General features: G+C 36.6%; 1 protein-coding gene across 1 annotated transcript; it reads right to left on the bottom strand.

The window, feature by feature from the left end:
• Positions 1–43,118: 43,118 nt before the first annotated feature.
• brinp3a.1 (bone morphogenetic protein/retinoic acid inducible neural-specific 3a, tandem duplicate 1) lies at positions 43,119–99,502 on the bottom strand. Its single transcript, XM_007249062.4, has 8 exons — positions 98,956–99,502; positions 97,189–97,469; positions 78,970–79,157; positions 74,889–75,073; positions 54,599–54,704; positions 53,371–53,607; positions 50,490–50,712; positions 43,119–44,986 (listed from the first exon to the last, which is right to left on the bottom strand). Exons 2-8 carry the CDS (start codon positions 97,416–97,418, stop codon positions 43,870–43,872), a joined length of 2,286 nt encoding a protein of 761 aa, XP_007249124.2. The 5' UTR covers positions 97,419–97,469; positions 98,956–99,502; the 3' UTR covers positions 43,119–43,869.
• Positions 99,503–144,179: the final 44,677 nt, after the last annotated feature.

Below are 144,179 nucleotides of genomic sequence, written 5' to 3'. Positions count from 1 at the left end.
TTTTCAGACCCAGGAAGCGAGTATAGATAGAAAGTACAGTACCTCACCAAATCGTACTTAGCAGCAGTGAGAAGCTGCTGAATCTATTTTAATTCTAGAATTAGTATATTAGAAGTCGCAGGGACACCATTATTTGACAAATTCAGTCCTCCTCCCTCTCAGGAGTACTATTGCTTTTAAGAAAAAAAATCTTGATCTTAAAATCTTAAAAATCACTGCTGATATACCCCAAAACAAATTGCAGTGCAAGGAATGCTTTTTTCAGAAAGAAAAATGCCATTTTCACTGTAGACTGGATCTATACCTACAAATACCAATTAGCAGCATTTATGAAACACTCATGATTGTTCGAATAAATTTAAAATCCCTTATTTCTGTGGAGAGCGGAAATGACATTTGAAAAATCTGTAGTTATCGGTAAAGGATGGTGGTCTCTCCACATGATGTAGTGGTGAATGTCAATGAAAAATGGAAATAGTTGAGAGCCATTACTTCCAAACCATTAGAGAAGGCAGACTGCAATCTCTTGCAATCATTTGTGCTATTTCTTCTGATTCTGGCTGTGGGTCACAGGAGAGTATCTGTGTTAGTGTGTGTGTTTGTGTGTGTGTGTGTGTGTGTGTGTGTGTGTGTGATTCCACCACACACTCTTGTACCACAGATTCGCTCTTCAGCCGGTGCTGCAGATATTCGTTGGTCTTAGATGACTGCAGATACTCTCTAATCCAGATTCAAGCTCCGAGTCATTGACTTCTGAGGAACCAGCAGCAGGATTTATGATGATGTTATTTGAAGTGGAGTATACAGGAGTAACCATGAGTATTTCAATTGCCTCGATACATAATTAATTTGGGCCGTCCATCTTTGGGCTTGGAAATGAGAGGCTGATGTTGTTTTCACGTTCAAGTCAGCCCGTTCCCCACAGCCACAACCGCGAGCAGACCCACTGACGTCCACAAAGGAACATAAAAGTGAATAAAGATAAGTGTACAGGAGCCCAGGATTTGGTTTGTTTCTTTTTGTAGATTCTCACCTTTCATTTCTTGTCTTCATTTTCTCTCACATGTGAAATCCTCATGTGTTTCAGTGCACCATACTGTAGTTCAAGTATGTAAACATGGAGTTTTTTTGGGGTGATGCCATAGAAGAAGAGTTTTTGCTGAGTTTTTGAAAAGTCCATCCATCTCTGGCTGCCATACGTACCACATTTTTCACTTTAATTGTGGATTAATACATATTTAAGGTAGCCAGTGTGCTAAAAAGTAATAAAAATAGTTTGAGGAACTTCAGAATTTAGACAAAACAACTTAATAGACATTAACATTAATAATAGCCCTATTGTACACCCTGCGCACTCGCCATTAAAATAGCGTCAGAGTTTAGGAATAAATGTACACTGATGGTGGAAAACACGCCACTGACTGAAATAAACCTAGACAACAGTCAATTGTCAGAGTCCATTTCTATTGATTTACACATCTGCTCGTTAAAGACACACACAAGAACACGCCACAGAGCGCAAACTCTTTACTTTTAACTCAACAAAAAACCTTAAATTAGCTGCTGCAGTACTTTTACAGCTTGAACACGCAGGTCAGTAACCTCTGCTGAGACTCACAAACCGCCACGCTGTTAAGATACAAACGTGCCAAAGTCAGAGCTCACCTGGATCTTAAAGGGAATGGCAGGTGGCATACTGACCCAAAACACACCCATGATTAATTATGCACAAAAAATATGGTATATATATATATATAAAAAATAAGGCATATTTTTTGCACCTTCACGAAATCAGACACACCGACACGCCCTAAATCAAGCTGCGCGATGCACGATTGACCGGTGCACTATAAATTGTTAAAATAAGGCCCTTAATGCAATTGAAAGGTTCGAGTGTATTGCTGTTAATACATCCTCAAAAAAAAAAAAAAAATAGATAAGTGGGGATACTGTGTAAAATGTAAAAAATGCACATAAAATCTGAATACAATGATTTGCAATAGAAAATAAAATAAGCTAGTTAGAATTTAGAATTTAGAAAAATTTTAGATTTTAATGAAAAATACTGACTTATGTGGAGTTAGATGGCAGTAACACATCTCAAAAAAGTTGAGAAAACAGTCAGATAAGAAAAGGCTGGGAAAGTAAGTGGTACTAATAAATAAAAGAAACAATGCTGAATGAACAATTTCCAACTAACTCACATGACTTAAGAGGAGAGGGACTATCCAGCTTGTTATCAGGGCACATTTCAAAAGCCTGGATCTCTGATAACATGAGGATGCAGCAGTAGTGCCTATAGTACCATAGAACCTATAGAACCTATAGAAACCAAAACTGTGGAGCAGCTAGATTCCAACACCACTTTCTGAAACTCCAACAAATGTTCTTCTCAGTTTTGTTAAAAGAGATGACAGATGAGAAGAGAAGAGATGCTACATGATGGTAAACATGGCCTTGTCCCAACTTTTTTGAGATGGGCAGCTGCAATCAAGTTCTAAATGAGTGAATGAGATGTTTTTTTTTTTCATGAAATGGTAAAATGCCTCAATTTAAACATTCAATATGTTCTTCATTCTTTTGTGGGTCTAAACTAAATGTGTGACATCTGAAATTCATTGCATTCTGTTGCAATCTGTTTTATATACATTTATCTACATTTCACACAGTGTTTCCCAAGAACTGTATATGCAAGCCAAGGAACAAGACCACTTTTCAAATGTAAAGCAATTCCTGGATCTAGTAAATGGAATATGGCCAAAGTAATATATGCAGCTGGTGTGGACATAAAACATATGTTAATTCATAATGTACACACCCTATGTGTGTGTTTGTGTCTTAAGAATTTACTGAAAAGCATTCCATCTGTTCCATAAATCTCCGGATGCCATACGTACCACAGTTTTTTCCCTTTAATTGTGGATAAAAAACATGTTGAAGGTAGTCAGTGTGCTGAAAAGTACTGAGAAGCAAGTCCCGCTCTATGAGTGTAGCTGTAGATCTATTGGAGCATTATTATTTTTTCTATTTATGAATCATAAATATGCAGTCACTTCCATTTCCAGAACACTGTTGTCATTATTAACAGCTGGTTGAAAAAAAACATCTCACCAGGGTACAAAAAAACACGCTCCCCAAAGCCCTCATTTAAAAACTCATGAATTTCACATATAATCTGACTAAACTAGTTTGAACAGGATTCCTGCTGTTCGAGTGACAACACAGAGATGTTGTTTTATCATTGTTTTTGTTCATGCTATAATTGTTCTGTTGCTTTATGGTGGTAACATTCACGGTTTACGACTTGTAGACAAGGTAGAACCAGCATATTGAGAGAATACTGTATATGAAGGGTAATTCTGCTAAATTGTGTTAAATAAAGAACTATATAACATTACCTGATTGTGCCTTATCAATGGAACATACTCTTAACCCCAAATATCTGCACACAACCATTTGGCAGAGCACTTCTTAGTTACTACATCTTATTAAAGAAGGTGCTGAACTGAGCTCAACCTGATTGTGCCATCTCTACCAATCAGCAGATGAACGATACCAGTCAAAGTGTGGACACACCTTAAACGTTTTCTTCATTTTTTACAAATTTCCTGTACTGTGAATTATTCCAGTCATCTGAACTATAAGAATAAATATATATGATATTATTTACTGTTAAACAAACCAGAATATGTTTTATATTTTAGATTCTTCAAAGTTGGCACCTCTCGCTTAAATAACTGATTTTTTTCAGTCAGCTTGAGGTAGAGTCAACTGGAATGACTTTTAGTTAACAGCTGTGCTGAACTTGTTAAGAGTTCATTACTTTAATTTTTTGCCTAAGGGCATAAGTTGTAAAGTTGAAAAAAGGTGAAGAGGAAGAGTTAGTATACAGTGAAAAGCCCTATTTGAGTAAAGTTCTAATCCATATTATGGCAAGAACTACTCAACTAATAAAGGAAATCAAATATTTTAAGAATTGAAGGCCAGTCAATCAAAGAAAAATCCTCAAAAAAAGTATCCTCAACTGCAGTTGCAAAAACCATCAAAAACATTATTATGAAACTGGCTCTCATCAGGACCACCCCAGGAATGAAAGACCAAGAGTTACCTCTGTTGCACAGCATAAGGTCATTAAAGTTACCAGCCTCAGAAACAACAACAAGTTATCAGCACCTTAGGTAAGAGCTACCTAAATGCCTAATTTTGATTTGTTTAATACTTTTAAGTTACTACATAATTCCTTATGTGTTCCCTCATAGTCTGGGTGACTTCAGTATTCATTTACAATGTAGGGAAAAAATAAATAAATACATTGAATTAAAGGTGTGTCCAAACTTTTGACTGATATTGTATGTTAGGCTTTAGAATTCACTAGAGATCACTGGTCTTTGGTAGCATGCTTTTTCACTTTTAATGCATAACTCTTTCAACCCATGTTGATTGAGTTGGGTGGAATGTTTGGGGGTGAATATATACAGTAGGGTCAGTTTCTTAGACAGGGATTAATCCTAGTCTTGGAATTCACAGCATTTTAAATATAGATTTTCCATTGAATAAAAAAAAAATGTCTAGGACTAGGCTAAACCCCTGTCTGTAAAACCAACCCTTTTTGGTCATATTCTCGTCCTGTTCTCACGTCCTCCCCTGTCTGTCTCCATGTTTTCCTCTCTGTATTGTTCTCCTTGTCTCTGCCCCTGTCTCAGTGCTTCCATGTGTGTTTTCTGTAGCTCCGCCCCTCTGGTTTCCCTCCCCATGTGTTTCCTGTTTCCCTGTGTATATATAGCACCTTTGTTTCAGTGTGTATTTGTCGGTTCTTGTACGTTTTCACGCCCGTTAAGTTGTGTATGTTTCTTTGCTTTCTGTCTCTTTATACTTTTGTGTTGAGTTTTTGGTTTATTGCTGTTTTTTTTTTACAAATGGTTTATAAAGGAGTTTTTTATTGGTTATGAACTATGTTGGAAATACTTTAAAACCTATTAATAAGCAGTTAATAAACATATGACAACTTATAAATAGGAATGTCAACAGTGAGATGAAAATTTGCAAAATAGTGATTCTACACTTATTTATACTGCCGAACTTAGTTCTTTCTAGATACTGATCTTACTTTGTGCTTTCCACTAATCAGCATTAAAACTGTCATAGTAATATATATGTAAGTAAAAGTAAATGTTTAACTATTTACTATAAATTTAATTATTTAGTTGAATTAAATGACTAAGCAAATCACAGATTTGACATTGTTGCCTTTTCAACTTCTTATCAAAGTTTTTTTTTAAGCATTTACTAATTAATAATTAATTAAATGATTTATAAACCATTTATAAACACTTTATAAGGGTAGTTTTATTTTAAAGTGATACCGTTTTGTTTAATAAATACTTGCATTTATGTCCGCTCCCCACGTCCTCCCTGCTGCTCACCTGACAGTAAGGTTTTCATGAATGGAATTGTGCAAATTATTTATATATACTGTACTTCTATAAATACACTCAAAAATTGTGTTTAAATAAAATATACATTGCTTTTATTATTGCCCCAATCAAACAAACAACATCAACAAAACAAAAATGGCTTTTTGGTGAAGATGCTACAGGGTTAATGTTAAAAAACCCTAAACAGTTGAAAATCACCGAACACAAAGCTGATTAAACAGAAAATGAAAAACAATACAAAACCCTTTCGACGATGCATGCATCGCGTGCTCTCAGAAAGAAAGAGAAATAATGTGTTGTGATGTTGGTGTTATTAGTAGAGCACAGCAAGACAACAAAGAGAGATGAGATAAGAAGGAACATCTTTAGATCTGCACCGACCTCCCAAGGCGACGCTGATGTTGCACGACTTGAGCAAATCACCTAATGATGATCGCTTTTCCTGGGCCTAGCGTCTTTCTGAGGATTAGTCTCCAGAATTCCCTTGCCCCTGATTATATTTACGGAACAGGGTTGCAGAAAGCAGGCATCTTTTCCCACCAGGAGACGCCTTCTGCCTCACTTATTTTACCCAATACGCTGTGTTGGTTTTACCTTAAGTGTGAGTTCATAGATGTTCATACAAACACACAGTGACAGCTGCAGCTTTAATCCTGTACACGTGATAAGTGATGCACTGATACCACTTTTTTTTCCCCCTTCCGATAGCGATATCGAGATTGGTGTCAGGTTTGCAAGTATCTGCTGATACTGAGTACTAATACTGATACCAACTCTGACTTGATACTACTTGATAGGTGCCTATAAAGTATACATATAAAGTATTTCTACATGTATTATTTTAGCAGTATTGCGTATCTTAAATAAGACGCTTTAAAGGGCAGCATTCATTGGTCGATCAACTGCACATATAAAAAATGAGATATAAAATGAGATATGTAGATATAAGAAAATAAAACATTTAACAAAAATGAACACAGGGATGTATTATAATCCCCCATCGTGTGATATAATGTGTCACACTTCAGTCAAGCATAATCTAGTGGTGTGCCTGTGCATCAGAAACTGCTAGTACTATTACATTTTTGAGTATTTTTTATTTTTTTACAAATGTATTTAATTTTAATTTAATTGTTTGTATTGCGTATTAAATAATGTGCCTGAGCATAAGCTGCATTTTGTGGCTGCATTTTAAATGGAGATTTTCCATTGAATAAAAAAATAAGCTTAATCCCTGTCTGTAAGATTTACTTAAAAATTGTTTTAAAAAAGAAAAAAATATATATTGCTTTTAATATTGCCTTCAACAAACAATTACAACAAAACAAAAATACAATTTAATTTACAATTTAAAAACAATTTAATTGCTTTTTAGTGAAGATGTTAATAGTAGAAAAAAACCCAAGCACTCGAAAATGTTCACAGAACACAAAGGTGATTAAGCATAAAATAAGATATCATATAAAACCCTTTTAATAGTGCATGCAACATCCACTCACATCTTATACCCTATGTATGGTGCTTTGTACATCTCATTGCTATCTTACACCCTGCCAACAGTCTGTTTTCATGCTTTCTGCCTGCATTGTTTGAATAGCAACATTATTTGTGAATATATCAAGGCTGATGGGCATGGTGGCTTCAAAATGAAGTGAGTTCAGGTCATTTTTGGGTGTACTGTGCACCACACAGGTGCGCCACTGGCCAAAATCAACCTAGGCAGGCGTCTACAATCAGGCGTTTATTGCTATCTTGGCATTGATTGGTCACAGACACACACATGGACACACAGCAGTGCACAAACCCATAGAACGTGTCTTTTGGCAGCTATGCAAACTTTCATATCAACAATAAACAGAATGAACAAGCAGGTGTGTGAACATTCATGCTGAAAAGTGTTGGAAACATCCAGGTAGCTGCGCCACTGAAATAGCAATTTGCCAAATTCAAAGCAAACCTGGCTTTTAAAGGGAATGACAAGTGAAACCCTGATTGGTTCACTTTACATTATGCCCAAAACACGCATGAATAATTAAAATAATTAATACATGCTTTTTGTATGTTTCAAAATATGCAAGGTGTACTTTTCCCATTTTTATGATAGCAAAGACACACTGACAAACCCTAAATCAAGCTTTTAAGTCGTTTATCGTATGTGTTAGCCAGTAAATAAATAAAGGATCTAAGTTTGAACTTAAAGCTACAAACTATTTGTCTCATCTTGCTGTTCAATCTTCTCATATATCAAATTTAAAGGGACATAATGAAAAACAAAAAAAACAAATATATATGGTATGTGTCTGTTAAGTGTAAAAAAGAGTATATGTACAATGTCATTTGTACAAAAGCACCCTTGGGTGTCTAGAAAGGGGCTATATTAGTGTTCATTCATTCATTATAATGATGCTAATACATAAGGGAGTCGGTAAAGATATTGTTTGCTTTGCCAGCATTTACTGCACATTTATCTGTGCTGTGTGTTCAATATAATACATCATAATTTAATGTTGTGTGGCTTATTATTAGCTGGCTGCTGTTGTTGGCTGAAAAAAAAAGAAAAAAAAAAGAAATCATTCTCTCTCCTGCTCGTTCAGTCACTTAGTGATACATGCATGTACTGAAGCCTTACAGATAGCCTACATACAAGGTGGTTCTTGTATGTTCTATGAAGTTTATTTATGTCAGCATCACTGCAATCATACACTGATTTCTTTTTTTTTAAGTTTTGTGTAAGCAACAACCTATTAATTACATTTTAATAAAAAAAATTTCCAAATATTTTGGGCTTAAAAAACATTTTTTTAAAACTTTTTTTTCAGTTTTCAGTTTCAGTAAGCTCAACTAACATGGCTATTTTTTTACTTATTCAGTAAGCAAAAAAAATCTAACTTTTTTTTTTGTTTGTTTTTAAAAAAACTACTAACGCAGCCTAATCCTGTTGTAGCTAAAATGTGAAGGTTGTAGCACTGTCACCCTCAGCAACACAAAATAAAAAGTAACTTACTCTTATAACCTACAACATTGTGGCCTGACAACTACCCGATATATAAAATACAACCCAAGAGAAACTTAAACCCAACAGCAAGTAGCTTTAGGAAAAGACAACAGACAGACAGTAAATGAGCTCCTATTGTACCATGTTTTTAATCCAACATTAAAGTTAAATTCATGCTGCCGCGCAAGCTAAACAAAGAACAGACAATTGCAGATACCAAACATATAAACTAATAAGTAAAGGGTCAGGCTTATAAGAATAGTCAGGGACAGGCAGGGTCAATATACAAATTACAGCATAAACAAACAACATAGCAGAGGGAGCATGCAATGAGGTCATTCATGGGAAATCCACAACAGGGCAAAAGGGCAAGACAAAAGAGTGGTAAAAATACAAAAATAGGTCGGCAATGAGAAAAAGAAAACTACAAATGGCTAGGCAATGCAAAATGGATTGGTAACAGATGGTCAAAAAGACAAAAAAAAAACAAAAAAACATGGGGTAGAAGAGCTATGTGAATAGATTAAATACCTGGTGAGGAGTGAGGGAAAACACTCCTCGAGGGGCTATTTATATTAAAGGGTCTAGGTGCGAGTAATGATTAGAAGCAAGGTGAACTGGAACTCTGATGCGCCATGTTCGGGAGGTTGAGCGCAGATGCATCTTGGTAAATGGAGTCTTTCTCGAGAGAACTAGAGTCCATAGCAGACAGACAGTGACAGGATTGACACATGTACAGTTTATTTTTGTTGTCTGTTGCTTGAAAATCCTTTTTTCTATGTTTGCTAAACAAACATTTTTACATTTTCAGTTTTTAAAATTAATTTATTTGTATTGTATTGAGTTGTATTGACCAGCTAGTTCACTCAATATGGTATTACCAGTTCATCTGACTACAACACAATATCTCTTTTCAGAGTGCCTGCTTTTAGAACTCCTTGTGGGAGAAATCTACAAAATGCTAAATGTTTGTTACTTCAGGTTGTCATTTGACTAATCTTTTGCTGGATCGTCAGCGAGCTTTGAACTTCTCTTTCCCTCACATTAATAGCACTCAGTGCCTTCTGGGTGCTGATTTAGAGCAGTGGAGGAGAAACAGGGAGGCAGGAGGGGATGAAAAAGAAGTGTCTCTTGGAATTTCTCTGTAGTAGGCTTAGCATGGAATGTCGAAGAACACAGTAAAGCGTATCAGAAATAACTAAGAGAGGAGTGGGTTTCTCTCTCTCTCTTTTCCTCCAGTAGCCGACCCTTATTTTAAAAGTAGGGATACCGCTAATTTAAGCCTCCTTCATGGAAAAGTATCTCTCTTCAAAGACAGGCCAGCCGAGCGTCTGCGGTTTACAGTCTGCATTGCAGGAGACTTCTGTGAGGGAAGGAAAATAATTGGCTGCATTGTGCCGAGTCTATGTGTGTGTCAGGGCTGATAAGTGGATACAGTCGATGATGTACACGAAGCCATGCCAGATACACGAAAATGACTCGTCTGAGCGCTCGCAACGTTGATAAACAGTAATGCATGACCATACATATTCAATATATTCACATATTTGGAATGGAACTGAAATATAGTGGTTCAGAAATCTCATTTTCTTCTTCTTCTTTTTTTCCCCTCTAATCCACAACCTACACTCTTTCACCCTGATGGCTGTCCTTGGTTCGCACAGTGTGATTTGTGCGCTTTCCCCTGTTAACGTTTCTATTATGCTAATTAATTGTGATTTAACACTTCAGAGGCGACTTCAAAGCTCGGCACATGAAAAGTTCTGCGGTGAGAAAGTGTCAGGTTGCAATAATTTGATTCCCACCGGTGATATATTTCCCTCGTTTTTCCTTTTTTCCCTCCCTGAAATCCGTAACAAATTCCTCTGAGTTACCCTGAAAGAGTTCTTTATAGGGAACTTTCTTTTCTTGAATTAGTTTAGCAACTCTGATGCTCTGTTTAATAACTCACCTTTCTCTTAACCCATATGTTTGAGTATAAAACTATGAGTGCTGTCAAAGTTAAGTTAACGTTTTAATTATGAGTTTATTTAATGCATGATTAACGCTACGCATATTTTTTTTAAACACCAATAACATATTTTCATGATTTAAGCAGCTATCTGTAGTTCCAGACTGAATTATGCCGCTCTGCATGTTGGTTCTATAGAATTTATGGTGGAATCTCAAATGTAGTCACACATATGTCATGAAATAATGGATTATACAACCAATTGGGACAATATACAGTGGTGTGAAAAAGTGTTTTCTTATTGTGATTTTTTTTATTTTTTGCATGTTTTTCACTCGTTAATGTTTTAAATCATCAAACTAATTTAAATATTGGTCAAAGACAGCACAAGTAAATATAAAATGCAATTTTTAAATGAAGTTTAAGCTACTTGGTCATGTGGGCAAAAGTGTTTACCCTCCCTGTTGTAAAACTGTTGTTTATCAGCCACACCAAAGGACCTGCCTGACAAAGTTAAGTAGACCAAAATATACTCAAAAGCTTAACATCATGCCGAGATCCAAAAAAAAAAATCAGGACATATGAGAAAGAAATCAATCAATTAAAATATATAAGTCAGGAAAATGTTATAAAGCCATTTGTAAAGTTTTGGGAATCCAGTGAACCACAGTCAGAGCCATTGTCCACCTTACCCGGAGTGGCTGGCCGAGCCAAAATTACCGCAAGAGTGCAGCGACAACTCATCCAAGAGGTCACAAAAGACCTCACAACATCATCCAAAGAACAGTAGGCCTCACTTACCTTAGTTAAGGTCAACGTTGACTGGTTGGGTTGTGATGACATGTTGCCTCAGCCAATGAGAGTGGTGTGGAGTGACTGGCTTGTGATGACATACTGCCTTCGTGCTATAACGTGTAATATTGGCACTGCTGTGCTGTGGTCACAGGCACAAGGCTGCATGCCGATAATTCCTCTTGTGTATTATTGATTAAATAATGTCAATTTCCTGCATGTTGACATCCAAGTGGGTTTACAACTAGATGTCTAGCTGTATTCTAGTTTAGTTTTTTTTTTCTTTCTTATTTTTTTCCTTAAATTCTTTTTTTAATAATAATTTATTTATTTATTTTTTGCTTTGATAATCATGTGACTATAGACATGTAACGGTGACTTCACCCACTTGATACTTAAGTGTGTCATTTTATGTTTTGCCTCCATTTTGTTTCATGCCCTGAAGAAGGCCAAGATGGCCGCAACGCGTCAGCCTCAATGTTTTTAAATTTACTTGCCATGACACACTAAAGGCTTTTTAATCATTTTTCCCCAACAGAGTGCCTTTGACTTATATATTTTTTCACACTCTAGTTTAGTTTAGTTTAATTTAGTTTAGTTAAATTCTAGTCTAGTTGGCAATCGTGTAGAAGTTCAGAACTGATCTTGGACCTATGGACGCCATATAGAGATGATCTGCACATGCATAAGACGTCTAATGTTTTCAGTGGGATTCTTTTTTAGTGTACTTTATTCCACACTGGACAGCAGTAGAACAAGTTATTGCCCGTCTTTGAACAACATTTGGGTAGCCTGGACTGTTTTAGTGGAGACAAAATTCCAGCTCTTCCTCGTCTGACAGTGATCCTCTCAGTCAGAGAGGGAAGTGCTGAGGATAAGGATGTCCTCCGGCCCATTAATCTGAATTTAGTGCTGGATAATGAGGATATGGCATGTGTCTCAAGAGCACGAGGGTCCATTCCTCACTGCAGCGTTCTCCTACCGGCTCAGTTCTCACCTACAAACAGTGCATCATACACGTTTCTGAACATGTCAGAGAGGAACGGTGGAGCAGCAGACACTCCGGGCTTTACACAGCGACAGTGTGGAGTAGTTTTAATAGGATAGTAAAAAAGCTGAGCTGAGCAGAGTGAGGCAAAGAGAGAGAGAGAGAGAGAGAGAGAGAGAGAGAGATCTGCAGCATTTCTCTTTGTGTGTGGAGTTGGCTGTAAGGAGGAGGGATAGTCTCTTGTACTGCATGTTTCAAATTTCAATCAAATATGTTGTGTTTTTGGTTTACCCCAAAACTGCACCATAATGAAAGATTGGAGGTAGTGGAGAGCGCCACACAAACTAATGCTTAAGGGAAATGTAACCCAGACTTGTTTCAGGTTTATAAGATAATTTATGATATGATTTTACTTCTCATATTCCTATAGCAGTACTATTTGCACATCTTGGCTACAGTATTTAAGAAGTAATATTCTTCATCTAAATTTTGTGTGTAACGTGGAAGAGGAGGCAGGATGCACACGGAAGTCACATTTATTTTCCATAATGAAAATAAACAAAACAATAGAGACAAACTAAAAAGAATAAGGTTACCTAAACAAACTCTTTAAAACAGGATAAACTAAAAGACTTAAATAAACAAGCAAAATCATCAAACAAAGAGACAAACTAAAGAAAACAAACCAGAACACTGTAGACAACAATCCGGACAAAGTAACATGAAAAGATCAGACAAAAAGCGTGACAAACAACAAAGGAGCACATGGGGTATTTATACACAGGCACACACTAGGGACACCTGTGGAGGTAATGAGGGGGGGGGGGGGGGGGGCGGAGTTACAAATGAGACAGGAGGGGTTACAGATGACAAGGCGGGGCTATCACTGATGAGTTTATGGTGCAGGACCAAAACACAGTAGCACATGGCTGGGAAACATGACAGGTAAACAAAACAGGAGAACAGAGGACAGGAGCAGGAAGGAACCAAAAAAGGAAAGACACTGGACAGACACAGGCTAATGTGTAACATTGTGTGATGAGCTGTGTATTTAAGGGGTGATTAATCACAGAATTCACTCTGTAAATGTATTATTGGGGAGACACAGAATGTAAGAATGCTTGTTTGTCCTTGTTTTTTTTTTTTGGTGTGAGTTATTTTGGTGGACTGTTATTCACCCTCCAGCAGCCAGTTGCACCAGCTGAACGTAAGTTGGATCATGCCTTGTCGCAGAGAATGCTTTCCCAACCCAAACTAAGACCAGTCATCTCACTTATTATTTATATGAGCAGACATTATGTCTATGTTTTAAGTTAGAACAAAGAGATATATTGAAACTAGTTTGCTCGGTGCAACCCTTTAACCCTTAGAACCCTACAGACGAATTTTACGTCCAAAATCGCACCTTGTGTTCTCAGCTTAATTACTCAGGAATCCCTTCACACATAAACATAATCCATACATGGTTAGAAAAGGAAATGGCATCCCAGTGCAGTAAAGCATCTAAAAGAAATTCATTGATAAAAACACCTAAAAAAAGTGAGATCTCCTTCCCCAAGCAATATTTTTTACCTTTAGTGCTTCAAACATATTTATATGATGTTTTAAACCAAATAATATCAGATGAGCTGTTGCAACTGGCTACCAGTATTGGGGTGGAGGGTGGATAAGAATCTCTACTACTGTTAGAAGTTAGAATTTAGAGATACAGTTAATCTAATTTGATTGGTGCAGCCCTTTAAATTGATGCTTAATTTAATTAGGCTATGACAACTCAGCTGTTGTAATTGGCTACTGATGGATAAGAGTGGCAAACAAACAGCATTGTTTTAAGGTATGTACAATCTTCACATTGCATGTTTTTAATAAACAAATTTGAATGCAGTGTTTCATCCCCAAATATATCATGTTGGCTCTATATTGTCATGGTATGCACAGAATTGCAGACACGTGCAGATACTGATAAAAATATATGTTTATTATAAAATAAACAGATGTAAACGTAGTCGATAGAGAAACAATGGGTAATCACCAGTAAACAGAGCAATGAAGGCAAAACCATACCATAAACGAGAAACAGTCCAGAGTTCATACACAAGAGATCCAATATCAGAGGTAATCCAAGAGGCAGTAGTGAAAACACAGTCCAGGTAATACACAAGCAATCCAGTATCAGAGGCAAAGGCAATAATCGGCGTCGAGAAAACAAAAGCAAGGTCATACACAAGATAAACTGAAGACAAGAGATATAGAACGCTTTGTAATGAGGAGAACCTACAATACGCGGCGTGGGTGTTTGTCTGGCGTGCACCTTTATAGTGCCAGTAATCATTATTCGGGACTTCCTGGAGGAAGCAGGTGAGTTGTCACGTGATCAGGTGAGTGCGTGATGTCAGCGGGTGGTGCATTCTGGGTAGTGTAGTTGTTGACCTGAAAACCTCCGTTAGAGCTTGGTGTGGAAGGGACAGAGGAGCTAACAGCACCAGACGTGACATATATATTCTCACATCATTTTTAAACAGCTTATCTTTGGGCTCTGGTTATTGAAAATGTGTAAATTTATGGGTATATGTTTGAGTAAAATTAACATGTTGTTGCTGTTGTTTTATTCTATAAACTATGGACAACATTTCTCCCAAATTCCAAATAAAAATAATGTCATTTAGAGCATTTATGTGCAGAAAATGAGAAATTAAATAACAAAAGATTTTTCAGACCTCAAATAATGCAAAGAAAACAAGCTCTTATTTCTAAAGTTTTAGGAGTTCAGAAATCAATATTTGGTGGAATAAACCTGTTTTTTTAATCACAGTTTTCATGCATCTTGACATGTTCTCCTCCACCAGTCTTACACACTGATTTTGGATAAGTTTATGCCACTCCTGGTGCAAAAATTCAAGCAGTTCAGTTTGGTTTGATGGCTTGTGATCATCCATCTTCCTCTTGATTATATTCCAGAGGTTTTTTAATTTGGTAAAATCAAAGAAACTCATCATTTTTAAGTGGTCTCTTACTTTTTTCCAGAGCTGTATATATTGATTGGGTACATTGAAGACAGTATCAACCCAAAATACTTATTGCTTTGTCATTTAATTTGTTACTATGCATCTATTTGTGCATTTTATTTCTGCAACACAATCACAAAAAAAATATGCTGCCATTTTAAACATTTCAATAATTTTCTAACGCATTTGTTGATAATCTGCAGATTCTCTGCTCATCTTTGCTCATCAGAACTGTTTCAAATCATGATTACCATCACTTTATTTATTAAATTGTTACTCATCTTTATTTATTTATTTATTTATTTTACCTCATTATAAACCCCAAGTTGCTCAAAACTGGTTGACCCCCATGCACAAGCATGACCAAAATCAATTGCAACAAGTTAACCAGCTAGCCGACATAAAAGTTATTTTTTTCTTGATGGCCAGCTTCTCAACTACCTTGACCATCAAAGGAACCAGCTACCAACAGAAGGTGGTCTTGAGGTGGTCTTCTACAGCAGGAAAGAGCAGTGGCAAGGAAACACATCCTCAAAGCGAGAGGGAAAAACCTTGAGAGGAAGTAGGACTCGAAAGAGGAAGCCAGCCTCCTCTGGCCGACATCAGATAGCACAACAACAACAAAAAAAGAAAGAAAGCAGTTGGGAAAAGTGAAATAATGGCCAGATGAAGTGATATAATGCAGAACTATGACTAATGTGACAGCAGGCTGTGAGAGGGGACGAAACTGGTGCAGAGTCCATGCAGGCTGAACCGTCACATACACAATTATAGAGCATCATCCTGCAGTGAACAGATCAATGCAAGGATCCAGAGGAGCAGCGCAGCATTGAAACGGGCAGCAGGGAAGTAGAGAGAGCAGGGCTGGGGCAACAATGAGGCAGACAGCAGGGACAGGTCATCTCATACCATGGAGGAGAGAAAGAGAGAATTTAAAAGAGGAACAGAAAGGACAGGAAAAATAAAGGGCTTATAAGTTCATTTATTTTCTCTAGTAACTCATAAAATGACCAGGATCACCAGGTATAGAACACAGTAGCAGGCAAAGGTTCAGCTAAGGTTAGCTAAGCTTAGCCAGGTATTTGATTTGACGTGCAAATACACAAACTACCAATGCATTCTATAGACAATGTTACAAATCAACTGGTTTTGTGAAAAGAGAAATATTACATGAGCCTACACCTAAACCTAAACTCAAGCTAAACCTAAACCAAAACTTAATCTACACCTAAACCTAAACTTAAGCTAGACCTCAACCTAAACCAAAACTTAACCGACACCTAAACCTAAACTTAAGCTAAACCTCAACCTAAACCAAAACTTAACCTACACCTAAACCTAAACTTAAGCTAAACCTCAACCTAAACCAAAACTTAACCTATACCTAAACCTAAACTTAAGAAAGACCTCCACCTAAACCAAAACTTAATCTACACCTAAACCTAAACTTAAGCTAGACCTCAACCTAAACCAAAACTTAACCTACACCTAAACCTAAACTTAAGATAGACCTCCACCTAAACCAAAACTTAACCTACACCTAAACCTAAACTTAAGCTAGACCTCAACCTAAACCAAAACTTAACCTACACCTAAACCTAAACTTAAGCTAGACCTCAACCTAAACCAAAACTTAACCTACACCTAAACCTAAACTTAAGCTAGACCTCAACCTAAACCAAAACTTAACCTACACCTAAACCTAAACTTAAGCTAGACCTCAACCTAAACCAAAACTTAACTTATACCTCAACTTAAACCTAAAATTAACCTACACCTCAAATTTAACCTAAAATTAACCTATACCTCAACCTAAACTTTACCTACACATCAACCTAAATCTATACTTTACCTAATCTTTAACATAAACTTAACCTACACATCAACCTAAACCTAAACTTACCTAAGATTTGTAGAAACTCAGTAAAAAACATTTTGATTTGTCAAATTCTCTACAATATGCACAAAATGTCTTGCTAATTTCATGCAAATGATACAAAATTATTGGAGTACAAATTTAGTCATATATAGCTGTGCAAAAGTGACATCTGTAAAGGTTTTGCTTAATAAAACACTGGTATAAGTAAATAAATACAAAAAAAAGAGATGTTTTACATCAGTTTGTTCATTACAACATCTCAAACGTTCTTTTTTTATAGAAGTCTAGCATTATTGATAGTTCATCATTGTGTCAACAGCTGTTCTGTGACCATTTTTTTATTAGTTTTGATACTATTATTCATTTTACAATAATTCAACATCACAAAAAACAAACAGCAAACAAACCCTCTCACCATATCCCCCCACCTCAACAGCAGTTTTGGTAAATCGTTTATCAGTGTTTAATGATGGTAAATCAGGTGAGCTGCTGATGGAATTGAAGATGTCTATAGACTGATGGGGGAATCCTAGAGAAATACAGAACTAAACGTATTGACCATTTTTACTGTATTTATGTTTATTTAGAGCTGCCTAAAACTTTTACACAGTACTGTATACAGTACATACAGTATTTTCTGAGATCTTCTTGCCTATGCATCTAGACAAAAAGCAAGGCCTATGTTCTCTTGAATTTTTGGGTTTGTATGGCTGTGACTTTAGACTCAACTTGGCTTTTACACTAAGGCATCAGTGTATATATATTTTTGTGACTGATTTTACTTTAGGAAATGTACATTTTTCTTCAGCTAATTAAAAAAAAAGCAGTTTGGAAACTGAAAGTGTCTGTCAACCTCTTCCTCGGCTCCACTGACAGAACTTGTCTGCGGTGGTCAGCACTTCAGCGCTTTCATCCGTGATGATGAGCGGATCCAGCTGCTAATTAATCTGTTTTCAAACAATTTGCTACCCACAGGAGAATCTGTCAGCACACTCTTACATTCAGTTGTTTGCAACACCTCACGGGCATCAACTTCCCTGTCAGTTCGCTTCGAACAATCACCATAATGACTATAATCATGGCATGTGAAGCGAGATCTAGGAAGAAAGAAAAAAAAATTACATCAAAGGTTTCCTCCACAGTTTCCTCCTTCCCCCTGCTTCTGGAGAAAGAGCCTGGATATCGCTGAAACGCTCGAGCCTGAAACTAACACCTGGATCTTTCCCTGCTTCGCCTCAATCTAGCTTTCAGGCAGCCGATAGGACCTGCTCATTAGGGGCTTGCTTGACTGCTGTCAGCTTTCATTATTTATTTATTTCTTCCCCTTTCCTTCCCCCTCCCGCCACCATTCCCCTTTCCGCCTCCCTCGTCTGGGAGTTTCTGGAGGTACGAGTCGGCTGACGAGCCGGCCGGCCCCTCCCTCTACTCCCCCCTGAACCCCCCATCGCTCCACCAGCCTTGTTAAACAGGGGCCCACATTAGTCCAACTTGTCCCTCCTCGGAGGCTCGCAGGCCTGTCAGCTCCGAGCTTTAGTTAATCACTCAGTGTAAGCCTGGCCCTCCTCTGGCCCGCCGCTCGGGCCCCGGACACTAATAGAGAGACAAGCGAGACCCGAACGCAACACCAGGGCCTCGTTAACGCAGCAGGTATTTAAGGAAATGCTCCGTTTCAAATCAAAGAATAATTTGTCTTCACGCTTCAGCCCGCGGCTCTTTTGAGGAATGGCTGTGCGTCGTCAGCTCATAAAATTCACACTAGTGGCGTGGGGAGGTTGAAGGCGGCTGCTGTTAACACCATCCATTTGGCGTTTAATAAATGTGAGGGTTTTTTTTCTGGCGAGGCACAGGCTGTATTTTATATTTTGTATTTTATAACTGCAAGAGGCATTTTGCAATATTAAGGGACTGTTTGCTGCCTGCAGTTTTAATACAACAGCCCCCCTTCTGACACTTCAGTTGTCTTTTCTTGTATATTTTTTGTATTTTATATTTTTTTATATTTTTTATTTCTCCTTGCCTCCTTTCTCTCCATTTTGTGTTGCTTTCATTCTCTCTTATGTCTGATTTTCTTGTTCTTATTTTGCCGCTTATTCATCTCCTGTCTTTTTTATTTTAATCTGCTCTTTCTATTTTCCTTTTCTGTAACCCATTTTTCTTAGTGCCATAAAATGCAATTTTCGCCTATTTTGATGTTTTTTTTTTCTGTTCATCATAGGATATTTTTTTTTCTCTTTACCCTGGTGGTCATTTAAATAATCTCTTTTTGATTATATAGTTTGATAATTTTTCAAAAAAATTAAAAATAAATAAAAAAAAACACTAATCTCCATACCTTTAAAGTACATGGCATCTAATTAATTATAGTCACACAGATGCACTACCAACACAATTGTTTATTTAGATACCTAAAATGGTTTTATTTCTATTTTTTTTATTTCTCTTTGCCTTCCTTTTCTCCTTTTTTGTTTCTTTCAGTCTCTATTATGTCTGTTTTTCTTTTTAATCATGTTTCTTTGTTCTCTCTGAGCCACTTGTTCGCCTATCTTCTGTCTTCTATATGTTTCTCTGCTGTTTCTTTTCTTTTTTTCTGTAACCTTGCATTCACACATTAGTAGGTGACAAAATGTGACCAGCGATCAGTCCTTTCCTATAAGAGAAAAATGGTTTGTAGTCGAAATTTGGTGAATACCATCAAGCAAAATAGTGTGATGAGAATGAAAAACAACTGACCGTGTTGCAATCTTTTCAAAGCAACATACTAAACCGATTGGCCCGGCAAAATATTCAGACCAATCACAGAGACATTAATAAGTGGTCCCCAGTTTAGTTTTTATCCATCATCCTACCATAAAATATTGTCTTCTTTGTCTTTTTTCTCTCTTTAACAAAGAATGTTATTCCCTGTATTTTTATTTCTATTTTCCCATTTCTTTTTTTATCACCCCTCTCTGTCAATCATTACTTTGTCTTTTTTGCTATTATGTTTGTGTCTCTCCATTTCCTTCTTTTCTTTTTGCCTTTTTTTCTTCCACCCTACCCCTCTCTCTGGCCCCCTCCTCTTGCTCTTTCCTTCTCTTTGTTTGTCTCTACCATTCCCACTTTTCTCCTTTTGGTTTCTCCTCTTCTGTCTATCTGTCTCTCTTAGTCTCTTCTGTCTTTTTCTCTTTTTTTTTGTTCCCTGTACCTAAATGTATCTATCTATCTTTTTTTTACTCCCCATCTTTGTCCTGTCTTTGTCTCTCCTTTTTCTTGCCTTTCTTTTTCTTTTGCACTTTGTCTCCGTTGTGCTTTTTGTTTTTCTGCCCTTGTCTTTTTCTCTTTTCTCTCTAACCCCTACCCACCCCACCCTGTCTCTTCCCTCTTTCTCTCTCTCTCTCTCTCTCTCTCTCTCTGTTTGTCTCTATGTATATATTTCTACTATTCCCACTCCTCTCCCTTTGTTTCTTTGCCCTTTCTCGTCCTCTAACAATAATCCCATTCTCTCTGTCCCTCATTACGCTTATGTACAACACGACTTTCACTTTGTACAATGTGTTTGTTTCTATCTTTTCTCAGGTTTTTGTTCTTTCTCTCCCTCTCTGCCTTTTATTTCTCTTCTCTGCTGTATTTCTTTTTGTGCTTTTGTTCTTCTCTCTTTGTCTCTTTTTCTCTTTTCTCTCCACCCCACCCTACCTCAGCCTCTCTCCATCTCTCCAGCTCTTTCTCTGTAGCCGAGTGAAGACAGACTCAATAATGATAAAATATTATCTCTCTCAGCAGTGTGATGTTGCCTCTGGAGCTCTGCTCCTGCTGGCTGTAAAGAGCTGGATATGATCAATGCAATCCAAATAGGCCCTCATAACCAGCCTTTGTGTTTGCATTGCAAAATCAATACACTTAAAAATGCAGAAAAAAAAGTAATGAAAAAGAAAGCTTACTGTCAGCTAGCGTTTATTTGCTGTTTGTTTGGGGTATTTTGGTAATTTTTGCTCTCGGCCTGAACCAGGAGTGGACCGATTGCTAGCAATGAAAAAAAACGTGCCTCGTTATCTATTATTAATAAAGCCCAGATGAAGAGGCACGCTGCTTTTAATGTAGCCCCACATCCTTCTTCTGCAGAACACGCCTGCGTCTGCTTCAATCCCTATTGGCTGGATTCGCTCTCAGCCGGGGTCCTGATCGGTCTCGAGTGTTTACCATTAGGCCTCATTATTAAAGAGAACATCACAGTGTTAAAAATGTCATATCTGGCTGTAATGAACTGCAGGCCTGCTGTATTCCCTAAACTTCACCCACTGCTGCTTGGGCATTAATCCACCGCTCTTGTCAGACCAGCACACCAGTCCCTTCCCTCATTAGTGCTGGCAGGTAGCAGAATGCAAATAATGAGGAACTGCCTGCCAGACACACACGCACTATATGTGTGTGTATATATATATATATATATATATATATATATATATATATATATATATATATATATATATACGTACATACATATGGATGACAGTGAGAGAGAAGTGTGAGGGAAGAGAAGCGAAGGCGAAGGCAAGAGGGAGAAACAGAGGCAACAGAGAGACAGAGGGGAGAACTCCAGGAAGTGCCATGAATGAAAAAGCAATTATAAATGAGAAAATGCCTAGGAGAGCATGCCTGTTTCCACTAACTGCAGGGAAGCATTGGTGACAAGCAGCGCTGCAGAGCCTCATTTTGTTTGGAAATGGTGGCGGCCCCCCTTCGGGTGCTGTGTGCCAATCATCATACACCGCGAGTCACCGCAATGATCAGAATTAGACAGGGACAAAAGAGTGGAGAGCAGCGAGTGCCAGTAACTCTCCCCACACAAGTCTCGGCTCCCCGCACTATTCTCTTTCATTTTGTTTACTGTATGGAAAACTGGTGACATACAAAACAAACAATTATTTTTCCAGCCCATTGAATTTGTCTGACACGTCCCCCTGGGAAGAAACAGGCAATTCTCCGAGAATTTCTCTATATCGCAATGGAAAGTGTCCTCTGGCTGGTCTTGCGTGAAAACGCTGCAATTATCACAGTCCCATCTAAGGACTTGAGCAGTGCAGCCAATGGGACGCCATTCAATACCAGCTGAAGTTCTGAAGTCTGATTCTGGAAGACGAGTTTTCTGTCTCATGTATTTTTGCTATTTTAAATTATGTCATATTTTGTTGATATTGTGTTTTTCTGTCTTCTATAGTGTTCTTCAGTTGTAAGTAACAGATAAGTCTTAACACTCAAGTCCTGAGTCAAGTCTCAAGTCCATACAGGGAATTCTGAAGTCAAGTCCCAAGTCTGAACACTCAAATACCAAGTCATGTCCTAAGTCAAGTGCCAAGTCTGAACACTTAAGTTCCATGTCTTAACACTTACGTCCCAAGTCTGAACACTCAAGTTCCAAGTCTGAACACTCAAGTTCCAAGTCTGAACACTCAAGTTCCAAGTCAAGTCCTAAGTCAAGCCCCAAGTTAATACAGGCAAGTCTGAAGTCAAGTTCCAAGTCTAAACACTCAAGTTCCAAGTCTGAGAACTCAAGTTCCAAGTCTAAACACTCAAGTTCCAAGTCTAAACACTCAAGTTCCAAGTCTGAGAACTCAAGTTCCAAGTCTAAACACTCAAGTTCCAAGTCTAAACACTCAAGTTCCAAGTCTGAGAACTCAAGTTCCAAGTCTAAACACTCAAGTCTCATGTTTTAACACTCAAGTTCCAAGTCTGACCACTGAAGTTCCAAGTCTTGTCCTGAGTCGAGTCCCAAGTCTGAACACTTGAGCCCAAGTCAAGCTCCCAGTCTCAACACTCAAGTTCCAACACTCAAGTCACAGTTTTTAAGTCTTGACCCTCAAGTCCTGAGTCAAGCAGTCAATACAGGCAAGTCTAAAGTTAAGTCCTAAGTCTTGACACTTATTTTGGTATTAGCCACAAGTTGAAAAAGTAAGTAATGCAGTTATGAGAGTTACCTTGGGATGCTTCATGTACCACAAATCATACATGTACCACAGTTAGAGAACCAGTGCATAGAAAGGACATGGATTCTCCATGGAAGTTAACAGGGCATTTTTTAAGAAAGCAAACACAGACCCACACACTCTCTTTCTCTCTCTCTCTCTCTCTCTCTCTCTCTCTCTCTCTCTCTCTCTCTCTATCTCTCTCTCCTGAGGCCCAAATTCTAGGAGCATTAATCAAGTCCATGCAACGGACATGATACACTGTTGCCACATCCAGAACCCCAGACACAAGTAGTTTTAAAGTGTGGTAAAGTTTACTGTTATACTGTTTAGGTTTATTTATAGGGCTGTGTGTTGGGAATTGGGACTGGGGTGCAGGTGATCAACTCCACAAAGGCAGAGCAAGGTGGTGCAGCAGCAGGTGCAGCAGTAGGGGGAGTGACAACCATGCATTCGTTTGGCTCAGGGATGTAAGCGAATACAAATACATTATTCAAAATGAAGAGATAGCGCATTTTAAACAGACACGAATACACAGACGAATAAGCCAACTGTGCTAGAGCTTCTAAAAGTTATGATCTGTGGAGAGCAACTGCAAAGACACAGAAGCACTAAACAGAAACATTTCTGCCTGCAGATTAACTCTTCCCATATCACGTAAGGATATTCACAAATTACTGATGCAACAACAACCTGAAATAAAACAATTTGAATAGAGAATGTAACAAAAACAGTATGATTGTATTACCTGAACCTACACTAAAATCGTAGAGTAAAGTATTACACCTGTATTACTCAAACTAAACCTAATCCTAACCTAACACACCTCAACTTAAACCTAACCTACACCAAAACGTAACCTGCAACACCTCAATCTAAACATAGATCTAATCTACTACACTTTACCATTAACCTAATCTACACCAAAACCTAACTTACATCTCAGCCTAAACCTGAACTTAACCTACAACACCAGAGCCTAAAATCTAAACTTAATCTACTACAGTTCAACCTAAACTTAACCTACCTCTCAAACTAAACCTAAACTTAACTTGTAAGACATCAACCTAAACCTAAACCTAATCTACTACACCTCAATTTAACCCTAACCTACACATAAACCTAACATGCATCTCAACCTAAACCTGAACTTAATCTACAACACCACAACCTAAAATCTAAACTTATTCTACTACACCTCAACTTAAACCTAACCTACACCTAACCCTAACCTACATCTCAACCTAAACCTAAACGTAATCTGCTACACCTCAACTTAAACCTAACCTACACATAAACCTAACCTACATCTCAACCTAAATTCAATCTACTACACCTCAACTTAAACCTAACCTACACTAAAACCTAACCTACATCTTAACCTAAACCTAAACTCAATCTACTACACCTCAACTTAAACCTAACCTACACCTAAACCTAAGCTACAGTGCATCTCAACATATAACTAAACTTAACCTACTATGCCTTAACTTAAACCTAACCTACACCTAAATCTAACCTACAGTACATCTCAACCTATACCTAAACTTAACCTACTACACCCTAACTTAAACCTAACCTACACCTAAATCTAACCTACAGTACATCTCAACCTTTATCTAAACTTAACCTACTCCACCTCAATTTAACTTAACCAACTACACCTAAATCTCAACCTTTACCTAAACTTAAATATTTAAACTTCTATTTTAAATGTTATTTGAGCAGTAAAAAATTCAAAGTAACAAAAGTCGTCTTTAAATGTATTTTCTGCCTACTCCACCCTCCTCTGATTATGTGCTAATCATAGTTTTTTTAGCCAAACAAAAACAGAACATTGCTAAACAACCTCCTGCTGCTTATCCCACAGAGCAGGCAAACTTCTGTTGTCAGTACAGTAGGTAAAAAAAAAAACATTTATTTTCTGTCAGTATGCGTCAGTTAATTTATGTATAATTATGAAACTTTCCCACATTTTGCAAACGAAAAAGAAAAGTTTCAAAATTATGTTCTGCTGGGAAAACTTAATTTAAGTGGATGTGATTGTTGCAAAAAAATATGTAGATACTGTTATAGGTTGCTATTAAATGCTGAAACATCGAAACGTTCAAGAAAGCTTCAAACAAAAAACAGCTGAGGAGGAACTGCAGGGAAAAAAAAATGTTTAAGAGACTTTACTGACTTCTGCTCTACAGCCGAGTCCGTTCAGAAGAAGTTTAGGTCAATCACACACAGAAGGAATCACAGCTTTAGGGGAACGGGAGAATTTAGTGAGGATAATGTTTATTGAGCAGTTATACTGAGAAGTGCAATCTAATATACCAGCTCTGGCACAGAGTGGAAAAGTATCTAGTGTATGATGATGATGATGATGACTCTACTCTGACATATTTATTGATTTGTATCAAATGCGATGTCAAAACACTCATAAATGGTTGAGGTTTCAGATGTACTTTAAAGGGGGAAGGTTGATGAATTCTCCATGCTGACCATGAGGCTGCAGACAATCAATAATTGTCATACATGATAAAGACAGCAGAATGTTTTAGGTTTTAACTATTGTGGGTTTTGGTAAGCATTAATAAACCCTGCAGTGTGTTTACATCAGCTTTTTAAATTTCAATTACAATCAGTGAATCAGTGATTTGCTCTAATATAACTCCAAAATAGATTATAACAGTTTACCAGATGGTTACTATAGCCAGAATTACTTTAAAAGAAATGTGGCATGTTGGCATGATATCACACAGAACTGAATAACTCAATTAAATCTTATATTTGTACAAACTTAATCATACCTGTCAAGTTTTAGATTTAAAAATAAGGGATATTTTCCTCTGTCCGCTTAAAGCCGTCCCACCAGCCCAACGAAGGTTCAGTATCTCTTACATTTTAAGACAGGTTTACAAAAGATCTAAAATAACTACATGTGAACCGCTTACACACTACAATTAGATTATCAGAATCTGAAATGTTGTGGACATTCCTACATATGTCATTCTTTTAATACAGCCAAATTAAAAACCCTTTTCTATATCTTTTTTTTTATTTAAGATTTCATGTCTTTTTTGTAATAAATGCACTCTTTTATATGATATATTTTTTATTTATTTAATGGATTTAAAATTGAACAAAGAGTGCACAAATTCTGCAAAATGACTGTTGGTGACCTAAAAATGGTATTATGAGCTTTTACGAAAAGGACATGGACCAGATATATTCCATCAGTAAAAATTAGTCCTAAGGGGCCTACACAATAATTTTTTTATTAATACTTCTTCCTTTTGATCACTCCACCCCTGATCAGTTCAGTTAATGTCGGTCCTCTCCACATTTCTAGTTAAACTGAGTCACAAGCTGTAATTTTTTTTTATTTTAAGAGGTTTAATCTGTGTGTTTTATTTCGGAGTATTTTTAAGCAGCTATCAGAAAAATCTCATCACAGTTTCCATGATTAGACTACCGTTACCTTTCTTTTAGAAAAATCGCTGCATGTATGTTTTAACAATAGCAGCTCCAACTAGCTGCCTGAACTCACAGCGAGGAGGGCGGGGCTTCCCCACACTGACCCTCCTTGCAAGCTGATTGGCTGTTTCTCTTGAAAGGCGGGACTTTCTCCTTGAACCGGCTCCACGATTGGTTAAGAGACACAGAGCGGTCAGTGCCCTGTATCCTCAATAATATATATTTTTTATTTTAATAGAATACGGGAAATTTACGGGAAAATACTAATACGGGAGGACGGCGGGAAAGAGGAGTAAAATACGGTAGTTTCCCGGCCAAAACGGGAGACTTGACAGGTATGAACTTAATAGCAATGGAAACCTTTAAAGATGTTTGTCATAATGCTATAAGTATATAAGTACTGTATCACAAAGTATATTAAAAACTACTGGTGTCATGGTGTGGCTTGTAATTTCATATACAGCTCTGGAAAAAAAATAAGAGACCTCTTCAGTTTCTAAATTAGTTTCACTGATTTTGCTATTTATAGGTATTTGTTTGAATTAAATGAGCATTGTTGTTTTTTTTCTATAAGCTACGGACAACATTTCTCCCAGATTCCAAATAAAGATATCGTCATTTAGAGCATCTATTTGCAGAAAATGATTCAGAAATCAAAAAGTGTTCAGAAATCAATATATTTGGGGGAATAACCCTGTTTTTTGTATCACAGTTTTCATGCATCTTGGCATGTTCTCCTCCACCAGTCTTACACACTGCTTTTGGATAACTTTATGCCACTCCGGTGCAAAAATGCAAGCAGTTCAGCTTGGTTTGAGGGCTTGTGATCATCCATCTTCCTCTTGATAATATTCCAGATGTTTTCTATTTGGTAAAATCAAAGAGACTTATCATTTTTAGGTGGTCTCTTATTTTTTTCCAGAGCTCCAACTTGCAAAAAGGCAAAATCTGCTGGAACTGCGTTAGATTATTTAAGGTTCATTGGATGGATTATGGAACAGGACACCATTGGGAACCTCTACAACTGCAGCTGAAATATTTGGTATGTTGCAGTACACATGCATTAGACTTGTATTAAACATACATTACACACCACTTTTGCATATCAAGGAATAGTGCCCATATCAGTCTAAATTTCTAATCATTTACATGTTTTATTCCTGCTAATCTTTATCTTCCTTGTGAATAGCATTGCAAACTGACACTTCTTTCTTAACCATTATGTACACATACATTGGGACGGCAAACCAACTGGATGAGAACATGTTTCTGGTATGCAGCAGTTATATAAAGCAGAGATATAAAGTTTTGTTAAGACAGTGTAATCTATTTGTAGTTATTCAACTTTCCACTTCCCACAGAATTCAGAACCTCTTTCATAATTAGAAAAGCCACTGAGTTTTGTGCCCAGCTCCTTTTGCTCTTATGTTAATGGTGGCTGTCTTGCTTAATTGCCTCTTGCACCAGCTCGTGTGGGCTGCACGGTATGGGGCCGCTCTGTTAGAAAGAGGAGAGGACCCCTTTAATTGCTTCAGTAGTGGTTTTAGACCCATGGCGAGTTCTGAGGCTCTGGAGAAGTTATGCAAAATTTAACCTCTAAATCCAAAAATTGAGGTTGGTAACCTTGGCTAATGGTTGGCGATTTTTCAAAATGAGCATTTGAGACCTCTAAAGTCACTAAGCTTTTCCTGCCATATGCTTTTGGAATTAGGCTGAAGAAGAAGAAGAAGAAGAAGAAGAAGAAAAAGAGAAGCTTCCGCTGTTGCTGTTCACATGCAGAGAATGAAACAGAAACATTAAAAAAAGAAAGATGCCAGACGGCTGTTAACAGATGGCGAGTGACTGCGTGGGACTAAAGGAAGAAAAAGTGACATAGTAGCTCTACATTTTTTTTTTGAAAACAAGAAGAAAGAGATTTTGTATTAAAATTCTGATGCGGCACAGTATTTAGTTATAGTGCAAATGTTACATATTTGCCAATAACCTACACATAATGCTCAATCTGTTGTTTGATTTGTACTGATTATTATTTTTAAAGATCAAGAAAATTGTAAATGAGTATATTTTATTAAGTGTAAATGTATATCAGTTTATTAAGTAAACTTGGGTAAAGTTAAAGCAAATTTCCCAGGTATATTTTATGTAGTATATAGATTAATAATATCAATATAACAGTAAAACTTTATGAAACTAAGTTGGTTTGCATTTTAAAAGACAGCAACATTTCTGGATGATGTTGACATATGGCTTCTTCTTGGAAAGATTTAGAGATTTAGAGATCTTTGCATTTTTGAAAGTTTCATGTAAAACTGTGTTCACAGACAATAACAACGTCTGGAAGTGTTACTGAAATGCTGCCGTGGCACCTGAGGGCCTGAAGATGATCACCAGCATCCAGTATTGACTGTCAGTCTTATCTTTTGCACACATGAAATCTCTCTGAATCTTCAGATTCTCAGAAGCTTTTGATGATATTATACTGTATACTGTAAATGGTGTTTTTTTTATCTAAAATTGTTCCACTATACTTTTTTATTTCCCTATCTAAAATATATATTTTTATGTCACAGTCAAGTGAATTTATTTTGCAAATACTCATACTGCTCAATTTTATTTTTATTACACATACACCTACTTTTCCAGCCTTTTGTTGCCTTGTTTCAACTTTTTTGAGATGCGTTACATTCCTGACATGATGTCTTTTGAAATTATGTTTATTATGTAATGGAAAAAATATGATATGTGATATGTTACATGCTCTATTGTGAATAAAATATGGATTTGAGATCACATTACTATTTTATTTACATTTACTCACATTTTACACAGTGTCCCAACTTTCTTGTAATTGGGGTTGTACATAAAAAGGCAATGAAAGCATACTTACTTGTTTTTAAGTTTAAAAGAACTAAAAACATCCTTGAACACATCAGTCCTGATATTGTCAGTCTGCCTGCCTTGGACTCCAGTACACACAACAAAGACCCCATATTGCAGCATGCACCTACTGCTACTGACCTCCTGTACATTCCTAATCATATGACGCTTCAGTGTTCTTACTCACCCTGTTTCTCAGATTGCTCACACCTGTGTTCACCTGTATAAATCCCCTCCGTCTTCTTTTGTATTGAATCTAGTTACCTAGCTCACCTACCTTGCATTTTGTTTGTGTTTTGCTTCTTTGTCGCCGACATGTTTTTGTATTTTTGACCTCTCTCTTGCCTGACCCTGTATTGTTTGTTTTTCTTGTTGCAGAACCATATTTTTAGTGTATTGACTGCTTCTTTTGCCTTGCTCTTTTACCTTTTTGGAATTCCTGTGTATGACCATTGCCTGCCTCACTCTGGTATGTCGTTTACCCTTGCTGCCATTTTGATTCTTACCTTGCCTGTCTCAGACTACCCCTTTACGTCTAGACCAGGGGTCACTAATAGACCAATAAACTACAGAGAAGGATTTAATTCTGACAGTGTTCATTTAAAGCGGCGGAACTTTTCTTTTCTTTGCGGTATACGTGCTTTGCGGTGCAGTAAACTCACAGACCAATCACGTGTGGTGTAAGATCCACTCTCCTTTGCCAATCAGATCTGTGCAGACCGCTGCACCGAATGGTGAATTGGGACGCAGCCGGGAAAAACGCCTTTATAAAGAGATAAGGAGCCCGAGAACTGACGGAAAAACGAGAACGGACGGAAACTAAATATATTTATAGCATACAGGATATGGCACTGAATCATAACACAAGTTAAAAATGGGGACGGTCTGGACCTTGGACTGACAAAATTTTCTCCAACTAGACCGTACTAAATTCTAATTAAATACCACTGGTCTAGACCCTTTATTAATAAACTGCGTGTTTGGTATCTGTGTGTTTTGTAACTATTAAATATAAGCTATTCCAAAAAAGGGTTAAATGTTTAGTCATACACTGTTAGTTGCTAGATTTGGCAGGTTTTTGGTTGTGTTTTACCATTGATAAATAATGTGCTCCCAGATTTAAAAAAAATTCATTTCCCTGAGGTAGACTATATTTCTGTAGGTAATCAAAACCTGTTGTAATGGAAAATACAATGAATTGGCACCATACTAATGTTAACTCAAAGAATACTGCACATTTCTAAACCTGTGACGTTTCGTTGCTATTGAAATGAATTATTTCTTAAAGTTTTTTTTTTTTTTTTACTTTTTAGCTACAGTTCCTCACTAGATTGAATGGAATTTTTGCCAACATTTTTATAAAACGTGTGTAATCTATCATCAGTATCGATGAAAGAACACATTTGATGCCAAAGCATGGATAAGAAGATTATAACATTTGCTTGCTCATCGTTTTATATCCAGCTCATCATTTTTAAGTTCATCTTTCATTTCAGTAAAGATGGTATATGGAGACAGTGACAGCGCTGGCTGAATCCGTGTCTTTTTTGATCCAAATGGAAATGATGAGCCCTGATTGAAACTTTGATTACTCCTGAGAGACAGCGCTGCATTTTGGCAAGCAGAATCGTTCTGTTTTATGGGGCCCTTTTCACTATTACATGCACTGGCTGTTAATATAACTTTCTGACAGAATTACTTCTTTGTGTGTGCTTGGAAGCCTGTACTCTATTAATTTGGTTTTATTGCCACTAAATTAGTTTCAGTTACCCTCTCGGGGCAGAAGAACTTAATATGCATAAATATAATTCATGCACCTAAACATTTGCACAACAAATATTCAGCTCCTAGCAATGTCAATTACCTGCAACGTGTGCCCCACTCTGCCTCGCAAAAGCGGCTGCACTTTGCCCGTTCATATTTAGCAGGGAGTTATTCTAGAACAGAAATAAATGTCTGCCAGCGCTGCCGGGGCACCTTGTACTCATGGCACATTAAGTTACGCTGGAAACAATTTTCTGGGAGAATTGTGTTTTCTTAATAATGTCACCTTCCTTACAAAAGAAAAAAAAAAACTGCTTATGCATTTTTTTTTCACGCTCATGCATGAATATTATCTTTTAGTGCCGTCATTTCACTGATACTGGTGCACATGTTCTGTCTGAGGGGTGCAGGCAATAAGGACAGTGTGTCACTTTGCTAGTGTTTCTCGATTGCATTAGGTGTAGTGAATTGTGAAGAACACAGTGTGGAATGTGTGGAAATTCTACTCTTTTCAGAAACATTTCCTCTGCAAGGAACAACAAAAAAACCTCTAAATATCAACATGATCAAGTGTCTTATTGTAAGTTTTATGTTGAATAATGAATCTTAAGAGTGGAAAAAGTTTACACTAAGCAAATATATGCATCACCTACACTGAAGCAGACTCAGCAAAATGTTCAGCTCAGTAATGAAGTTGGAAAAAGTCAGTCAGAATGTGTGATTGTACCTACTGCATATAATAATGCAAAGAAAACAAGTTCATATTCATAAAATTGTAAGAGTTTAAAAAAAATCTATATTTGGTGTAATAACCCTGGGTTTTAATCACAGTTTTCATGCATCTTGGCATGTTCTCCTCCACCAGTCTTACACACTGCTTTTGGATAACTTTATGCCACTCCTTGGTTTGATGGCCTGTGATAAATCATCTTCCTCTTGATTATATATATATATATATATATTAGGTGGTCTCTTATTTTTTTCCAGAGCTGTACGTATGTTTATACAGTATATTATAAACCGGACTATTTGCAATAGCATTAAACAAATTTCGTCCCTTTTACCTACCCACCATTTATCAAATCGACTAGAAATAAGATTTTACAAGGATTTTATTACAGTAGTAATGTAGTGTGTATCACTGGGATTTAAGGTTTTGAATTATTATGAATTGTGGTATTCTTGTTCATCACTGCTCCTGTTGTGTTAAGTGCTACATGTAAATATGAAGTGTTATGCTCTAATTGGATACTTCAGGAAAGCGAATTGTAGTATTGTTGTGTAGCTTTTATGACTATAAAATCCTATCACTAAATTATTTAAAAAGACCTAATTTTATTAGATGTGCTACTGATAGTGGTTAACTGTTTTTCCCCTAATTTTCACTTGGAGTCAGGTTGGTTTAAATTATAATCACATAAATATCACCTAAATCTCATTTAAAGCATTGTAAAGACAGAACACTCATTAAGAAGACAATGCATAGGCATGCAGTCTCTCACCTCCACTGCATTGTATTTAAAATGTATTTTGTCTTCTCTAGGTGCATGCCATCTAGTCACTGATATGTTTCATTGGTGCTGTCAACTATGTGTACTAATGTGTTTTGACGCAAATTAATCGTTTCTACCAAATTATGCCTCAGCTTCCTTATGTTTTTGTCTCTTTTTCAGATTTCTCTTCCATTTTTAAAGGAAAAGTGTGAAAATCACAGTCTTGTTCATTTCTTCAGTACCCTTCAGTTCCCAGTTCAAACTGAATTGGGAAAGACAGCTTTTAGTTTATTTTGCACCTTTTTCCTGAAACAGCCTACAAAATGAACTTAAGATTTTTTATAATGTGCTTTTGAATGTTAGTTTTTTAGGCTGTGGTGAAGTCAGTTGAATCAAGACTGTCTTTGTGTAGATGTTTTATGCAATTGTAAAAGAGATCTGTGACCTCAATAGGATTAACCTTGCTAAATAAAAATAAATAAATAAATAAATAAATGAAAGCATTCAGGCAGTTTTTACAATGGTTGTTCTGCAGGTTCAGAACAAACCATCAGCATATGGTGATGGGGAGACTGCGGGAGCTGCACTCAGAGAACAATGGGATGGAGTTTGGGTGGATTTTGCTTTGAGCTAGAATGTCAGGCAGCCCTCTGATAAATGGAAATCGGGGTGAGAGATGTAACTGAGTTAAAGGGAGGAAATTGGGTGGTGGTTATGGGGTGGCGGTCGGGGTGCAAAAAAAAAATGTCATAGACAGACAGAATGTAGAGATGAGTATTTCTAGGACGTTAAATTCACTTTAAGTTTTGACAGAAGAACAAAATCACATCACTTCTCAGTCTATACCAGTATGTTATCTGATTGGCTGAGGCACATTTGAAGCTATTGTAAAATACCTGTGCTTTGTGTTTAAATGTTCAGAAGTAAAGTTTTCTGTTCTCTGCTGCAGCTGCAGTTTTTGCAGTGATATTCAGCCCAGATTCTTAAAAAAAACTGAGTGTGTCTTTATGCATCATTTATATATGATTTGGATCTATGATTACAGTCCTGCTCACCATTATTGGCACCCCTTCCTATTTTGCATAACCTGACAATATCTACAGAAATAAATATAAATGTACCAAAGATATATATTCAGGGTTTTTTAATTGGAGGTTCAAAGTAATACAACAAATAAAACATTGTTTTTCAATTTGCATGTTGCAATTTTAAAGACAAAACAGAATAAACAGCATGCGCAGCAATAAAGACACCCCTTGTTAATATTGAGTTGCACACCCTTTGGCTGTGATTACAGCCTTCAAACGTTTCTTGTAGCCATCTATAAGCTTCTTGCACATCTCAGCTGGTATTTTTTCCCACTCTTCCCTTGCAGTTTGTTCAAGCTCTTGAATGTTTGCAGGGTTCTTTTTCCCAATGGCAGATTTCAACTCACCCCAAAGATTTTCGATGGGATTGAGGTCAGGACTCTGCCCATTTTAAAACAGTCCATTTTTTCCTTTTAAACCATTCCTGTGTGCTTTTGGACGTGTGCTTTGGGTCATTGTCTTGCTGGAATACCCATGACCTTCGACTCAAACCAAGTTTTCTTACACTGGGTAGGACATTTTGCTCTAAAATCTCTTGATAATTCTCAGATTTCATGATTCCTGTGATACAGTCAAGTGCTCCAGTACCAGACGCAGCAAAGCAACCCCACAGCATTATGGATCCGCCACCATGCTTAACTGTTGGTAGGGTGTTCTTCTCCTTATAAGCTTCATTGCGCCGCCTGTAAACAAACTGTTGCTTTGCATTGCCAAAAAGCTCTATTTTTGTTTCATCTGTTCACAGAACATTTTCCCAGAAGGATTGTGGTTTGTCAAGGTACTCTTTGGCAAAGATCAGTCGTTCCTTTTTATGTCTTTTCTTCAGCACTGGTTTCTTCCTTGGCCTTCGCCCGTAAAGCTCTGCTTGGTTTAGTGTGCGGCGTATGGTACTTGTTGAAACCATGACCCCAGACTGTTCCAGGTTGACCTTCAGTTCTTTGGATGTTTGCCTTGGTTCTTGTTCCACCCTTCGCACCAACCTTCGAAGACTTCTCTCGTCAATTTTCCTCTTTCCTCCACGTCCAGGAAGGTTCTTGACAGTTCCATGCTTGGCAAACTTCTTAATAACATTGCGCACTGTTGAAACAGGGACACCAAGGTCTTTGGAGATGGCCTTATACCCTTTGGAAGTCTTGTGTTTGCTAATAATAGCACTTCTGATGTCCTCACACAGCTCCTTTGTCTTCACCATTGTAACAAAAGAACATGGCCCAAGGTTTGGCTTTTTAAAACTCTGAAGTCATCATTCATTGGCTAATTCATGTCACATGGGCACTGATAATTTGTCACAGGTGATTATCCTTTGCGATTTGCCACAGGTGAGTGAAAATGGGTTTTCATACTAATTTAGTGTAAAGGGTGCCAATACCAGTGTCACAGCAAGCTTAAGGTTTTTCCTGTTTTTCCCTCACATTGTTTGTTGCTTTAAATTGTTGTTCATAATTTTTTCTTTTGTTTTAAATACGAGTGCTCTATACAAAAAACTGTTTCAGTCGACTACTTTTTTCAGGGGGAATTTCCACAATATGTACTTAAACTTCATGGGTGCCAATAATGATGAGCAGGACTGTATACACCCATGGACATGGTGATTTTATTGCGTAGAGGACACCAACATTTTAGGGCGCTGGAATAAAGAATGCAAGACAGATTGGATAGAGATTTTTTTTTTACTTTATTATAAACATCTCAGCTTGGTGGTAAGGACTTTTAAATTAGAACTTTTAGAAAGTAGCTGAGTATAAAAAGGTGTTTTTACACGTGTAGTTGGTTTCTAAGGTATAGATCAGTTGATAAGTTCAATTACTTGGAGTGTTTTCTCCCTCTGTTTGGTTTGATTTCACACAGGCACAAATCTAAATGCACCAAAATGTGCATTAATAAATAAATGTGCAGTGTGAAGCTTCTTTAACACAGAACATAGAAAATTTGCTGCTGTGCTTTTAAACACTGTACTTTTAACTGGACGTGCAGCGTAGATATGCGCATAAAAAAATGAGTTGCACGGCTGTGAGCAGTGAACACTGCACATACAGCGCACAGTGTGTAAACAGCATGGAGAAGCAGAGACAGCATTTGTTCATAGCAGTATATTATCTGGTTAATATATCAGTTTAATCTGTGCCTTATCATCAGTTTAGATTAATTCAAAAGAAGTACATTTAATAGCTGGGTCGGATCAAGACCAGATCACCTTCTCACCACAAGCAAACCGCTCCAGGAAAAAAAAATGCATGTTGGGCAGGGGAAGTGCAGATTGAGGAAGTTGGCGGCGTAATTAATAATAACGCGTTATTGATTCCAAATTAATTGTGTGCCCGGTTTATAAATCCATAGTGACACCTTTGTTGAAGCTTACCGTAGAAAATATTAACTTAACAATTTATTCTCATTAGCTTCTTACTAGTGAGTTTGAGGAGGTATTTTATCTGGACCAGAGACTGTAAAAAAGATGGACGCTGTGTCGCCGTTCCCATTCATTTAATGAAAATCAATGCAAAATCTGCCGCCATGTTGGCGATCCTGAAACCCGAGTCTGCGCAGTAGAGACCAGAGGAGGGAGAAAGACTGTGGAGAGACAGCCTACACATTTAAATAACCCCGCCCCTGAGGGCTGCCTGACAGAGCTCACACAGTAGGTCACAGGCTGACGGTCTGTTATCGGTCCCACCCCCAGCCCTTTTACAATAACCACACCTTTTTGAATAGAGCTAAATAACGTTTTTAAAAATGAATTCTGTGGGGATATAAAAAATTACAATATAAGCAGAGGTTACACTAGCTGTTGTATTTAAATAATGGAGGTAGAATTACAGTATATTGAGAAAAAAAAACGTGATTAAATGTTGTCTGTTTTGCCATTGAAACCTATGGGGATGGGTGGGGTTAAACAGCTTTCTGCAACCAAACAGCAGGGGGCGAATGACCGGTGGTGGCTTCACTTTTGAGAGACGATGCTCTGTCCAGCTCTACACAGTCTATGATCTGGACAGTGTGGTGTTTTAAATTGCTAATAGAAATGCAAATAAGTGAGAAAAATGTCTATACAAACTATTAAATACATTGGAGATTTTTTCATTTTATGAATATGGTTCATTTTTACTGATTTTGTCCTTCAGCTAAGGTTTATCTTCCAATAAAAAGCAACACAGACGGATAAACAATCTCTGTCCATAATGCTATATCAGAAATTCTATTTTTATTTTTCAATACACTGTAGAGGCCTCAGGTTTAAAAAAAAAAATCTAAAATCTTCTTTCTACACACACTAAAAAGTTTGTTTATGCAGAGTCTTTCTCTTTTTCTGCAACTGATATTATACTGAGATATTAAGTGTAAGTTATGCAGCAGCCATTACCTGTGTGGAGAAAGCAATTGCTTTTGCTCAATAACTGGCAAACCTCCAGCAGCAATGGCAGTACACAGATGCTTTCAGAAGTTATTTATTGAACTCACACCACTGGGGAGCAGTTTTGGCCCGTTGCTCCATATCAAACTATTTTTACTCTGAGAAATGGGCTTAAAAGCACTGACTCTTTTAGGCGTGTGTTTATTTGTGTGTTTTGGATCATTATTTCCTCCATAACCCACCTGCACTTCAGTTCCAGCATGGTCAGAAGGCTTACTTTATAAAGAAAAAACGACCTAAAAAGAATACAGAGGTCTTTCAGTGATGGAAGGTCACAGACAACTGTCCATCACAATCATCACAAACACCATCACAACAGTGTTTGTTTTGGCTGATCGCTGGATGGTCTGTTCAATGCTGGAATCATTTTCTACAAAGAAAAAAAAGTAGTTTTTGAATCAGTTTTTAATGATTATCTCTTCGAATTGTTGTATAGATTAAGGCTATAAGACTATTACAGGGTTCATACAATTTAACTAATACATTTTCATGATTTTGTATGACTTTTCCATTTTTTCAAGACACATTTTCATGATCATACGATTTTTTAAATCAGTGCAGACATGGACGATAAAACAAAAAATCTACTAAAACTATAATCAAAATGGATTAAAGTAGGCCTAAAATGAATAAGATACAAATGTTGACACACAATCTTTAATAATAAAATGTGTGTCAGATTCTGATAGCTCCATTGTGAAGGGTAAAATTAATGAATTAACACTGAGCTGACATTTTTTTTTAGCTCAAAATAGCTTTTCTTTATCGATAAATGGAAGCACAAATATTAGTAGACCAAATTTCCATGACTTTCCCAAAACTTTCTGGGTATTTTTTTTCCAGAACTTATCCAGGCCTGGAAATTGCTTTTTTTTAATTCAATGACTTTTCTAGGTTTTTTATGACTGTACAAACCATAGACTGTATATAGCTGGACAGAGCATCGTCTCTCAAAAGTGAAGCCACCACAGGTCGGGCGCCCCTGCTGTTTGGCTGCAGAAAGCTGTGTAACTCCACCCATCCCCATAGGTTTCAATGGCAAAACAGACAACTTTCAATCACGTTTTTTTCTAATATACTGTAATTCTACCTCCATTATTTAAGTGCAGCAGCTAGTGTAACCTCTGCTTATATTGTAAAAGTTTTATATCCCCACAGAATTCGGTTTTTAAAACGTTATTCAGCTCTATTCAAAAAAGTGGTGTGTGGTTATTGTAAAGGGGCTGCTTATGGGCGGGACCAATAACAGACCGTCACCTCCGTTCCGCCCCGCTCTGCAGTCTGTGACCACGAGGCAGCTCTCAGGGGCGGGGTTATTCAAATGAGTAGGTTGCTATCCACAGTCTTTCTCCCTCCTCTGGTCTCTACTGCGCAGAATCGGGTGTCAGGATCGCCAACATGGTGGAAGATTTTGGCTTCATTTTCATTGAATGAATGGGAACGGAGACACGGCGTCCATCTTTTTTTACAGTCTCTGGTACAAACTATACTGCTATACTGCTATAAAGACTCATATTTCATATAGTGAAATTGTCTTTTTATGATTACTTATCATGAGAAATATGTGGGCAGATTTTGGTGTTATACTGAGTAATTTTGCGAGGCATGTTCTTTCATCTACATTCGATGTTCTACCAGCTTTCATTTGTAAACAGTCCTATAATATATTTTTCCAACACCTAAAAAAAAAAAAAAAAAAACATTTTTGCATCTTTTTCAAAGTTTGCTAAGTGAAGGTGACCTAAAAAAAATTAAATGACCTCTCTCCTGTAAATTTGCCATTTTGGAGAGACATGTTTTTCATTGAACAGATACGATATAAGGTGCTATACTTGCCTTGCCTACTATAAAAAAGTATAAAAAATAGTAATAAGTACTGTTCAGATGTACTTTGTGTTTCTGTCTTTGTGTGAAAACTAATTCTATAACATTCAATCACGAGGCAATTCTAATGACTTCCTAATATCTTACTGTAGGTTTTCCACTCAGTGTTTAAATGGCTATGACTTCTTTCAGACTGTGTAAAACTTTTTTATACAATAGAAGACAAAACAAAAGATATTGTTTCAGTATCAGACTGCAGGATTCTGAGGATTAGCGGCGTTGTTGACTTGGCGCTGTACTGCTGTTGGTACACAGCGCTGTGATGCTGTTGCTTAGTAACCGGAAGACGCTTCAGAAGCAGCGTTCAAAAAGCATTGACAGGGTAAGTTCGATATTTACGTTTGGCAGCATGTACAGTATAATCTCAGAAGAATTAGTGGAAATGTGCATGATTATGTTCATAACAAGAGAATACTGTACAGATTCACACTTCAGCAACATGGGTTAGGTTTTGGTAAGGACCTAACAAGACAGCTTTAACTGTTTCTGAATTCAGTTAGCCAAATAAATGTAGTTTTAATTTTTATGTCTTCGCTGAAGTATTTGTCACATTGATGAGTTTTAAATCTGCTTGCCTTATTTTAAATGTTAAAAAGTGTTCTGCAATTTGTTGGCAATATATATATATATATATATATATATATATATATATATATATATATATATATATATATATATATATATATATATATATATATATATATTTTTTTTTTTTTTTACTGAAATGTATTTAAATTTGCTTAAATGTAGCCTACCTTTTAAATGATCTTTAAATTAAAGTGATTCTACATTTGCTGGCATGTTTTGAAATTGGCTGGTGTTTTGTATCTATATTTATTATACATTTACTGGCAAGCCGCTTTAAAAATATTAACTTTTGGGTTCTTAAATTTGGTGTTTTGCTATTGAATTTGTTGCGTTTTATCATTTACTGTAATGTTTTATAATTTCTGGATTAATTTTAGCTAATGTGTTTCTGCATTTGCTATCATGTTTGTGCATTTGCTGGCACATTTTTAACCCTGTTTGAAATTTGCTATTGTGTTCTTAAATTTGCCTTAAATTTACTATCATGTTTTTCAATTTGCTAGCATGTTTTAAGTCTCTTTAAAGCTTTGTTTTTATAAAACTATGTGATTAAAGTTTGATAAAAGGTAAAATAGCATTTAACAGTGTTGAAAATGTTACAAATGGTAAATGTATATTGTTTATAATTAAACATTCTTTTACAGTAAAATTACCAGGTAATTTACTGTATTAGATGTGGCTGCCATGCTTTTACTGTAGTGTTAAACAGGTTAAAAGGTTACAGATACAGATGCAGCTCTGGAAAATGTTTAAGCAAAATCAACATTGTTGTTTTATTCTAAAAACTATAGACAATATTTCTCCCAAATTCCAAATAAAAATATTGTCATTTAGAGCATTTATTTGCAGAAAATGGCAAACAGCTGAAATAAAAAAAAAGATGCAGAGCTTTCAGACCTCAAATAATGCAAAGAAAACAATTTCATATTCATAAAGTGTTAAGAGTTCAGAAATCAATATTTGGTGGAATAACCCTGATTTTAGGGTTTTTCTCCACCAGTCTTACACACTGCTTTTGGATAGCTTTATGCCACTCCTGGTGCACAAATTCAAGCAGTTCAGCTTGGTTTGATGGCTTGTGATAATCCTTCTTCCTCTTGATTATATTCCAGAGGTTTTCAATTTGGAAAAATCACAGAAACTCATATTTTTTAAGTGGCCTCTTATTTTTTTCAGAGCTGTATAAGGGTCTTTTTCAGTAAAGCAGGTTTTGAAGATATGAAGCAATGAAGATATGGTTACAGTCAGCATATCCTGTCAGTTCATATCTAAGCAAGTAAAAATGCCCTGTCAGTTAAACTGCTTATATATATTTATGTGTTTCTATTAGGAGAGTCCTCCAGAAATGATGTTATGTCAATTTCAAGCAGTCAAAACAGAAATCACACACACACACACACAATTCACCCAACTGTAAGACATTAAACCCCCGGTAAACTTCTAGCAGACAGTGAAAGGAACATCTGCACTCATGGGCTTTGAGATTCTCTGCCTGTCTTTCTTCTCTTAGCTGCCATCCATCAATGTAAATGTGCGAGACAGAGTGGGCTGGAGTGAGGTTATTCCCCTCTGTCACTGCAAAAGTGGATTTCTGTAGACCTGGCTGACCTATGCAGAAAGCAATTCTGTTTTCATGTACTGGCTGCTCCACAATGCATCTCAACTCCTACTGTGCAAAATATTGTTAATTATTTCTCAGAAGTGCTGCACTCACTTTCTTACATGCTCTCTCTGTTTATAGATAGCAAATGAAACAGATACACGTTTTTCTTTACAGCCACTGCCTGCCTTTGTGTCTCTATTTCCCAAAGCAATACAGTATATCTGCAGATCTGCGGTGTAAAACACAGTGCTGCAGCATAAGTAGTGCATTTTTGTGAACATCAGACAAGCACCTGTTTTGCAGAATCTGAAGGATTTAGCATTATTTGTGGAAATCATCTGCATAACCATGATTTTGTATGAGATCAAGCTATTGTTTTTATTAGGTATGTCCCTGATGCGATCACTTGAGCGGAAAGGGGCAGTCACATATTTTTCAAAGAATCTAAATTGGGTGCAAAAGGTCCGGATCACTAAGAAATCGAAAATGTAATGTTACGTTGTTACTGCATGCAAGCATTAAGAATGTCCATGCAGTGTTCACACTGGCAGCGACAAGTCCTCATATTCTGAGTGTGTTCTTGGACACGCACACTGTTGCACTGTTTATCAACGCTGATTCATGTCCGCTTAACAGAAATCCTTAAGGCAAATTCATAAATCTACCTATTGAGCCATCCGCTACTTTCATCCACACTAAAATTTTGACACACCACCACTGTGCTGAAGACTCCCAGGAGCTCTCTCTCTCTTACACACACATGCCATTTCCTCTTTCTAATTTGGAATGCTACACTAGCATTTAGTTCCTCCATTAAAGCTCTGTTACACTCAGTAACTCAGGACATTACAACATTCTAATTTAAAAAGCATATAACTTCATTATATTATAATATAGGTATTTTAATATGGTAAAAAAGTCTAGAAAAGTCTAAATCTAATCTGCCAGGCCTAAACAATACTACACTATTATTACACTCTCCTTCCCAAAAAGCAGAACTACCAGCATTAAAAAAATAAATAAATCAAGAATCGTGATCTTAATTATGATTAATCACAGAATTGTAGTGTGACATTTAAAAAGAAAAGATCCATGTTTGAATACGAAAAAACATTTACATGGGTATTTAGCACTTGAAATGCATTAAAAAACATGATTTATACATTTATACACGATTTATACATTTATACATGTTTTATATTTAATATCCAATTATACACATATATATATATATATATATATATATATATATATATATATATATATATATATATATATATATTGCTATTAAATATTTAGTACTTGTTTATTTTACAATAAATGGTAATTGTTGATACTGTTGTTTAAAAAAAGAAAAAAAATCATTTAAAAAAAGTGACCTTAAGTGACAAATTTGATGTGTTCTTTATTTTTTTTTTATCTGCAGTATTGGTTCAGGACTTGGTATCAGCAGATGTTTAAAATGAAATATTTTGGAGTTAGGGAAAAAAAAGTGATTGGGACATCCCTAGCTTTGATTATTAAGATTTCCCCCGTTTTACTCTGTTCCCCTGTTAATATGATCCTTTCGCTTTTAAGGAGGTCCAGAGAGAAAAGTCATTAGCCGAGGTTAAGTTGAGTGTTTGTGGGATGCAGAGGGACAAGCGGAGCTGCAGGGTTGGCCTTGGCTTTAATCTATTATTTTATTTTCCAGCACTTTGCAGCCAAGACCAACAGATGAATTGTACAGACCAAGTGAGGGAAACATTTTTCTGGCCTGTTCATCAAAGGGGCTGAAAGCTGTTTCAGATGGAAGCCGTGTTTCTCAGATTTCTCTCATGGTAATCTAATTAAAAATCAGAGTCATCAGGCTCAAGTGGTGTAGAGAAAACTGCAAATAATAAAGGGAACAACAACAACAAAAACAGCGATAAGTTATCTTAAATAATCTGTAGAATATGCAAGGTATCAGAGACAGCACATAAAAAAAAGGTATTTTATTTAGTGTATTACCAAACCCATGTTTTATACATTTCATGGATATTACCTCTGCGACTTGTCACAAATAATAATAATAAGGTTTATAAAAATAAAAGCACATGTAACAGGACGTATAATTAGGACTGGCGCATCAGTTTTTTATTCCAACAAAATTCATTCTATATTCATATTTGTACAAATATCTGAAAAATACTTCTACCAACAAAACCATCTTCTGCTGAATCAGATACTGTATATTTATGTAAGTGTTACAGGACTGACAGACAGAACAGTACAGTTGAGCAGTCTGGACTCATTTTCATCGCAGGAGGGCCTGATTACACTGACGATGTTGGGCTTATCGCACGATTACTGCCTCTGTTACGCACATAAGCCACACTGAGTAAGTGATGCAATGAAAAAGACATGCGAAAAGGTAGTGAGAGCCGTTTTCTACATTTTTACATCTGACCTACTCTACTGTATAAGGATCTGTCCTACTTCTATGAGAACTACGTGTCCATTGCTACTAAAACTCTAAAAATCAAAACAGTAGTTTTAAAAAGAAAAAGGCAGAAAGTGTGGGCCCTTTGTGGTGATTTGAAGGGGTCCACTGTGTTATTGAAAGTTCTATCTAATGCCTCAGGGGGAGAAAATGACCCCAGAAGCAGTTCAGCATTTCCCAGAGGTGCGATCAGGTCACCGCTACAGTAAAACCAACAGATAATTGATGACGATTAGCGTAAAGTGTTTGATTAGCTACATAGTTTGGTGGTTTCGTACTCCATTGAATTGGGCTGCTTGGCACTGAAGGCTTGCAAAGCAGATTGAATTCGGACCACGTCAGTGGCGGAGAGTTTGAGGCGGTGGCGCAGTAGGCAGGAGAACAGGTCCAGAGGCTGCTGGCCCGGCGGAGAAAGCCTGTTCACGCGATCTCGTATCTCCAGCAGCTGCAGAAGGGCAGAATCCTGCGAGCCCTGTGTGTACGGGTAATCCAGCTGCAGGATCAAATCCTGGATGGCCTCTGGATCAAAGTGCATACTGTAACCAAACACCTGCATGCTGTTGATTTTCATGTAACCCAGATTCCGCGAGGAGTCCATGTACTCCAGTGGTTCGAAATAGACGGTGCCGTTCCCCTGGGCCGAGGCTGCTTTGATGCGGCTCCTCAGGTATACGTGCACCGTCTCGAAAAACGTCTTCCACTTGTTTCCCAGAGTTAATGTCCAGTTATAACAGTCAAGTGGGATATCTAACTTGGTCCTCTCCCAGTCTGGGTAATTGTTCTGGTCTATGGGCATGATCCAGCTCTCGGAGTGACTACCTCCAAACGGGTTAATGTACACAGACAGCACGGGCTCCAGGGTGCTGTTCTTAGTAAGGCAGATTTGCAGGGAGATGCCGAGCAGCATGTGAACATGACTGGACTTAAACTTGTTGCTTTTCAGCGTCAGGAGCATCCTCTTCCTCCACGAGGGATCGAACCAGTTGTTGAGCCTTACATCGTTGCTAATAAACATGGCGTGAATGCTGATTCGCCCATCGCGCTTCTGGAGGAGATAGCGCATCTCCAGGTCTTGGAGGTCTGTCTCAAAGCCAATGTAGTTGTCGGTGGAGTCAGGAATGATGTTCCTGCAGGTCCCCTGGCTCAGCATGTATCCCGGATTGCAGCTAGCACACCGGGAACGGTTTTCATAAGAGCATGAAGCACAAAGGGGCCCGTCGCCCACTGTGCATGGAATGACGCCCTGGCAGGACGGAGTATCATACTGACAGGAGCAGGCCCGCATCTCCTCCATGTAGGTGCCTATCTGGTTGTTCTCACTGCAGTACATTATTGAAAGGATGTAGTTCAACCAGTAGCTGAAAGGCCTGTAGAGAGAGAAAAAATAATAATTAACAGGAAAAATAAACAGGACATCTGCAAGCCAGTAATGATGTTAAATTTATTGCGCCACTAAAATGTACAGAGCAGTTTAAATGTATAGACCCACATAATTGATTTAAATAGCTTAGGCAGGAAGCTTTTTACAGACAATTTTGACTTTTATAATTTATAAATGCAGTATGTAGAATAAACCAGCCAAGAAATCACATATCACATCATAAAGCCATTGTCTAGCAGGATTATATAGGACTCCACACAGTGTGTAGGATGTCTACATCTTCATCCCTTAAAAATACACTTTGCACCCAACAGTTTACAATGTACCATTCAAGTCCTTCTTACACTCTACTTATAAAGTATATCTAGCTTCACATCTTATTCATTATCTATATGTAAATAGTTAGGCAATGTAAACATATTGTGGCGTCTGTGTGTGTGTGTGTGTGGCTGCTGTGTGCCTGTCTCTGTGTGCCCGCCTCTGTGTGCCTGTCTCTGTGTGCCCGCCTCTGTGTGCCTGTGTGTGAGTGGATGTCAGGTGTGGGGCCTCCCTTTTAGGTGGGGTTATGCAGAGTGGTGGGCACCACTCTGAATCTACCATCCGGTAGATTCCTAGTTGGTTTAGTGACCTTAGGGCTGTTTATGCTGTGTGAGCAGTTGGTGGCAAGCCTGTTAATAAATAGCTGTTGAGTACTTGCAATGAGTCTCATGAGTCCTCCTTCCTCTTCCACGCCACAATATGTATATTTGTAGATTATGTATTAATACATTTGTTAGAACACATACAATCATGCAATTATGTATATATAGCATTAGTTATGTGTCTATTTTATCTGAACATATTGCATTCAACGTTTTTCACATAAGTGACAATGAAACTGATTTGTTTTGATTTGATTAAGTTTGCTACAATTTAGAAGCTTGTTAGCTACTTAATACCAGGATCAATATACATTAATAAGCTGCTTTGTTTCTTTTTAGTATTTTTCACTGTCAGTAATTAAAATATTAAATCTTCTTGGCAGCTGCTGTCGATTTAGAGAGCTGGCAAGGATAAGCTGCACAGTTTGACTGTATAACTACCATACATGACTGCATTTTCAAATTTGAAGAAAGAAGAACCAAGTCAGACGAAAGCATAGAAAACAGCAATGTTTCAGGCTACAGTATAGACAATGCAGCTAAAATCACCGGGCTGGATACCACATTAATTTTTTTTAGACAAACTTCCTAATGATGCATCATCATGCAGGTCTTCCGTTATGTTTTGTGCATGGTCTCTCAAGAAGAAATGTACTTGGAAGGTATTGTGTAATGCAATTCAAAAATAAAATTAACTGTCCATTATTAATGACATCTAATCCCTTTTACCAAAGCTTTTACCAGTCATGATAACTGAATTACTATAAAGCACACAAATAATAATGCATACATTTTAATGCGTAGGTTTTGTTGAGCTCAAACCAGTTCATTATTTCCCTGAAGCCATGCCTTATAGATAAATAACCCATTACAGCTATCGCTTAGCTTTAGCTATGTAAATCAGTTTTTCTATTTTCACACTTGTCCTGTGCTGTCCATCAGGCAGGCCTTGAAGATATCATTTCTTTGCCATGCAACTTTTGCTCACTGAGGGGAAAACAGTTTCTCTTGGCTTAAAACATAAGCGATGCCAACAGAATGTGTAAATATTCATGGGGCTAGGTTGCCTGCGAGACAGTCAGTGCGCAGGTGGGTGGCAACGGAGGAAATCTCCACTGCCTGTCAGCATATTTCACGGAGAGCGAGATGGAAATGCACGCGAGAGTCAAAACACGCTTCCATCCACTTACACGCCGTAAAACTGATTTCTTGGGAATTACCATATCCCAAGACTGTGCAGAAATGGAAATGTTTTATGATAAAAAAAGAAAAAAATAATAGTTTAAATCAGCATTATTACTTTTTGGTCTATAACAGTAAGAATGAAGCCAAATTTGTAAAGGTATTACGATCATTCACATTTGCTGTCTCTGGGGTTCCATGTTAGAGATAAATACAAGAGAGCATGACTGGTATAGAAAAATATCCTTATTTATATTTTTCAAGGTTTTTCTTCAATATAAATATACATAGTAATTTTACCAGTGTGAGGGAGAGAAAAAGAGGGGGAAAAAAGAGATGAATGAAGAGAGTGGAATGGAAGCTAAAGAAAATGAGTACAGATTAATCAAGAGCGAATGATGAAATGATTGAGACAGATAGCAAAAAAAAAAAAAAAAAAAAAAAAAAAAAAATGAAATCAAGGAAGCAGATGCAATCAAATGAAATATTCCCTTCCTCTCTGGCAAATAGATCAAAGTGTTCATTGACACAACTTACGTCACATTCTCATGTGTCAGACACTCCATTCACTGGTTCAACGATGGAACACTTAAGGTCAAACATTTTTACACTTGTCCATTTTTCCAAACTTAAGGTTTTATGACAGCAGGTGTCTATCAATATGAATCTGTGTGTGTGTGTGTGTGTGTGTGTGTGTGTGCGTGTGTGTGTAAGAAACGATCCCTGCTCTTCCTAAAAGTTATAGTCAACATTTATATATGGATACTCTGCATGGTGTATAAAAGCTCATGTGCTTAACCGCACCCACCGGTCCAAAAATAATGACTGAAGAGATGAATAAAAAAAACACACATAAGTGCATTTAATACAAGCTGGTATTGATAAAATCAACTTAAAAAAATAAAGAGAGAATTGTTTTTCTGTCATTTAAGATTTTTTTTTTACTTCCTACATTTCACAAGTAAAACTTGTACTTTTTGCTAATTGTGCAATTATTAATCAGGCAGCTAATCATAAGTATTATTGCTGGTGAATCTAAATCTGTGAAAGTTTGTATTTTCATTTAATTCTGAAAACTGAATGTAATAGTTAAAAATCTATATTTATTTAATTTAAACTATTTAATGTGATGAACCGCACTGACAGTTACTCCTCTGGAGTTCTGTGAGTATGCGTTTAACCCTTTTTGCTGTAGTATAATACTTAATGTGTATACATATAGATGAATTAAACAACGATGGTTTAAACATAAACTGATCTGATTGGACAACACTGACTGTGTTGAATGTTTTTCCAGTTTTCCGGATAAACTGTATGTTTACCATCAGTCCCTTAAAACCAGTAATAACTGGAAACCAACAGACTCATCATAGGTGAATTGGATAAAAAACTGGTAAATATTTACCATTATAGTTATAGTTTTTGTTGTATAAAAAAGATTCAGCACAAATCATTATTTACACTCACAGTGTCATAGCCTTGTTGATTTGTGTACACCTTGAACTGAATAACGGTGTGAATATAAACATTTCTTTAAAGCATAAACTGTCATTGAGAGAGATGATTGAGACACTAAATGAAGATAATGCTGCTGGCGCTCACTCAACATCTGTTATAATGTTCTCCCACATGCAGCCAATTTGATCAGGAGACATCTGGCAAAATTCGGCTAATACGAGAGATGTTTCTGAAATAAGAACAAGCATTTTATATGCCACTAATGTTGTTAAAGCTCATGATTACGAAATAATTTATACTATTTTTTATTCTGTACAATTTCTATCCATTTTTCACATTCATTACGCTCAACTGCTACCATATGACTAATGTATTGTGTATTGTACATATCACGATACAGTTGTTACGATTTAATATATCGTAATATATTGTGATTCAGTAAGCAAGGTGTTACATTCCGATTGTTTACGTAATTATTTTGAAAAAAAAAAAAACAAAAAAAAAAAACTATAGTATCATATTTATAAAATCTGAGTATGTATGCCACCAATCTTTACATGTAATCTTTACATACATTAAAAATCAATCCTGTGTTTCTGAAAATCGCTACAGTATTGTTAACAAAAAAATATTTCGATACTTTAATACACCCCTACATATAACTTTAAGCTCCAAAAGCTTTGGATCTTTAGAGATTTAGCTTCTATTATGTTAGCTTAGAACTAATAATAAGAACTTATACCTCCCCAAACCCGACCTAAAAGCGTTTCATTATCAGATCATATTATAAAGGAACCCTTTTTCTTGCCACTTGCACTTAGATATTATACATCAGCCTTTAGATGAGCAGATAAAATCTTCTCATCCAGTTACACTTGAAATGATTATGTGCACCCTGGAGTTTGAGTGAGACTGGGATTTTAGCCAAAGCACCAGCCATAACATGATTATTCTTCCCACAACGACCTTGGATATGGACATGATACGGAGAGAATAGGGTATTAAAAGACATCACCTAATTAATTAGGTTATAGGGCTCATCTCTAAAACCTTATAACCTCATAGGCTTTAATACAAGAAAATAAAACAAAAAATGAAGACTTAGCCACAATTTATGGATATTTTTTTTTCAATATAGCTTGGTTGTGTTTGCTATGGAGCTCCTGAAAGCATTTTTTTTTCAGGTAGGTAAAAAATGGTGGTCACGTGGTAGTAAGTGGTGAGCACTGAATAATATGCAGTAGGGACCAGATGCTATGTGGTAAGCACCAGATCCCATCAGATGATACTTGATACTAATGGGTCCACATAGTATCCAGTGCTTACCACACAGTACTTCATGCTCACCATTTAATAACTGGTAAGCACAACTTTTTTTAAGGAAAAGAAATTACACCATGTGCCTTTTACCTAAAGAAAAAAGAAATACACAAATACACCATGTCCCTCCAGAGGCTGCATAATTCTTTGTTTTTTTTGGCTAATCAAACAAGGTTTTGAGAATTAGGCTGTCAGTGTTTTGTGTGGAATCTGAAATCTGAATGTTAACTTGTGATACTTACATTTTGATATTTGGGCATGTTTGTTTACACTGTGCCAGAACAAACAAAGCTAAAAAAGTCTCCACTTTGACCAGGAGTGTGTACAAAATTTTGACCACACCGTAGAGTTTATTCTGATTTTTTTTCTGGTACAAATTTGATTTTGAGTCTGTGTATGAGATAAGAGAAACTTTGCCTTTTAGAAAATGTGCTACATCATCACACTGTATTTAGGTCTGTTTTGGCCATTACGCTTGCCTCTTTGATCAATTTGACATCAAACTTTGAATTGTTTGCAACCCCTACTGGGCTGACATGCTCACGTGAGAGTTTTAAGATGATTCTGTGTTGTCATGTGGACAGAGATATTTTCGGAAAAGCTGCTGAAGAAAAACAGAATATCTGGGTATGTGTGGACAGGGTTTTAGAACACAAATTCTGCAGAACAAAAAATAGGAACAAAAACAAATAGAACAAGTTCACTACTGTACAAACACGTGAGAAAAGATGTGTAAATGTGTAACCCAATTAGTTAGATCTGTGCAGTTCCTCAGGCCTCAAACAAAACTGCAGGTGTCATGTCTGTCTTCACCCTAAAATGATCACAGCATTTTGCCAGGCAGGACTTGTCAGGCCCACATGCAGAGTGCTGGCGTTTGTTTCTTACCTCTCTCTGGGTACGGATATTTTGGGCTGACTTCGGCATCTCTTACTGAGGGCGAAGAGTTTGCTGACTATCCGCTGTGCTTTGCTGAGGAGCTGTCGAGTGCTAGTTTCCAGCAGTTGAAAGCGATGGTGAACGCCGGAGTCCATTTTCCAAAAGTACTGCACAGCAGATGTGTTCAGAGAGTAGAAAGTTGGTAACCTTCTCACAAAATTCTGGAACTCCTCTAAAAAAAAAAAAAAAAAAAAAAGCAGACAAGTGCGGAAAATGAGTGAACTGAATGATCTTGTTAGAAAACAGAATCAATCTTGTTTGATAAAATGAGTCAACATTAAAATTGACGGGGAGTGGGAGCAGGTGAAACCATATTTTCATTCCTTTGATGAAAATTGAAAGTCGTCCTGTGGGATTGGACACTGATAGGCAAGGACAGCAAGAGACTTTTGATGAATTGCCTAACAATCTACCACATCTTAGAAGAAGACGTCAGTATTAAAACAACGCATACTGTGTTCTCACCAGTAACAACAAAAAACACTCAGCTTTAATAGGACAATAAGCTGTATAAATAAATTGGTATCATCTGTCCCAAGCAAATACTTCCGCAGTTGGTGGAAGTTCATTTTCATCAGCAGCAACAAAAATCAATAGCTGCATCACACTGAATACCTGGATCAATGCTATGTAATATCTAAAGGAAAATGATATCAACATCTATAATTAACAACACAGATCCTCATAAAAGCCTGACAACATCCTAGAGGCATCTAATTGGTTTTTTGAGCCATATGACAGCTGGTAATTGAAAAGATTATATTTTTTACTTTCAAGGCACTCAATAATCTCTAACATATTAAAGCCCCAATAAGGTAATATGATGCCTTTTGATTACAGCCATTACCGGAATGAAGCTTCAGCAGAGCAGAAAAACAAAATGACTGGTAAATCATCATCTGCGTCTGGGTGATTATTGTTTCTCTGTTAGCTCTGCAGTCATTAGGCAGTAGTTTCCCCAGCCTGCTGTCTCTGTAGGGGGCTGAGCTCCAGTGTGGGGCCGTGAAGTGTTCTGAATTAACCTGCCTGGTTCTGGCTCCGTGCCTGCCTCTAGGACAACAAAGCATGCCAAGCCTAAAACGCTGCTTTACCACAATGACAATGACAGTTGTTACCTGGAAGCACCTCCCACCAATTCCTTGTCAAACCACAAATTCAACAAGGTGACAATTCCTACTTCAGCATCAACCCACTGTGTGACAAGGACATTCACAGATCAGCACGCCATGATAAAATTAGCTTGGTGTCAGTGCATCATATTATCATTTTGTATTTGTTTATCTTGGACTTTTTGTGTAGACTGCTTGTAAACAGGTTAGATTGAGTTACTAATATGCTTAATTCCAAAAGAACATTGTAGTTGGCTTTAGTTGATGAAAATGATGAAGCTCAAAGTTTTTTCTTTAAGAAAGGGGATTTTAAACCAGATTTTAAAGTAATGGATAATTGTCCAATTTGTAACAATGTAACTTTTTTAAACCATTTTTATAAAAAAAAATAAAATAAAAAAAATAATTAAATGTAAAAATGTAATGCAGAGGGGTGCAGAGTGGTCCAGCAGTCTAAAGCGCTGCCACTATAATCAGGAGATTGCTGGTTCGCATCCCCACACATGCAGCTTGCCATCGGCTGCCGGAGCCCCGAGAGAGCACAATTAGTCTTGCTCTCTTTGGGTTGGTGGGATGGCACTCTCTCCCCACATCACTCCAAAAGGATGATGTCAATCAATCACAGTGCAATGTTTTGTTATTTCATGACCATAGACAACTTGCTACCATTGAAGGAAACATGAATTCTGTTCTGTATCACAGAATATCTAAGGAAGCTAGCAGTGAATTTGTCAATAATCTGATAATGAAAGTGATCCAACAAAACATGCTATTTTCATTCTGAATGCTTTTGGGGAAACAAAATTAACAGGTAGAATTTGCTTATCAAAGTCCTAAACGTCACCCAACAGAGATGCTGCGACAGAGCCCCAAACAAGCAGCATGCTTCAAAACCTACTAATATATCTTAATTATTACACTACAAAGACAAATGAGTGAAATTCAAACAAAACAACATGAAGGACTGATTAAATTATAGGAAATGTTGAAATTTATTAAATGTTGGATATGTTTTGTGTTTGATAAGTTTATTTTTGTCTAATATTACATTTTAGGTAAAAAGTTAGCCACCCTGCTTGCATGTACTAGTTAATAATATAGACATTATGTAAAATAGAGTATGTTGTATGGTGTACTGTAGATATATGGTAATGGCCACTTAATTTAAAAACTCAATAGTAAATCAATGGTTACTGTATTTTTTGCACTATAAAGCGCACTTAAAACTGCTAGCTAACACTACCTTAGCTTACCGGAACACTCAGGGTTCCTCAGTGTAGCAGGTGGTATTAGCCGCTAACCGCTAGCGGGAGAAATTCGTGAATCTAAGCCTTCTATAAATAAACAAAGGCGAGTAACTCACCAAAGAAACAGTTTTCAGGAGGGAAGTCTGTGTAGATTTACATCCAGTGCTCATTTGACTTCAAAAGAAAGTCTTTTTATTACAGGTTTGTTTACTTAGCTTAGATTTACTTAACTTAGTTAGATACTCCCCCACCACCACCCAGCAGCAAGACCTGCTGAATTAGAAGATCTTTATAGTGTCTATTAAAATGCACCTTATAATCCAGTGCACCTTATGTATGAAAATAGACCAGAAAATAGATGTTTATTGATAGTGCGCATAATAGTGTGAAAAATACGGTACTTAATACACACCTTATCTAATTTAATCTGTTCTATCCTTTATAAATTATTAATAAGTGATTTAAATAACCAACCTGATTCCTCAAACTCCTGGTTGGCTTGGCTCCAAGACTCTCTAATGAGCCTCAGACTGTCCTGCATGGCCTCCAGGTTCTTACTGGGGCAGTTGCACTGAGGGTAATCCACACTGCACTGACACCAGCAGTCGTTGTTCCTGCACTTAAATTCGCCCTCAGAGTGGCAGCCGATATAGCTGAGAGCTGCCTGGACAAATCGACTTCTCAGGTACCCTGGCAGAATGGCTTGAAGCCCTGAGGGAAGGACATGAGTGCCTTCATTAGTGAGTGGAATCATGATGTGCATTCAACATACAGCTGTTAGAGTGAATACGCAAGAAAAATAATCTCACTACATTTATAATGTACTGTAAAACATACAAAATATTTATATTCCAATTATTTCTAATTGCACTGTGCACTATATGCACATCAAGCACAACATTAAAACCATCTCTTTGTCTCTACATCCATTATTATTTTTTTCAGCTCCACTAAGCACATAGGAGCACTCTGTATTTCGATAATTACAAACTGTAGTCCTTCTGTTTCTCTTCATACTTTTTTATCCTCTTTTCACCCTATTCTTTAATGGTCAGGACCCCACAGGACCACTATAGAGCAGGTATTATATGGGTGGTGAGTAATTTTCAGCACTTTCGTATTAGACGCAGCAGTGCTGCTGGAGTTTTTAAACACTGCTACTCACTATCCACTCTATTAAACACTCCTATCTAGCTGCTCCATCATGTGGATGTAACAGTTGCTGCACAATCTGTGTTGGTAATCATCTAGTCCTTCGTTAGTAGCCACAGGAATTTGCCCACAGATTGCTGTTGGTGGAATATTCTCAGTCCAGCAGTGACACTGAGGGGGTTTAAAAACTCCAGCAGCACTGCTGTGTCTGATTTATTTGTACCAGCACAACACACTAATATACCACCACTATGCCAGTGTCACTGCAGTGCTGGGAATGAGCCACCACCCAAATCAGGCCTGCTCTGTGGTGGTCCTGAGTAAGCAGAGAATCAAAAGGACTACAGCCTTTATTAATACATCTATAAAGTGCTCCTATATGCTCAGTGAAGCTGTATAAATGGATACTGAGTGTAGAAACAAGTAGGTGATCATAATGTTTTGCCTGATTGGTGTTTCTTTAAATGCATCAAAAAGTAAAACAAGATTAGATAAGAACTGACAATTTCATCCAAAAGTCTGCAGTATTATTCAATTATGAATGTGGTACCTTGTAAATGAATCTTGTTTTCAGGACTCTGAACCAAAACTGAACTGACAGAATCGAGGTTGTCATAGTTACTGCATCCTAGTGGGCCTGTCCTTGTTTCAGTCACCTAAAGGGATGGAGGGAAAGAAAATAATCATTGCAATGTTCTACAAAAACACAGACACTGATTAAACATGCATCAAAACATTGCTCACAGAGCACAGTCACTAAAAATTAGAGTTGCACGGTGTACCGAAGGTTCGATTCTTTTTCGATACTACGTCATCACAAACGATTCGGTTCTTTAGCGTTCGATGCTTTCGATACTGTATATAGCCCAGTCACTAGCTTCAAATGAGTCAAATTAGTAGGCGCGATTTGATTCAGTTCATAAGAAAACTGATTCACACCGCAGCAGTCGGTGTGGCAGGATTCAGATAAACTTAGTGTTCTGAACAAATGAATCGATTCACGTGTGAATCGATTCATTTGACTCGCTTGAGCGACACACGCACGCGCAAGCCAGCAGAGCAGCAGCGAGTGTAGAATGGCGACGTCTAAAATAACAGATGTCTCTCGTCCGCGACTTGTGGACAAAACGGGCGCGAGGAGTGAAGTGTGGGCAAATTTTGCTTACATCGCTGATGAAGAAGGGAATCCGACCAACACCACAAACCCAGTTTATAAACGGTGTTATAAGTCTATCCAGTGCAGAGGAGGGAACACCAGCAACCTGGCTAAGCATTTAGCAGACAAGCACCCTGATCTCTACAAAGAGCTGAGAAGTCGACAGGTTAGTGGAGTTAGTCAAGATACACTCTGTCTGTAGCGTTACTAAGATTTACTAGCCCTGGCCCGCCGGCGGGCCAGAAATTTATAATATTTAATATCTGGCTGTGTTTATGAATAGTTATAGGTTCAATATAGACACCCAATATGCCATTTTAAAGCTTAGAATCTCGGCTTTTCAGTTATCTAGCCTATTTAGCTGGATCTCCTTTCAGAAAATAAACGTTTAGGGCGAAATATGCCTTGCTTCTGAAAATATGAAATCATAATTTTCATGTTTCCGTTTCTCGTACGTCCATATTTGATCGAATGCGGACATGTTATATACCATTCGAACCGTCTGTCTCTCCGGATTCGTTCCGTTTTACTGTAGGATGTACGGTTCCTGAATTAGAGCTGAAAGAGCGCGTCACAGCGCGTGTTCAGAGTTAAAAGCTGCTTGTTTTTCGCTGCAGGGTTACCTCAGGTCACTCCCTCCACCCCCTCAACCCCCACCAGCGGCTCCCCCACGCTCTTACCTTCAAAACCAGACTTAAGAGAATCCATCAATCCAGTCTCCTGCAATCCCCAATTATATACAAACAGCGCATGAAATAAACTGAGGCAGAAAAAAAATAATATCCACTTTATCTCCTTATTAAAAGCGTAATTTTCGAGGCTGCACGTGATAACGCACGTGTGGTTAATCTGCAGTCCAAGGAGAACAAGGTTGACAGAAGACCATGTGGACACACTTGTTTTCCTGGCTAAGAACCTTAAACAGGCAAAGAAACTTCCCACAGTGTAGTTTCAGAAAAGAAGAGGTTTTAGTTTTTAGGAAGTGTTTAGATAATTATGTTATAGTTAAGGTTATAATAACGAAACTTGTTTTTTGTTCAAATGTTTCATTTTAGAATAAAAACGTTTGCACCGATTGTTCAGTGTTCAATCCAGTTCAGTCAAAAATAAACATTTTATGTTCAGATATTTTTATTGTTTTTTTTTCTTCCAAGTATCGTTTTGGTATCGAGAATCGTGATACTACAGTTGGTATCGGTATCGAAGTCAAAATTCTGGTATCGTGACAACCCTACTAAAAATAATGTTACTAAATGATTAATCGTTGTTAGTTATTTCCATTAACAATCTGAAAAAAAAAAAAACAGTTGGTATTGATTTTCCACAAATGTGATTCATAATAGGAGCATGCTTTAAGTCACCCAAGACACTTATTTTGTTATCAAGGACGATCTCAAAAAGGGGCCTACCCTTGAGGTTAATAGAATGGGTTGCACAAAAAATGTTGCTACAGGAGTGCACAGTTATTTTTTTCTATATTTTCTCAAACGGTGTGTAAAGGCTAAAGTTAATGTGATAAATAAATACATTCTTATTCACTGGAAGTAGTATATGTATGAGGAAATGGCAGTTAATTAACCATTTTTGATTAAAAATGTCAAACCATTACACGCTAAGAAAAAAGATATTTGTGTAAGTAGTAAGTAATGTTTTGTGGAAATTATTACTTTTTTATAAAGTTTTAATAATCTCTGCCCATTCTATACTACACTGTATGTTAAGACCAGTAAATATCGTTATTACAAAGGCATTTAAATACATATATTTATATATATATATTTTTTTTTTCAAACAAAATGAAACATTTGGGCAAAAGCTTAATACCGAACAAGCTTTTTTTTTTTCTATTTTTTTTTTTTTTTACCCAGAAAACAATTAAATAGCCTTAGTGTGCATACATTTTTCAAACAACAATTTATATATATAAAAAGTCACACATTCTAATATGTGGTTGGACCGCCTTTAGCTTTGATTACAGCACACATTCACTGTGGCATCAATAAGCTTCAATAAGCTTCTGCAATGTCACAAGATTTATTTCAATCCAGTGTTACATTAACTTTTCACCAAGATCTTGCAGCATTGATGATGGTTTAGTCTGACCACTGCACAAAGCCTTCTCCAGCACATCCCAAAGATTCTCAATGAGGTAAAGATATGGACTCTGTAGTGAAAAAACCATGTGTGAAAATGATGATCTCAGCCTTATGAATTCTGGCATTGTCATCTTGGAATATGGCCGTGCCATCAAGAAATAAAAAATCCATTGATGGAATAACCTGATTTATATTCAGTATATTCAGGTAGTCAGCTGTAGGGTTGCAGCGGTAACCGGTTTCACGGTATACCATGGTATTAAAATGCACGGTTATCATACCGTGTGTGTTTGCTTATTACCGGTAAAACGCAAGCCAGCGGAGAAACTCACCCGCGCATGCGCAACTCTGCTCCGCTTCAGCTGCTCAGCACACAGCGGTGAGAACAGCAGAAAGTGCATCAGACTAAACAAATCTCCGTCCGCCTAAAAAAAGGCTAAACTAAAATCAGCAGTGTGGGACTATTTCAGAGACCCGCCGAACGCACCCGAGGATGGGTATCCGATTTATAATCAATGTGGCCGTAAAGTCACAGCTAAAGGTGGACATACGTCAAACCTGTTCTCCCATCTCCAAGAACACCACCCCGCCGTGCAGCGCAAAGTATGTGTTTAGTTTATAATTTTAATCTGAACATAAATAAAACCTCTTTGTAGTCGTGCACAACCCATGCGGTAAGCGCCCGCAAAAGCGCTGAATTATCCGAAATTTGGGCACGCAGGTACAGGCGTGAAGTGCGTGCTACGACGGATTCACGTGTCCGTGTAAAGGTGCTCGCCGGACTGGATGTGAAAGACGCCATTCATTTACATGCGTTAATTTTCAAATTCTGACGTGCCTGTTTTTCATGTGTTAAAACCAGACTCGGTGTGAAAGCCTTAAAATAGAAATCTCTATTGTGAGGATCATGTCAGAAATAAATCCCCTCTTTCTGCAGTATCTGGTTATATACCAACTTGGCAGTAAAACGGACGTTTACAACAGTTGTTGATCAGACACTGACCCAGGCTTAGTTTATCAGATATTAAATAATTTAAACTTAAATAATTGTACTGAATAGTTTAAACACAGGATCTTTACTTCTTAGAGGACATGTAATGTGTGACACGTGTGTGTGTGTGTGCATAGGCGTAGGAACCGGGGGGGATGGGTGGGACATGTCCCACCCAATATTAGAAACAGGTGGATTTGTCCCCCCCAAAAATGATATCGTTTCGCTCAGATCGGCTGTACTATTAATGAGGAGACAGACCGGACCAATCACGGAGCCGGTTCAGGTATTAAGTCCCGCCTCTCAGTAGAAACAGCCAATCAGCTTGCTGGTTTTGCGGCACGCGGATTAGAGGCAGTGTGCTGTTGGGGAAGCCCCGCCCCCTCGCTGTGAGATTTAGCAGTGGGATCGGGCTGCAGCAGCTTCAGCTGATTTTAAAACAGAGATGGATATACGGAGATTTTTCTAACAGAAAGGGAACGGTAGGCTAACCACTTCAACTGTGATGATATGTTTCTGATAGCTGGTTAAAATACACGTCTCTGAATCAAAACACAAAACTCACTGTGATTAATAAACTGCAGCGGTGTTAGTGAGTTTAACTTTAGAATTACCTAGATTGGGAGTCAAGGTTAAAGAAAAAATAAACTATATAGCTAATCACTTTCATTTTCAAACTGTGTTTTCCAATTTAGGATTACAAGACTTACTGTGAGCTATAATGAACGAAAATTAAATTTAGCTAACTAGTTATCTAGAAGCCAGATGTAGTGGATAGCTAGAATTTAGTACAGTACTTTATGTTTGTAGGTTAAAGCAGTTTCTTAACCCCGATCACTGCCCTAAAATAGTGTTTTCCACCTGATCCAGCTGATCAGCTAATAAACAGTCATTTACTGAGTTTACCTGTTTAAACCCCTTAACTCCCTACGGAGCCTAAATTTATCCAGCAGTGTATTAAACACATCAAACCACCACTTACTTTATTAAATGCCTTTAAATCAGAGAAAGCTTTAGAACATGCAGAACAGTGTTAATATGCAGTAGAATATGTAAGAACAGGGTTGAGAAACACTGCTGTAACGTGACTTCTGTTCATTTGTAGTTCACAGTAAGACCACATGTTCTGAGGTTTATAAAAATCTCTATGGAAAGTTACATTCTTTTACATAAAAGGACACCATCTTAAAAAGAGCTCTCATTACAAAAAAAAAAAAAAAAACAGGAGCAAATGTAAATATACAACAGAATTGACAGGCCAATACATAATAATAATAATAATAATAATAATAATAATAATAATAATAATAATAATAATAAACAAATCTGTTATATTATTTTAAATATTAGGTTATAACTGATCATTTTTTTTCATACGTATATAATTCAGACATTGCATGCATAATTTTTTCTAACATTAGTAATTGTAAGGTGGAGTAACGTTATTAGTAAATTGGAGTAACATGTTTAGGTTGTAAAATCACCTTATAATAATAATTTAATTTTAATTAAATTTCCCCAAATGTTCTAGGAAACTATAGGGTGGGCTTGGGTTCATATTGGCAAATGTGTCCCCCCCAATATCAAGCCCGCTCCTACGCCCTTGTGTGTGTGTGTGTGTGTGTATATATATATATATATATATATATATATATATATATATATATATATATATATATTTTTTTTTTTTTTTTTTATACACCCTTAGTGACCTTAAGAGTACTGGAAAAACCTGGTTTCCTTCATCTAATGGTGTACAGTTTATTTTTTGTAAGGAGACATTATCTATATAGTTGTTCCAGGTTTCTACAATAAATAGTTAATTGAACAAAAAACCTTTGTTGTAATTTCTTTAAGGGTCAGTTTAATAATATATGTAACAAACTGTGATACCGTGATAACCGTGATACCGCGGTATTTTCTGAGACGGTTATCATTCCGTGAAAATCTCATACCGTTGCAACCCTAGTCAGCTGACCTCATTCTTTCAGCACATACTGTTGCTGAACCTAAACCTGCAGACCAACTGCAGCAACACCAGATCATTTGCAGTGTATATCGAGAACTTAAACAGTATGTGATTTCTTTGCCATTTTAAATGCAGACTGTAGATGTGTGTGTTTCTACCCCAGATATTTACAGTGTAAGGTATCTTGGTGGTGTTGCTTTGCTGACAAAACCAGATTGACACCAGGTTTTCACGCACCAATACAGAACATAACTCAGAGGCAACAATCACAGCTCAATCATCCTTGACAAAAGCTTGATTTAAAGCTACTATACGTCAAGGCTATACTGACACATAGAAAGACAAAGCGCTTGCCTGCGGGCAAATATATCTCCTTTCCTGTCACTTACAAAATGATTCTCTTTGCTTTGGAGGAATCTTTTAATATTTTCCCAGAGGGCAAATAAAAGAAACCACATTGGCATCATAGATTGAAAGTAGAAATCTAATTTTGGCAATGCAAAAGGCCAGCTTTCTCTGTAGAGAGACACTTACTTTAAGGTCATTGAGATAATTCTAATGGATAAAAGACTCTTGAAAATGTGCCTTTAAAGAATGCACAGAACCATAAGTGCCATTGAATGAAACCACACATGAATGATTGACGAAAGAGGAAAGGCGAGGAGACCTTACTAATATGTTGTACAAGCAGCAAGTACCTATAATAGAGTACTGCCTTATTTCATTTCCATTCAGTGAGCTGAAATAACCTTCATATGAGGGGAATATAGGGAATCGGGAGGAAAAGCGTGAATTCAGCAAGCCTGGTGCTGGTATTTCTCTTCTTTTTATTGATGCATCCACGCAATTAATTAAATTCCATGGAGCCTCTACAGGGATCGGCAGATTAATTTTTAACGGAGACAGATGTCCAACTTAAAGGGAAAATTGACTGAATGCAAATATAAAGATGAGTTTTTCATGCATAGCAATGAGCACATCTGCACTACAGTGTAGTGGAGCACAGCACAACTCAACACAACACAGCCAGACCTACGCAGGGCTTTAGAGGCAGGAAATAAAGCAAGAAATCAAAGCACTTGCCTTTGCTTAGTTGCATTCTGCAGCAATCAGAGCCATGTAGCCATGGGTCAATATGAGCAGACAAGACAAGACAAGGGAGGCATCTTCCTTATTAGCCAAGAAAGAAAACCTACATCCGCCTTGTTAAATATAGGTACAACGTCTGGGAACATCCAATAAATTGCATTATAGAAAATATGGAGGTCAAACCACTAGCATTAAGAACCACAAGCATTGAGTGCCTGGCAAAGAAGTACACAAATAAATGAGAAGTGTGCAACTAATTGGGTCAGCTGAGTCAACTTAGTCTCAGCTGGAAATTTTCTGAACTGTTATAGGCTGGCTGTTGCTTATAGATTTACTTACTTATAACTCAATTTCTATTACATTAAACAATGTCACTCTTGTTTTATATTATCTTTAAAATAGTTTCTGAGATTAAGGTTGGCACCACAAATAGCTATGTATGTTTTGACTTTAACTCAGACTCATATATTATAGGAAATTATGTATCTAGCTTTGATTTTGGAACATACTGTATATTTAACACTAATTCTTACTGCTGTTTTGGTGTGGATAAAATGATGCCCTGGCCAGCAGAAATAGTATTGCAAGAAAAAGCCAGTTGAGTTGTTTTTTTTTTTTTTTTTTTTTTTTATGCTAAAAGAAACCAAAATGCAAAAAACGCTGGTAAAAAGTGCATTTTGTTGGGAACTGTGTAAAGTTCACTAATTTATTTTAATCATGACAGCTATTAGATATTAAGACAAAAAAGATGAGGCATATAAGTATTGAAATAAAAATAAAAAATAGTGTATTAAATGACAATGAATCCAATGTAATTTGCATTCAATTCAATTCCACGAACATTTACCATTTGCTATTTTGCTATTGATATTTGATTTACAGATATTGAATGCTTTATGAATAGCTTTACATTGAATAAAATATTTTTCCCTCAAACTGAGCCATGCAATTACGGTGTCAAAATGATAATTACATTATTATCTCCTTAAAACGCATTTGAACTTACTGACAATACAGCAACGCAATTTAATTAAAAAGAAACACCACACTAGACAGATATGATTAAAATAAAAATGGTAAAGGGCAAATTGCACCTCTACCATTTCGAATAGCAAATACCATATTCTCACCTACTGCCCTTGTTCTGTAGCAAAATCAGGACAAGACTAGAGCCTGCCAAGTACACATGCTATTTAATATGATGACTAAAGAACTTATTGAATAGCAGACAAGGTGGAGGATACTGACTTTCTCATATGATGATGGAATTTCTGTGTCATTAGGTCAGATTTATGAGAAATATCAAGCAATCAGCTTGACTGCAGGTTTCTATTCTGAACTATCAAGAGAACACCTGATTCCAGTTTGTCAGTATTTATGTGACAGAGCTGGGAATAACATCCTACTAGAGTTTGTTGCACTTCACTTAAACGGATATTAGATATCAGGTATTGATGTTAGCATTGCCCAAGTGCTAAAGATACCAATTGATACTGCATTAGGCAATATTTGGTGCATTTAAAAATTATGACACATGTCCAAAGATGGATTTAATTCGATGCTAATAGACAGATCTGAGTAGGAAATCCGACCTTTAAGGGTGTTCCAGCCAGTTCCACACAGAATTTCCCAGTTCAAATGGAATGCAGCATTAAACAAATGATTACATGAGCTTCTGCTTCACTAGAATAAAAACTACAGCCACAGCAGCCCAATATAGTCAGGTTTTAAACTCCTGTTCAATAGTCTCCAGTATTTTCTCTCTGCACATTCATTTTCTGTAATATCATGTGCATTTGCACATTCAGATTATAGTGCACTTGAACATGAATTGTTAAATCACAGACAGCTTGACTCCTGTTTGTCTCTGCCTCCGATAAGGTCGAGAACTTTGCAACATACTCAATTAAAGCTTCAGAATGATCAAGTGTCAGTGTAGTTTCCATTCTCCTCAACCTTGTCTGGTACTTGACAAGTTACTGCAACAAGCTCTTCAGTTCTAAATAGACTGCTGTAGCCCCGCCCTAAGGTGGAAGGCTGTGGAAATGAAAATGGAATTAATATTTTGACACTGCTATTGCATGATGACATGAAACAAACGGAATTGTAATATGAATAAAGCTTTCAAGTCTATTAACAGTAGAACACCATTTGGAAAATGCAAATGTAATTATTGAATTTAAATTATTTGAATTTTCACAGCAAACCTGCACATGATGGTGCGTGGTAAATAATCATTAATAATAGCTTCTTTTGAGTTGTTCGTAATTAAATTCACAAGCATCTTCCAGCCTTGCTGCCTGGGTGGCAGTCTTTCCAGTAGCATAGTCTTGTGTTGAGAAATTTCCTTCAGGATAAAGTATGTATCTATGTACAGTATGTACTAAGGCTGGGTATCACCACTGATTTACAGAATTTATTTGATTCCGATTCAGAAGGTCTCAAGTGGATTAGATATACATTTTAATTGTTACAGGTTCTGAATTCATTTGAAATAGATTCTTCAAACCTTTAACAATTTAAGTTGTAATTATACAAGGAACTCAAAATAACATTATTAAAAATATAACTGCTTACATAAAGAATTTATGGTCTGAAACTACTTGCTGTAGCCGGCCCTCCAGCTCTGCTGATGAATTACTTTAACATGTGGAAAAAAAGCTAACTTAAAACATTTAAACAAGCTTACTTTAAACAGATCATTTAATTGAAAAATCTATTAAATTAAGCAATGCTAGAAGCCACAAACACCCATTATATTCTTTCGTTAGCTTAACTTGTTAAGCTTTGCATATGTACATGTGGCTGCTCTGGTTTGGTGCATGGTAACACTGGCCTGGAGGATATTATGGAAATACCATTTTGTAAAATATGTAGGAATACGCCTATTTGTCATTTCACACCTGGCTAAAAAAACAGTCTACCAATGTTTTTACTAATGTTTTTTGGAGATGTTTCATATGTATTACTGCAAACTTAAGGATTTAGGTAAAACACAGTCCTAGAAAACGGTGTTTACTTCAGTTGTGTTGTCTTCTTAAAATGTATTTAAGATCCAAGTACTATTTATGACTATTTCCTTACAAACAATGGAAAATAAATGTTAATTGTCCCCAATTAATCATTTTATGAGCCACAACAACAGACTTTTATGAGCCCACTTTACGAATTACAGTTCTTTTATGTGCCACATGATTAAAAATGCATTACACAACAGAAATATTGTGCTTAATTACAGGCTATACAAACAGAACAGAAATATCAACAAAACAGTTTTTTTTTCCCAAAAGAAGAAAGCCATTGTAGCAGTCTGTTAATATTTGGCCCTATTAAAGTCTTTGGGTTAGGATTAAAATCAGGGCCAGGACTATGGTTAAATGTTGGGTTGAGGTTAAAAGGTTGAGAAAAAAGATTAGGACCAGGTTTAAGGTTTAGAGTTAGAAAAACATAAAGAGAAATAAACAGAGAATTAGTTGAACGTGCATTAAGGGTAAATATTAACAAAGCATTACTATATTACCAAGTATAAGCAAGTCAATATTTTATTTTTTTTTAAATAAGGTAGGATTCTGTTATTCTGGCATGTGAAACTTCATAACTGAATTTGGATCACGTTAATATTGTTTACTGCAATAGTTCTGCATACAATTATTTAACTTATTTTATTTTATTTTATGTATGATCAGACTTATTTACATGCTTACACTTTACATTTGCATGCATTTTTTATTTGAGTTTTATTGCAAAGAATTATCTAGTATGTTAATAATACACTATCACCAGTGATTCTGGGGGATCTGTATTTTTTATGCTTAATGTTTTGCCTGATGCTCTGTCCTATGACCACATTTCAGTTATAAAAAGCGCTGTACAAATATTTTGATTTGATGATTTGATTCATCTGGGCTGACTGCATCTAAATACTCAACAGCCTGCTTTTATGAGATCGGTAATTAGACAAAATGCCACTGTCTTGGAGGCAGTGTGTGTTTATACAATGTGCTAACACTGTATAAACACACACTGAATGAATGTTGCATAACACATTAATTGATTCTGTATGTGTAGCTCAATAAAAAGTTATCCATAAATATATATATATATATATATATATATATATATATATATATATATATATATATATATATATATATATATATATATATATATATATACACATATATGTATATTATATAAGGAAGGTGCTAGTTACCAGGAAGAATAAATTATTAAACATTTAGACTGGTATGAGCAATTTTTATTGAGTTACACATACAAAATATGCCAGATGTCTCAACATTTGTGTCCCGTACAAATTTATCCCATGAAGTTAAAATATTCCTGTAGATTTTGCAGTCGGGATGGAGTTTTGTTAGCATCTCAAACAGGATCCAACACATTTTTAATCAGGGATATGTCTGGTGTTGCGGCTGGATATGGCATAGCAGCTGTGTCTTCAAGGCAAGCTCTTGAAATGAAAGCAGCATGAGGACGAGCATTGTCCTGCTTTTTAAATTGAATTTTAGACATTTATGTGTGTTAACCTTACTGTTTGTTATCATTCATTCATTTTTAGTTTTTTCACTTCAAAATCAAAAGTTATTCTTTACACTGGCTTCAAATATCATGAAAAAATGACCCACAGAAATGCCTTTTACATTGACTTCTATTTAAATTAAGAATGTTTTTTTCTTTCTCCTGTAAAGTTACCATATAGTGTCTCCCACTCTTTTATATTATAATTATATATCTATTTTTACTTATTTACTTATATTTATATATCTATTCCTCCCCCACACCACTGCACCTTGTTTTTGTCTCATGTATGTCTATTTGTGTCCCTGCTGTATTGTACACATAGTGTCTCCCATTCTCCTTTATTATATCTATTATCTGTACTTGCTGTAAAATTGGGAAGGAGAGTAACGTAATTTCAATTCTCTGTATGTCCTGTACATATGCAGTATTGACAATAAAACTACTTGACTTGACTTGACTTGATATTGGGCATACAAGGTGTTTATTTTGAGCCATTCTGAAGCATTTTATTGGTCCATTCATCTTGGCTTGTGACACAACGTTAAGAACAGCTGCCAGATTCAAAGCACAAGGGCTGAAAACACCAACATACAATAAGAAATAATTGTCTAGACAGGAAACAAGGAGCATGTTTAAATGATTTGAGAGGCACAACAGGACTGGAATTGTCTGAATTTAAATGCAATGTTGTGTTGATGGCAGTCATTATTCCTAACCTTCAGCATTAGGGCACTTTTTCAGTCTTATAAATGATGTCTCATTATACAGGGATGGGTAATGAACAATGCGGGGGTGTGAAATTATCTTAAGATGTAAATTAGGAAGGGAACAAATAAAATTCAATTTCCGGATGTGTACGAATTAGTAACTATAGCGTTCACAAAATATTATAAAAGCATTTGTTCAAAGACACAGTTCCTAAATGGGTCTAAATGTACGCATAATAATGGAGATCACTTCTACCCTTTGCTAATGGGAATATAATATGCATTAATATGGAAAGCATATTAAAGCATTTTTTCCATGGCTAGGATAAAGTCTGAATAAAGTCTATGCACATATCTTTTCACACATGAACCATCAGAAGTGTTGTTTTGGTGGAGACTATTTAACAACAGATTTGTAGCTTAAAAGGAAGAGAGTGGTCAATATTTGATTACCATAAACTTGGTTAATCCAAATTCAGGAATTTATTTTGCATAATTGCATGTACATAACAGTTGTGTATTTGTGCTTCATAGGGTTGGTGGTAGCAAATCCAAACTGATATCGTACAGATGTAAAGATATACTGTATGTGCAGACTGTACAAACACTGCTAATGCAAGGTGTGCCTATGCCAAGCTGGATCTTAATGGAGGTGTCTCAAGGTCACGCTTTCTTAAGCAGAAGCTGTTCACTTACATAGAGTGCTGTTGTGTTCTCTTCTGAGTGCTGGGAATGATGGTCAGTAATAAAAAGGTATCCAAATATTGAGATGTTGTCAGAAATAATGTACGTTTGACTTCCAAAAACATATGCAATTAATTAGACACAAGTTTTATATAACTCCTGCTGATGCATTTGTTTGAGAATGTCCAGTACTAGAATAGTTTTGGAAATTTGTAATCAACTTTACTGTTAGGAATCAAATTGCAATTGTGTCTAGTTTTTTTTTTTTTTTTGTGATGATTCTGGCCTTAATTTGAAGTTAATACAAATATATATATTTTTTTATGACAGGCTTGACAGTCTCTATGAAGGCTATTTTCCTGCAGTACCCTGAGACTAAAGTAGAACATATGGCTACAATACTTCTCTAATGAATGCAATCAGCTACTTCATGTTGCACCTATTGCTGTCTCAAATGCACACACACACACATCATGTCCAGTCCATGTAAAGAATCACTGTCAAGAGATTTAACCTGAAGTAGATAAACAGCAGCATACTGGCAAGATGCCCAACAGCAGGCAAAGCTCCCCTTAGCACTGAGCTGTTGAGCAGTGGAACTGTAATCTCTGGAATGATGGTGCTCAATTCATTTTTGAATGAGTCGGGGAGTTAAGGATGAGGTGGCATATTGGTAAATCATCCAATAGTCTGACTTCACTATTCTGAACTCTTGTCACTGTATGCAAGCAAATCCTCAAAGACATGCTCTTAAATATAGTAGAACACCTTCCTTGGATAGAAGAGACTACAACTGCTTCAGCAATTAAAAATAATATTTTGTCTAATACTAGAGATAGACCAACAATCTGTTTTGGGGGGTGATTACCAATTCATCTTTGTAATAGTTTGGCCAAACGTTAATACCCATCAAGGGCAGGGACGAATGCCAAAGTGACCTTTTTTGGGGAAATTAGTCATTTCTGTAATGTGCCATGCATCGTCTTTCTACATGGAACGTACTTTACTTTTTACAATCAACCACATTAAAAACACAATGAACCACATTAACATTTATAGCTGAGACAGTCTGTGAATCTTCTGTAGATACAACACTGTGAAGCTTAAAGTAGAAACACAACTGAAAATAGCTGGTGTGGGTAGAGGTGTTGGTTGTTAGCTCTGTTACTCATAGTGCTGGCTGAAAACTGCTCTGTTCAGAGCGGTATTATCCAATTAGAGGCTGTTAGAATGCGTGTATTTTGCCTAAAAAACGTCCAATACCAACAGCCGATCGATCTTTCCATCTCTATCTAATACCTTTCATTTTAGAAAAAAGCAATGCACAAGAATGTGTCCACACAGTTTACAAGACAACACAAGAATACAAATAATGTGACATATGTTCCAGTACTATATTGCTCAATCAAAAACCCACTCACATGATGGCTCACCAGGAATAGTCTTGCTGTTCCAATGGCTGGTCCATCCCTAGCTGGTTCTCAGCAGCTAGAACTATTTAACAAATAAATGTTGAAAGGACTGTTTGTGTTTATGGTGTGTAGAGGTTCCAAATGAATCAAAACCTGACTGTATGGATTGAATTGTGTAGGAACGGGATAATGATAGTGTTTACTCTCCTGAATGAGGTGTCTGTTTATGTTGGGTTTGCCTTATCTGAAGCTCATGGCCTCATTCAATATATCGGTAGAGCTGACTAGCATGTGGATCCACATGGCTTCCAGATTAGGCAAATCAAGAAGAGTAGAAAATATCTTTCAATAGTTTAGGCTCAGCCCTCCTTCTATTTTTACAATGCGTTGGGTATGTAACAGCATTTGCCAACAAAAGAGTGTGTGTATTCAAACCTGGTTTTCATAAGTTTTTATAGTTAATGGGTTTTAAACTTTAAGATTCAGTGCCTTCTTTTTACATTCATCATCAAATAAACAGTTACACCCAAAAAGAATCAAACAAGAGGAATGATTCAAGTTCCATGCTAATTCTATCAACACTCCACCTCAGAATCTGCAGCAGCTGAGACTATTTATTCTTATTATTGCAGGATTAATGCAGAACTACTACTAACCCCATTCTGAGACATTTGGCATGCTGCATTTGCAAACATGGGGGCCAGACTGTATACTGAGACACACTTCTGTATGTGTAGATCAATAAATATTGCTAATATCAGTCAAAATTGTTAATAATTAATTGTTCTTGGTAACCTTTATCTTCCTTCAAAATAGCATTGCAATTTGTTCAAGGTGCAACTATTTTTTTGACGATGACAGAGATAACAGAGGAGCACTCAGAAAGCCTTTCACAGTTCAAGCCTGGCTTTCTATTAATAGATTAGTTTTTGTCACATTTTGGTCTTTATTCACTGCAAAATGTGTACAGTGTGTGTGTGTAAAGAAGATTCTGAGTGCACATACACACACAATCTAATTCTACTGCATAGTATAATTAGACCTCTAACACCTGCAAATCAAGTGAGCTCCAACACTTTTTTCAGTTCTATTTGGACATAAATTTATTAAAGACAGCAGTGCCATTAGTGCATAATAAGGATCATTACTTGTTTTAAAATTGCTCTTTTCCGTTACATTCTCAAAGAACAGAACACATTCAACTGACTCTAGTCAATAGGCACAGCCATTGAGTCTATTCAATAGGCACATCCAAATTTGCATCGTGCATGTGTTTTGAGAATCTCAGCAGCTGCTTTTATTAAAAAGACCTTTTCCAGTTAGCTTACCCCCGTTGTGGTGGCATGTGCGATGGATAAGCTTGCCGGGAAAGGGAAGAGAATGAGCATCAGAATAGGATTATATTCTGCTCCATAGAAAATGGATCCATATTGAAAGCAGCAGGAAACCTCACAGAGTAGGAAGTTGTGGTTAATACTTTCAGCTTCGGCTGAGCCCCTTAAATGAAACAGTGATATGCTTTTTACAAGGGACCTCAACTGCTAGCATTAGCTGGAAAATTCCTTTTGATTTTCCAGCATTCTTCCATCTCTGAGCTGAATTCAGTGAATTCTTAGAGTGTTGCAGTGCAGTGAAAAAGAGAAAGGAAGGGCAGAGTAACGGCTGCCGACAGATGTTTCATTTCTTCTAGTTTTGATTTCAGATGCTTGACCAGTGCCTCAGGTGCAGCTTCCCTCTGCCTTAATATCGTTTTATTATATTGCATTCTCTTCAAATGTGTCAGTGAAGGTTGGAATGGGTACTATGTTTTCCAGTGCTGATATTGTCTTTTAGTCTGGTTATTCATTAATTGACCAAGTTAGACTACTTTTAAAAATGTGTTAGCTTCTTGTTAAACTAAGACCTTAATTGTAATTAAGGACACATTAGTGCTAAGTAGTTAATATGGTTAATTTGGTTATCTCAAATTACTGTTTTAATGTAACTGTACATATTTATATATACAAACTGTCAGAGGGCATATGTCAGGCTTGTGCTTCTGTCAGAAATCTGTAGAGAACTCTGTTTAGGTGGTAGTGATTGGGAGTGAGTCTTTGAGAGTTTAAAAACAGCTAAATTAAACTTTCATTCTCATATTGATTTTATTCAAGTTTTATTGCTCTTGCATGGATCATTAAACAAAACTGTTTTTTGTTGTTATATATGTCTATTCCACATATGCTTTTTATTCCCTAAGAAAATAGCTTATTAATTTGTGCAAATGAGCTAAATAAACACATAAGAAGAAGTTCACAATTGACTTGCACAGTTAATGGTTGTTAATGATTATTTTAAGAGTGTCCTATTCATTTTGACAGCTAAGATGTTTGAGATACCATGGTCCATTTACCTTCATAAAAGCAGAACGCACTTCCACACTTAAAATGACTTATTCTAGCCACCCCACTGCTTGTTCTGAAATTGTCACACAGCATCCTACAATTACAATAGCTGGCTGAGGTAGCATTATGGTCTTTAGAACTAACAACATAATAGCTCTCCAACAGCTTCAGACCTGCATGCAAATATACTGATGTAATTATTACTGTTTCTGAGACATGTTACATGGACATATCATTCTGTAAAGGGTGATGTTAATGCCATCACAAACTATAAATCAAACTAAACAGTAAGATAAATCACATCTTAATTACGTGAATTAATTAGTAGCAGCTAGATTACTAAAATGTTTAAGTTAATACATATTTTTTACACTAAAGGATTTAGGGTTGTCCCATGGAAGCCTGTGAATCATCTCTCTGAGAACAGTCAATTAAGATGTTTTAAGTCAAGAAGTTGACAGATTTTTTAATAAAAAGAGAAAAAAAAACATTTAAATCAAGAATTCTAAATAATAAGAAATATATATTTTAACTAATAGCCACTCTGTAGTGTAGTCACATGACTCAGCACATGGGCTCTAACTGGTGTGCTTACTAACAAAAAAAAATGTGACAATTTGTACTGTTCTTAATAACTGTCTTAATTGTTCATTTCTACACATAAAATGGGCTATATAAGATTAATGTATTAATTCATGTCTGTTTCATTATTCCACAAATCCATATAATGATTTAACTTTCTGTCAGCTATTAAATTAGGCTTAATGTAATTAATCTAAAAGAGTAAACCTTTTTTGTGAGTTTTAAATGCTCAAAAATATGTTCCTGTGACTCTGCTGACATGCTTCATGTGGAAGACTTAAGCAAAGATATTTTCTAAATGCTATAAAATCATTTAAAAGAAAAAGAAACATGAACAAATAGTTGCATATTCATATTAAATGGCTAAATCTGATTCAACTGACCTAAAAAAATCTTATCTAAGACCTCTTATCTTATCTAAGAACTCTTTAAAGATGAAGATAACCTCATTATGTTTCTAGCTGCTAATTTGGATGACTAAATCTCTGATTCATATGAATCTGAAAGATTAATTCAGAGCCTTGCATTAGGGAAGCATTGAAATGATTCCTCCCCCAGCACTTACAATAATAGCATGCTCATGAGATAGTTAAAGAAATCATGAAAGATGACACATCATCAGACATTAAAATGCACTTTGACCACTCAGTCATTTTAACACACACTCCTGAACATAATGTCAGAGAACACACTCCTCCCAACTGTAAATTAAAATTAAAGGCCACGATTGATGTCAACTGGCACTTTTTGAATTTCCTGCTCACTGTCTCGGCTCACTGTTGAAGTTAAAAATCCATTTATTACCAGCGGTGCAGAAAATACTTCTCATCAGTCTCTTGCTCATTAAAGACTGACACCTTGGTTATATTCAAAATGGCTGACAAATGGGCAGGACTCTCACAGACATATTGAAATTGAACAGATTATTTCTCACCCTGATGCATAATTTCACAGGCAATTTTGCATTTATTTATTTGATATATGTCCGCTTGTTTTCCTCTTCCAAAGCAAGCGTCTAACTCTGCACGAGCAGGCAAGCTTTTTGTTGCATCATGAACAAGGAGAGTGCCACAGTTCTTTTAAAAGCAGCTCTGTACTCACATCTGTCTTCATCTGAGTGAGGTAAAAATCCATGTGCTGAATTAAGGCTGCTGATGCTGAAAATATTTCCCATCAGTCTCCTGAAGTGGCAGGGAAATAAAGGCAGCCAAGAAGACTCCTGTATATTCATTCCAATCATGCCACCTCAAAGATACTTTAGCCAAAACAGTGCTGTCAAAAGGACAATGTGTCCTGCTTCCTATTACTGCAAATAGAGCACTGAGGGGTGAGTGAGAGGAGCCTCTTCTTGTATTCAGCTGCCTTCTCACGTGTAATAAATGGTGTTAACCAGAGAGCTGTTTTAATTAAATACAGAAAAAAAAAATATCTAAAGGTATCATGTAGCACACCAAGGACACTACTTAATGTAGATAATGTTGATAAATGTTTCAAATGCAGTCCCTCACCATCCTTTAGCAGATACTGCCTATGGTCACAGAGTTAACATTAACTTTGTAATACACATATAAGACATTACTTCGGTCTGGACCTTTATACTTCACAATTTGTTTTAGACTAAAGAGATCGTCTGAACCATGATCTGGTTCGTTTGCAGTGTGAAAATACTTTTCTGTGCACTGGAAGAGAGTTAAATTCGGCATTACACCTGGAAAGAGAACTCGCTGAATTTACTGCACGCCAATTTCAGGCAGACACCATTCTGCAGCCCATGTAGGAGATGATGACAGAATATAGCAAAGTTCTTTATTCTGCACACTAAACTACAGTGTGAAACCAAAAGTCACTAGGCCAAATGTACACAATGTAACACACACATTTTCAAGCCTAAAAACACCTTTTATTTTTCATCATTATTTAATAATAAAGTAACAAAATTTTATGTGCTAATACAAATTAATAGATTAATTTTCCCATTTCCCATTTAATTGATACGGAAAACCTACTAAAAAAGGTTGTTCCACATTAATAAGTCACACTCCCTGTGCAATGTGGGGAGGAAAATCCGAAGATGAAAAGAGTTACACACTGCAAGGTCTTGTAAAAGACATGAAAACAATTAAAATATTTACATAAACTCAGGAGACATAATCAAACTGTGAAAAGATTTATAAGTAGTTTAAAGCACAGACATATTCAGTCAGATAATGGCTTGGTTAGTTATTCTTCTGTCAGACTTATAAATAATATAAAATGGCAGCTATATAAAACACTGTTGATCATTTGCTAAGTACCTGGAGTCCCAATAACCTTTTAATCCAGGATCCTCCAGAGACTCAAAACTGTATTTTGGACACTCTTAAACAAAGCTTACAAAGATATACAAAGAATTACAAACCCAAGAATGCTGCAGTACTATGCATGGTCCATTATAGATGGAGTTTTGTAAGAGTAGTAAATAGGCAGCCTCCTCCAACTAAACTGTGATGTCAGGGAGGAGGTGTTAAAGTGATGACCTGGGAAAATTGGAAAGTGAGTCCACAGGTCCCTACAGGGTGACTGAGGGTGTCGAAATGACCTCTGAAAGATCAGCAGAGTTACTAACTGACTGTTTCCTGCCGAGGTATAAAAAGAACATCGTGCCTTCTAGAATAAATGTATTTTAATGCAGGACAATCATCATCCCATGCTAAAAAATCATGGTGTGTTTTATCTTCTGACCTCAAACCCATTGAGAAGCTTTGGGGCATCATACAATGAAAGATGCAAGACATAAAAGCTTATACGTATCTTAACATGTGTGTGTGTGTATATTATTATTTATTTATGAATATATTACAAAATAAACATTTCTTTTCAGGATTAGTTAACTATATAACCCTGAAGTTAAATTACCCATTCCTAAATATGTAAATGATCTTTCTGTATTTCCTCCTTTACTTTATTTTTATTCTACACTAATTGCAGGGCTCTGGAAGAGTCAGTAGATTATTATGATTAATTAAATGCATTCCAGATATTAATATAATACCCCAAAGCGAGCCTCAAACAAACACAAAACCTTGCCATGCTTCAATTCCTCCCATCCTCCATTTGCCCTCCAAAAGATGCAGCCAGATGCATCCCCCAAAACAATAGAGACAGCTAAGCTTAACTCTGCCTCAATCCTAAATATAACCACTGAAATGTAGGGTCAGGTCCCTAGGTCTGTGCGCATCTAGGCCGGGGGGTTACCTTGATGGCAGTGGAGGCGATCTGGAGGTGGTGCAGCTTGCGCAGCGTGCTCTCTCGATCTATAAAGTAGGAGGCAGCCAGCTGGTGGAGCGCCTCCAGAGTCACAGCCGTGCTGTTGGAGTCAGTCAGGTCTGCTGTCCGGCTCAGCCTCCTCTTGTCTACAAATATAGTTAAAGCCTCTTCACCTGCAATGGAGCAGAGCACAACACAGCCCAGTGAGGAAGGGGGAGGAATACAGACAGGAGAGGAGGATGTAGGATATGATTTTGTGTAAATAAAATAAAAGGCAATTTTCTGAGTTAACCTTTTAGTTGAATTCCTTTTTCTGAGTATTTACATAAAACCACAAAGGGCGTATACCATTCATTAAAATTATGCCACTGTACTGTTTAATTATCAAGACTTAATTAGAGCCAAGAGAGATCAAATTACTTCTGTCTACAATTTTCACTTCTAGCTCTAGCTAATTTGCATTTCACACTCAGCAGTCAAACATTTACACTTTTTCTGCAGGAGAACCTAAATTATTAGTTAAACGCACATTTTTAAAATGATATGTCAATCTTAACAGATTCACACACTAAGCGCTGTAACATAGCCGTAGTGATAGCAGTGAATTGGCATGCTGGTGGTTTGGGACAGGAAAATGATAGACAGTACTCCAAGCCATACTTCAGTGTTAAAAATTCTGGCTTCACAACAATTGCTGTGCGTTTTAATGCAGTGATGAATGTGGGCAGGTCTTTTTTATGTTTTATATTTTATTCAGTAACTGGAACCATCTTGTCAATCTTTTATTCCTCTGATCGAGTGTGTGTTTTTTTTAGTGTAGACAGACTTCTTTACTAATATTTTGCATAGCTTTCTTTTTATGTGCAATTCACAGCCTAATTCCAAAGTATTTAACTCAAAAATGACAGATTTTTGGGTTACTGATCTTTTTTTTTTATTATTTCAATTTTTTTCCCATTTTCTCCCCAATTTACACAGCCAATTATTTAGCCCACTCATTAGGACTCTCCCTATCACTAGTGATGCCCCAACACCAGGAGGGTGAAGACTAGCACATGCCTCCTATGATACATGTGAAGTCAGCCACCACGTCTTTGAACTGCTGATGATGAAGCATTGCCGAGTAGTATCTCGGGGGAAAGCGCACAGCTCACAGACGCCTTGTGCTGCGGACATCACTCTTTCCAGCTTATCTTACACTTAAAAAATACATTCTGGTGCCTTCTTCAGTAGGTACTATTACAATAAACTGTGTCAGTGACTGTGACTGTGCTTAAAAAATCCATTCCTTATGAATTACAGATCATGTTCTATTTTCAAGAAAAAAACATAAATGTCCAGATACATTAAGACAGAAAAAAGTATAAAGAACAGACGGGCCTGGCCTATCCTTGAATAAGGCATGGGTAACATCCTGCAATGAAAACTGACACTTACAGTTTTATACAGTAAAGCAGAATTATTTTATTGTGGATTGCACTGCTCCATTAGTTCCATGTCTCATCATATATTCCATCTGTCTTTCTCAAAGACACACACACACACACACACACACAGAAAAGGAAGTTTGGGTGAGTCATTTGTATTATATGCCAGGAGCAGTTAGTGTTGAGGTCCTTGCTTTGAAGCCCAATAATGGCAAGAATTCTACAGAACCTACAGTCCCTAAAGTTTACAGTTTAAACTTGACTAAAGAAAAAAAAGATAATATTATATACACAATAAAAGCTTTTTTTATTATTATTATTTGGCAACACTAGCTGAAACATGACATTAAAGTCATGCACTGTAGCTTTCATCATCTATATAATTTAACTAAGGCATATTTCACAATGACCACATACATAATTCATAACACAACATGAATCACTGACTATTACTAGGTAAATTATCTCTAACTAATTACTACAAAATATGCTAATGGTGATGTCCAAATTTGCACCCATTTTTACAGTTAAACAATATTCTTAAGTGAATGTTTGTTTTAAATACAGTAAATATGCAGCTGTGACACATATGAATTATGTTTTGCAACTGAACATGAATGTGTCATGTTTTTTGTTCCTTGATAAATAAATATCTGGCATGGCAACGCCCACATCTCGTTTCCCTGGCCACTGAGCCACACTGGGGCTTGAGAGATGCATTTCTGGGGCTTGGTGATGAATTTACCCGCCTTGTATTTGGGCAGTGCAACCTTGATGAGTAAAACTCACACCTTTCCCACAGGCTTCTGGCACCATCTATTTGCATACTGGCATGTCTTTCACTCTCACTCACCATCAGTGCTACAGTGAGACAGAGGCTACCTTCCCCTATATGTTCACTTCTATGTTGCGTGGTATTTTGGTTTCAGTCATGAAGGCTGAAAAGGCAGGAGAATGCTGGTGTGAAATGAACTTGGGGTGTAGTAAACATGATAATGTGTACTTTTGTTGAGTAGCCCACCAACAATCACCCCCAGCATTCCAAGATACAGCCCTTTCAGCCAATGCTAGCGACAGGGGCATAGCATTGTCCATGCAAAGAAATTACTATTTTTACACCATTAACAAAATCAAAATAGCGCCACACTTCAATGCTAGAATTAAACGAGGCACTAAGAATTAAGAATTTTGAAAGTGCACAGGGAGTTTATTAAAAACGACTGTTTATACACACAGTACCGTGAGGTAGTTCCCCGGACACAGCCATCGTATAATTAAGTCATAATAAATCAACTGACAAGCAAATAGATAAGATTTATAACCAGATTGCTAAATTAATTCAGCAGAAATGCATGATTATTATACAGATATTTTCAGAAACAGCTGGAATTCATTTCCATGCTAATGGTGTAAAATCGTGTTTTTTGAATGCTTGGTGCTTTTTGAGTCGTGGATTTTTGAATGCTGGGGTGAATAAAAGTGGGTCATTGGACAAAACGTTTTTACTCGTTGTTATGTTTCACTACACCCTTTAGTTCCCCTTAATGCTTTCTCTGCTGCTGAGTGTAGTTTTATGATGTCTGAAAATGACCATCAGCAGATGGTAGCTGTTAAAATGGTACATTGTTATTATAAGCTTTTAATATTGTGACCTCACATCTCAGTGCAGCCTATTTATAAGGTACGTTCACTGTGCTTATAAGTGGCAATGACCTGTGAGTTTGAGTCAGCTGCCTGGGCTCTAGTGAAACACTAGAGTAAAATGGTTAATGGTTGGTTGTTTTTTTAACATTTAGTTGGATAAACACATGTAAAAGCATGGACAATAAAAAGGCTCATATAAGTAATATTAAGCAACTCTAAAGTAATGTAACTGGTTTAGAACATTACTACTGTAGGTTGGATTTGTGTTTTTGTCATACAAAGTTTTGTATAGATCCATAAAGATATTTTTATGTAAAAAAGAAATCTATTTAGCTGTGTGGAAAAAAGAAAACTTATAATAACATTTATGTTAGTTTGTCAAAATACCTTATATCTAAAAGGTTAATATTAATAATCATTAAAATTAATAATTTAGGTTAAACCAACTGAAATAAAGCTTAATATCTACATATTAAGCTTAATAAAAATCTACTGTGGTGGTGTACTAACACATTTAGAAAAACTGTCTATATATTTTTGACTGAAGATGGAACATCATAATATTTTTCATTAAGTTACCAAGTCCTTTATAATCAAGGAATCTGCCAACAATGAGCTCATATTTATACTTTAAAAATAACTGTTTAATATTGAAAACATTATTTATTTATCCTTTAAAAATATCTGTTTAGTATTAAAACACATTATTTTGAACGTGTTGCTAAAAGTAGGCTTTCATCTTTAAAACTACAAAAACACTCCACAACCTTAAAAGAACAAACAGTTGACATCCTCACATCACACAGGGTGAGAGTGGGCTGTTTCTGGCTAGATTTAACACAGGACTGGAACATTCTTTTTTTCTTGCCTGCAATATCTGATCCAGCATTTCCTGCCATAATTCCTAATGTTCAATGCTGTGCTTTTACCAGTTAAAAGCCAACATAACAATTTAAATTACATTATCTTCGTAAATAATATCATAACAAAATACGTACCTCCCAATGTAGCTGAGAGCAGGAAGTGTGTTCCATATTTCCGGATGATATTCTCAGTGATGGTACTGAGGGTGGGACGTCGGCCCAGCTGCCTGATGGTCTGCATGAACTCTGGGTCGAGGGGGAAAGGAATGCCATTGTCCTCTCTTTCCAGAGCCAAGCTGTTCACCTTCCAGCGTCCGAACTCTCTGAAACATTACACACACATACACACACACACACACACAAGCACCCCATTAGGATATGACCTTCAGTCCCATGAAACAGGGAGCGTGAGTGAAAACTCTGAAACTCATTTCTGACTGCTGGGTAAGACTTCTCTTCAGTGCCTAGTTCCAGATGTACTGAAGAGCCTTGTGTCTTTCTGAAATTGATGCTCTTTCTGCAGCAAAGAGAAAAGAAAAATCCTCACACAGCGTGTGTTCAAGGGGGAGACACACATTCAGATAAGACCCACTGGGGAGAAAATGTGATGACTGCATGACCCCAGTCTGAGCTTTTTAAATCTTTTGTGGTGCTTCTTTTTCATGGCAGAAGAAGAGTGCCGTGATGTTGGAGCTCTGTCTCTGGGAATTGCTCCAACTTACTGCAAAACCAGTTGTCCTCCCCTACTGGTTTTTACATAATAGTGCAATCTGGGGTTATTTTGTGAGACTTTTAGTTCTTAAGTATGGTTGACTGCAAGCAATCAGGGACTGTGTTGAGTTTCCTTCATGAATGAAGGGCAAAAGCAAACTAAATGAGAGTGGCTGAACCTCTCCTTGACAAAAGCGAGTCGCCAATTTCCTGCATTTGATTTGCCCTTACAGTAACAGCTGTTCACAGTGCAGCAGAATAGATGCTGCTGACACTGCGACTGACAATCAAGCTCCATTTGATAAAGTAAATCAAAACTGTGCACAACTGTACACAAATTATTCAAACATTTAAATGAAACAGTGTAAGTAAGTGGATGCAAACTGTGATAATACTGGAAAAAGAATAATAAATTTCTGCTGCAACATTTTTGCGATAGTAGAATAAAAGAAAAGACTAAAAGACAAAATTGGAAGATTAATCAAATTTATCAATAAAACAAATATATATTTTTTATTGTTATGAGCTTTTATGATAAACATTAAACATTAAAAAGGTTAATTAATATTGTGAATAGCAATTCAAATTGTATTACCCATGTGCAGCAATAGAGGGACCTCTTAATGCTGCAGATTGTGATCACAAGACATAACAGGAGGCAACAGGAGCTAGAGATCCACAGTGATCTTCACATTAAACTAGCCTTGGAAAATATTTTGCAAAAAAACTTTAAGGAGATTCTATTTAATTAATTTAATTTTAAATTATAAAGTTAACAGCATTATCGCACATCACATTATTTGTCAATATTGTACGTCTCTAACAAGAACATGTCTTCTCAATAGCACCAGCATGGAAGGTTAACCTTCTTAATACCAACAGTAAAGCCATTATTTGGACCCAAAATGTATAAGCAGCTTATTATGGACTGCTTAATTCTGAGAAATATGCATCATCAAAACTATTGATTACTACTGGAGTAGATGAAGATAGACAGATAGACAAGGACAGAGAGAAAGACAGAGAAAAAAAGAGAGAGAGAGAGAGAGAGAGAGAGAGAGAGAGAGAGAGAGAGAGAGAGAGAGAGGCAGAAAGAGAGGCAAGTCATGATCGACATTGTGTCAGAGCATCGGGACCTGATGGACAGTTATGGATGGAGCCGGAGGCTAATCCACCACTGGGCTCCTGCTGCAGCAGCACAGCAGGAGCAGACTTACTGAAGCAGTACCTGCCATGCTTCCCCACTGAGATCTATGGCTACACGGAGTCAACAGTGAGAACAAGCTCCACTGAAACAATCCCAGGCCAGGGGAAAACTAACACAGTCACTTGGGGCAGCCACTGAGACTGCAGCCTACATTACATCCTGAGAACTTGAGGGAGTACTGAGAAAGCAAGCTATTTGTTAAAATGAGTCACATTTTTGTTTCCTTTTTAGACTAAAGCTTACTAAAGGTATGATGAATTAGAATAGCACCCAAGCTTTAAAAAGCCATTTAATTCTGCAGAGCAAAACATGTCACTCAGTCACCCACAGCTTTTTTCCAATTAATAAAACAGTCAGCTGGACATATTGAGAATACTCAGAAACCTGCTACAGAGGGATTAGGTCTGTGGAAAGCCAACAAAACTGATAAGTGTGACTAAAATCAAATGACCAAATTATTTTTATCAACTACACTTATTTCTATAATTACAGACCGTGGGCCTGTATCTGTTTCTCTGCATACTTTACTTTACTATCTTCCCTTTACCCTGTTCATCAATGGCCAGTACCCCACAGGACCACCACAGATCACTGTGTGTTGTTCTGGTAAAAGTGGATCAGATGCAGCAGTGCTGCTGGAGTTTTTAAACACCTCAGTGTCACTGCTGGTCTGTAAATAGTCCACAGACCAGAAATATCCAGCCTGTGGACAGCATCCTGTGATTATTGATTAATTAGTTGAGGATGACCAACACATAAGGTGCACCAACAGTTTCTGTGTCCGACTTTGCATATATACAAGGTAGACCAACTAGGCAGGCATGTCTAATAGGGTGGGCAGTGTGTGGACACAGTGTATAAAAACGTCAGTAGCACTACAGAAAGACACTTAACCCCACATATCAGTTTCACTGCAGTAAAAGGACCCACCACTGAAATAATCTCTGCCTTGTGGTGGTCATATGGGGTCATTAAAGAACCTCACATGCGTAGCGTGTGAAGTCGTGTGGAACAATAAATCAATGAGCTGTTTTTAAAATGTCAACCAAGAACATAATCATAAAAGAAAATGGTGGAAAGTGAGACAAAACAGTACATACAGGCTGACAGTACTACAGGGTGATATCACTGATGTAGCCTCATGCTTTAAATTCAAACATTATTCAACAAGCAGCTGGGGGAGGGTAACTGGAGATCAACAGAATCAGATATCACAGCTGGAAGTTTGGACAAAATGTAGAGGTCCTGTTGTGAACATATATTACACGTGCCTGACAGCAACATCTGCATTTGCATCAAGGCCATATGGAGGTAAACAAATAACATGGTAGGTGTCTCAAGAAAGGAATGCAGATGCCCCTGTGGCATGAATGCCATGTGCAGTAATGAAAAAACAGACTGGAAATATGTTTCCCTGTATGAAGCCAAGAGCTAGCTTGAAGAACACATGCAAGTTTTTCGTTAAGGTTTTTATTATGAATTAAAAAAAAAATATTTTAACAATAAAAAACACCATTTTATTAATAAAAAGCATTTGTAAAAGTCTTATATTGTTCTAGCCTGCACCTTAAAAGGATAATACATAGTACTGCGTGTATATCTGTGTTTGTGAGAGAGAAAGAGAGAGAGCATCTGGGTCGCTGATAGTCGATGCTGTGTTGACAGTTTGGAGGAAAATGAAGCGTGGATAAAAGTAGCGGATGGCACAAAAGGTAGCGTACTGCCCGTTTTCTTAGCCTACCAGCCATCAGCTCATGTCTCAGCTCACTGGCAATCACGCTGCCTGAACAGTTCGCTACTCATAGAAATGTGATACAACAGGGATCTGGATCTTTTCCACCCAATTCAGATCCTTTGAACATTACATGATTGGTGTAATTCACAAAAATAGCTATTCTACAATCTATCAAAACAAAAAAGTTAAATTAAAATTAAAAAGTTTAAAGATCATTTTACCCATGATTAATCAATTATAATAAAAAGGGGTAATAAGCTATTTTAAAAAATATATAAAATACACTGACTTACCTTACGTCATTGGACAGAAACAAGTATTTTGTAGACACTGCCTGTAAACAATCACTACCACCACCTGCACTGTCTACTGTTGGTGTTAATGCCTACTATTAGGTATCTTAGGTACACAAACATGATATTGCGGATCAAGGAAGGAAAAATGCATGCACAAATTTGAATATGTCCAATCCATCTGGGACCCATCGGGCCTTGCTTGTACCATGCCGTGGATAATGTTTAAACTCACTCACAAAATAACACCTCACAATACAGGTAACACTTTAAGGTAACACTCCATGGTCAACTTACATGCTGCTGTTGGTGTGAAGACCGCAGGCAGTTAAAAATTACAATGCAGCTTTATTAATGAGTATTAATACATACAAACAGTTACTTGTTTTCAAAAACTAACAAAAAGCCCTAATAACCTATGAATACAAATCAGCTTCTTGAGTCACAATAACCATTTTTGGGTATGAATAGCTTTTTCTAGCTTTATTAGTGTGAAAGTGTTAAAGCCCAATCAACAATTTAAACTATGACCCCAGGAGTTCCCTGCAAATGGTAATTTTTGTGAATTCTTCAAATAGACATTTAATAGCTCTGTACTACTACTGATCACAATCATAATAACTGAATTGTCTTGTTTGATAATTTTATGGCACTGTTCTCTAAAGTGGCTAATTAGCGTGCTTTGTTGTGAACGGCACTTTAAAACTGTTTGTTTGTTTGTCTAAGGAGATGAGAGCACGCATTAATACACGAGTACATCAAATATGCACTAAAACTGAGTGTCAAACTGGGTTGCTTCTGGCGCTGCAGAAATGAGTGCTTTCCACATGGTTAAAGTCACAGAGGCCTTGCAAATTAGCTAATTAGTTCACATGTATTAAAAAACTAACACTACTTTCTTTAGTGTTTTAAACTGTCAGGACTGGCATCTGACACATGCCCACGTCCCAGGGTCACGGAGCAGTGCCCTTGAATTCCCTGTACAGTAATCATGTGATATCAAAAAAGGCAACATCATCACATAAAAGACAGCACTGTTGTGAGCACTCCTTTCCTGCTTTCTAAAGTAGCTGGCAAACTAATAAACTGAAGCCATGTATCAGATTATGTCTAATATGAGAATTAGTGTAATTATATGGACACACAACAGGTTCATATTGTGTTTACACTGTGTGTTGTTTTGCTAATGATCTTCTCATATAGAGCCCTAGAAGTTTAAACCCCCAAGACAGATGACTGATGGGATAGGGGACAGCACCACGGAAATGGCAGGAAATGAAGACTCCAATACAGAGTTAATTTGAAAATGATTTACAATTATTTGTCAGTCAGATCCCACCCTGTGTTGCTTTTCTCTTAAAGTAACAGTTCCCAATTTGCACTGAGCATTAAAAATTTCAACTACAAACTAACGCAAAGTAAAAGCCCACAGATGAAAATAAACATTTATCTAGCAGTGTACGAAACTGAATTTTAAATTACATGCAGTTTATATTTGAAGATATTTGTTCAAAACTATAGCTTTATTATTAAAAATGTCTTTGTTTTGGTAAGTCAGAATATACATACTCAAAAAAAGATTTACTCTAATTTTAAACTTTCTGGGAGGAAATAAATCTGAACCAAACCATGCTGTGAAAAGGGTGATTTGTTACATCCCTTAAAAGAAAAAAGAAATAACTGTGGGCTTAGCAGATTTAATCAGATCAAACACAGATAAGATCTAGTGTATTTGCTAAAAAAAAACAGAAACAATTCACTGTCTGCAATGATTGCAGCCTAGAAATCTAACAACTGTGAAGGATTTTAGTCAGCTCAAATAATTGCATTTAGGTGACAAAATAATAATTTGAGAGGGCCTACACTGACAGAAAGAAATAAACTGACAAAGGCCTTTTAAGGCAATTTCTGTAATATGAAAACAACACACAAGCCTAAACTTGCTCAATCGTCTACTAATTAGAAATGGATGGGCTCAATAGCAAAAGAGGCACAGATAGACAATAAGAAAAGGACTAAATCACATGAAAAAGACAATATTAATGTTGGCTTGATACATGATTAATAACATTTTGCCAAATCTGAATGTAACACGGTATAAAACCTCTTAACCTTTGTGTAAGAACAACTATTACCCCCTGAATGTATACATGCATTGTGTATAAACTGAAAAGACAGTCCTATGTGTTCAATCATTTAACATGACAAATCTATGGAACTTTTTTGTTTATTTTTGGTGATTAAAAATGGGAGCTAGGGGTGTGCCATATCACACTGTGCATGGTAATATCAGCAACATTCTTAAATATTTTTATAAAATTAAAAATACCCTAAAATATTCTGTAGGGTAATTTTTGCTGTTTGCAACAAAAGGAAAATTCACACTGTTCTCATTTCCCATTAATTGTCTATGAGACACAGATTATATCTAATCCAGTATCATTCATTTTACTTCATTCCTGGGTATATGGAGGACATTATTATTATCATGAGATGTTACAATCTGGGTGTGCCCTATTATATCATATGAAATAATATCTCCAAATAAAATGTTATATTAGCAAGAGTGTGTTCTTAAATGTTTTTTTTTTTTTTTTTTTTTTTTACTCAATGTTTTGTCATATTGCAGACAATATTGTTATAGCAAACATACCCTGAAATATTGTGATATTATTTTAGGGAAATACCACCCACCCCTAATGAAAGCTGTTTAAATAAACAAGAAATGTTCTTGTGAATTCTGTCTGGTGCAGATGGTGATAAGAATGTCAAAGGACAAGGTCACTGCAGACTCATTATTCACGGATATGATGCATGTATTCCAGTTTACCCTACAGCCTGATAACTGCTAACATTCAGTGAATAATGATATTGTTGCACTAGCAATACGCAATGCAGTATCAGAGATGTGTTCTGTTAGCAAGACGACTAAAGATTTGGAGCTATTATATATGTGTATATAGCTGCATTACTGCATGACTTCATCAACTATATTGCCAACAGTATTCGCTTACATATCCAAATAATTCAACTTAGGTTCCAATCACTTCAATGGGGACAGGTGCATAAAATCAAGCACTTAGGCATGCAGACTGCTTCTACAGACAAAGAATGGTTCGCTCTCAGGAGCTCAGTAAATTCCAGTGTGGTGCCATGATAGGATGCCACTTGTGCAACAAGTCCAGTTGTGAAATTTTCTCAATACTAAATATACCACATTCAACTGTCAGTGCTATTATAAGAAAGTGGGAAGCGACTGGGAACGAAAGCTTCTCACTCTGTTGAGAGTAAGATAAATCACTACAGACCTCTAAATATCAAATTAGCTCAATAGGATTAGAGCATTGAGAGTTTTATGGAATGGGTTTCCATGTCCGAGCAGCAGCATCCAGGCCTTATATCACCAAATGCAATGCAGGTGAATGGAATGCATATACACTATAGGAAGTGTTGGATGGCAATGCTATTTACAGAGAGATGAAGGTTATCAGAAAAAAATGAATGATTGAAAATCTATCCTGATATGGGCAATTTTTGTTGAGCTACACATACAGAAGCAGTGTGCACAGCAACAAGCCAGACATCTAAGCTTGGAGTTGTAGAGATTCCTAATGGTGAACTGTGATAATCCATACCAAGCAGCTCAAATATTCTTATAATTCTGCAGTTGGGGTGGAGTGTTCCAAGTTTTGCCAACAGGACAATTCTCGTCCACATACTGAGGCTGTCTCAAGAGCTTGCCTAAAAATAATATCTAGTATGATGTAAAAAATTATTATTTTGCCTCTGCCACCTAAAACATGTCAAAAGTCAAGTTTCTCTCTAAGTAGAGCAGTCAGTCAATTTTACTCAAACTTAACACACCTTCACAAGTATTATCATCATTAACAAAAGGGTATTTCAACAGTCAAAGAGTGACCTGTTTAGAAAAATATTAAAACTGTGCACCCATTATAATAAATGAGTAAATGCATGTGAATAAATGTCAATACAATTAAACAAATAATGCATATTTGATGGCTTCATGAATTATCTATCACATGTTCTATTAGATATCTGTGTGACTGTACAGTCAAATTGTTTTGCATCTAATCAGGTTACAGCTTACACAGCACATGCTAGCAACTGACACGGACAAATGAGCTGATCAATTTATCAATTCTGACCAAAACGTTACAGACTAGTGTGATCATGTATGTGGACGCATACAAAATTTGACCAAAAAAAAAGCCATTTTAAGTCTGCATACTTTATTATATCCCCCTTTTACCCTGCTCTAAAAAGATCTGAAAAAGACACCCGAGCACCACCACAGAGTAGGGAATCTATGAACCACACTATTACCCTAAAACGCTGTTGTGTCATCCTCCAAAAGAAACCCAGAATTATTTACACCCCCACAATTCAAAAGCAGCCTACTAATAAAAGCCAAAAATATGGTAATACTCAACAAAGACTATGAGAAAGTTAAGAAAATACAGGTTGTTACAAAAACAGGCCTCATGATCACAGCTTTCCTGGGCCACTGCAGAGGTCAATCTCATCCTTAACACAAGATGAAGTGAAACTTAGGGGAAAACCAGCCAATAAAATCAGAGCTTTTCTTGTGTGTATTTGTGTTGTATTCTGGGGCAAAAAAACAGGTTTTAAATAGGGTTGTTAATTTGAGCAAGAAAGTCATACTCGTGTTTGTACATCAAATAACACATTAGAACACTCAACTATAAATATATATATTTTTTTCGCCTTAAAAGGAAGAATGTTGTATTAGTCATCAGATATTTGATTTCTTAAAATCCTTTAGGATTTAACACACATTCAAACAAGCAAGACATTGGGAAATCTGCAACTGTTCTGCTTCACAAGGCCTAATAAAAAAAGTAATCCATTGTGTGTGTATATAACGTATATATATAATGTTATGCAATATAGTATGCACATTTAAAACTGTAATATGAAATAGTACAAGCGGAACACTGACAACGCTACAGAGCTTAGTAGGTGGAGCATTTCTGGTTTGCTCATATCCTGTTATCAAAGTTGACAAGATGCTTTGAAGCTGATTGTGTGTGTGTGTGTGTGTGTGTGTGTGTGAGTGTGAGTGAGAGAGAGAGAGAGAGAGAGAGAGAGAGGGAGAGAGAGAGAGAGTGAGAGAGAAAGAGAGAGAGAGAGAAAAGTGAGGTTGATTTTGCAGAAGTGGTCCATGCCTCCAGGACAGGAGTAGATGAAACCCCTGGAGACAATCACTGGAAGCTCGCCATTCTGCACCTATTAGCAAACCGTTTTGGAATGGGTGCGGCCCAGTGCCCAGCAGCTTGCTCTAGTTCCTTACAGTCCTCTTGAGTCGAGATGAAAGAATGGCAACACACCATGGAGAAAGCAATGCTCTCTCCAAATAGAACAGTTTTTCAGATAATTAATTTGCACCACACTAGGAAAAATTCCAGTAGTTTTTGAGGATGGGGTGGTGGGTGAATGTTGTTAAGGCCTTACTTAAAATACTGCTGCGGGAAACCCTGAATGCCAATTTTTACATTTTAATTTCTAGTTAGAAGTGTAAAACATAGAAAAAATACAGACATTTTAACACAGGGCAGCATTACCCAAACCACAGTTTTTTAGGAAAGTGGCCCAAAACTCTCATGTTCTTCTGTTTTTGAACAGCAGGTTTAAATAACAGTACATCCATAACAATTGGAAAAGGCAGCTTTTAAAAAAACATGTTTAGAAATATTTGGAAATAAATGTTCTGTTTTTCCAGAAGCCAGAAAACCCAGGATTAAAAATACAACAAATGTTGTATGTTAAATTTGTTAAAATTAAAACCTAATCTTAACAAAACCTTAACCTTCACCTTAATTTACACCTAAACCTAATATTGACCTAACCCTTACCTACATCTCACTTAACATCTAGAGATAAATGTAACTATTGCAAGTTTTGATTTAATACAGAAATTGTGCTGTGTACATGTAATTAAACTAATCTTCAAATCCACGTGACAGTTCCTTTTTAAGCAGCTTCTTATTGAAAAAAGGTAACAAAGCTGACTTGATGCATGGGTTGTTAGTAGCTAAATAAAAATCTGACATGCTGGGGTAAACTTGCTCCTCCAGAGAGTTAAAAGGCATTCCAAAAATCTAGCCTATAAACAATGTTGTTAAGAAAAGCTTAGAGAGAACAGTTTATGCTGGACCACATTTCATGGAGAAAGAATTACAATAGGCCAAAGAAGTCAAGTGGTTAATGGAGGGCTTTTGAAACGAAGTTGCTTTATCAAATATTGATTAGTGAGAACACAGATCCCAAGTTTGAATTATATTACCCAAATTGCTGTTTTTCACAGCTAGAGTGGGGTAAGAAAATAAATATTTTCAGAACATGGGCATTGGCATATTTTTGTCATTCCCAAATGATATGGAGCTATGAGTTTCTGTACAATTTCCATATGGAATTAGGTGGAATAAGCCAGACTGTGTGAGTGCACTGTTCTATTTAAGCAGATAATTTGCTAAAAAAAGAATTGTGATCATTTATATTCCTTTTTTCTAAAATCAGAGGGCTAGTTTTATTTTTGTGGCACTCTCACTGGAAACTAACACATAGCCATGCTATAAATAGCAATGTCAACTATATAGATTTATTTGATTGCTTCGGTGCTGCATGCCAGGGACTGTGATGTCTCTAAGGTGCACATTAAAAGATTCTGGACATCGACTTGGTTGAAAACAACAGAGATAATAGTCTCTCTTCACCATTAGAGTGATGAGACATCTAACAGCCGTTAAAAGCCCACTAATAAATTCAAATTTAATCTTGATAATGAACAGCCATTGAACACAGGTCTGATATTCGTTGGTAAAAAAATACTACTTCCATTTCTTTCCAGCCAAGAGACTACTATCAGCTCATTTTGTTACTCATGCCAATAAGTATTCAATTTATTAATTTATTCCTTATTATTTTAATAGAATTTAAGAAAAAAGAACTCTTTGTTTTTAAACAACTCAAAGAAAGACCATCTACCTTCTATGTGAGAGAATGCCTGACCAGTGTTTTAATGTAAACTGATTACTCAAACGTGCTGTGAATGTAAGCCTCCTAAGATATGACGCTGCTGACTAATGAGGCCTAATAATGGCGGGATGATGTTCCTCGCCTGTCAGCTAAGCTGCCATTTCTGCATTGCCAGTCAAGCACATTGATGATGTCAATATTCATCCTCTGTCATGTAATTACTCTTTTTCCGGTTCATTCACTGACCCATGAAAGTGGATTTCAAAATCACTGGACCGCAGACTTTACAATAGACCCCAAATGTTTTCACACAGAAATGAAAACAAAATGAATACATTTTTCAATAAGTGGAACACTGATATATAAGCGCTGCACATAAAGAGCTTAATTTTATAATGTAATATGATTTTACACATGAATTGTTACAAAAACTCTATTTAGCACAATGAGTCTAAATGACTCTTTCGCATAAATACCGAACATTTACTTTAAAATGAAAAGAAATAAGAAAGTAATATTAGCATGTGCAAGAGTTTATAAATGTAAAAGCTCACAATTTTTTTAGGCCATAATTGGCTCATTAAGACTAAACAGACACATTAAAAATGTCAGGTAATAACATTTAACAGTATTTAAATGTATTATTTAACAGTATTTAACAGACATTTAAAAAAGTTGATACCAATTTGAATAAGTTTAAAATATCTCATTTTATCTCATCTTATTTAAGTACTGTATTACTTGTAGAAAAAAAGACTATATCAGATCAGTATCAGTAAATGGTCAATCTTAATGTTTTTATATCGTAAAAAGGGCAAAAAATTGCAATGGTCAAGAAAAGTGCTTAAATTAGCATGAACACTAACTATACTAAATATCTTTGTAGCAGCAACATATATAAAAGACACGGTCATTTAGAAAAAACTCAAACTGGAGGGAATTTGGCTTCTATAACTGACAGATGTTCCAAAACAGACCTTAAAATCCACCATGAACTACTTCAAGTAAAACAAGCCAAAGCTTTGGAATCGCTTCACAGTCCTGAAAAAACTGTGAGTAGATTTTTAACACGCTGTGCATGCAAGATGGTCTGAAAATACTGCACAACTAGAAGTGTTTAACAAAGAAGAGTGCAAAACAGACAGACCTCCAAGCTGGAAAAACAGCATGAACAGACTTGGTCAGCCAAACTTTCACAGATCCCAACATTACTTTCTTATATATTTTTATAAGTTTATTTAATATAAAATGTATATTAACAATAGCAAAATTGCAATACTATTTCAGTTATCAGTTATTGTATTTATTTCCTCAAAATTTAGCAGAATAAAAAATGCAAGCAAAGGTGCCCAAACGTTTACTCGCAACTGCAACTTTAAACCACTGTGCCTTCACTGCAGTGACATTTACCATATGGGACCTGAAATAGCACATCTCTTGAAGCAGAACCACAGCCTTCATATACTAATCCAGAAGAACAATCTAAAGGAAATGGCTGAAGAACCAGTAGGTGTTTTGTCCTTGAGTGTGCCATGAAAGCGAGTACAAGAACACTCTAGGGACATGCTTGTCTTGAAACATAAATAATGAGACAATTAACCAGGGCCTAACTCCACTACCCTCATTTCTGTTTCTCCCTGTACTCCTTTTTCTCTCTGGCCTTGTAAATATCTTTCATTTTGTGTTACTTCCATACAGAGTACAGTAAAGGGAGGTGTTAACCACCATGGGATTACTGTCATAGCACAAGTGAAAAGTGCTTAGAGTACTATAGGTAGAGCTAAGGATGCTCCAGATATATGTGCAGCCCATGAGACTGATGCATAACCAATTTGAAACTGCCGCTTCATTTAGACAAATCAGTAGACAAAACAGACAATACTTCAAATAAATGAATAACACAGAATGATTGGGACAGATTCTGTCAGAAATGATTACAAAGCCATACAAGAGTTCAAACAGGTGTGATAACTGTCTGAAAAAGCACTGAAGCAAAAGGATCATCTGCACAAGACTATTCTTTGATTCCACAAATGAAAAAAAAAAGAATTAATTATGCCCTTCTAGGTCTCCCATGTAACATTATTTGATCAAGATGAGCTGATTTCTACTACTATTCATAACCAGCACAACTGGTCCTTATTATTATTTGGACGTTTTCACACTAACTGTTTTATTTCTACACCCGGGAGAGCTTGCTCCATGATTTTGTTACATTTTTTTTTATTGAAAGCTGTTTTTTAGCCCAGTTTCAGTCCAGTAACATGACTGCTTCGATGTATTGGATTGCTTCCTTTTTCACCTTTTTCTTATCTTAATAAAAATGCAAGACTGGAGCAAGGCTACTCTAAAGTTCAGCTTTGTGTACAATTGTGATATATCGCCTTGCTTACAGTATCAGTATGCTGCCAAGTGATTAAAATAATAACCTAATTAATCCCATACTTTGTGATTAATCTAAATTAATCACAGTCACTACCTTTTGTAAGAAAGCATTTTAAACTGTACAATTCAAATTTAGCTGAGAAATGATGAATAAACGGATAAAACGAATAACTGACACAGAATTAAAGGGTCCTTGTAATGAACATCAATCAGTAACAGATGCTGTAAGTACTGTATACCTATCTCTGAGTACCCTGACCATATTTTGTAGTTTGATGCATGTGTATTTGTCTAAAAATAAGAAAAAAACACATAAGTATGAGACACATAAAATGTTACAAGAGAGTATTTTCAGGAGGTTCTAGGATACTCAAATATGCCTTAAGAGAGAGTAACTACACTCTAAGACATTTTTATACTGCTCGGTATAAAATACTAAAATATACACTATATTGCCAAACGCATCCACTTGCCAGCCTTGCATTTGTAAGGTGTAAGGTTTTGTTGCAGCTGCTCAGCCATGCAGCTAATCTAAAGGCCACATGAAGTTTGGAGGTCTGCAATGATTGACTCTGCAGAAAGTTGGTAGGCTCAACACACTATGCTCCTCAGCATCTGCTGACCCATCTCATGCTCTATTATTTTACATTGACACAATACATTTATTTTGTTCCCAGTTGCTTGCACTTTGTTGTTATAATATCACTGATAGTTGACTGTGGAATATTTAGTAGTGAGGAAAGGACTTATTGCACAGGGGGCATTCTATCACGGTACCACGCTGAAATTTACTGAGCTCCTGAGAGCGACCCATTTGTTTACTAATGTTTGTAGAAACAGTCTGCATGCCTATGTGTTTGGTTTTATATCCCTTGGCCATGAAAGTGACCATAAAATGAGATGCAAATATTAAACAGAAGTTAATTAATTTACCATATTTTAAACAAAAGGTTATGAAGCAAAGTCGAAATGAAAATGAAACCAGATAAAATACAAAACTCTATTTTTAACAGATCAGGTAGGTTAGAGTAGGTTTCTTCTAGAATGCTCAGTACCAGGCTTAGAGCATGTTATCACAATCCTACCTGTTTTCTCAAAATAATTAATTGCTAAAATTTATATCAGAATGGTATTAGATAAAGTAAGGTCTGATGTTTGATATGATGTGTGTATGATGTCTGTACATTACTCTGGTCTTCAGTTATGAAGGTCAAAACACCGGCATGTACCAAGAAGTGCATATCCGTTTTGTTTCCCATTGTGACCTGAACTGTAGTGCCAGGTCACAGGGCTCCCAGGAAGGAAATTAATCATAGATCATTTTTTCAAAAACCTTGGTGTTAATTTGACATACTTATTTGCAATATTTTGAATCATAACTCCTGTATTGTGATACATAGTGTATCACCTACACTCTAAGAAAAGTAAGTACAGATTTGTACTTAAAAGAGTACAAAGCTTGTCGCTGGGGCTGTACCTTATATTGAGGCACAAAAAAGTACCTTTCAGTGAAAGTCCTTTTTTGTACCCAGGGTTTTTGTGGCAGTAAAAATCATAAAGATTATAAACATTATCATCAACTAAATATGGCTCAAAAACTTGATGATACAAAATTGTCTGGCTTTCAAATAAAAAATGTGCAATTTAAATATATATTGTTCATTAGTACAGTGATACAGAATACTGAATGTACCTTTTGACTGGTTAAATGGTACAAATTTGTACTTATTGCTGTTAGAAATTACTTTGTACTTCAGAGGGAACAAATCTGACCCCGTAAAGACCAATATTGTACCTTTGAGGGTACAATTATAAAGAGTGTACCTTCGAGTACAAAAAAGTACTCATATCGTACCTCTGTTTTTTAGAGTGTATTTCTTGCCAATACACATATTGTTCTCATATGAGACTTGCTCCTTGTTTGGAGGAGCTCCTTAACAGTAAAATGCTATACATTGCAAAAGCGCTGTTCCTCGCCACTTTCGTGTTTGTACACAAGCATAATAATAAAAACCAGCAAACAGTCAGAAACTTTTTCACACCCACACACAAAACGTTGTCCATGGAAATGTCCAAACACTGGGTTCCAAATAACAAAAGTTATAAAAATCCTCAACCACATTCAGTGTCATATGTATAAGAAGTAGAGCTTACAAACCCCATAGTTTCTTGACATTCAGACTTTAAATCAAATTAGTGTTTTTCTTGGACCCTGCCTTCTAATGCAAATACTTGTATGTATACAGATCAATTTGAAAAATCAATCATTCTGAAGAAATGTTGAATAATCTATATTTCAGAATGAAATGTAAAAGAGAAAGAACAGGAAGAGTGTGCAGTTACAGTAACAAATTGCAGGAAGTATTTTAGCCACAATATTTTAGAACGTGGCTACAATACGCAAACCTAAAAAAAAATTGTACTAGCACAATCCCGTACTGCATGCTCAGCTTTCTGTTCTTTGCCATATTATATGCTAGATTTTGCTATGCACCTAAAATTTGACATGTAATGCATTCTGAATGGCTTTTTTGCTAAACATAAGTGTATAGAGTGGTTATCTGTGCACCTGTAGTGTTTCTGCCAGCTTGAACAGTTTGATTATTCTCTCATCAAACACTCTGTTTCTCTCAACAGAAATGTTTTTTCTCTTTTACTCAGAGTTAAATCTAGGAATGTTGCGCATGAAAATATTAGGAGATGAGTAGTTTTAGAAATATAAATATTTATTTCCTGTTCTGATATCTGATTATTAAGTTGTGGACATTCCCAAGCCATACTCTAATTTAACTTTTCACAATCAGATTAAAATGCAACTTTCCCTGACTTTGCCATGACAGTGTACACTTCTACAAATTCTAAACATTTTCCTACTGTTGTTTTTAGATATATATGTTCTGTTGATGTTTCTGTTTGTTCAGGGCAGAATATCGAGGAAAATAGGCCTTGTACCTTTTGTACAGTCATTTTTCCAGCAAGATGTTGTAGTGTGAAAGCTTTTGCCGGTGCACAGGTCGTGTGATGGGAAAGGGACTGAAATAGAGTTTCTTCACACATATATCCCCAGCATGCCTGACAGCTCTGTAAGGGGAGGGTTATATACAGGAGGCAGTTGGGCTGCTGTGAAGTTTGCTGAAGCAAAGCCCCGCTCTTTTGCAATCCGCTCTCTTTTCCTCGCATGCTAATAGCAAAGCTCTCTAAGCGCAAGGTGACAGTACTTGTCGGCTTAGCAAGAGCTGTTCTAGATACAATGAAAATCAGCACTAATACGCCCATGCAAACATTGTCGTGCTAATTCTTTGCGCACTATCTGAGCACGAGACAGCATACACACTTCTACAAGTCAGCAGCGTCTATAATAAGGGCTGGTTTGAAGGAATGAAGCAGGAAGAAGGCACCTTAATTTATTCATTAAAAATAAAGAACTGTATTCTCAAGGGTGCAGCCACTGAAAGCAGTGCAGATGGGCCAAAGTTGCTTTTTGTTTATAACGCTGATTGTAAACAGTAATTAAAAAAGCCCATAATGACGTGATGGAGTGAGAAACCTGGGGCAACTAAAGAGAACAAAGCTGATGAAAACAAAGACGATTTTACAAATAAAATGCTGTAGGTTTGACATGTTCAAGGGAAGCAGGTGTATGATGCATTTTGTCAATATTTTGTCAAACCTTATATCTTAGAAAGGTCAAACTTTACAAAAGAAAATGGCTTAATAATGCAATACAACTGTATTACATTTTTCCATTAAATTGCTCTTTATCCACTTGTCAAAAAAAGTGCACACAGTGTAACATGCAGCAATTTTTTTCATATGTCAAAAATTTATGAGAAAAAGAAAAGAGGAAATTAAGAAAAAAATGAGTTATGCATTCTTGATTTGATGGTAAAGATTTGTTATAAGGTTATATACTGCCTGAGAGAGATTCAGGGACAGTGCAGATCTCTATGCTGCTCCACACAGGGTTGCTGTGTCTTACCACCGACCCACAAGAGGACTACAGACATTCAAAAGGTCTCACATGCTGCAGCAGTTCAACCTTTTTCAAGCACCAATGAAAAAGGCAAGAGAGCCTATAACAGAGATTTTTATTTTATCTTCGATACTTTCATTTCTGCCATAAAAGTAACTGCTCTAGAGTCAACCACCATTCAAATTCCCAGTCTCATCTAACAATGTGACATAAAACAAGTATATTCTTTGCCTTTAAAAACCAATAGCTTTGAGAATTGCAGAGTTACAGTCTCTGCTTTAGAATATATGAGGCTGGGATGAAGCGCTGATACTTCCTCAGCCCAGATCGCTAGATGACGTAACCCCTACCACTGTATACACTCTCTTTGAAAGCTGAGCTCCTGTCTGGTATGTGGGTGCAGACCCACATCCACACACAAAGACAAGTACACACACACAGCTCCAGCCTCCCAGCCCACCAGCAGGGGGAGATCCGGCATCTACATTTGCTCTCCTCTTGACTCCGATTTTGTGCCACTGACAGAAAAAGGGCCAGTGGAGCATTCACAAATGTGCCATGATGCAGAGGAGAGCGCGTGTGACTAACCCCAGTGTTGCCATCTCCATCTGTGCCTGGCAGCAGAGGCCCACAGTTCTGCCAAACATGCGTGTCAGTCAGCCTCATTTCAGCTGGCTCCCAGCCTTTCTGTTTCGCGCCGCTGTTACTTCATCTAATCCTCTGCGCTCAAACTCAACTCAACTTCTGTCAACACCTCACCTGCCATGAGTCACACGTAATCATCTGGTACAGTTTTGTTCCACACCACTAAACTCCGGCTTACTGGTTTTGCAGGCAAACGTGGATTTGGAGCACAATTTTGGATCTGAATCGCTTGTTTTCCAGGCACATGTTTGATGAAATGCTGCAATCCTGTCAATGATAAAAATTATGGCAATTACAGCACCTGCCTCAAGCCCATAATTTTTTCTCCAACAAAATCAAAATCAAACTGTCGTCGGGCTCCCTGTCAAGCAGCGGCACAGTGACTCACCTGTAAATTTTGTACTTGGTGGTGAAGCCCTGTTGGTAGCGCTCCACAAACTCTGCAAATTCCTGAGAGTGATGAAAAGGCCCTTTGTCTGAAAGGAGCCATCCAAATGTACCAGCGGCATCACGGGAGCCTGCAGCAGAGGCTAGAACCCAGCAGTGAAGGCTTAGCACAATACACTCCCATGGACACATCAGATAGGCCAGTCTAAAAGCAATACAGCGGCAGCTCATGCTTCACCCCACGACTCGACATTCTCTCAGGACTTTCCTCACCTCCTGGAACTGCAGAGAGACAGACAATAAAAGTCAGAAAATTGATAAGGCCAGATAAAAATGGAATACTCTATACACTTTTTACCTGATAAAATTACATGTAAATAACTTAAGTTATCAATAACATCGAATTAGGACCATTTAAATAGGACCTAATTTAGAATTTTCCATATAACTCATACCCATACAACACAATTAAAATGCAATGTACAAGTTATAGTGACATATTTCAAACTATATTAAGTACTTGCATGAGATTATTGTGGCAGCTATAGGACTTTTAAAAACAATTCACCTTTAAAATGACCTTAAATATGTAATGCATAAGGTATACTGACACTTTTTCCAGCTTATATTTTATTAACTAGTTAACTATGCTAGTATTTTACCAAACTTAATATATTTTACCAACTACTTAATTATACGATACATAAATATAGATACAAAAGGTCAAAGTGTTTTTTTGAACAGAAGAGTAAAACACTGCCTGTTTTCTGTACTGTACTTCTGTAAATGTTACTTATAAAACTATTTTAATCCAAAACTTGATTACAATAAAATGTCAACAAAGTGCTTTAGTTAAAATACTCCACACACAAAACTCATGTATTCATGGGATTTTCACCTGAGAGCTAACCTTAAATGTAATTATTTGTAATTATTTGTTATTAGCTATGTAAATATGGTGCAGGACTCTTAATAACATTTCACATTTAAAATGACCTATACTAAGCTTATATTTTATTAACTAATTAACTAACTAGATGTTAACTAACAAGTTTGCTAAGTTAGGGGAGTATTTTGCTAGTTAACTAATTAACTATTAATCTTAAGTTATTTAACTGTGCTTCATTGTAAACATAGATACAAAATAGGTAAAAAAAAGTGCTTTTGCTAAAATAAACTACAATAAACAGTAATGCTACAAATAAACATCATGCAGGAATAAAGACTTTCACCTGATAAAAGCTACATGCTATTTAACCCAGTTAGCTATACTAGAGTTATTTGTATATAGCTGGTAAACAATGGTTTAGGACATAAAGTTATAGTGTTAGTTGGCTTACACTTCTACTTAAAATACTAACCTTACACTGCAATGTACAACTAATGACACACTTCAAACTATTATTTTACTTGTTAATATTGCTGTGTTACTGTATTAACGTTACCTTTATTTTTAAATACTGTAAAGTTCTGTAAATAGCATAAAAATAGAAAAAATAGAAATAAAATAAAATAGAATGGTGTGCTAAACAAGCTAACTTCGCTAGCTAGCATACACAAAAACTAGCAAACATACCATGGACTTGTTACCTTAAACTCAATATAAACACTACATTATGAGGGAATTAAGCTAGTTATGCTACTTGTATAGGTCTTTTAAATGTTTCTTAGACTCTATACTTTAAGAAATCTGCTTTTCTATCCCAAGTGACAAAGAAATTAATTGTTTATTCGAGTGGAAGCGCGGTTATCGTTCCTGTCAGCTCACCTGAACGTTTAAAGGAGCGCGAGGGAATTCACGAGCTGGGAGAACAGAGAGCAGGCAGGGCGGCGGGAAGCTCGCGCACAAGTCCTACTGGCATCTGTAGTACAGTCCAGCGTTTAAAAAACGGTTAAAAGGGCACAAAAGAGAAAAAACTGACAGTTTTTGGTGAAAAATCTTCAGTTCTTTTCTTCCTCCGCTGTTCTGTTCCTCTCTCACTCCTCTGGTCCAGTCAGAAACGTGTTTAATGAGGATTTATGAAGTGGAAGTTCTGAAGAATCCGTTAGTCCGTTCCTGAGGCGCAGAGTTGGGAGCGCTGGATGTGCGGTAGTGTGTAGTCATTTCACACGCTGTCCAACATAACATACACACACCGCTGGGACCTCTGTTAGTCTCCTGTGATACACTCCTGCGTGAGGGACGAACTGTGAGAGAGAGAGAGGCTCCAGTGTGTGCGTGCGCGCGCGTGTGTGCGTGTGTCAGGTGCTCAAAACGATGCTCCTCCGCGACGTCAAAACGACCAATTTATTTCTGAGGCGAGCCGACTTCGCTTCTCATTGGTCTCTCGACCACCCGTATTCCGGCAAGCCCCGCCCTCCTTTGCCGTGAGTGGCTAGTAGTCCTCCCTCAAAAGCGTTTGAGGAAGAACTATTAGCCAATCGTAGCACAGGAGGCAAGGTCTGCGCGAATAAAGGTGGGTAAAAAACAAGTACTACAGCTCTGGAAAAAATAAGAAACCACTTTTTTTATTTTACCAAATGGACAACATCTGGAATATAATCAAGATAAATGATCACAAGCCATCAAACCAAGCTAAACTGCTTGAATTTTTGCACCAGGAGTGGCATAAAGTTATCCAAAAGCAGTGTGTAAAACCTGTGGAGGAGAACATGCCATGATGCACGAAAACTATAAAAAAACATAAAATAAAAAACAGGGTTATTCCACCAAGTATTGATTTCTGAACTCTTAAAACTGTATGAATATAAACGTGTTTTCTTTGCATTATTCAAGGTCTGAAAGCTCTGCATCTTTTTTTTGTTATTTCAGCAATTTCTCATTTTCTGCAATTAAATGCTCTAAATACACACAACAACATTTTTATTTGGAATTTGGGAGAAATGTTGTCCGTAGTTTATAGAATAAAACAACAATGTTAATTTTACTCAAAGATTTACCTATAAATAGCAAAATCAGACAAACTGATTCAGAAATTGAAGTAGTCTCATATTTTTGTCAAGAGCTGTAAAGCCTACACCTCTGGGATGTAGAGAAACACATGTATAGCTTACCTGAATTATTAAACATGCAATGTGTATCAATTAAATCATTATCAGTGAAAACATTGAAATCTGGTACAAATCCGATGGGAAAAAAAACATGTAAGACAAGGTACACAAGACAATAATTTATCATTCTTGTGTTGGACACAATGTATAGAAATTAACCCTTCCATGCGGTGAACACACACATACACACTAGTCAATACAAACACCCAGTGACATAGAGTGAGCACATGTGCCTGAAGCAGTGGGCAGCTCTTAGCTATGGGGGTTAAGAGTCTTGCTCAATGGCCCAACACTGGCAACTTGCCAGGCATAGATATTAAAACCCACAACCCTGTAGGGGCTCCAACCGCTGAGCTAACTATTACCACACATTGTGAACCTATAATAAGTGGGTGTAATGATTGTGTCTGGTGGAATCTGGCTTGATTTGTCCCTGTGAACAGGCAAGGCACTTACACACATCTACATTCAATGCAAGATGCCCCACATGTACAGCATACCTGTGCACATAGGTCAGTGCTGCATTTACTAGTTTCCATGTGACATAGCAATTGTCATGAGACATGATCCTGTCCAATTACTTTTGGCATTGTAGTGTAATTTGAGCAGTTTAACACCAACATTACTATTACAGGCTAACAATAAGTCTGCATTGTAGATGCATGTAAGGCAGGATTGCTACAGTGTTGTTTACAATGAAGTAAACAATTAAGTTCTGAACCCAGTATAAAGACTCTGTGAGGGTTGTTTCATTGATGTTTTATTGAAGGCAGAGTTATTTTTAATAGACTTCAAAAAATACGATATGAACTTGATGTAGCCTGACCGAGTAGAGCTTTATAAATCACAAAGCTCCTTAGAGAGCAATCAGCACTATAAAATGTAATGGTAGCATGAGAAGTATGATCAAAGACTTGGAATGTATAAGGTTTCATGACATCCAGAACAAGAACTAACAAAATGATATTCGATTTAATGATAAAAGAACACAGACATCATCTAAGGGAAGGCACTCAATAAATGCCTGGCCAGTTCCTGCTTCTTTTGATACATCTTTCAACAAGGCACTGTTTGTGCTGATACCTGCATTTAAGACAGAGCATTCCTCTTCACAGCTATAATACAATGTGTTTGTTATGCCTGAAATCAAATTCAGAATGAAAATGCAAAATGACAGCCCATTAAATCGGAGGACGTAGGAACGGCAGTGCTGATGACTGCCTTGGAAACAAGACTAAGCTGTGAAGTTTTGGGATCAACCATGTGAAAGGAAGAGCAAGTGGAGCAAGCAAAAAAATACTTTATTATCCTCCTGTCTTCCTGTTTTTATCAGTGGTCAGTGCCAGTGCATGGCCACCACAGAGCAGGTATTATTTGGGTGGTGGATCATTCTCAGCACTGCAGTGACACTGACATGGTGGTGGCATGTTAGTATGTGCTGTGTTGGTAGGGGTGGGTCAGACATGGCAGTGTTAAACACTGCGTCCACTGACTGTCCACTCCTACCTAGCTGTTCCACCATTGATGTAAGTCAGAGACAAAAGCTCTGTTGTTCCAGAGTTAGTCAGAGGATGCTGCCCATATAATGCTGTTGATAGACAATCCTATGTCTAGCAGTGACGCTAGTTGCTAAGATGTTTAAAACTCCAGCAGCACTGCTGGATCTGATCCATTCGTACCAGAACAATACATACTAACACACCTCCACCATGCCAGTGCAGTCACTGCAGTGTTAGGATTGACCCACCACACAAATAATACCGGCCTGTGGTGGTCCTATGGGGTCCTGGCCATTGAAGAACAGCGTGAAAGGATGCTAACAAGAGAAAAAAAAGAACTACATTCTATAATTACAGAACAAAAAAGTGCTCCTTTATAATTAGTGGAGCTGAAAAAAAAAACGAATAATGGGCTCAGAAACAAGGACATAGTAATGGTTAGATATCAAACCACGATTATGTCCAGCTCTTTTGTTATTATGTGATAATTCTGTATTTAATTTAAATAAGAAGATTGTGACGGCAGGCTGAACATCCTCTATAAAGGCTATTTCAAAGCAATACTATGAGCCTTATATTTTTGTCACCTTCTTGCACTTTTCCATGTTGTCTCACTTTTGTGCTCGTGTTTCTCAGTGTGTGTTTCCCTTTCCCCTCTGTGCCTGTGTCATGCCCCACGTGGTCATGTGTTTCTCCCGTGTCTCCGCCTTTAGTGTTTTCACCTGTGTTTCATTTGTAGGTCTGCCCCCTTTATACCTTTGTTCAGGTGTTTCCTGTTTTCTGTTCCCTTCCAAATATATAGTCTTTTGTTTTTGTATGTTTATGGTCTGTAGGTTGTGTGTTCTTTATTTCCTGTTTTGTGAGTTCTGGCTCCTATATTTGAAAAAAGGGATAAGGGATGCATCTTTTGTTTTTCTCCAGTTGTTCTTAGATCTTGTGTATGCACATGTTTGTGAGTAGAAAATATGTGTATTGGTGTGCGACTGTTGTAATGATTGTGAATCCAATAATTTGTTATTTTCAAAAATAAATAAATAAATAAATGTATAAAAAACAAGTATATACTCAATGTTAAACTGGATCAGTATATTCTACAATTATGCTCAATCTCTGTCTAAACGTTTGTAAAAAACTTTTATAATCAGTTGATTCTTTAAAGTGTGCCTAGTACAGAGTTGTCTTGCCCATAGAGCTTGTATAATTTCTATAGAAAGTATTGCCAACAGAACAAGATGCTCTGGAGCAAACACACATGAGTCTAAGGTCACCTTACCCTCTGCCAAGCATCAGCTAGAGGGGTATCAAGCCCCTAGCATTGGGCTGTTGAACAGTGGAACTGTGTTCTCTGGAGCAATAGAGCTCTTTCCAGTACCTTTGGGTTAAATTGGAGCGATGTTTATGATCCAAAACAAGTCATCCAGCATCAGTTCCAGTTGCTGACCTCACTAATGCTTTTATATGCAACCAGACCCTTCTAGCAGTGTTTCAATATTTAGTTTAAATCTTGTCCCGAAGAGAAGAATAAGGACTGTTACTATTGATGTACTGTAGTTTTTGACACATTTCTTTCCTACTTTTATGGTTGACCTAAAAAATGCACGAACACAATGATGTGGAATAGTGTGAATTACCTTAAATGACATTAAAAAAGACATATACTGTTTTATGTCGTTTTATTTGAAATATATGTGGTGATTTAACAAAACAACTTCTTTTTCTCCCTGATTATTTTGCCACTGTGCCTTTAAAAGATATACCGACCAGTAAATTATCTCTGTTCTGAATTGCTGTACTTTATTTTATTGTGACCCACTTAAAAAGCAGTCCAGACTGAATTACCTACTGTAATTTCAGTGTGAATGGAATGGAAATCCCTGTAGGATGAATAAGTGGATATATACTGTGTGCAATTACATTAAAATCCCTGAGAGGTGAGAAGAATAACAGTAATCATCTTTTTACAATGGCACCTGTCAGTGCTATTGTAAGCAGTGGGATATTTTAGGTGGCAAGTGAACAATCAGGTTCTGAAAATGATGGTTGTGTTCCAAAGCCTAGGCTGCAGCTGAGGTAGAATGCATGCAGTCACTAGGTCATATAAGGCTTTTCCAACATGTTGGGACCTTTGTATAGAGCCAGGAAATGCAGCTGGCAATATTAAGGACACAACTGCACATTTCAATGCCCTCAGTCACTTACAAATTTAAAAAATGAACAAAATATAAACAACACCATGAAAATTGGCAGAAAACGAGTAGAGTTCAATTTTTAAAATTATTTAAAAATAGCATAGAACACAGCTACTGTGATGTAATCAGGAAAGATCTGAGCGAAATGTGCCAAAATGTGATGGATTCGTGACTGGGTAAGAACAACATACATATATAAACTACTGTAATGTATGAAATCAGATATATATGTGGCAGGTAGAGTGTGAAAAAGCCTTAGTTTGTCCAGTATGACTGTAGAGGAAGTGAAGTAAACTGCAGGGCGCAGAGGGAGTTAGTAGAGTATAAGAAAGTGTTGGTTGTTGCAGTGTGACTGTAAATTAAGTGGGTAAAGTGCATGCTGAGTTCATACAGAGTGGATGGGATTCTGCTACTGGCTGTTCAGCAGCCTGATGGCCTGGGGGAAGAAGCTGTCTCTGAACCAGCTGGTTCTGGTCTTCATGCTTCTGTACCTGGAGGTACTGGACTTCCTCAGGCAGCGACTGATGTATGCAGGGCTGTTTCATGGCATTTGGGGGCCCTAAGCAAAATGGACCACATACAACCTCCCCCCACCAGCAGACACCCTTGGACCACAGCAAAAAAAAAAAAACATCTAAAATTCACCACCCTGCCACGCCTTCCCAAAGCCTACAGAAACCACAGCACAGACATTTTTTCTATGTTCACCTCAATAAAATGGTTTTAACAGTGCAAATACTGCTTGCATATGTTGGATATACTGCAAACATAGTGATGTTTACATTTGAACATTTGCCAAAAATAAACACAACAACCAACATATCCAATATACTTCAAAAATGTCCATAGTAACGATTAGATTTTTAACAGTGTCGTTGTACTTTCTCAGTCATTGTCTGGGGTCCCTAGGCCAGCTCAGGGCTCTAGACAATTGACTGGTTTGCTTGCCTTGTTGCAACAGTCCCGTATGTATAAAACCTGAAGGTTTGGAAGATGTACCCTGTTGATGTGCTGGGCTGTGCACACCACCCTCTACAGTTTCTCCCTCAAGAATGGAACAGTTCCCGCACCAGGTGGTGATGCATGCTGTCAAAATACTCTCCGCAGTGCAGTGCAGCGCAGTGCAGAAGAAGTTCCTGTGGATGTGGGGATTCAAACCATACTTCTTTAGCCAACTGAGAAAGTTGAGGCAATGTTGTGCCCTCGTCACCCCCCATGGAGTGTATTCTGATCTGAGACAAGGATTCAAGGATTCAAGGAGATTTTATTGTCATTCGCATCACATGTGGTACATGAGGTGGAATGAAATTGTGATCTCACAATCCAGTTTTACACCCAAAGAGCTGTTATTAAAATAGATTTATAGATAAAAAGAAGAATACAATAAAAAAATAGAATATACAAAATAGATAGATAAATACCCCAAAAGAATAAAAAATAAATAGAGAGTAGAAAGGTTCAGCAACATGAAGTCCAGAGTGCAAGTGTGCTATAGCAGCATGATATGGAATTAGAGCAGTGGAGATAAAGTGTAAAGTAAAGTAACCATGTTTGTAAACAGTATTTTGTCCTTGGTGTCAGTGCAGTGTGTTGTTAAGTGGAGTTTAAGAGTCTTACAGCTTCCGGAATGAAGCTGTAAGACTCTTAAACTCCACTCCACTTGTATATATGACCCAAAGATATTGAAGTTTCTGACCCTCTCCACAGTACTACAGAGGTAAATACCTACCAAAAGTATCATAGGAAGAACAATCTGTGAATTAGCAACATAATAAATGATCAAGGCTCATTGATGCCATTAATGGAGGTCCTTCTCAATTTCTCAACTCGCTTCTTACAGAAATGAAAGGACATGCTGCTAATGACTAAAGGTGTCCGATACCAAAAATACTGTGTTCAAAGCTCTTGTGGATTTGTTTTGCGTGCATTCACACCTACCCTGTTTGATCCAGGCTTTTATAATTTTCAGTTTGGTCTAAACCAAAGTAACAGGTGTGAAAGGTGGTGTGAACCATGGTCCAGACCAAAGGACCAGAGTTTTGTCCAACCAAAAGAGATTGTCTTGGTCCATATCTTCTGAACCATGGTCTAGACATTTCTACACAGTTCATACTTTAGAACCAATTCTAATTCTAACGAAATCCAACTCCCCTTTGCATGCAGGCACGTCACTCAGTAGTATGAACACAAAAGCTTACACTGGGAATTCATTTATTTACTGTAACAGTAGATAAACATTTATTTATGCACAGAAATAAAAGGAATCTAATGATAATCTTGTACATTAGTTCTGCTGCAGAAAGCGCATGTACCGGGAGTTGAATTCTGATAGAGAGCTAGAATTTGTCACAACACCTGTCAAAGCAACTCGCCGATCTCTCATAACTAACATTCTAAAAACCAATTAAAATGAAGAATAGAGAGATACAGCCCACGGAGATGAGGATGACACAACATAGTAAAGTTCTGCTTAGGTCTTCTCACTAAACTGCAGTGGAAAACCAAAACTAACTGGACCAAATATACACAATGTATAAAACACATGAACATTGGTGCAGACTCTGTTCTTTAGACTTTCAAAATCAGTATGTAAAGGTATTGATTTTTTGTGGAATAAAAAAAAAACGCATTTTTTTAACAGTTTAACTCAGTTTAGCTTCCTTATATGAATGTAGAGGGTTGAGAAAACTGTACATTAAAACTAGCACATTTTATATTCAAGAATGGACAAAATGATGATTCCCTAGGCAATTGACGGGCAACGTTGTGTTTTTGCCTCCTTCTGTAAAGTTGTCATTATGCCGATACATAGATAGATGATCTATGCCGGACAGCTGTGATGTGAAGCTATCCAAATAAAGAAAGCAAAAGAAGTAATTAAATAAAGTGCATGAGCTTAGAGGAGGGATTTTTTGGGATCGTACAGAAGGCATTTATGCACATATGGAGGCGGGGGGGATAAAAAAAGAATGGGATGGAGATTGAAGCAGGGTGTGAGATCACCAGTCAGAAGCACTTATCCGTGCACAGACAGCATGTCATTATGAGAGGTAAATATTCGCTTAAAATGCAGACGGCTTCACGATGCCACACAAGTGATGTCTTTGTGAGGCGCAATCTGGGGAGAGAGCAAAGATAATATTTTAATTAGCCAGAACCTTGACAGCTTTGTCGGTGTGTTTGTGTGTGTTCTTTCTCTTCTTCTCTCATCTCTGTGCAGTCAGACCATATCAGGTTGCATGCATTAAGCTTGGCTTGTGCTCCCGTTTTCTCTCTTTATCCCTTTCTTTCTCTTTCCTACCCTCCCTCGCTCCTTTTTTTCCCTTTCTTTTCTTCTCTGATTAACAGTGTGCTTCCTGAAAATAGACCAGACTGTGAAAATGTGAAAACATGCTCTTTGGAGATTATGTGAGCGTTTACAGTAATAAGAAACTGTCCAGCAGCTTCTGTTTGACTAGTTTTCTCAATTAAGAGTGTGAATAACACGCTGTGTCTCTGACTCTCTAAAAGTCAACAGTGTGAAGAAAGTGTTATCGTTTTTCATCTGCACTCTGCTCACCCTACTATAAGCCAAGTTTCCTGGATTATTAATTGCTATTGATGGCTTGCAGGGCTTTAGTGCCTGCGACTGTGCGTATTACAGTGTGTCAGCCGCTTTTCTGGCTGTATGAATCACCTGAATAAAGATGAGGCCCAGTCGTGCACTCTACTTCTAACGTCTCTGACATATGTACTCAGCCCTGGTGTAGTAAGTAGCCACATTACAGCTGGAGAAGTTTAATGATGATGTCTGTAAGGTGACATTAGTTCTGCTTCTCGGTGCTACGCTGGACATGCATGAAAAAGGGAATCTACAAATCTACCAAGGTAATCGGGTCATGTTCTTTGTGGCATTGTGCAATATTTTAAAGGAAGGGACCAAAGCTGTTCTTAGCAGCTGCTTAGCGTCAATCAAGCGGAAGAATATTATGAAGTGTACAGGCAAGCAAACGTTTGGAACCCCCTGGTCAAAATACTACCATTAAATATTTAAGTCAATAGAAGAAGAATTGGTCTCCAAAACAGCATGAGATCCCCAAGTGATTTGAGCTCTCGGATATGTCCAAACGTAATTAGCTTGTTAGGGCTTTAGCCTGTGACTCCCAGCAATCTCTAAGCACATGAAAAAAAAAACAGCTGAGACCAACAAACCAGGAGAAGGATACTAAAAGAAAGTTAAGTATATTTAGGTAGGTGTTTTTTTAGTGTGCAATGAAACAGCAGTTAACAGTGAACAGTGGAGGTCATTTTGAGGTCTTAAATACCAGAAATAAAAAAAAAACTGCTAATAAAAATGTAATTGGATGAATTATAACACTACTTTTTCTATTTAACTCTTTTTATATTTAGCGAACTGAGACAACAGTGGAATAGCAATTGTTCCTGTAACCTCACTGCAAAACTCAGCATTAGATAGAAGCGAGATTTGCTTGGAAGGCATCAAATTTAAAGAACGTTAAAAGTAACCTCAAGTACAGGCGCAAAGAGCATCAAAACGTGATGATGAAACTGGCCCTCATCAGGACTGCCCCAGAACAGGAAGACCAAGAATTTCCTCTGTTGCACAGGATAAGTTTAGGATAAGGAGTTACCAGCCTCACAAACCACAAAATAACAGCACTTCAGATAAGAGCCACCTAAATGCATTATATAGTATTTTGGTTTGTTTAACACTTTTAAGTTTACTAAATGATTCCGTATGTATTCCTTCATAGACTGGATAATTTCAATATTAATTAACAATGTAGGAAAAAAATGTAAAAATTGAATGAGAAGGTATGTAACTTTCGACTGGAACTGTAGATATTATTATATTACAACTTTACAATATACTATAATATTAGTAGATATTGTGTAAAATGCCTAGCTACCATGTGTGACTCTGGAACCTTTCATTTTTGTGTTAATAATATTATGATATTCCCATCTCGGTATATCTGTATGTTTTGCATTTTCATTGTGACTGCAAGCATAGGCAAATCTCATTTAATTTAATCTGCCTTAATTCATAATCAGTGACAGGAGACTGGAGAAACATTGCTTGTCACATCTTTTTAATTAGTTTTTGATCACGAAATTGCCCCTTAAATTGCCTCAATAACTATAGATGCTTAATTATTGCGCATTATTACTGTGCAGCTATGCATGGCATTTTGTGAGAAAGCCTTCATGGCAGCTTTGGGTAGTGATGGATCCGGTCGCCACAGAGAGAGAGCGTTCATGCTTATCATATTTGTGCATTTATCAGATTTGTACCTGTATCAAAGCATCTAAACAGTATAAAAAGAAGAAAAATACCAATTCTTTTGGGGGGCAGCATTATCTTGTCTTAGATCATCAGAACAGATTGTGTGTTTTTTGGATCAAAAGCTGTTGTAAAAAACTGCATGATGTGTGGCTGGGTGATTTACTGTTTCACCTACAATGACAGAAGAACATGGATATTGTAACATTGTGTGTGTGTGTGTGCGTGTAGGTGGACAGGGGGGCGTTAGTAGAATGGAAAGAGCCCTGACCTGTAGTCATTAGTGGCCCTGCATGGCCTTGTCAGTGGCTGTGCATCTGAGGATGACAACAGTCGAAAGGCTTCCCACAGGGTGGGCGTGATCAGGGCTCTAACACGCTAAAGGTTACAAAAAACATGCCACTGACTTTGAACTATGCTTGTTTTTGTTCTTTCCTGATGTTCTATGCCATGCAAAAATGACCTGATGTCTGATATTTTTGCCTTGCATTTTTCCAGTTGCTATTGTGGGATGTGGTAGCAGAATAATCTCCAGTCACTAGTTGGTGTGCAAATTTCTTGCCTCAAAAAGCAGACACAGCAATGTGATTATTAATGCAGATTAGGTTAATGCATTTATTGCAGTTTATTAATGCAGTTTATTTTTTGTTGCCTGTTATTCTGTATTAATAATAATTAATAATCATTGTTGTTGCATTTATTTTACTGTATGTGTAGAGAAAATAAGATGACCAAAAATGTTTTCTTAAAACTTCTTAAAACAAGCTAAGTCAGGGGGCTGCGAGTGGTCCAGCGGGCTAAGCGCTTCCACTATGATCAGGAGATCATCGGTTCGAATCCTGTTTATGCAGCTTGCCATCGGCTGCCGGAGCCCTGAGAAAGCACAATTGGCCTTGCTCTCTCTGGGTGGGTAGATGGTGGTCTCTCCTTACAGCACTCCAAAGCGTGATATTGATCAGCATAAGATGAGAAAATAGGAAAATAAATGTTAAACATTTTTTTTAGGACACACCATTAACCTTTTATGTCCACACCTAGGAGAATGAAAAACAGTCAAACAGTCCATATTAATTTTTCCTTTAACTCAAATAAATATTTAAACTGTGCTAGCAAACATTTTTAGAGAACATCAGGTTGTGTCTCATAATCCTGAGAGCTGGATTTTTGCTTGGTGTGCATTTTTATTTCTACTAGCTATTTGGGATTAGTAGTTGTTTTGATATTATTATACCACAAAAGTATCATTAGCTAAATAATGAACACAATAAAAAATAATGAGCAATAAGTATTTAAAAGGGCACACAATTACCTTTTATGTTAACATTTCATATTTCCACCCAGGAGCATGAACAGTCTGTGTTAATTAGCCTGTTCATGCAGAGTGTCAGGGATGAGTGTTTGTTCTAGCCCTGCAGGTTCACACAAACCTTTAACTATGCTGCATTTTTTATTTCTTCCACCTATTTGAGATTAGTAGGATCTAACAAGTATGAAAAACTAAACGTTGTCTTTGTACAGAAAGTCGTTTTTGCGACTTGAGGTGAGAAGGATCCAATTAGTCCAAATTTTTTTTTTAGCCTTTTACAGTATGTAAATAAACATAAATAAAACAAATTAAAAAAAAGAAATTGGATGGGAATTTTTACCTGGCCCATATTTTTTTCTGGACTGGCTGTAAAAACCTTTGACTGGGATTCTTGTCATCTTGTTTTCAATCAATTGAGTGTAATGTTGTCATGTGACCATAAAATGTTACGGACTGAGGTCAAAGAGTCAACATTTTAAAAAATGAAGTATTATGGTGCAGAGAATCAGAAATGTATTGTCCCCATATGAGGACACAGGGTCTCAAGAGGATAATATAATTTAAAATGTTAAAGAGTGCTGGGCCGACTACATTAAATAGGACTCTTATCAGTATGGTTTAGCTCACTTGTGTTAACAGAGAATAAAACCACATCCTGGACACTGAGGAACGTGGTGCTATCCACTACACTGTACCAAATCCAAGTTTGTAATCAAGCATCAGAGGTGACGAAATAAAAAAAAAGAAAAAACAAAGGTCAGATGTTCACTTTTCAAAATAGAAGTGTTAATAAGGGTTATTTGGAGCAGTGCCAATAAAAATAAGCATTTCTGGCTCCATAAAGAATCTTTCAGTGGATTGTTCTTTTTTTAAAAAAAAAAACCATTGGTATAAATAAGATGTAAGAGCATGAAGAACCTCCATATAACTCAAAGGTTCTATACCAATTAAAGATTTCTGTGAGAAAGTGGAGAGTGTAAAATAAACAGTCAGGCCTAATTTAGGCCAAACCGACCCAACGTACTTGATTAATTCTGTACGACAACATCAACGTGAAGATAGCAGAATATAACATCCTGTGCCACAAAAATAACTCCTCCAAACAAAGCTCAAAAGGCCTCCATGGATTATTTTTTTTTAACGTTCTGCCAAAAAGCAAAAACATGATCCTCGAGGGGTTTGGAGACGACGTTCAGCGAGTCAAAAGTGGAACCACTGAACCGTTATGAAGGAGAAAGTCTTTATCACATCAAGACCTGACTAACATAAGCTCTTCATTCTTCAAGACAGCCTGAACTCTGCATGAAAAAAGCCATCTTTCTGTGAGTTCTGAAAAAACCAAGACCACAAAACAAACAATCCAGTGAACAGTTAGTTCAGTAGTCAGCTGTGGTGTTGTCTTACTGAAGTGTGCAGACCTAGAGTGTATTAAAGTGCTCTACCAGTTCATTCTTAATTTAAGAACTTTAGAATGTCACAGAACTCAAAAAAAAAAGAAGAAAAGAAACTGCACACTGAAGTGGCCCAAAAACCTTCATGGTAATAAAGTATATGGGAACGATCAATAAAAAAAAAAAAAGTGTTTCTCAGTTATTGCAGCTAAAGGTAAAACAGCCAGTGACTGGCACTTTTTCTTACTTGGACTCTTTGTCACACTGTCTTAGTGAAATTAAACCGAGCAGATTCTGTAGAGACATCTGGAATTGGTAAAGCTTCATTCTGAATTGTTGCTGAAATCATAAGAAAAACATAAAATTGTAAAATTAAAAATACTGAAATACATGGTAATATGATCCTTAATTGTTCTGGTAAGAAATCTTCGGTTACATTTTATATGAATGCCATCTCTGTAAGACTCGATAAACATGCCCATAACAGGTAATAATGCATTCATAAGGCATGATAAACATGATTAAACATATTTATACACCTATTTTTATATAACCCATCATAGCCATGTTTATTATGCATCATGAACTGTGATCATAATGCATCATTAGCATTGTTTATAACATGTTATACATCAATACCAAGAAATTCAGTCCCAGCTTGCAGAATGCATTCTGACTAAAAAAGCTGCCAACTTAAACACACCCTCAATAATACTGCAATTATTTTTTAATCACTCATGAATTATACTTGTCTTGAACATAATATTAGTTATAGTCACTTATAATGTGTTATAACAGGTCTTTGTGCACTCCAAATAAAGTGACAGACTTTCATTGTGGTACTATATTATTATATGTATATAATATTTTAACATACATATTATAAACACAGCTTATAATCTCTTATGATCACAACACATAATGCATTATAAACATGGCTAGAATTGGTTATGCATTTTTATAAATATGCATAGCCATGTTTATAATGACTTATGAATGCATTATAATATGTTATGAATGTGGTTATAGAGTCTAATAGACATGGCCAAATGTTCTCCATTCTATGAAGCATCTTGTTTGTAATAGGGATGGTAGAACTATGCTTTGGAACTTGCTTTGGGATGTAATACTACTTCTACTATTACAGTCAGTGCTTAAAGTGGAACATAAAGTGCTGATATGCTTTCATTAACATATTGACTCTGCTAACTAACACTATATAGAACACATTTATATTATATATGAAACATTTATATTATATATATAAATGTCTTTTCACACAATGACTGAGTTAGTTCTCATTAACATATTTAAATACACATTTTAAAAAAATGTATATTAATGTTTAGTTCATTTGTTTTAGCAGAGAATAAAGCCATAGGCTGCCAATAACAGAAATGTTATTCACTACTCTGTACCAAATAAAAGGTGTTGACTATGCTAGCTAACATTTCTGGAGAACACCAGATTGTATGTAAGCATGATACCAGTAAAACTGTTTAACTTTAATGAGCTCAAGCAGTGCGAAGAACCTAAAGTGAAGAAGTGAAGAACCCAAAGACTATTAAAAAGGTCTAAAGAACCTTTAATTAAGGTAAAGATTTTTCACATACACACATTTCTTTTACACGCTTGGTTGCTTATAAACTAAACATTCTTCTTCTGTGATATTCATTAAAGAACCATTTGAAGTACCTTTTTTGTAGGTTTTTTTTTTTGGAATGTAGATTATTAATTATTTTTTTACTTTCAAATACTCTTTAAAAATCCTCAGACGAACTTCAACATTCTGGGCAATGTCCTGGATGTAGCACAATCTATAATATTACATGGATTCAGTTCATGGATGAAGAAACAAGGTGAATATAACCTGCCATCACATTATCTCAACACAAAATCTCATTATGTTACTGATAGCCAAGCATGTGTTGTTGCACTGTAGTCATAAGGATGAAAAGAAAGAAAAACAGCTTAGCTAGTGAAATCTGACGAAGGATGAGCATTCTGACAAACAACTCATAACACACATATACACAGTAATCAGTTAAGATACACGCTTTCTATTTCTTTTGTCCTCACATTATTCTTTATTAGTTTTTTATTTGTCTTTATAAAGCTTTTTTCAAATGTTTCATCCACTGTAGGTTGTCCATTGATTTTCTTAAGGTATAAATCTTAAATCAGTTTCTTGTTATGGCTGCCTTGCCAACTATTAATAGCATTTGTACTAGATTTCTAGCTTCCTTTAACACAACCTTTAATTAGGTTTGGTACAGTATTTTAGCACCATCTAATGTAATGAGATTAGTTCAGAAAGACTAGTTGTCCTGTTCATAAAACTTAATTTACAACAGGACAGCGTGTAAAAGACCCCCAAAATGAGCAGTGCTTCTCTCATAAAATGGTGGCTCCACAGGTGGAGACCCTTATCCACCCTCCAACCTAAAACCAGGAGAGTGAACAACTCTCCATCTGCGGAACTGCCACAGCTTAATCACATTTACCCCAACAAACACGTAAAAAATACCCTAAAGGCTCTTAAAAACCCCAACAAAAAAGACAAAAGGGCAGTTGCTGAGCATGCTGGGAGCTTCGTTAAGAGTACAATACAGTATACTACTTTACTACCAGGAACCTTGTAACCCAAAACTTCAAAACGGATACTGCACCAAAACTTTCTGCCAACTCAAAAATTTAACATAGTGCTACACTGTCTCCAAAATTGTTATGTAAGAAAAGGCTGTCTGCATAATAAACTAATAAGTAATAGATTTTATATTTTGCTTTCAAATTTTCTTTAACTTTAAACATTTGTGGCTATTTTCCAATTTATTTTTAACAAGAAAGACACAGTATGTACTCTCATTCAATTTACAATTGCATATTTTTAAGCAAGTACAGAGTATTAAATAAAAACACAATAATATAGAAAAGGTTGTTCTATATTATGAACTGGAGGTACTAGAAGTTGTCTGCTGATGCCATATGCAAGCACCGCTGCATATAAATGCTGCTAAATGCTGTACAGTGAGAATGTAAACAACCTGGCAGTTATCACCTCCAGACTTCATCTACAAAATTAAGATGTGTGGAATGAATTTATCACTTATCTGCACTGACAATTCATATTTTAATTTAAGCTACGCATATGCCATTCCTGTAACACAATATAATATACATACAATATACTGTACATTACAGTCAATTAACAACAACAGATGGTAATGCTGGTGTTCCATTAGCATAACCTGCAGTTTCAATTAGCAGAAGGTCCACACAGCTCTGAACGCTCTGAAGAAAACTCTTTTTTCATGGATTATTTAACTGTGTTTAGGTGAAAGAAAGTTAGCTTAATTGCAGCACTTGCTAAAGCGCGAGTGAACTCAAATCGTATGTATCTTCACACTATAAGTCACACTTAAATCCTTTAATTTTACCAAAAATCATCAGTGCTGCCTATAATCAGTTGTGCCTTATGTATTGTAAGGAGCAGTGAAGCCACTCTACTGAAGTACAGCTTTGTACAGGTGTTTCAGTAAAGTTTTTCTTTAGCACCAAGGCTGGAGCAGCATTAGCATAAGCCGCTAACTGTGCAGGGTGAGTATATCAAACTATTGTCTAAGCATTGACCCTGTTAAAACAAGCTACATAGGTTAAACCGCTAGCTAATATTGCCCTGGCTTACCAGAACACTCAGGGGGTTCCTCAGTATCGCACTGTTGGGCGAAATTTAATTCCCGCTAGTGCTAGCAGTTAGCTGCTAGTGCTAACACTGATGCACCCAGCCTCAGTGGAACCCTGGAAATACTAAACTTACTGTAAATAAACGGAAGCTCTTTACTCACCCAAATAAACAGTATTCATAAGAGAAATCTGTGTAGATTAACGCCCAGCTCTCGTTTAACTTTAAAAGAAAATGTTTTTACAGTTACAGTTTTGTTCACTATTAGACCAGAAAATTTACTGAGTTCATTGATAGTTTGCCATATAATTTGGTGTGTCTTATACAAATAACCTAATCTGGCACTTGCCTCTGGGTCCAGCTAATTTTTTTTAAGACCAGTGTATTGTACTTGTGTGGAGCCAACCCTGGCTTGATGCCCCCATGTGGTGAAAAATTCAGTGTTTGTTTTCTGTAACTCTGCCCTAATTGATAAAATAGAGAGAATTTTCCTCTCTATTATGTAGCAGTGGGTAGAGACCTAGACTACAGTACCTAACCTGCATTTTTAAAGCAGCTGAGAGGGCAGGTGACCCTATGATATTGAGATTGGTACATTTTAAGGTGGAACATAATAGCATAATGTGACGCAACACGCTGGTGTCTTCCACCTTGAATAATAAATCATGCTGACAGTCTGCTGCTGGTGTAAACAGCTTGATTGTAATAAGAGTCTTTTGTTTTGGTGTTGTAGCTCCCTTGTGTATTCAGGCTTGTTCCTTTTCATTTTAAACTTGACTGTGACATTTTTAAGGGCTGGTAGTTGTATCTTGGTTGCATCCATACAAGGAGTACTAATACTGTATTTACTGATATCAGCAGTGGTCAGTAGAATGCTGGTCAACCAATCAAATTGCGAGTTTAAAACTGTAAAAAACATAATAAATCTAGTATTTTTAATATTAGTTCTAGGAAAAGATTGGAATTGGCAAGTTATTCATTCTATCCAGTCTATCCGGTTTAGGAACATAATGTTGTGGCTTCTGTAGCATCATCAGGGCTGGAGTATTGAGGTCAGGCCATGGTCCCATTCAGCAAACCTTATTTTGAACTAGAAAGAGTGTAAATGACTGCCAACAAGCACTGGTTCTCTCATAAAGTGGTGGCCCACTAGCAGAGACCCTTGTTTACCATTAAACCCAACACCAAGAGGGTAAATAATGCTCTTCCAGCAGAACCGCCACAACTAAAACACATTTACACGACAAAACACAAAAACAAAAAACATAAAGCCCCTCAAAACACTTGCTGAGCATGCTGGGAACTTCATTGAGAGCTTCCGAGCCACCTTCTTTACTTTGCACTGCCACAATATAGTAATGTTCCCTAGGAACCATGTAACCCAAGAGGAAAGAGTGCAAATTACCAATGGCCAACATGCGGTAGTTCTCTCATAAAATGGTGGCTCACTGTCAGAGACCCTTATTCACCATGAAACCCAACACCAACTGAGTGAATAAGGCTCCACCAGTGAACCCACTGTCACCAAACTACACACACATACACACAAGCGCACACATAACACCACCAACAACATAAATCCTGCTAACTAACCCTAAAAAAGAAAGGTAGCTGGCGAGCATGCTGGGAGGTCTCTCATTAGCTCTCGAAGCCTGCCTTACCCTCATGCATGGTGCCATCACAATAATGTGTTTTATTACTGAATCAGGTCACTGTAAGTGATTGATTTTATCATTCTGTTTCTTAGCCCAAATTAATACCCAAACTCTTCAGCCCAATGATATGCAGATTTAATTGCAGTTATCTGGCTTCTCTTTCGCATATGTACCTGAAAAAGGTGTCTAAATGTTGCATAACATCCTTTAAATAAATATTATACTGCATGCCACACGTTGTATGTTGTGTCAAATGGTCACTTAGGTTTTCCTTTTTATCTGTTATCAGGATATGAATGTTATTTCAGGTCCAATCAGAAATTCTAAAGGAAAGAATCGGATGAGGAAAATACTTTTATATGCAGATGATCAAGTAGTTTCTTTGATCTTATGTAAAGCATCAGCATGCATGTATATAATATCATTCCTGTCACTCAGAAAACTCATCTCTCAAATGTAATGTGAAGTCGGTGTTCAAGGCTTTTATTCCAAGTTATTTTGAAACATTTCTTTTGGGTCATTCTTTATAAATGTCTGAGAGAAATATAAGGAACAAATGCTGGATTTGATTCATAGTTTGTCAGAAAGGATTTTAAAGGACTCCACCCACCCAAGCCACTGCCTCTTTTCACAGTTGCCCAACAGCAGGAGATACAGAAGCATGAAGACTGACATCAACCAGTTCAGAGACAGGTTCTTCCCTCAGGCCATCAGGCTGCTAAACAGTCAGTAGCGCTATATCAGTCCACAGTCCATCAAAACTTATCGCACCTGTCCAACAAGATATCACATCTCCACACCAACACACTCACCCTGCACACTACTTTACTTACTTTAGAGACATCAACCAAAAGCATTTTACTTATCACAAACAGTACATATAGATTAATCCTCCTTTTATGTTCACTTGTCAGGAACAGCAATGGTCTATGTTTAATTATTCAAAAGATGTCTGAAACAAACAAATCCTGACAAGAAGTGTGAACATTTCATTTCTAACTAAATTACTTATCATTCTATCAATATTTATTGCAATGGTGTTCCTTACCTCTAACAGGTAATGGTTTAATAATGGTTTAATTCACTTGTTTTCCATAAAACAAAATAAATGAATGTTTTACTACTTTATTACTTATGAAAGACCAACATATAAAGCACAAAAGTTTTACATAACATTGAAACATAACATTGCTATGTTGTTTTAGTTTTAGTTTTTGCAGGGGGTGACTGCAAATATGTGAGATTAACCATTTTTATATTATATGTTGATTACACTAATTAAGGCAAGCAGAAGAAGTTTCATACTGAAAAAAAATATTGTTAACTATTTTTCCTAGATCTTCACATTTTAAAACATAACATAACAGGAGTGCACCTGACCAGCAACCTCACCTGGAGCAACAACACTTCCACTCTGGTCAGGAAGGCACATCAGTGGCTCTACTTCCTCAGGAGGCTGAGACGAGCTGGACTCGGGAGCGTAGTCCTCACCTCCTTCTACAGATGTGTGGTGGAGAGCGTTGTGTGCTCCAGCATCAATTTGTGGCATGGAAGCTGCTCTGCTGCAGACAGGAAAGCACTGCAGAGGGTGGTGAAGGCTGCACAGAGGATTGTTGGAGTTAGCTTCCCTAGCACCACAGACGTTTACACCTCCAGATGCAGGAAAAGGGCCACCTGCATCAGGAAGGATCCCACCCACCCAGCACACGCACTTTTTGTCCCACTCCCCTCAGGCCGGAGGCTGCGGAGCATTAAGTGCAAAACAACAAGACTCAGAAACAGCTTCATTCCGGAAGCTGTAAGACTCTTAAACTCCACTTAACAACACACTGCACTGACACCAAGGACAAATTACTGTTTACTGTTTACCAACATGGTCACTTTACTTGCACTGAGACACTTTATCTCCACTGCTCTAATTCACATTATCATGCTGCTATAGCACACTTGCACTCTGGACTTCATGTTGCTGAACCTTTCTACTCTCTATTTATTTTTTTTTATTCTTTGGGATATTTATCTATCTATTTTGTATATTATATTTCTTTTATTGTATTCTTTTTTTATCTATATATCTATTAATAACAGCTCTTTGGGTGTAAAACTGGATTGTGAGATCACAATTTCGTTCCACCTCATGTACCACATGTGATGCGAATGACAATAAAATCTCCTTGAATCCTTGAATCCTTGTTATGCCAATGCCTATATAAAGTTTGTATACAGTAAATCTGTATATTCTGGATAAGTATATGAACACATAAAGCATGTATAGTGTAAGTTACTTTTCCATATTCTATATTTGTATTGCTTTTATTGTTTTATTGTTTCTACTGTTCGCTTAAACATACTGTTATTGTGATGTGATAATAAAACTGATTTGATCTGATATTCACAATATATCATGCATTAAGTCATGCAAACGCTTTTACAGTATGCTAAACATTTTTTGCACTCTCAAAATATGTAGTCATTTGCAATTAGTGGTACAAAACTTTGCAGAGATTCAACCTGGAGTATAATTGGACCTGTCCTTGAAAAGGCATGTACTGTATAATTGCCATTTCACTGTAAAAAACAAACAAAAAAAAAAAACAAAACCAAACTTGGCATATCTGTAATTATTTTGTAGCTAGGAAACATTCAGCAGGCACAGATTAACTCTAGTGCCTGTCTAATTTTAGTGTTAATGATTCTCCTCTAAAAATGCTACAGAATGTTTTACTAGGCTTCATTTATGGCCGGGAAGTTGACCTGCAGATATAAATCTGAACTGCAATATGCATTCTGTTGGGGGTTTATAATCCTGCAGCCAATTTAGTTGATAAAATTCATTTTGACACAAGCCTGCATTATGCAGTTAATGCCCCATATGCGGTGCTTTTAAACAAGTTAGGTCAGCGATGCATTGTAGCCTATGGGTTAGGATGCAGACAGCGACAGCTTTGGCTTGAGGGCATTTGGTAGGTAAAAATGAGATGCTTGTCAGTAGTATTTTGAAGATGTCAATGATGTTAATGACTAAATACTTTGTATTTTATGAATTGTAGAGATATTGACCTTATGAGAAATACTCTGATCAAGGATATCATTATGACCACCTCCTTGTTTCTACACTTTTTCAGCTTTGTAGTTCTATAATTGCAGACTGTGTTCCTGTATTTGTTTCTCTGCTACTTTATTATCCTCCCTTCACCCTGTTCTCCAATGGTCAGGACCCTACAGGACCACCAACAAATCAGCTATTATTTGGGTGGTGGTGTGTTTTTTGAACCACCTCAGTTTCACTGCTGGACTGAGTATAGTTTAGCTCAGCCAACACAAAATGTGCAGCTTAGCATAGCATCTGTTGCTGACTTTACACTACATCTACAAGGTGGAGCAGCTAAATAGGAATGTTTAATTAAGTAGAGAGTGAGGGAACACAGTGTTTAAAAACTCCAGCAGCACTGCAACAGTGTCTGATCCACTCCTAGCACATACCAGCACAACACAGACTACTTACTTACCTGTACTTACTTACTTACTTACTTACTTACAATTACACTTTTATAGCACCTTTCTGCCACTCAAGACACCCAAGGATGCTTACAATTACATTCCACACATTCAACACACACTGATGAGAAGCAGCAGCCAATCACGCAAAGCATACTCTCAACCGGAACAACCATCCACCTGGAGGACTACGTCAGGATTTGACCATGCCACACCACCATGCCAATGGAACTGCAATTCTAAACAGCTATAGCTCTACAGTCTGTACTTATAAAACTAAGTGCTCCTACATGCCCAGTGAGGCTGAAAATATGGATAATGGCTGTAGAAACAAAGAGATGTTCATAATGTAATTCCTGATCAGTGCATATGCCTCACTGTGTCACTTTAATGGTCTGTTTCTGCTTTTATTACAGCTACGCTGGTTGTTAGATAAGATGCAATTGTTTTTTTAAAGCACTTCATGCCACTATAGCAAAGGTATTCACAATGGCTGGAGCTGAAATACTGCCTAAGACAACAGCAGGACAAAAGTTCAGGCGGCTGATTAGAACGGAGCTTTTGTTTCGTACGGCCGTCACCTTTGGCAAGAGAGAAGTCTTAAAGGACATACTCTATTCAGAGCAGGATGGCGCAGTAAATTAACCAAATCCCAGCGCTCAAGTGTCGGGTAATGATTTCCCTAATTACAGTTTAATTCAATTTTAGAATATATTGACACCCTTCAGTGGCTTTCTAGCACCTCATCTCTCTCTCTCTCTCTCTCTCTCTCTGTCTCTCTCTCTCTCTGTGTGTCTGTCTTTCGCTGGCTTTCTCTCTCTTGGGGAGAGAATCAAAAAGATACGAAGTGAGAAACTGAGGAGAAAAAAAAAAGAGAGACTGCATCTCATTCCGTGCTCGACTTTATGTGCTTTATGTGTCTGCCGTCTTCGTTTCTCTCCAGGATCAAAACCTCATGCCACGTTTTGTTTGCCGCAATGCAACAATATCTCTATTCAGACAAATTTTAGGACACAAGCCGAATTGGAGCTAGCACTCATAACCTTGCCTTTCTTTGTTTGTGTGCGGTTGAGAGTGTGTGCAGTCAGTTGTGTGTGGGGGGTTGTGAATGTATGCAGTTGTGTGTGTCTGTGTGTGTGTGTGTGTGTGTGTGTGTGTGTGTGTATGTGCATGTAGCTTTATAGATCACAAGAACCAACAATAAACCCAAGCCAATAGAAGATTCTCAGAGCAGAGTTATCTACAAAGAAAAGCCAAGTCGTTGTTGGGATAACAAGCAATATGTTTTCTTCACCTAAGGCATTGTGGGGAGGAATTAGCATAGCGCTAAGCAGTCGCGGCGGGCGGGCAGGCTTCTGAAAGAGGGGGGAAGGCACTGCCGAGAGAGCGAGCAGGGCACCAGTTTGGGACTCTGAGCTGGAACAGGTGCAAAGGCACAGCACAAAGGAGGCAAACAGAGGACTCAGTGTTCTGTTCTGATAGAGGAGTGAAATATTTAGGGGACTTGGAAACACTGAGGGTTCTTAGCATGGCCCTCCCTGACATCACTGGAGTGTGCTGTGCCCGGCCAGGAAAAGAAGACGCTGCTAAAAGCTAAAAGGGTAGAATGTGCAGCGTTGTGTATCTCAACCGAGGGCCTCAGCCTACACCACAGTAACACCACTCACGTGTACCCAGCCCAAGATATTTGTTGTGTGTATGAATTAGCTATGAATTAGTTACAAATATATCTGGATAGTTAAGTCAAGATTTCGTAATTACATGTGATTAAGTTAGTTATGGGGTTCAGAGATTGGGGAGGATTCATGGTATGGATCGCCAGATGCTTCATGACATTAAGAGCAGTTTTATTTACACATTTGCATATTCAGAACCAGACATTTCCAGGCATTTATGTGAAATATAGAACAGTCCTGCATGTGTCCTGAATATAAAAAAGATCTGGATGACTCTGATGTTGTTTTTCTGGTAAGAAGCAGATGTGGATTTTAATACATTCTGCATTCTGATTTCAGATTCATTTATCTAAAAGGCAATTTGCTCTGTTTGGAATCGAGCTTCAAAAATATTTTGACTTACTTGAGAATTCAAAGCATATAAAAACAAAAATACAATCAAATATTATCTATAGTTAATAAACGACCATTGGTGTGATTAATGTTTTTTTTATTTTTAACTCAAATATACATTCAGCTTACAGTATTATTACAATAACAGATTGATTAGAGACTTATTAATCAGAAAGCTTTAAAGAGAAGCTTTATAAAGCTTGGAAACAGCCTGTAGATCTAGATTGCTTTTTTTTTCACTTTTTCATTTTAGTGTCAACTTCTGGAACTGCTCCATATTAGAAAAATAGTGCATATGTGCTATTTGGTGTATTAGCCATTTTGTTGCGCTGTTTGTAATGTCAACATTGTCCAAATAGTTCCATATCAAACACCCATAATGCATCTTAAAATGTAGTGTACAGTCAAAGTGTGGTAGAAATTTTAATGTATACCATAATGCAATTCGGTGTTGTTGTTTGGTCGTTCTCTAGTCAGTTCACTATATAGCAAATGCTATATACATTGCAAAAATTACTCCACATGCAAAAATTAGACAAAAAATATAAAAATTGAAACTTGTAGGCTAATATTTAGCAACTGTCAGGACATTAGTGGACATTAGTCAGGAAAGAGGCTTTATTACAAGTATACAAAAGTGCTGTCCAAAACAGACCATGTCCATAACAGCAAGAAGCAAATGCAAAAGAGGTACATGCTAATAAACAAAGTAGAAAAAACAGATGAAGATACCAAACACGAAAAGCCCAACAAAAACGACAAGAAATGCTTTGTAATGTTGGTGGTCTAGTTAACACCTGGCAATGAACTTCATAAAGGAAAGGAGAAACAGGTGAAAACATTCAATAATCAGGTGACTGGGATCAAAGGACTGTCGTGTGCTCATGAGTAGGCGTCATGTTGGTGTCAGTGGTTTTACTGGACAGAAGTGTGACAGCAACAAAATCTGCAAATCGTTTTGCTAGTAATAATTAATGATAATTTTCAAAATCCTTGAAATAAGACTTAAATCAAATAAAATTACATCATTTTATATCTTAAATTTGGACACAAGAATCAAAATAATTAGACTGGTGACTTTTTTGTGCTTATTTTAAGTTCATATTATTCAAAATAAGAACATTTTAAGTGAGACTAATTAGGTCATAAGCAAAATAAACTTACACTTGCAATGACAAAATTCTTTTCAGTGAAAAAATAAGATTTATTGCTTAGAAACATGTAATGTTTGTGAATATCTATCACAACAAACATAAATCTTTATAGAGCACACACAATTCGACTGGACATAATACACTAAACCAGGGGTGTCTAAACTTTTTTTGTTGGGGGCCAGAAGGAGAAATATATTTGAAGTCATGGGCCACAGACTCTGTAATAAAACAAATAATGAAATATACCACTTTTTCCTGATTACTTTCAGCGCACTCTCTCCACTTTTAGACTCTTTTGCCCCGTTTTCCTGCGCTATAACTGTGCACTCTCTCCGCTTTTAGACTCTTTTGCCCCGTTTTCCTGCGCTATAACTGCGCACTCTCTCCGCTTTTAGACTCTTTGGCCCATTTTCCTGCGCTATAACTGCGCACTCTCTCCGCTTTAAGACTCTGTGGCCCGTTTTCCTGCGCTATAACTGCGCACTCTCTCCGCTTTAAGACTCTGTGGCCTGTTTTCCTGCGCTATAACTGAGCACTCTCTCCGCTTTTAGACTCTTTGGCCCGTTTTCCTGCACTATAACTGCGCACTCTCTCCGCTTTAAGACTCTGTGGCCCGTTTTCCTGCGCTATAACTGAGCACTCTCTCCGCTTTTAGACTCTTTGGCCCTAGCGTTCAAACTTTGACACCTAGCGTTCAAACTTTGAATCTCACATTATAAAAACCTGCTTAACAGCGGGCCAACTTTCATTCTATTTCTAAAATACCTCGCAGGCCGCTCCAAAAAAGGAAACGGGTCGCAAATGGCCCCTGTACTAAACGACCAGATTCCTGAGCTCATGTGCCACCATGCACATGACTCACATCACCTAAGAGATTCCAGCATGGAGGTGCATGAGCTTGCTGCAGTGGTGGCTTGTGCTGCTATTTTTGCAAACAAAAAAAAGTAAAAAAAAAAAAACAACAAAAAAAAAAATTGGTCAGCATGGTTTCCACACATTACATAAGGAGCTGAAGGTAAGGGAAGTAGTGAGTAGTGATGCTGCAATAGTGCTAACGTTTTAGGATGAAATGGAAAATTATAGGTCACAGGATGGAATGTAATTACTGCAGACTACAGCCAAATTGCATAGACTAGCCACAAGTGGTTAAAATCAGGCTAAAAGTTGTATAGTGTAACTCCACAAGTTAAAATGTATTTTTTATTAGGGATTTATAATCTGTTTATTGGTGTGGTCATTCCTGATCTGATGGGGAATACGAAACTAGTTAACAGGAAAGCAACACAGCAGGAGGGTTTAAACACTTTTACATTCTCTTTCAGAGAGTTTAGAGTGATAAGAGCGATGCTGTTGTCATTTCTGCTCGGTGGTAATAAATGACTGATGAGACGCTCTGCTCAAGGCTAATGTTGTTTAGATAGAAGAGATTCATTGAGTTTCCTCTTTAGATTCTGCATGCCTTTGAGGGGTTCTGTTTAAAGCAAAGAGACAGCTGCTTTAATACAGTGTACCGAAGTGACAGAAATCCATTTATTCACTGTCACCAGGAAGAGTCGACAACTTTCTTCTCCCTTGTAGCGCCGGCAATACACAGAAAGCGCATTATATGAATGCTGTTCATTCCATATGCTGAAACGTATTTTCTGAAAAGCAATTTGGTCCCTCAGCGTGGCACCTTTTAAAGACACTTAGCACTTTACTGTAGAGAATTTAAAAGATGTTTGTGTGTGGGACCAACAGCAGGGACTGAATGGGAGCCAGGGTGCACTTGGCATTGGTCTGTAAATGGTAATTGAAATGTTTATACGATCTCCTGCTTTCCTGAACTTACATTGATGCACATACACACTCATACACACTCACACAGATACACACACAAGCAAACACATGCACAGAGCACATCTTATGCTGATGCTGTGAACTTTTGATCACATCCTGGTATTGTGCATTAGAGAGAGAGAGAAAGAGAGCATGCTGGGTGAGCAGCCACCAGGGCCGCTGCTGCTGCTGTTATTTACTGAGACATGTGGTGTGAAAATGATGAGAACATTATGCACAAGCTTTCAGAGCCACTGCCCAAACTAATCATGCTGGAAAAGAACCCTCTCTCTCTCTCTCTCTCTCTCTCTCTCTCTTTCTCACTTTCTCCCCCCCCCCCCCTTTTCCTTTTCACTGCAGGTTTCTTTCAAAACTCGAGGAACAGGCCAAAGCTCTTGGCTACAGTTATCTGTGTGGAGCAGGATGCATCCTTGATAGCGCTTTCTGGAGGAAGTGCACTAGAGTAAGCTAAGCATGTGTTCTCTTCATTATTAAATATGTTGGACAGTCATTTCCCCGTCATTTGCCACGCTTGGCATTTCCTTATCAAGTCTTAACATTCCAGTTAGTGCCAGGCAATTGTGAACAACAAAGGCGCATGGGATGAGAAATTGGACTTATTTATTTATTTATTTTTTAAATAAAATTTGTTCTGCATGTTTGTTGACCAGCTTAGTTTAGTTTTATAAGTGTTTTGTATTTGTAAAAAACAATATTGCTATTGGGACCAAACAAGGCCCACAATATGTGTCCCATGGTTCTTATATATTCTAGTGGAGAGCCAGGCCTCAAAAAACTTGAATGCGATAAAATGTACTGTGGACTTTTCCTGTACAAACCCAAGTATAAAATGTTGGGATAAAGTGCTGTTTAAATAAATATATATTTAAAAACTGAATACAATGATTTGAAAATCTCTTAGATTTTAATTATATAACCAGATATGTTTTTCTACAGATGGACAAATGTATTTTCTCACTCCATCTTGCCTTGCCTTGCTCTCTCTCTCTCTCTCTCTCTCTCTCTCTCTCTCTCTCTCTCTCTCTCTCTCACTTGCACACACACACACACACACACACAGCTGATGGCACGTTTCCAGGTGGTTGAAGTTAGAATATGCATCTACTCTTGCATTTCTTTCCACTATTAAAGCTTTCAGTTAAAAATCATCAAAACTACCCTGAGATATGCCTAAAAAAATTAATTATTATTTTAATTATGATTAATCACAGAATATTGTTGTGATTCATACAATTATAAACAAGGATTTTTAAATGATTGAGGTCATTAATATAAATAGCATAATTTGTGTGTCTGTGTGTAGTAGTTTTTGGGATTGGGGGGCCCATTCAAAGTGTAGCCTAGGGGCCCCAATCACCTTAATCCACTAACTGCACAAGGGACAAACAAATGTCATAAAAATCATTAACCAACACAAACTGTCATTTTTCCATATCCCAGCTTCTACTGCGCTGGTCATGTAGCATTTTGGGAACCTTCCCAACATGCTAGTAGAAAATGCATTTGTCCAAAAAAAATGTTGAAAAACATGCCTGGCTACATACAGTATATACACACACATGCTAATTAGTCATCTTATTGCTGACACGCTTCCCCACTCAATCTGTTATATATGAAGGACAGCAGTATGTTCTTTATTCTAATGGTAAGTTGAATAGCAGTTGAGCTAATAACCACAGCTCCACTCAAGACCACAATCATCATAATCCTGCTTTTAAGATGAGGTCAATTCAATGCCTCGATGTAATTTCATCAAAAGCAGCACAATTTAAACAGTGTTTGCATTTGCACTTGAAAGTAAGCTCAGTAAATGCCCGCAATAACTGAATAACTGAAGCAGAAATCATTTTTCCATTCATATCAATCCACCATCCACTAAAGTGCTTGTTTATCTCGTGACATTCACTATTAAATCTCCCATCTCCCGGTATCAGATCTCCACTAATTCAATGTTCATACACTACGCACTAAAAATAGACCCTTCTATCTGCTGTTTAAACAAGCCGGTGCCTCAGTTAGTGATTTCAACAAGACTGTGTGTCTGTAAGGGCACCCTGGCAACACAACAGCAATATTGACTAGCGCTGTTATTGTGCTGAGGCCTGGTGGTATTATATTGCGCTGAATTTCCAATGATAGCTTGTTTTTCACGGTGGAGATGTAATAAACTATTGTTGATACCACCGAGTTATGACCTCCATTCTTGCTGAAATGTGAAATGATTTACAGTTTTATTATCTATATGTATTTAGGGGCTGAAATAAAATTTCAAACTGTGACAAATCCCGAATTGCCTTCGGGATCATTTTAAAGAAGAGGAGTTTGTCAGCAGTTGTTTGAGTATCTCTCTCTAAAACATGGGAATTGTTTGTTGTCTTGTATTTTTCCTCATTCTATTCTCTATAGATATAATCCAAAGTAAAAGCAAGAACAACAACACACTGCTAGCATTACTGCTACTACTACTTATGGCAGTAATACTCCACTTACAATACATTTGGGACACTGTGTAAAATAAAAAGAAATGTATAAAAAAAATACACAAATAGAATGCAATGATTTGCAAATCTAATAGACTCCTATTATATCCACAATATAACATAGAATACATATGAGATTTTGAATTATTAGGCATTTTGCCATTTCGTGAAAAAAAAACATTAATTCATTTTAAACTTGACAGCTTGACAGTAGAGATTGGGAAACAAAAAGCTGGAAATGTATTGTAAGCAGTACAAATAATAAAAAAAAAAATGGAGCAATTTTCTATAAACACACCACAAACTCTAACTACAAACTCACTGGGTGTCAGAGAATTTTAGAGAGGCAAAAATGAGCAGAAGGTTATCAATCTGTGAAACTGTGTCTAAAAATTAAGAAAAAATATTATTAGAAAAATATTATTATAATAGAGAAAAATATTATTATCAAAATATTTAGATGCCTAAGGAGGAGAATGTCACCAACAAGGAGGTTAGGGAACAATCATGATTGTACAATATCGTCCTAGATTTCAAAATGGATAGGCCATGTCCTACAAATAAAGATGGACCATTTACAACATCAAGCACTGACCTAGGCATTGCATGGTAAGTGGAACATGGACAAGAACTGCGGAGAAGGAGATGGAAGAAGCCAAGAAGACCTGCAACAAGATTTGGTGGCTTTTCTAGGATAGACAAGAATGGATGCTCTTTGTTGGTTCCTCATGCTCCAGCCGGATTGAAAGGGACTGATTGATTGATGGATTGATTTAGAGAATCTGAAGAAATCCCTTTGTGCAAGCCACAAGGACAAATGGTCATACTTTGATGCTGGTGATCTTTGGGCCCTCAGGTGCCTTGACTGATTTCACTGCATTGGCTCAGGAGCACTTCCAGTAATCACTATCTGTGTAATCCACAAGTTAATGCAAGTTAAATATGTATTATGCAAAGAAGATACTATATGTCAACACCATTTGCACAATTTGTAAGTATTAATGTAAGTATTTTGATAATATTATCAGAACAGTTTAACATGTTTTTCAAGTGATATTATTTCAATCGCATTTTAACATTGAAAGTAGGTTATGTGAGAGCTGGGCAATAATATTTCCAAGTTAGAGGCTACAAATAACAGAATAAATAAATTGAGTAGCAGGAATTTAGAGATTGGCATTAGCATAGATTTTTGTAACATTTGGGAGCTGAAAAGGGGTGGGTGATATGACCCTAAAATAATATCATATAATAGTATCACAATAATATTATTCTCATTGACATTTGTTCTTCATTTGTCTTATTTGCCACAATGTAGGATAATATTAAAGACTTTAAAGCTATAAAGGAACATATATGCCATCAGGTAGTAGACAAAAAACATGTTTGGCCTTCACAAAAACCTAACATAAAAAGGTGGTTTGGGACGAGTTGGAGCGCAGAATAAATGAAAAGCAGGTAAAGTTCAAGTTCTCAGCACCACTAGAACCCCTTTAAGACAGTTGGAGAACCATTCCATGTTCTACTTCATTTAGCTGGCTAGTAATGAGAATAATGCCAAGAGTGGGCAAAGTATAAAACATTTTTTGGCTTGCGTTGGCTTGCATATGCGTTCCTTCATAGTTTTAATGTCTTTAGAATTAGTCTACAATGCAATACAAATAATAAAAAACAAAGAAAAAGGAGAAATTGAGGAGTGTGTCCAAACTTTTGACTGGTAATGTATATGATAATAATAATAATAATAATAATAATAATAATAATAATAATAATAATAATGTAACAAAACAAAAAACGGAATGTAGCAAAACAATCTCCCAAATTATTAGAGTGCTGACAATTTGTGCATGCATATAAACAGCACATATACGCAAATAAACCTTTAAAAATACCAATGAAGCTTCACAGTAAATAGCAAACCAAATACAACATAAACAAAAAAAACTGCTTTTATCATGTTTTTTATATATTTTTTAAACCACAATTTTACCCTGATATATTGTCATGATATATTGTGCAGAGTAACATATAGCACACCCCCAAAGCAGACACTGATTAAAGTGAACAATGTGTCTCCAGAATGCTTCCAAGGTCACGACCCTGTTAGGTGGTTCTCCTCCACAGTCTGCAGCAGTACTTAGAGCACGAGCCACGCTGAATAACTCTCTCTGCTCCGTCGCCACCGGCTATTCCTGAACCCAGATGCCATCTTTCACTTCCCTTCACCTTCCCATCTCTTTACACATCCACGGAAACATGTTAGCGTGCGGCGCGGAGAAAGCAAACAGTGCTGATATGTAATTAGCCTGAAGGTAAGTTGTATTTTTCATCCGCGTTTGGGCCAATCAGCCCTGATGAGCCAATTTAGCTGTGAGCATTTCGCGAGTCGCCCACAGTAATAAATACAAGAGGGGGGATACATTAAGGATGGATGATAAAACAAGGTATGCTGATTAAATAATTATCAGATGTCTTAGATTAATGTTTTGCACACGGCTCTTTGCTGATGAATGATGTGTCACCATAATTTCAGCTGTGCCTTGGCGTATCCATTAGAACACGTACGCCTCTGGTGTGTGAATTTTTCATGAATATGCTATTTTTTTTGTGCATATTATCAATGTGTCTGTGTTGCACGGCTGTTTGTTTTCACTGACTGAGGGGGAAAATCATAATGATGGTGAAATGTAATGCTGAAATATTGACGTCATATGTGACATATGACTAGTTCATAAAAAAGGACATTGAAGTTAGTGATTAAGGAGCTCTGTGAGCTTGCTTTAAATATGCATAACTAGTTATAAGCTCTTAACCCTCTTAATCTCAATCCCAATCACAGATGTCCATGTCGTAATTATGAGGTAAAACTACAAGAAAAAAGGTATTATTATTATTATTATTATTATTATTATTATTATTATTATTATTAGTAGTAGTAGTAGTAGTAGTAGTAGACATCAGTACAAATATTTTGTTAGCTTACTTAAGTAGACATTTTTGTTATCAATACTAATTATATTTTAGATGACTTTTTACTTCTACTCGTTTTCACAATTATCTTACTACTTACTACGATTACTTTAATAACTACTTAACCTTCTTAATCTTAAACTCCATCACAGATGTAAATGTCATAATTATGATGTTAAAACTACATGAAAAAGTAATTTTTTTCTTCTTTTTCTTCTTCTTCTCCTTGGAGGAATTATTTTTCAGATTATTTTTTACGTCTACTCGTTACATTTTTACAATTATCTTACTACTTACTACAATTACTTTAATAACTACTTAACCCTCCTAATCTTAAACTCAATCACAGATGTACATATTATAATTGATATTTAAACTACATAAAAAAGTACATTTGTTCTTCTTTTTCTTCTTCTTCTTCTTCTTCTTGGAGTAATTATTTTTCAGATGACTTTTTAATATCTGTACTTTCTCTTTTCGTTCCGAATTATAAAATATAAATCCTTTCTATCTTTCAGATAGAGTGAATTTGATTGTGGTTGGATAAGAAATTAATAAACATATACCATTCTGACACCCTATTGGTTTATATGCATTATCCACCCCACCTGCACTCATCCCACCACACTCCAGCAAGAACATAGCAGACACATGTAGTCTAGTATGAAGATGATCCGTGGATCAAGAGACTCAAGAGAGCTCGAGAGAAATGTCCCAACTTAGCTTCTTCTTTAATATGCTATTTGCATTGTACTAAAATGCATTCATTTTTTTATTGGGAATATATGTAGCTGAAACAGATAACTAGCCTAGTGAATCCTTTATAGTCATTATAGTCATTATGGCTGTTAGAAAAATGTAGGGCGGGGTAGTTCACTGTAGGACCCCATGGCACAACCTAGGCTTTTGTCCTTAAAGACATTTTTCCCTTACATTACTTTTACTTTTATATTTTAAGTAGTTTTTAATCCATTACTTTTACACTTTTACTAGAGTAATAAAAAAGAGCTGAAAAAGAGTTGATACATCAACTCCTACACATGTATTTTAAACCCTAGTATCTATACTTCTAATTCAGTAATGAATGTAAATACTTTTGACACCTTTGTTAAACATTATAAACATGAAGGTGGTGGTTGAGACAAAAAACAGGCTTATTTTTAACACTATATTTGTAATTATGGTTGATTTTACATAGTTAATAGTTAATCAGACATGTATAAAGTATTATAGACCCAGACTTGAGTAAAAGTACAAGTGCTCTATGAAAAAAGTGGCTAAGTAGAAAATAAAATGTTCTTTAAGCACAACACTTAAGTAGAAGTACTAAAGTATTCAGCATTTTTTTGTACTTAAGTTTTGCAAGTAGTTTATTCTAAAATGTACTATTGAAGTACTGAAAGTAAAAGTACTGTGCTATGTTATTTATGTATTGCAGAAAGCAGTAGAAGGTTCTCAGAGCAAAAGGCAGAACGGGAGCAGCAAGGTCTTCTCATAAGGTCAGCTTGATTGGTTGAGTTGCTCAGTAATGGGCGTCTTCATTACAGTGGGGAGCATCTATCACTCTGGCAGTGATTATGTGGGTTTGGAATGAATCCTAACATTTTTATAATTGTAAAAAGTAACATTGCAGCACATAAAATATGTATCAGAGTAAAAGTATTAAACTCATCCAAAATATGCCCTGAAGTAAAAGTGGAAGCAGGAGAAAATAATAATATTGCAGTAGATACAGTAGTGAGGTAGTTAATCTTCATTAATCTGTAGCTATAACACATCTTAATAAATTCATCAGTTTAGTGGGTGGGGTAGCGATCTAGATTACACAGGATTTTATTGCATCCCAACACAAAAATATATGAGAGAAGTCTGTGATCTTTAAAGTTCTTTGATGTTTTATTTAGGTCTTCTTCATTTTAGCAGTGTATGACTGTTTTTTCTTCGTGATCTGACGAGTGTACCCTTAAAAAAAAAAAAATTAAACTGAAAAAAGCTCATTAATTTTCTCAGGTGTCTGAGTGGTCTTCTGTGCCAAGGTTTTAATGACTTCAATTATTATTGTTTTCCTTTGCTTCACTTCGCCAAGTGTTGTTTTTTGGATGTCTGTATTCAATGATTGCATGTCTGACTTTGTAGCAAAAATGATTTTTTTTATGTGTCAGTTCATTAACTATACTTTCTTTTTATTTTGATACATATAATAATCATTTGTACAGTGTAGTTCTAATATGGCGGAGGTGATGACGTTTCACGTATTTATCTGAGTTCAGAGAATTTAGACATTTCTGAATAGCATATGCTCAATTACATCAAGCAAATAAAAAAACATGAATATTTTAAGTAGTATTTATAAATTTTTAAATAAAGTATGGCTTGTTGAGCCAAAAAATCTTCATATTGTAATTATAGGTTTATTTGGAGTGGTAACAGAATCGTCTACAGTACAATCCCCTACTGTGACCATCTTAACCCAAAAAAAGCCAATAGTGACATACAGTACCAGTCAGGTACCTTAAATTCAATGTTTTTTCATTATTTTAAAGGTTTCTGCTTTGTAGATTAATATTACATCCAATCAATGAAGCAAAACATATGGAATCAAAAAACAAAAGTGTTAAATAAATCAGAATATCTTTTATATTTTAGATTCTTGCTTGAATGTCAACTTTGCACATCTTGGCTGGATTTTCTCAGTCAGCTTTATGAGGTAGAGTCACCTGGAATTCAGGCCTTTCAGTTAACAGCTGTGCTGACTTTGTCAAGAGATAATTACTTGAATTTCTTGCCCTCTTAATGTGTTTGAGATCATCAGTTGTAAAGTTGTGAAGAGGTAGAGTTACAGGTATACAGTGAATAGCCCTATTTGAGTAATGTGCTAATCTTAATTGTGGCAAGAACTACTCAACTAAAAAGAGAAAATAAAATACTTTAAGAAATAAAGGTCAGTCAATCCAAAAAATATCAAGAACTTTGAAAGTGTCCTCAAGAGCAGTCGCAAAGACCACCAGAAATGTTATGATGAAACTGGCTCTCATCAGGGAAGCCCCAGGAAAGAGGGAACAAGTTAACAGCACCCCAGATGAGAGCCTCCTTATTTTTTTTTTTGTTTGTAAAGAGTATTTTGGTTTGTTTCACACTTTTAAATGACTACATGATTCCTTATGTGTTCCTTCATAGTCTGGATGACTTAGTAATAATTTGCAATGTATGAAACAAAAAAAAGTGTATAAAAAAAAGAAACAAAAAATTAAATATGTGTCCACATTTTTGACTTGTACTGTATTTCTTAAGAAATTCTACTCTTGATTTAAATACTTAACCCTTTCACATCCTGCATTTCTTTCTTTTTTTATTTTGTTGCACATAACACTATTTGAGAGCTGTATCAGAATATACCATGAACCAGCCAATGAACAAGTTTATAAACCAATGAAACAGTAGCTTGGCCCCGCCCATTGCATCAGAATAACAGTAGTACTGGAGCCATTGAGGCCAAGAAACAGCTACTTTTTACTAATTTAATGTGATTAAAAAAGAAAAAAAAAAAACTTTAATCTTGTTTTTACTGTTTAGAGATGGTTTATTAAATCAAAAGATCAATATTAAATATAAAATAGTATACACAGGCTTCCAATGCATTGGAAAAATAAATATTTTAGTTCATTTGATTTATTTGCTATATATATATTTTATAGTAGAATATTTGAGTCTCCTTTTTTGTGCATTACAGACAGAAAACAGCATTCTTACTTTTTTTTTTCTATCGCTGGAGATAATTCAAGTCTGAAGGGGTTAGTTCGTACCTACCCATGCTGGTTCTTGTCTGCAGTTTATACAGCATACTGGATGTGCTCTTTATAAGTTCCTCTGGGCTTCGTGTGAGTGCTTGCGCTATACTAGCTTTCAGTGTTTCTGTTTAAGGTTCTCATGTTTTTGTCTCTTTTAGAATATTCCGGATTTCCTTTAGTCTGCTTGTTTGTCGAGTGCTAGTGGATTACCCTCTGTTTACCCCGGCTTTCTGTTTTCTGACCCCTGTGTCTGGTCTTCAGGATGATAATTGAAAAAAAAAACAAATAAACAATGTACATATATCCAACCGCCCCAGGCTAGCCGGTGTTACAGCCCCTGTACTGCTGAATTTCTGTTTGCTGGGCTGCAGTCCTGGGGCTAAACAAACAGGATTTGTTCATGCTTGTGTATATCTCAGTTTTCTTTCTGTATGAAGCTCAGGAGAGAGAGAGAGAGAGAGAGAGAGAGAGAGAGAGAGAGAGGGAGATTCAGGTTTGGTTGCATTAGATATCCTGATAATCCTGATAAATATTTGTAATCTTTCCAAGGAAATCCTTTGTGTAAAACATATTTTGGCTTGTTTAACAATTTTTGGGTTTACTTCAAAGTTCATAGTTTTCATATTTTCAATTTTATTCTCTGTAATCAATATAGAAAATAATAAAAATAATGATAAAAAATTTTTGGTTGTGTCCAGACTTTTGACAGGTACTATATATTCTCAGTTGGTTTAGGAGAGTTTAAGAGCGCCATACCAGATAGTAAAATAATACTTTTATTGATAAGTGTACATTAGGATTTGTTGGTAAAGGCCAACCTTTTTGTTTTATTTTCTTTTGTGTAATATTTTAAAAATGTGATATCACATGCCAACCTGCTAATCTACTCTTTAAATCTAAACCACTTAATCTATAACCAGCTGCTAACCTGTAATTTTCTATTACTTTTCTACTTATAAAATGTTTTAATGCTTTCAAAAGTAATCAAAACTTTAAACTCTAAACTACTATGTTTTTGCACGCAAGCACATATTATTTCATTATGAGTTTGCTGAGGCTGAGAAAAAAAAAATTATTCCTTTCCATTATTTTGTAATGATACTAGTAGTAGAAGAATTAATGCTTACATTTGCAAAACTAAAACCACAAGAGAGTATTGCCAGAACAATTAAGGATCTTTTGGATCGTGGAATGTTTAGGTCCTTATGGTCTTATAGATATGTTTTGTTAATTCATAGCAAAAAATGCTTTAAGAATCTGGAACAATTCCGAGAGGCAGTGTACTGTTCTATTATGGAGATACTTCAGTCTGTGTGTGTGTGTGATGCTATAAGTGCTGGTGATGTTCCAAATAATATACAGCTCTGGAAAAAGAAAAATTAAGAGACCATTTCAGTTTCTGAATTAGTTTCTCTGATTTTGTTTTTTATAGGTATATGTTTAAATAAAATGAACATTGTTGTTTTATTCTATAAACTACGGAGCATTTATTTACAGAAAATGACAAATGGCTGAAAAAACAAAAAAAGATGCAGATTGTTCAGACCTCAAGTAATGCAAAGAAAACAAGTTCATATTTATAAAGTTTCAAGAGTTCAGAAATCAATATTTGATGAATTAACCTTGGTTTTTTATCACAGTTTCCATACAGCTTGGCACGTTCTCCTCCATCAGTCTTACACACTGTTTTTTGGATAACTTTATGCCACTCCTGGTGCAAAAATTCAAGCAGTTCAGCTTGGTTTGATGGCTTGTGATCATCCATCTTCCTCTTGATTACATTCCAGAGGTTTTTAATTTGGTAAAATCAAAGAAACTCATAATTTTTAAGTGGTCTCTTATTTTTTTTTCAGAGATGTATGTTCAAATATTTTTAAAGAAGGATTGAAGGAAACTAGCATCTAAATTAAAATTAAAATATCTGTTTTAACATGCTTAAACCATCTATATAATATAATGTTAGTAAAGTTTTACCAATTTCTTTTTTTGTGTGTTTGTTAAAAATCTGTTTTGCTTTTTATCTGCTATTTATTCATTTATTCATGATTGGTTGTTTGGTAATTTTGGCCCTGATAAAGGGAGGCATTTCTGTTCCAGCAGTTTGGAGAGCAGGCATCACTTAAAAGACCCAGATTTTGACTTCAATAGGATCTCATAATTGCAATTATGCAGAAACCTCAACAAAACCGACAAACAAATAAACTCATGCTCACGAGATTAAACTGACCTCAATCTACCTCTTTCAAAACCCCCTCCCCCCCAAAACAATAAAGCTCAGCACACAAATTCCGTATCAAGAGCAATCATAACCCCCCTTCCCCAGAAGCACTGCATTCTGGTCGCTTTTCCATTTGATTCAATGAGTTTATAGTCCCTTGCTGTGTAACCATACGGAATATATTGATTTTCATTGGGCTATTTACATACAGCATTACACCCGGACATTATTCACCCTCCTGTGGGGATGGGGGGGTGGGTGGGGTAATTACTCAAGTGGCCAGACTGAGTCTTGACTTTGTAGCATTCTGCTTCATAATCATTGAGGACCAAGTGTACATGCGCTCAGGGAGAAAACTGTAATATCTGGCCAATTTTGAGATGATTTACCTGCAAGGGAAGTAAACAATTTAGCAGGAGCTTTTATCGACTGCACAAAATTGCTTATTGTGCAGGAAGATGTAACTGGAGCAAACTCCATTAAAAGAATGACCAGCTTAGGGTTTTTTTCTTCATTGCCTCCTCCTCTCTATTATTGCTTTTATTACCCCCATCCCAGAATACCTCTGTGTCTGTTATTACTAATAATAATTCAGCCAGAAGACATTTGGAGCAATCTGGGCTTTATTAAAAGCCTCGACTGAATTGCGACTCTCTCTCTCTCTCTATCTCTATTTTTCTCTCTCTATCTCTATCTTTCTCGTTTTCTTGCTCAGATTACGAGTCTCTTAGATCATGAATCTGTCTCTCTTGTTGCCCTTTTTCCTCTGATCCGATGATAAAGGTAAAAATGACCTAGGCGACAGCTGACCTTTTATATGGGTTACTCTGAGGTGGTTTTGTAAGGAAAATGCCAGATTGCATCTTACTGTTTTTAAGAGTCGTGTACTATAAGGGCAGTCAAGGGGCAGCTAATAAATTTAACAGTGTTGTTCCACAAAACACATTCTCATAAAATAATGAGAAAAATCTACGTTGACCTTTGAGGTTTTTTACAGTTTTTTTTTTTTTTTTTGACAAATTTGAGTGTTATTTTTACTGTTAGACTGGAACTGGGATTGCTAAATGATGCAAAGCTGCTTTTTCTTTCTGGTGGCAACCTCCCCACAGAGTGTCCAGTTGAAATGCAAGTCAGTTTATGTCATTTAGAAAAACGATTTAATGAATATACCAGAATGAATAAACCAGATGATGATTTATAGAATTAATATAACCAAATGATAGCAAATGTGTAAGTTGGGAGAGGTAGCGAAAATATGTTTAAATAAAATCAGCTAATCAGGGGTCTAATATATGTGTATATGTGTGTGATTGTGTGTGTGGTTCTAAAAATTAAAGAAATAAAAGGAAAAAGCATTGGCTAGTGTCCTTCAATCACCTCTTACTTAACATTGTCTGCAGTATACAGTTAGCCTAGCAATAGCTTATCATACTTAATAATTCACTTAATAATTCACCTAAACTTGGCTTTAACAAGCACATGAACAGTTAACAGTAATAAAGCCAAAACTAAAAATTAAAACACTAACACAAGTGATGTTGCAGTGGCCTTACAATAGTGTTTAAAATGTTGATAAAAACAGTCTAGTTTTTAGCATGATAACTGGCTAAATTAATAATACAATATAATGTCCTGCATGTAAAACCGTTCAGCTTGGTGCACAAGTTTATTGGTCGTCTCCACCAAGACAAAGACGAGACTCGTCACTGTTCCAACAGGACAATACTCATCCATATACTGCTGCTGTCTCAAGAGCTTAAGATTAGCAATTGGACATGCTATCAACTCTTTGTCCCATCCCATAATCTGCTGGAATATTTGAGCTGCAGCGGAGGGATTATCTCAGACCACCATTAGGAACCTCTACAACTACACAGTTTGCGCTACACACGCATTGGAGCACAGTCTGGAAGTTTGTTTGTTTTTTTCCTATCCTCTCCATGTATCTTACTGTTTCATTTCCTCATCCCTGTCTTCCTGTCCTGTCTCCTCCTTCTTTGTTACAGTATGGATGGGTGGATGGCTAATGTTGCTGGTTCTTTTATATACATTTAATAGAAGTTTTTCAAAACATTTTACAGACAACAATACGTAAAACAATTTCAATCATGTTTCTCCACAACATATTTTAGTTACATACAATAAAAACGAAAGTGAAACGAACATATTACATTCACATAACCATTTCATATACAAAATTCAAAGCATTTAAGATAAAACAGGTATATTGTCAAAATCTTTTAGATATTTTTTAAAGTCTTTTCTACTTTTTTATATCAGCAAGAGCTTGTTTGAAAACCCAATGGCCTGAAATTATGCAATTATCCATTGCAACCCATTGCAATTTTGCAACGTGTTTTCCATATTTCATTTTTAATTTTGTATATCCATAGCCACACAAAATCTGTTTGAGATTTCGAGAGGTTCTCTTTAAAAATTCCATTTTTTTCTCATAACGAAAATTTCCAAATTGTATTACTTTTAGATCGAAGGTTATTTTAAAATTAAAAATCTTTTCAGATAGATCCCAGATTTGTTTTGATCTACGCCACTCTAAAATAAATGATCTACTTTTTTTATCATCATAACAATTTGGTATTGGACAGGTCAGGCTATCGACGTTATAATTGCACTTCATTAGCCTTTTAACGGGCAGTCTTTCATTTGCAATTAGCCAAGCAATATCTCTTATATTTTCTGATAAATTCGAGCTCATATGTTTTTTTTTTTTACAGTTTTTGTGACTGTGTAACATTAAAGACATTCATTCATTCATTCATTCATTTATTCATTCATTCATTAAACACTTCTCCTGTATGAGTTCTCATACTGTTCTCATACAGAGTTCCCCAATGGTGGAACAAACTACCCTCCACTACCAGATCAGGAGAATCTCTCGCTATCTTTAAGAAACTCCTGAAGACAGAGCTCTTCAAAGAGCACTTACTCTCTTAACACCTCTAACACACTAACTACTTCTAACCTCATTTCCTTCTTCTCCTCCTTCACTCCTCTATCCTATTATTCCCCTTTGACCTCCTTTTATCCCTATCCAAAGATGTTTTACCTTTAAACTTATTTTACATTGTACTTCATTATTGTAAGTCGCTTTGGACAAAAGCGTCTGCCAAATGTAATGTAATGTAATGTAATGTAATGTAATGTAAAAGAGTAGCTCAATAAATATCGGCCATATCAGTCTATTTTTTAAAACGCATTCATTGTTTCTGGTAACCATTGTCTTTCTTCTGAGTAGCACTGCAATCAAACACATCCTTCTTGATACAGCTATTTGTTTTGATGACGAGCGCATTGCTGCAATGGCTTGCTTTTAATGAAATGCCTTACATTGAAAACTGCATTGCTTACAATGGCACACATTCCTCTCAGTGTTAAGACGTGCTTAGATGTTTTGACATATTGTAGTGTGGCGTGCTTGAGAAAAAGATTGCATGAATATGCATGAGCACACAATCAGGCTAACATTCAATATCCATTGAGAGAAAGGATCTAATGAAATGAGAGGATTCTGGAATGTGTAAACATTGCTAACGCATGTCCTTACTCTATTTGCTTCCCAGAATATTACAATTGACTTTGATTGAAGAGATTATTATTATTCACCCCTATATTAAATGGTATTCAGAGAATATGCAATCCTCTACTAAATATATATTTTTATGATATATTTGTGCTATTCAACCTGACAAGGACAGGTTGAAGGAAGTGTTGTAATTTAAGTTATGTGGGTATGATTATTTGTGACCTACTTTGGACTCTATGGGCAGTATTTTATCCATCTATGGCTTGATTTAGGGCGTGTCAGTGTGTCTTGGGTATCACCAGGGCCCCCAAAAAACGCTTTCCACAGCATGTTTTAATTCTCTTAATTGATCATGGGTGTGATTTGGGTGTAATAGGAAATAAACAGTATGCCAGTTGTCATTCCCTTTAAGAGCCAAATGCACTCAAGGAAAAACAATGTTATTTTATTCTTTATTCTGTTTATTCATGGCTAAGATAGGATTGGGTGACTGACTCTTGACTGTTGTCAGGGTTTTATTTAGTCAGTGGCGCAACTGTGTTTCCCAACCACTAGAATAGAAACATGCCAGATATTTACCTGAACATATTCTGGAGATATATTAATATTCCTAAACTCTGGCATACAAGGCATAAATATGGACTATTGACAGGGTGTAAGATAGCAATGAGCATCGTGATGCGCCTTGTGCAGGGTGTACAATAGGGCCCTACAACCCAATCCTATTTCACCTGTAGGTGCTACCACTTAGCCCTACCCTTCTGTTTTGAGGTGTATATGACCCTTCAAACTGAGACTCCACATATGAGAAATCACTGGCAAGATGGTGGTACAAGCTAGCAAAAAAGCCTGCAAATATCATTGTTAAATATTGCATATATATTACTGTTAAACAATGTGTAGCTTCAATGCTGTATGGACAATGTTGTATTTTCTTCGTAACAAACATAAAAAAAATAGCTAGGACTACATCTCTGTAGCTAGCTACCTTGCTAAACTTCCTGTTCCACCTTAAATGATGCAACTTACAGTAAAGGCTGCATCATTTAAGGTGGAACGGGGGATATATTATAAAATAAAAGCTAATTTCAGCTCTCCATCACAGTGGAATTAAGGGATGGAGAATAAGAATGAATTGCTGGACCACGTGCCCCCTTTCTGAAGATATATGATGCCCTAAAATTAACTACAGTCCTTCAGACAGGTTGCTGAACTTTAGCAGCACCCCCTGCTATCACATCAGCCTGGCAGGGTCGTCTACATGATCTTGAAGGGTTTTGCATGATTTTTAGGTGGAGGATTTCACCTCTGCCTCAAGGTGAATGATGTTACACTTAAAAACAAGAGGTAAGGGTGCAAATGAGAAATAGGATTGGGCCCTTAGTGTTCGCAGTACATGTCCTTCATTTCCAGTTAATTATGTTTCTACTATCTCCTGCTTCAAATGGATGCTTCCCTGGACTTTTATCTTTTGCTTGATTCTGAGAAAGAGGAACTATCTGTCCATCTGACTTCTGATGTACTGAGCTGTCTTTCTGCATTTTACTAAAATGCTTAGATACTGCTTCCAACCCCTTGTATGGTTGATCTCCAAAAAGTGCTGAAGCCGTGCAACGTAAGAAGTGTGGAAATAAAAGCGGAATTACTTCTTTTCCGGGCTGATGCTGGGAAAGAATGTCTGTTTCCAGCACAAAAATCCAATTATATTTTACAACAGAGATTTGACAGTCCTGTGCATGGAGGAGAGACAATACAGCGTATTAGACAAGGCCTAGGGCAGCCAAGCCATTATACAGACAAATGAACCTAACTACCAACGTGCTGTTGTGTGAAGTACAGGCAGAGACATGGCGGACAGTAATAATCGTGTTCAGCGCCGTCCTTGCATTATCCACCGTGAAGGTTGGTAAAGATGAGTCCTCGTGGTCCAATGTGGAGGCATAGCATCTTAGCGCACTGACCCAGTTAGCGCTGGAGACACTGGGAAATTTATCTGCGAGGATTTGAACAGCCAAAGGGCACGGGAGATAAGTGACTAAAACGGAAAGTGCTGTAATGATGATCAGAGGGGTCTTGTGTTTGGGAGAGCCCAGAGAACAACCTCGGCATCTGCTCGGGCTGTTGTAGATGCTCACATGGCAGTCAGGCGGGAAAATTCATTGCCTGCCTGCAAACCCATAAATTACCCTGGAGGACCTGCGATTCTGCATAAACAAATAGCCACTGTTGGGAATACAGGTTGTTATTTTCTACAGGGAGAAAATAAAGGGTAGGGTATTGTTGTACAGGGAGAATTAATATGTCTGTCGAAAGTACAAAGTGGTTAATAGGCAGAGCTCTCGCTGAATTGAAACCAGTAGGTGCAATAAACTGCTGTAGGTAGGGTCTAGTGCATAGTTAGTTTTTCTTGTTTTTTTCTGTCTGGGGTAACGAAAGTAATACATTAAGTAACAGTAGAGGAAAAGCACTCCAACCAAAGTGTGTAACCTATTATTATACATATATATATATATATATATATATATATATATATGTATATATATATATATATATATATATATATTTTTTTTTTTTTTTACAAATAAGGATTAAGTACACAGTATACAATTTACAAATCCTTATTTGTAATATATATATATATATATATATATATATATATATATATATATATATATATATATATATATATATATATATATACATGTATAATAATAAGTGCATAAAAATTATACTTATGTAAGTATAATAATTATAATAAATTTCACACATTGGTTCAATAGTGATTTAGCTTTAACTAGCTTTAAATATATTATTTGTTACTACACCATTTTAGGCTAAAATAACAAACAAACCAAAGTGATGCCAAGACCTATGTTAATGCTTTTTTGTCACATCAGTATAATTACTTATTACAACTCTGTTAAGCCTGTTTTTTACAATGTAATAGGTGCTGCCAGATTCAGTTACAAGCTGCTCAAGTTACCCTAAACGTTCCTTCTTCAAAAATGTATATATATATATATATATATATATATATATATATATATATATATTTTTATATGTAATCAAGAGAACAGTATTATATATATAGGATCAGTCAAAAGTCTAGACACACCTTCTCATTCAATGTATTTATTTTATTTCTTTGTAGATTACTGTTAAAGAAAATGCAACAGCTATTCTTCAGCACCTCCAGGAACTCCTTCCAGGTGAATCTTCATCATGAAGACAATTAGAAAATACCAAAATACTGAGTGTGCAAATCTGTCATCAAAGCTAAATGTGGTACTTAGAAGAATCAAATCTTTTCTGTTTACAGAGTAATTTCACAAGTGTTCCTGTATACCTTTTTATATAGTCTTCAAAATGAAATTT

Source organism: Astyanax mexicanus, chromosome 5, assembly GCF_023375975.1.
Source record: "Astyanax mexicanus isolate ESR-SI-001 chromosome 5, AstMex3_surface, whole genome shotgun sequence".
Taxonomy (NCBI): Eukaryota; Metazoa; Chordata; class Actinopteri; order Characiformes; family Acestrorhamphidae; genus Astyanax; species Astyanax mexicanus.
Note: the sequence above shows the minus strand (reverse complement) of the source record. Positions and strands in the feature narration are given on the sequence as shown.

What these genes read in the sequence shown, in the direction of transcription:
- brinp3a.1 (XM_007249062.4), bottom strand. Translation starts at nt 97,418, where the DNA reads ATGAGCTGCCGCTGTATTGCTTTTAGACTGGCCTATCTGATGTGTCCA. An exon ending in TCGCCTCCACTGCCATCAAG is followed by an intron (nt 54,705 to 74,888) that starts GTAACCCCCCGG and finishes CCATCCCTTTAG; the next exon opens with GTGACTGAAACAAGGACAGG. An exon ending in ATATCCGTACCCAGAGAGAG is followed by an intron (nt 44,987 to 50,489) that starts GTAAGAAACAAA and finishes CTCTCTCTACAG; the next exon opens with GCCTTTCAGCTACTGGTTGA.